Genomic DNA, 144,179 nt, shown 5'->3' on the forward strand with positions numbered 1-144,179 from the left:
AAACTAAATTCTCACAGCTTAAGAAGGACTTGAAAATATTTTCTCTTCTCTTTCAGGGATGTGTTTGCCTCATGAGGGATATTTCTATTATTTGATATTATGGAAAATGGAAAAAACTGAGAAGTAAGAGACCAGACCATCTAATATCATTTAACAGCAATTGCTAAGAATAATCATGATGACTTAGAAGAATATGGATTGGAACAAACATGACTAAAAGTAAAAGGCAGAATAACTGAAGTTGTGTGTTGAAAAAGCCAGTAAAACTGGTTGAGAAATTATTGAAAAATACAAAGCCAATGGAGATTTTGCATGATGACAAATAACTGACTTATTTGCATTGTTTCTTTGAATTACTTAGATTAAATGTTTTGGTATTATTTAGGAAGGGCCTGAAAATAGCATATAAATAGTTAAAAATAATTATATGGAAAATCTGTAGCTGTGCTGACTGGGATGGGCTGGACTAGGGAGAGGAAAGAGAAAGGATTAAAGTGACACAGCAAGAAAATGCTAGACTTGAACTTTTACATTTGCTTTTGTCATATAAGGATTTTTTTTTTTTTTTTGGCTCAAGCATTACTTTCCCCCTGAAATGCTAAGTCAGAGTAAAATTAGGGGAGGAGCTGGTCACTTGTTCAGAATAGTTGGGGCCATGAGTCAGAGTGTGTATGGAAAAGGGTGTGACAAAGCCAAAGGAGAGAATTGTGCCTTGAATATCTTATATCCTTAATAAGTACTGTCATTCCTAATAATAATAATAGAAGTAGTGACAACAGAAGTATCAGCAAGAACTGAGGAGCAGACTAGTGCTGGACTGTGCCAGAGTTTTCAACCATAGAAAAACCAAAAAGATGAAAGGAATGAATGGAGATGATGTGATGTTTTCCATAAAGATTAATTTATTAAATTTAAGAAACTGCTCTTAAGTCTGAGATTATATTCATGTCATGTTTTCAAATGATTTCCTTTGAATCACATGGTGGTAATGATTGGTTTTTTAAAATGTCCTTACTTTAACCAGATAAAGACTTTGCCATCCTATTTCAGTTTCTTGAAAATTTTACTCTTATTTTTGGAAATTTTACAATTTTGAGAACCCTAGAAATTTAGGAACTGTTACATGACAGTGTTTAATCCTCAAATAGCAGTAAGAGGTAGATATTGTTGTTGTTGTTAATACCATTTTACAAAAGAGGGAACTGAGCCTCACAGAAGTTGTTTGTCTAGAGAACCCAGCTAGAAGGGTCAGAGCCACAACACACACCCACATCTGCCTGATTTTAGCACCCATGCTTCTTACCCCTATGTGATTCCTGTGGGTGTTAGTTAAGGTCCAGAGAGGGGAGCAGAAACGATTCTAGGTATTTTAATCAGGGGATATTTAGTACAGGTGATGGGAGAAATAAGTAGTCAAATAAGAGAAGGGAGTCAATCTAGAGGTTAACAAAATCAGGAAGTCACAACCATCTCTAGAACTAGGGAGACACAGAGAGGAAGTCATGTTCCCATCTGAGAAAAACCATGCGAATGGATCTAGGTCCACCGGGGGAATAGGGTGCTGCTCCAGGTGGGAGGCCAAGACTGCAGTTACTGCTGAAGATGCTACTTGAAGCAGAGAAAAAAGGGAGGAGACCCCTGACTCCTTCCTTCTTCCTGATCTCTATTGCTGTCAGTGCCTCCTGTTAGCCAAACCTGCCTGGAAATCAGAGCAACAGGAGCTAGAAAATGTGAAACAGAGCAGATAAATAGAATGTTGGGAAATGGATATGAGAGCAAATAGATGAACATACAGTACATTCTAGCATACATATATATTAAATTATTTCACTGTCTCTTTTATTACTGCAGTGAAGACTAGAGATACCAGAAGAGACTTTTCAATATTAACTAAGAGAATGGCTCAGATGGTAAAGAATCTGCCTGCAATGCAAAAGACCCAAGTTCAGTCTCTGGGTCGGGAAGATCCTCTGGAGAAGGGAATGGTTATCCACTTCAGTATTCTTGCTTGGAGAATTCCATGGACAGAGGGGCCTGGCAGGCTGCCGTCCAAGGGGTCGCAAAGAGTCAGACCTGACTCAGCAACTACACTTTCACTTCAGGAAAGGAATGGAAATGTTTCCATTTCCAAAAGATCTTTAAAGGAGAGAGAGACAGAAAAAGACAAAAAGTAGGGAGAGAATATTGGCACTGGAGTAACTCTATCTGAATATTTTAGATTCTAGAAGAGTGGCTGAATTAGAAGATCTGGGCCGAATAAGGGGTGGGAGTACAATCCTGAGTATGATTTCTGCCTCTCCTACTGCTGTCTCCTTCCCTCTCTAGGAGGACACTTTCTCCATCTCTGTTTGGATCACATCTTTTGGACACTTGGGTTTGGGAAGGAGAGTTCCGTGTTTGTAGGATGGAATGGAGGATTCAGCCACAGCACTCATGTAGAGAAGTTGCTGTGAATACAGACTAGGAATCCCCCAAATTTCCATTTGGAGAGCCTCTCCCCAGTGTCCCCTCTAGTGGAGGAGTTTGGGGACTAGTGGGAGCCAATGACTTCAATAAATGCAGTAGAGTTAGAAAGTCATAGGACAGTTACTCTTAACTTGCCTGGTAGTAGCCATTATAAAGAGAAACCTCCCTTCTAGGCCACATTTCCGACCTTGCTTGAAATCCAAGGTCGAATTTTACTTCTGATGTATTGCTGCTATTGTCTCAAATCCAATTTACATCTGTTTCTGTTTTCAGTGATTGCTTTATTCTTTTCCAAATCATCTCATCCCATCACAGGGTGAAGGAAAGAACATTTAGAAAACAGATGTTGTGTCAGCCATAACCATTATCCTTTATTGGATCCCAAAGAGGTTTATCTTTATCCATAAACAGGTGAGGAAGATACAAGCTTTCAGCTCAGCTCTACACTTAAATGCCTCACTGGGAAGAGGGCAAAGGCTCTGCCATCCATCTGTCATCATGACTCAGGTAGGATCATAATTGTTGTATTCAGCCCTATCATACCCAAAGCTCTCCTTTTTATAGCAAACATTTTATGATATACTCTTTAATATCCCAAAGTGAAATTCGTAGATAATACATACACAAGTTCAACAAAAATAAAAGTGATGCCTGAAATGTAATATAAAGTAGAATGAAAACAGTTTGTAGCAAAATAACATGCATTACAAGATAGAAATGCTAAGGCTCAATTCTATTAGAAGACATAGTGGTCAGATATTCACCCCATGTGGAAAATTATGAACATGACAGCTATAAGACGACTGATACAGGCAGAGAATGAAGAGATTCAAATAGCACAGTTAGCATTGCCATCAGTGATGCTTTTCCTGGAACAGTGGGCAATGTTTGATAAAGTTCCAAATGAAATAAGTTACCACCTTCCACTTAGTTTACAATGGTAGCATTCCTGGAAAATTCAGTTTATGTTAAAATCATGCTTAGGTAATTATAAATAGGTTTTATCATTTGCATGAAGTGTCTGGAACTCTAGCCTCTGCCCAATAAATATCCGTAATACCCCCTAATCATTGTGATTGACAACCCCAAATGTCCCTGCACATTTCTAAATTGCCATCTAGGACTAGAACTATACTCACTGGGAATCCCTAGAGTGGGGTAATTAAGGCCTTTTTGAAAGACAGGGATATAGAAACTAGGAACATGGACTCTGGGAGTCCACATTTTTGTCTCTGGAAGCCTTGCTTCAACCATGTTTCTTGAGACCTCACTGACTTTGACAAAATGTCACGAGAACAGTAGGTGTATTGTTGCCAGAGCTCTTGGCAAGATTCTTTGTGATCAGTTTCTAGTTTTTTGGTTTTTTTTTTTCCATTTATTTTTATTAGTTTGAGGCTAATTATTTTACAATATTGTAGTGGTTTTTGTCATACATTGACATGAATCAGCCATGGATTTACATGTATTTAGAAAGAGTTTATTTCTGAACTGTGTAAGGACTCAAGAATACCCTTCCTGGCTGAGACTGATTTACCCTTGGGTATTACTTGCATGATGGGAAGGGCTATCACAGAATGACACTGGGATGTGGACTGTGGAGGAATGGCCGTAGGTAAGGTTAAAAGCCCAGTTAGACACATTGATTATTGAGCAGAAATGCTGATTTACCTTAAGTTCATATTCAAAAATAGTTTATCACTCAAATGTCCAATTAGCCCTATTTCTGCCTCGTACAACCAAATATGGACAAGAATGTATCAGTGTATGGAACTGTCTTTGTGTCTGGATTGGGGCATGAATGATGAAGTAGTGAAAGCACATGTTTTGATGTCTTCAAACCCAACTTCAAGGCTGCTCTGCCTGTCTCTGACCTTCAGCAAGTTAAATAATGTCTTTGAACCTCCATTTCCTCATGTGTATAATAGGGTTCATAATAGTGCCAAACTCATAGGGTTTTTATAAAGACTAATGATAAAATATAGGCGAACCACTTAGTGTAGTGACTGATCCATAGTTAGTGCTCAGCAAATATTAGCTATTGTTGGGGTGGTGATAATTTGTCACTCACACAGATCTTATAGGAGGAAAAATATAATTTTTAAAAAGAGACTATAATTTGACCTTGATGATCTTGAAAGAAGGCAATTCTTTTGTTTAGGAAAGAAACAAGTTTTGGGCATATGCAATGATAAAAGGCGAGCTGGCCTGCCCCAGTTCCCACTATGGGCAAAGCTGTGGTGGAGAACTGTAGTAGAATTTTCTTGCAAGTTCTTTCAAGAGGAGAAGATGAAGGGTTGGATAGGAAGTAGTTTCTGGGAGAGTTTGCAGAAGAGAGGAAGGGAACTTACTAAGATGACAGTTGTGTTTGACGTCTTTCTGCCCTCTGACTTCACCATCCACAAAACTTCTAATGAAAAGGCTGTACCCAAACGAGCCACGCACATGTCACATCTGTACACAATGCACTTAGAAGCTTATGGTCACAGGAGGCGTGATGCTGAGCACAAGCAGAATGAGGAGGTTTAGTCCTCCTGTTGGTCCTAGGCAGAACCATGGGGACTCTGAATGAGTGAAATTGGGTGTAATGGTGAGCCCCATGTGGGAAAATGATACAGGAAACTTTAGTAATATTATTAGTTCCTTAAAATCAAGTGCAAAACTTGTGAGCCTTTTTACATTTAGGTAAATTTCCCAATAATTCACGGAGGGTTTAAGTAAAGGGAAACAGAATGAGATGCTTTCAAACAAGAGGGAAATCATCAATACTAATTTCCACCTGGTGCTTCCACAAATGCTACTGTGAGTTTGATATTCACAGTGTCTATTCAGTAAAGAATTAGATTTATTGAAACAAAAATTCAGTGTTGAGAGATCACATTCTTATAACATCTCTCCACATGGGAGTGTATTAAATGCTGCTTGTATATTATGTACCCTGCGTGATAGAAAAGTTTTTCCCAAATGCTTTGTGTCATGGGTTATAACTCACTGTTGGATTACAGTGAGTGGGATGGCTTACTTAAAACTATTTTATTGTTAATGTATCTATTGTACAATTCATACATCTCTTACATAGTTTATACAAGTTCTTTGAAACATTTATTTTAAATATAACCTGTAAATTTTGTAAGATATCTCCATTCTGGTGTATGATTAGTTTTATTTTCTGGGTAAGTTTTCATGTTTTATTTGCTGCAATGATCTTAATAAAAATGCTACATTACAATAGAATTATTAAGAAATGACACATTACACCAACATTGTCCAAAAGAACTAATTAATCAAACATGATTAATTTTAATGTAACTACTAAAGAAAGATATATCATTTTATTATGACGCTCTAGCCATACATTTTCAAAATATGCTTATTAAACAGTAAATGTCAGATAATGATTCAGTTAGTTACATTTTTAAAAGTCATTAGGATCGATATTCCTCTGCCATAAATGAATTGAATAATAATTTCAAATACAGAGTTAATTTAATAAAAAATATGTTTTGAACTAAGACAGGTATAATGAATGACCAATCATTATTTTCTGGTTTCAGAGTAGCAGGGAAGATGAATTCAGTGTCTGTAAGTTTACTTATCACACTTGGCCTATAAATGTGATAAAAACAAATGAAGCAAAACACATGATGTAATCCCAGGTTTCAACTTCATTAGCTCTTTCAGCAAAAAGAGATCTGACATAGTACTTGGGGCCTTTGTATAAACTGAATACAAGCTGCATGATGTTTGAAAGTTTTTGATATTTGAATAGACATTTTAATAATACACAGACACAGATAAGAGATGTGAGTAGGTGGCTTGAGGTTTCAGAGTCCCTCCTGCAGTGTGTTTAGCAGCAGGTACAAGATAAATACCCAAAAAAAATCAGATTAAGGGATTAACAGTAGTGATTTTTGCTATGGGTAGGTGAGTGGGGCCAGTGGGTGGTTTGGAAGGGATTTTTGAGCTCTTGTTTCATTTTTCCTACTTTTACATCAGTGCATTTAGGCCTGGGCAATTAAAAAAAAGGCATATCCTAAGGAGAATGAAGGCCATTTGAAGGTGACAGGTGAGATTCAGTAGGGGTTAAATAGGAGAAACTATATCTTAATTTACATTTCAATTGGGCAGTGACAATCGAATTTTTGTGTTCTCTTTTTAAGTGATTTTTTCTTGAAAGACCTTATCAATGACAGCTAAAGAATGGGGAGAAATGGGGACCATGTTTAAGATCAATGTGGCTTCATAAATTAAGAAAACAGGTGAAATGTATGTTTTAAAAAAGGTCCCTTTCATTTCAGGGTTTCAGTTTGGTCAGTCCTCTACAAAATTTTGAGACAGATACTAAATGAATAAGGACTAAGAGAAAAAAAAGAGTTTGAAAACTCCCCTGGGCCTCTGTCTCATCTGTGAGAGGTTCTCTACAAAAAGTATTGCTCCAGATAGGATTTGATTGTTTAAATTTGTATCTTTATCCTGTACCACACGCACTTAAAGCTCAGTCATCTCATCTCCTTTTTTTTAAATAGAAATCACACAAAAAAGATATCTATGTATCAGTTTCTAATACCTAACAGAAAAGTCTTTTAAAATATTAACATAGCAATAAGCAAATATGTACTATAGGATTAAACACTAGCATAAAAAACAAACAAACAAACCCAAAACAAAGAACCAACAAAATTTTCTGTTGTTTTCTGCCCCTTTCAGATTTTGGACTTTACGAGCATTGCAGAGAGGGGCATGAAGAAGAATCACACTTATTTTATTTTAAAATTTAAAAATAAATGATGCCATAATGATGCATAAATCAGATTATTCTTTCAAAAACATCGATGGGGAAGCCCAGGTGATTTGAAGGGAAATGCTCTTCCTTATGAAGAGAGCCAAATAGGATCTGTCTCTAATAAATTAGTACAATCTTTTAAGATTAAAAATAGCAAACACATTTTTAAATAGTCTGATTATAGCTTCAACAAGTCAAACATACATTTCTATCTAGCCTATAGTTTTAAAGAATCAGTCTATGTGGGTTTAACTTATCATCCCTTATTCCAATATAAAAAAAGAAGAAGAAAACAAGTCATTTTTGAACATTAAGATATTCATAAAGACTGTATAAAGTAAAAACAAAAAAAAAAATCTTCACAGATTGTTAGCCATCTCTTTCAACGATTTCTCATAAATTCTTCTCTGTCCTTATCAGTAGATAACCCCCATCTCAGAAGGAAATACTTTCCAACACTTCCCAATGAGATCAGTGATTGCTTTTATGAGAGCTACTGCTCTTTGAGATGTTTAGGTGAAGGGAGAATATCTTCTATTAAACCAGTCGACGTCAAAGAACTACTCAAGGGTTATGTGGCAGAAGCTATTTTTAGCAGGTGAATCTATGCATTTTTCTCTTTGTTTTTATTTTCTCCACTTGCTGAGTATGTTTTAGAGCAGAGAGTGTACACACACACACACACACACACACACACACACACAAATCAATGAAAAACTCAATCATCTTTTCAATTCTGCCATTTGCCTATAAGGTCTTTTTTTTTTTTTTCTTTTTTCTTTACCTTCTATACTCCGTGCTCCTGAATCAAACAACTTGTTCAGATTGGATAATATATTGCTAATTTTGTTGAGTTTGAGAGCCAACAAAACAATGGAGCCTTCTAACTTAAAACAATTTTCATCTTCAGCCCTTGCACCCCCAAACTCACAATTTGGTGAACAGTACACTACTTGCAAGTGATAAAAAGTTGAAAGGTGGTGGTGACTAGACCTAATGCTATTTTCTTATGCCATCTAGCTATAGAATTGTTGTTTTCATACTTTAAAAAAATATGTCTATACTTTCTTTTTTTTCTTTTTTTCTTTTTTTTTTTTAGTCAAGTACTTTCTTAAAGAAACATTAGCACCACATTGGCATAGCTGGCCAAACAATAAATGGGAAAGCAAAATGTGCTACATCTTCCGTTTTAAGCATTCTCCCAAGTGCCTAAACTAGTAACAGAAACCCTGAAGCCACAGTGCATGAGATGGTTTCATCTACACAAACATTGACATTCCAAGGAGGGGAAGGATTCTCCAGGGACACCAGGCTTTTTTTTTTTTTTTTTTTTTAAGATTTTTCAAAGAAGCAATTTCTTCTCAATATTCCATTGGACTCTTAGGATGAGTGTGTGTGTGTGTGTAGGGTGAGTATTGGGAGGGTTTTCCCTTATCTCTAGAAGAGTGGATTCTAATGGAAAGATGCCTTCACTTTTTTAGTGGGTCTTCTTCATTTTAAAATGTTCTAATAATACAATTATACTATTTGGGGAACTGGGAATGGACATTTGACCTAGGTATTGTGTTGTCAATTAAACTGGAAATCAACCCATAAATTGAAAGCTCACTCTTACACGTATTTATAGTTCTTTTGCAAATATCTTGATATTGCCTCATCTTAAAATTCTAAAGTAAAGCTTACAAATTGAGCTGTAAGATTTTATGTGCTTCCTTCTGTCAATACTGGGTCATTCTGCTGTACTGTATAGTGATCAGCTGGTTTTTGGAGTTGACAAGCAATTTGACTTCAAGTTTTAAATCATTTGAAAATAAGACAGTGGGTTAGCATAATTAGCTGATTTTTAACTAGCTGATTTATGATACAGTTGAATAGGACTATGTGTTAGAAAAAATTAAGAAAAGTAATATGGCTTTCCATATTTAAGCTTTCCTCACTGGGGTATTTTTGGTTATGAATAGAATTATTAGTGAATCAAATAAGTCATAGACACTCTTAGAATTAAGATATTCACCTATGTCTGGAAACATAAGTCTGTTGAAGGTTGCATGTAACATGTTGTTGGTAGTCAGTAATTTTAAAAGGTATACACTAGGAATAAGAAATAAAAATCAGAAGTGCCATTTTGGGAAAACGGATCCATTTTCCCATTGGATCCACAGAACCCATATGTCTAGAAAACAGATGAAGAGCAAAACCACCTATGGTTTCTTTTACATTGTCCACAGTGATCAGAACATAGTTCAGCATGCTGGAGGTGCTGAATTCAAATAACACTGTGGACTGAGGTTAAAATACCAGTTGGCTGAAAGGGACATCCACTAAAGAGGCCTCTTTTTGCTTAAGTTTGGAGATACAAGAAATCTCTTTTTTTCTGGCCTCTGAACCTTGAGGTGAACCAGTGGAATGAAAACCAAAGATGCTATTTTTGTTTTGCATGTACACTCTCCTAGAATAAAAGGGATATAATTTACATGAAATAATCAAGCCTGGTTGCTTTTTACCAAAAAATTCTAAGGCATATAAAAAGATACGAATGATGAATGATTTGTTGTTTTAGTAAGAAAACCTTGATATATAGACAGGAAATACTTTTCTAGGTCAGCACAGACTTGTTCTTATCACTGTTTTCTTGATACCAATTTTCAATTGAATGGATAAGATACATCCACAGAGGACTAGAAGCCACTCTTCTAAGCAGACAAGAGTTATGAGCTAGAAAATTTCTAGCTGTGAAAAGAAACTTTTGTCTTTCAACTTGCAACTCTAGTTAAGCATGTTTTTGTGAAAAAAAAAATTAAAAATATATGTTTATGTATATACTTCCAAGGATAAGAATAAAGTATATTCAGGAAAGTAAATTTATGACTTTTTACTAGTTATTATTTCAGTATTTGAAATCTTGGGCTTAAAGAGAGGAAATAACTGTGGCTTTCAAAATGAATAGTCTCATTTATGATATTAAAGTAAGTATTATTAGATGGGGTTTCCCAGGTGGCTCTGTGGTAAAGAACCTGCCTGCCAAGCAGAAGATGTGGGTTCGATCCCTGGGTTGGGACGATCCCCTGGAGGAGGTAGTGGCAACCCACTCCAGTATTCTTGCCTGGGAAATCCCATGGACAGAGAAGCCTGGTGGGCTATGGTCCATGGGGTCGCAAAGAGTAGGACATGACTGAGCGACTAAACAACAACAAATTATTCGATTATTAGTAAATGCCTGGAAGAGTCTGTGTGCTAACAAAAGGAGTAACCATCCTTTCACTTGTAGAAATCTGTTTTTCTCCTTCTTTCTTTTCCTTTCTCCATTTTCACTTAATATTTGTAAATCCAAATGCAGAATTCAAAACCGAATTGTAGATTCAAAGTTTCTATTTTGAAAAGTGTTTTAAAAGAGATTGAACTGTTAGCTTTTAACAGATAGTTAGTTGGATAACCTCACTGACAAGAACTGGCATGTCAAGAGCATTCAGCTTATCAATTTTCTAGCTATGCTGTGAATGGGTTGTTTATAGAATTCTTGGCATCCTAGCAACTCAAGGGCTCTGATCTTGATGCCCTCATAGCAACTCAGGATAAAAATCTGGAGCTTTATCTTTTTAATCCTCATACCACCCCTGTGAGGTAGGTAGATTACATATTGCCCCCATTTTGCAGATGAGGAAACTGAGGCACAGAGAGGTGAAGTGACTTGCCCAAGGTCACACAGTGGTGAGTCCGTGGCAGAGTCGTCAGATGTTTGTTTCTTCAGCGAGAATAAGAAACCAGGATTATTAACCTCCTAGCCTTCTGCTTGTTCTACTCCTCTCTGGACTCGCCAATCAAATTTGTATCAGTGGACTTTGTGTCTTATTTTTCTTGGAAGCCACAGTTGGGGAGCTTTTCTTTCCCAAATGTTTGAGTTTTGAGTACCCTTCCCCTCTGTGTAACCTTTGGCTCCAGGCTTCCTCTTTAGTTTTGCTTTCACCTTTTACCGTTTTGGCCAGACTCTTTCATATAACAAACTACAAAATAGCACCATTGTACTAAAAAACAGAGTTTTACATACTGTTTGATATATCCTGTATTATTGATATGCTAAATTTACATAGTGCTCTATATGGAAGAAATAAAAAGAGAGAAGTACTGATCAGGTCACACACTAACTCATCTCTTGAAGCAACCACTCAGAGTTTGAGATTTTTTTTTCTATGCTTAAAACATACGCCTAAAATGATTGGCCTCAAAGTTGTAACTACTTGTATCTTTTAGCAAGATGTGGAAAAAATAAAGCTTTGTGTCTAAAATAAATGCATCCAACTTATATTTGGTACAAATGCCACAGATGGGATCTTGTGGGTTAAACACTGGTGTGCTACTTAACTGCTTGCTGCTGCTGTTAAGGAGGCCAAATTCAGCAAATATAAAGGTGATGGGGAGGGCGGCGGGATAGAGGAACAAGGTTTTCAGACACTGTAAAACAAACAGCCTGTGTTGCGTAGAAAGAAGTGCAAATAAAAAAATTAATAAACCACTTAGACAAGCCTGCTGAATGAATGTCTCTAGCAGCCAAGATTCAGAGATAAATTTAGTGCAACTGGATCTATACAACACCCATGCATTTGTGGCTCTTGAGAGGCAGGGACTAAGATCTATATATATATATTTTCTCTATAGAACATTATGGATAAAGGATCAACAGCAATCTACCAACTCCAGGGTCATTTTTGCAAGGTGCAAAGCTTTGAACAATCACTCCTAAAGACAATGTTGGAATGTTTACTCGTTTCACTGGGGGGAATGCCCATCTTCTGAAATGTTATCAAACTTGTTTTTGGTAGGTCTTCTGGTGTTTGACAGGTGACTCGTGCAGAGCGAAGGGTCCTGCCGGTGGCGCTTCATTCTTCACTCTTCGGGGAGGTCCTCCTACATCCTGTAATTCTTGCTTCCTGCACTGCCTCTGCTTGTGTTCTTCAAATGTACTTCCTAAAAACACGGGAGAAAAAGTGACATCACTTTGATGAATTTTTATGTACCCAACCCATCTGTTTCTAACATTGGGTCTCAACCTTCATACCTTATGTCTCACCAGTCAGTTTAATAGACAACTTGGGCCAGGGTTTTCTGAGAAAGACATAAATAAGTGGATGGCCTTGGGTTTTTCATTTAGACAAACCTCACTAAGGCTACTTCAATTTACCCTTGATGGCATGGGGATTGCTTTGTAATCACGCAAAAATATGTGTTTATTCATCTGCCACTATCACAGGTTATTTGGCAGGAAGGCGATCCTTTAAAATCCAGTCTTCAGGCTTGGAACACCTTTTCCTAGTGAGAAAAAAAATCATATGCTGGGATCATCCTCCATCGTTTTATTGCTTTTTGTTCTGTTTTAGTTTCTGTAAAAAGGAGATAACTTTTCATTTTTTTCTTTTTCTCCTCTGGAGAGAGGCAGAGGTTTTGAAGTAGAATATTGGGGAGTTTTGTACCTGATTTGGAAACTACAAAATCACAGACATTCTGAGCTGTGCTCAAATCCTGGTTCTTCTGTTTTCTAGCTATGTGAACTTGTGTAAGTGACAATCTCCCGTGTCTCAATTTCATCCATAAACTGTGATAATAATAGTTTCTACCTTTTAGGATTAAGGATTAAAAAATTAGAACATAAAATCACTTATAATAGGCCTTGAACACCGTGAAAACTACATAAGTATTACCAATTGTTATTTACTACTATTATTATTATTCAATATTTATTGGAAAGGAACTATTCTTGGATTAAACATTCTGGGTTCCTTGTTTTGGTGCTACCATTCACCTATCAACAACCATTCTGTTATCCAAGGAATACTGAGTTTTGCTTAGAATAGAAGCCCTATGATAATAGGGACATGTCTCTGCTCACTGTTACAGCTCCATGTCTACACCAGTGCCCAAAACATTTCAGGTGCTCAATAAATACCTATTGAATGAATATAATGAACCCTCTGATAATGTGCAGGATCAAGTCATTATACCTCTTCTGCAATTATTATTTTATCCTTGAACATACTTAAATAGCAACATTTATTTAGACAAATAAGCTGCAATATAAAATCCAGAAGGAAATGACATTTACATGCATAAACATCAGGTGTGGCTTCTCTTGATTTTCCTTCTAGTCAGGAAGCCCTGAGAGAAGGGCGTAGTGGATAATCATTGGTACAGAATGAGTTTTAAGGATTCCTTTTTCCCAGGAACATTTTCCATCCAGACCAAAACCAAGGGTTCTCATCACAGGCACTGGAATCTCCAAATCTTTCCTTCTGGCTAAGGAAATGATCACTCTCCCAATCACTGTTAGACATTTAAAGATCATTGTGAGGGACCTTGGAGATCACTCAGACATGAGAACTGGAGAGGGTGAGAAGCAGAGGCAGACTCAATTACTAATCACTGGAAATGATACCTATTGACTCAGACCCATAGGGATTTGATCATTTTTCTTACACATATTTTCAGCTCTACCTGGAACATTAGAATTATCACCAAGTCCTTTATAAAAGCAAGTTAGCACTTTGTACGTTGATGGTGAAAATAGTACCATTACATGCCAGTCAGGATGGCTGCTATCCAAAAGTCTACAAGCAATAAATGCTGGAGAGGGTGTGGAGAAAAGGGAACCCTCTTACACTGTTGGTGGGAATGCAAACTAGTACAGCTGCTATGGAGAACAGTGTGGAGATTCCTTAAAAAACTGGAAATAGAACTGCCATATGACCCAGCAATCCCACTCCTGGTCATACACACCGAGAAAACTAGATCTGAAAGAGACACATGCACCCCAATGTTCATCGCGGCACTGTTTATAATAGCCAGGACATGGAAGCAACCTAGATGCCCATCAGCAGATGAATGGATAAGGAAGCTGTGGTACATATACACCATGGAATATTACTCAGCCATTAAAAAGAATACATTTGAATCAGTTCTAATGAGATGGATGAAACTGGAGTCCATTATACAGAGTGAAGTAAGCCAGAAAGATAAACACCAATACAGTATACTAACGCATATATATGGAATTTAAAAAGATGATAATGATAACCCTATATGCAAAACAGAAAGAGACACAGATGTACAGAACAGATTTTGGACTCTGTGGGAGAAGGTGAGGGTGGGATGTTTCGAGAGAACAGCATTGAAACAAGTATACTATCAAGGGTGAAACAGATCACCAGCCCAGGCTGGATGCATGAGACAAGTGCTCAGGGCTGGTGCACTGGGAAGACCCAGAGGGATCAGGTAGAGAGGGAGGTGGGAGGGGGGATCGGGGCGGGGAACACATGTAAATCCATGGCTGATTCATGTCAATGTATGGCAAAAACCACTACAATATTGTAAAGTAATTAGTGTCCAACTAATAAAAATAAATGAAAAAAAATCTTATACCTCCTAAATAGAAGGAGGAAAACACCATTGTGTAAAAATGTTTATTAAAATATCTAGCTCAGTGGCCACTGAAAAAAAATCTTTGTGGGAAGAAGATGGGCATTCGTGTAGGAGAGCTTGAGATGCTATCTGTTTACAATCCTGGCACTTTCCCCTCTAATATACAAATTTTACCAGGTTCACTTGACATGCATTTGGTGCTCCACAAAGCATCTGCTGTTAAGCTACCGGTAAAGTTTTTATTTCTAAACTTACACCTTATTCGGTTTCCTTAAAGCAGTTCTCTGGAAAATGGAAGAAAGACATGCAGCGACAGAGTGGACATACTATTGTCCCAAACTCCTTGAAACATTTCTGTTCAGTTCTCAGTAGACCCTGCTGACGGTATATGGCTCATCAAACCCCCATAGTCACTATTTTTAAGGATACTATTGGTCTATCAAACTAGTAACCAAATTAATTAATAGGACTAAAAATACCCTAATTTGGGTTTTAGCCTCTTTTTCTGTTTGCAAGGCATGACAGCTTAGAAAAAGGATTTTAAAGAATCTGAATAAAGCCCATTCCAAGGAAACACTCCAGAATGAAATGGTTACAAGTAAAAAGAAAACACGTGAGGCATTTAATCTCCAGTCTTCTTCTCAAGCCGAATTAATCACAGGCTTCCAGAAGAAAAAGTTCAGGTATCTTCCATACCTCTCTCTTCACATTCATGATCGCTGTAGCAAAAATGATTGAGGTTAGTTTGGCCAACCACATAGATCTTATCCCTTTCCCCAATTCAGAAACTCTTTCTTTTCTCTTAAAGCAGAAGTGTAAGGTGTAAAGTCTGAGTGGAGGGATCTTCTGGGCTCTTTCTTCTGGGCCTGTCTCGGCATCACAGCCAAGTCCTGGGCAGAAACTCACTGGATAAAGCTGACACCGCTCCAAGTAGCATGGTTCCCATGCACACAGGCCTATGATGGAGGCCATTCAGAACCAGCTGGGGTGTCGTCTGGTTTGCATTTGGCTCTCTGCCCAGGCTCTCACATGTGACTTCTTTGTTGCAGACAATGACAGTGACAAAACAAAAGCACTCAGGATTTAGTCTCATTGCATCTGTTGCTTTGCTCATTGTTATAATTTAATGACGCGGGCCCCCCTTGACAATGGGTGGCAAGTGGAGGCCTGCGAGGGGCAGCCGTCGGAGCTGGCAACCTCCCTCCTTCATTGCGCTTCTTGAAGGGGTTATGAAACTGTCCCACATTCAGCCAAGCAAAAACTTTTCACTTCAACAGCCTGTCCAAGACAAACAAACCAGCTAAAACCGTTTCTAGTATGCAACTAGACAGATTTTTTGAAAGGAAAACAGTAGTGAGTAAATACTGTTTCCTATTGACACCAGAGAAGGTAACATTATTTACAAAAAAAAAAAACAAGCTGGTCCTCAAGCTCAGTGGGGTTGGCTAAGGAAACATACCCTCTGAAGGAAGGGTTAACTGACTCATGAGCGATAGGTTTGATAGGGGTTAATTTGTGATCTACATTATTACACAGTGTATGCCATACACAGATATATAGGAAGTTGGAAAATGCCATGAAGGGATCATTCACATTCCCCCATTATCTCTTGGTGATCCTAGCTCTTAGTTCTCCAGTGGAAAACTGTCCACAAACTTTTTAAGTTCCCTGAGAGCTAACGACAATGGCAGTAATAGTTATCTTGATTAAAATTTGCATGCATATTACAGTTTACACAGTCATCTCCGTGAATCCTCCCAACAACCTCAGGAGATGAGGTTGTTTGCATTGGTATCATTCACAATCTGAGGCTCCTGAAGATTTAGTGACTTGCTTGAGGTCACATAGGAACAAATTGATAGACCTAGAACTAATAGTAAAACCACCTATTAGCTTCATAAAAGAATAACAGTTCCACCAGTTGAACATGTGTATGTGCTGGTCACTGTTTTTTAAGTGTTAATTGTAGACATTTTATTATTTAATTCTCATAGTTCTCTCAGAGATGGGTACTAGTGTCTTACCCATTTTACCTTCATGAAATATGAATAAAAAACAACGTGCCTGATTTCTTACAGTGAAGATGTGACCATGTTTGGGATTTGTATCAGTCGCTTCTGATCCTGGAGCTCACCAGATAGATACTCGACCATGATGCTTCCCAAAGAGGTAGACCAATATCTGGTGTTGCAAAACGCAACAGTAACTGATAATGTCATGAGTTGCCCATGATCCCAGATGGTGGCAGATGCTGGTTTAGAGGGTAAGGCAAGACTCTAAACTAGGGAAGTGGGTACCCTCCCTTATCCCAGTGTGAGCTGAGTCCCATTTGTATGCTATTAATGGAGATCTAGTAGCACAATATTCATTTAGCAAAAGCTAACCCTGTGAATATGATTAGCCCTTACTTTCTCCCCGCCTATCTTTGTGAGACATTGCCTGAGAGGCAGAATCTAAAAGGATAATAGCCCCTTTAAATTTTAGGGAGGAAGCAGTGATGTTTTCAATAGACTATGTTTCCATCTCCACCCACTACAAACAAGTTAAGTATTGTATGACATAAACTCTAAGAAAAGCCTGGCACCCTATAAAAAATGCTGGGAAAATACTGCCCATCATGTTAATAGTCTATTGTACAGCCTAAAGTTCTAACTCAGCATTGACTTTCTCCTAAAAAGGGCAAAATAGAAAAAAAAAAAAAAAAAGCAATGGATGATTGAAGAGATGGCCCAGATGTCAACCTGTTGAAAAGGATGTGCCCTGGCTATTTTGCTGGCTTAGCCTGGAGACATGTGAAATATTAGATGATGATTTCGATGTCTCAGTATCAACTTTGATATCATTATTTTGGGGGATTGCAAGTCCAAATTCCAGGAGAGTGAGGTCAGTCTTTCATCTCTGGGAGCCACGTAGAGTGAGTGTCATGAGATCAACTCAGTGCTCTGGGATGTGACTTTTAAAACCAAAGGACAAGGTGCACTTTTCAAGAGATGGATGCTCCTGCTAGAGTAACTGCCTCTTCAGCAAAGAGATAGGTCTAACAGTCTGGGCACAGCGTTGGTCTGCCCAGCCCCCTTTCTATTTATGTTTTTCTGGAAATGACCTCACCCTATCTTTTATGTGGTTAGAGTGGGAAAGGACATTTTTTCCAACATGATCGTCTCCTCTGACCATGCAAGGTAGATGGGCCCCCCAGCCCCCTCTCATAGCTCAAGAGTGTAGTGGGGACACCAGGGCAGACCCAATTTCTGGGAAACCCAAGACTTCTTTATTGGCCATCTTTGGCTCAAGGACTCCTCAGAGGCTTTGCTGACTTTTCTTTAGATGGTACAGCCATCCAGGATGCTTGTCCCCAGTCATCTCCTCCTCGGCTTCACTGAGGTCAGACTTGCACTTGCATTCTGCTGACTTACTCGGGCTTTCCTGATCCTCTCCTGCTGCTTTTCACATGGGTATTTCCCCTCATCAAACCCTTGCTCCTGTAACCCAGTCTCATACATATTTCTCAGAGAACCTGGATTTATATACCTAGCTTGGATCCCAGCTCCCAACACAGAATTGTGTGACCTTTGACAATCGCTGCACTGTCCTCTCCTTCTCAGTTTCCTGTTCTGTAAAATGAAGGGTGGAGTAAGAGCACCCACCTCATAATGTTGTTATGCTTCCATGTGATCACCCTTACACATTTACCTACCGCAGTGGTGTGCCAGAGAGCCAGCTGTTTCAAGGACCCTTGGTTTAGCTCTCGTTTGTGAACGTGATGGCAACAGCTGTCTGTTCTGGCTTCTGTGCTGTCAGAATCCACTCTGGGTCTGCCTTTGTTAGAGCACTGACTTGTGGAACAAATTATCTAAGTGTTTGCTTTCCCACTAAAAAGTAATCTCCTTGAGGGCAGGTAGCAAGGTCCCTTCACCTCTGTCTCCTCCTTGGATGTGTGAGCAAAATGGCGAACCCGGAAATGCTTGTCCCATTGGTTTGCATTTCCTGCAGGAGTGGTGGCAGAGAGTTCAGGTTAACGGCAGCCTGGCATGGCCTCCTACTTCCTGATGCACACAGAGCCCATCCTGTCTTGGAACTTAGAGCTGCCAGGCTGCAGTACAGTAAATATCAGTGAAGAAATGCAGAAGAGAGAGCACAGTGCGTGGTTAACATGCTGCAGTCCACCTTGAATTTGGATTCTGGTCTGACCACTTGTTAGGGCAAGACCTTGACAAGACATTTAGCCCCCTTAGTCTAGGTTTTCTAATTGTACAATGTGGGAGGGGGCGTAATTATAACATTTACCCTTTAGGCTAATGGTGAAGATTAAGGAGGTGATTTGTGAGAGCCTTTACCTCAGGGCATGTGCCTAATAAATAACAGCTATTATTATTGCCTTTTTAGAAATAGTTCCTGTTGGGAAGGCACACCCCATGCTTGAGTACTGCCCTTTCTCTGATTGGGGGGTAATAGTTACTTGTTGGGTGCCCAGGGCGCCCTTGACCGCAGCACTAGCAGATGCTTAGCTCTTGTTTCTAGTGACAGGTACACCTCTAGGAATCCCCCAGTCTAGGGAATGTGTTTATCCTATAATTATTCACAGATTATCCTGTCTTGGCAATTCCTTACTTTTCAAAGGATACCACCTGACTCCGTTTGAAGTATTTTTGTCTGTGATGTAGCAAATCACTACCAAAATGGTTTAAAAGCCTGAAAAAAGAAAAAGGAAAGGGAAAAAAAGCTGAAGGGTATTTTCCCTTGCTGGCAAGAGTTATTTATGTTGCCTTGAATAGTCTTGAAGGATGTTGTAAAATACTCCAGGGCTGCTTAGGCTGTTGATTTTACGGGCAGCCTGTTTTGTTAGCTGTTTGCGTTACATTTTTAAATTAAAAAAAAACACACACAACACTTTGAGCACACTATCTTTCCCAGAGGGAGTTGATTTTAGAATTGCTGAAAGGTTCAACTGTTGTGGTATTTAAAAAAGTGAAACACCAGATTCTAGCAATTTTACTGATATGTGCTAAAGATTCAGCATATTTTTACCTAAAAACTGGATTTGATTATTTTTTTCTCTTTAGCCTCCAAAATAGCATTGTTTCATCTGACATAAAACATATGTTGGAGTCCTTAAACTCATGTATGCAGTAATTTATATTCTAATATTCTGGGGAGATGTGGGGCTCAAGGTTGTTACCTTTTGGTATCATTTCAATGCAATAGTGATGAGTTCAGAGATTAGTAGGAAAGGGCGTTACCCTCTTTCACTCATGCTTTGTGTGTGTGACAAATCTGGGCAGAACATTCAAATACTGTGTTCTGAATTTTCCTCCTCTGAATTGAGAGAAATTTTGCAAGTTTGGAAGGCTCTTCTGAACTTTTAGGATGAACAAAATAACACTATGACAAGTTAAAGTGATTTGCGTCTGTTTGAGGTTGACGTGAGTCTTCAGCATGTAAAGTAAACATGCATGGTGCCAGCCAGTGCTTTTCCAAGACAGAAAATGGCACAAGAACAATTCATGTGTGTATACAGTTTAAAAGAAAATCAGAATTGTGCCCAAAGTACTTTTACTTCCATCCTAGTGTTCTTTGAATAAGGAAACAAGTATCATTATTGACAGAGACAAACCAGAGCATCCAATAGTGGCCTTGGTCAGTCAATACTGACAAAATAATGCTATGTATTTATCAATTCCTTTTATATTTTTCATTTTTTTCTAGCCCTCCAATGCCTCATGAATGATTCAAGTTTGCCACACTCAGATTGTGACATAAATATTACATATTCTCAAGTCTACAATAGGATTCCTTATCCAACCCTCAACCTGCCATGGTCTTACTCCTAATCATTTAGAATTTTTGTCTTGCCATAATTGTCATCTACAGCTGTGAAAATACCACATCATATTTTCATGGATGGCAGAGCTGGCTGGTCTTTGATTACATGACCTCTTGGAGCTGACCAGACAGAAAGCTCCATGTGAATGTTTATATATTTTACAGAGAATTTTGTAAGAAATTCTGGCATGTGAATCCCACTGTGTGTGTGCGCACGCGCGCGCACACACACACACACACACACACACACACAAAGAGAAAATAATCTTCTTTCTTCCAAAACTATTTGCTGTAGTTAACTACAGATTGTAAGTTACCACCAAGGATATTTGGAATTAAAGTTGGATGGACCTTCAGCATTCTTATTTCTATCAAACCTCCACATTTTCCAAAAGACTTAGTTTTCTAAGTTTCTTAGTTTTCTGACCAAATGGATCTGAAAACTATAATCTCATCAGTGAATAAAATAGATGGGAATCTTTGGAAATGTTTTCTAGCTCTTATTACTAATGGGGTAGTAGCCCATTGAGCTATGATTGAGTTCCTTATGTGGTGAGAAGCTTCTTTGCTGCTCTCCATTAGTACCAGACATGAGCTCATATGCCCATTGTCCCACATCTCTCATAATTTCCTTGCTGTTCTCAGTTTACATTTCTCTCTCCTTGAGTTTAAATGTAAGTCTATATTTCTAAGCCATCTCTTTTGGTTGTAAGATAAAAACAAGGTAACCCTAAGGGTATTAAAGTGTTAGTTGCTCAATTGTGTCCTACTCTTTGTGACCTCATGGACTGTAGCCCACTAGCTCCTCTGTCCATGGAGTTCTCCAGGCAAGAATACTGGAGTGGGTTGTCATGCCCTCCTCCAGGGGATCTTCCTGACCCAGGGATTGAACTTAGGTCTCCCGTATTGCAGGCAGATTCTGCACCACATGAGCCACCAGGGAAGCCCCCCTTAAGGGTGTTAAAGCAGTTCCATTAAAGAAGGAATCCTAAATAGATGAGTATCAGGGAATGGTATTCAGATTTCAGTTAGAGCTCTGAGGATGAGAAAACTGACTTTGACCTTGCAGACCTGGAAATTTAATGACCACTGAAAAGCTTTTCCTAACCTTGCCTGGTCCTTCTTTAAAAATGGACTTATCTTGCCCAGGCCAATATATATTGTCACTGATTTTCAAAGGATTCAGGTGCTGGGCTTTTAATCACTGGAGAATTGTATAGTGGATATTTAGAAACTCATAAAGGCACTCTGCTTCTTTTAAAACAATTTATCTTTATTTTTATTTTTTATAATTATTTTCTATTGGAGTATAGTTGCTTTATAATGTTGTGTTAGTTTCTACTGTAGAGAAAAGTGAATCAGCTATGTGTATGCATATGTCCCCTCTCCTTTAGATTTCCATCCCACTTAGGTCACCACAGACCACTGTAAGTGATTTATCTTCTCATTGTCAGCAAAAGGCTTCCACCTTAACTCTAGACTATCAGTTTTGTCCTGGATTAAACATCAGCTGTCTGTTGTCTAATAAACATTGCTCAAAGCCCTATTCCCTTCATACAGGCAAGCAAAGAGAACAGACCTCATCTTCCTCCATGGTGTGTAAGTGGACTTGAGAAATGGCAAGCCTTATTAGTTAGGAAAACATCGTTTCCTGTTGGCGAGGGTGGGAGGGAGAAGGTCAGGAGCTGGAGGGGAGAGGGAGGAGGGGCTCTCCCGGAGCTTCTTTCTCTGCCTCCTTTTCCACCCTTACATCCTAACAGCACGCACATGAGAAGCTGTATGAGGTTTTGTTTGTTTTCAAGAGATGTTTGAAAGAAGATCAAATGCTTGTGAGAGGCACTGAATCGGCAGCCCTAGAAACCGAAATGTCCCGGAAGCTGTGTGAGCCCGGAAATATCCCACATTTTTATTTATTTTGGCAATTTTACTTTAAACTAGTAAGGGCTGGAGTTCATGCTACAATTAAATTTTCCTCAGGCACTGTGAAATGAAAACACATATTACATTTGATTTTAACTGGTTGAGAAAAATGGTGGTTTTCTGAAACTTCTTTTCTACAACCTCAAAATAAAAGTTAACGGTTCCTCATACAGGACAGTCGAACTTCCATTGAAGTTGGAATAATTCATAGAACTGGGGTTCTCCGGGTTGGAAGGGGTCTTAGGTCACTGAATTCTCTTTCTCTTATCATGCACTTGGAAGACACTACCACATGAATGGAAAGTGTTGGTAAGCTTAAGCTTGAAGATTTTGGTGACAGGGGACTCACTTCCACTTGATGAGACCTATTTCTTTTTCAGATGGCTGTAATTTTAAGAACTAAGAAAAATAATATCAACTAAAACCTTAATTGTGCTTACTATGTGCCAGGTACCATTTTAAACACTGTAATTTATATTTGTACACACACACACACAATCTCAATAAATCCTCACAACTCTTATGAGGTAGATTCAATTATCACTCCCATGTGGCAGATGAGGAATCTGAGGTACAGGTAAATTACATTATTTTCCCAAGGACATACAGCTATTAAGTGATATAGCCAGGGTTTGAAACCAGGCAGTCTGATTCTAGATTCTGTACTCTTAACTACTATGTTTTATTGCCTCACCTATCTTTATCATTCTCCTTCATGCCTTGTACAGAGGTTTACATATCGTGGGTACTCAGGAAAAATATTTTTCAACAATTTAAGGATCATGAGTCCTTACATATTCCTGTTGGTTTTACACACAACCATCAATTTGCCCTAAAAGAAGCAGTTGAAACAGAGGGCTTTCAAATTATTATGAATATGCTGCCTACTTCAAGAAAGCATGGAGGGGATGAATAGGGAACATAACATTCACTATAAAGTACTCAGCTGGTTTCCACCTTTAGCAATAAGTCCTTGAATGAATTCAGTTTTGGCTTGAGTATAGCAAATTCCAAACATGCAAAACTTGTGCAAACACAACTCCTCTGCCTTCCCTCTTTTACTCTGCACTTGCATCACTGTCTTAGGCAAGGACGAGAGGAACTATTTCATCTCAGCAGGGCTTCCCTGGTGGCTCATACGATAAAGAATCCACCTGCAACGCAAGAACCCTAGGTTCCATCCCTGGGTCAGGAAGATCCCCTGGAGAAGGGAATGGCTACCCACTCCGGTATTCTTGCCTGGAGAATTCCATGGACAGAGGAGCCTGGTGGGCTACAGTCCACGGGTTTGCTAAGAGTCAGACATGACTGAACATCTAACACATACACAGTGCTACTTAACTTTTATGGTCTATTTCCCAACCACTCTTCCCCTCCCTATCTCACTCATTTGTCCATCCATCCTTTCATTCATCTTTATAAGCCATGTATCACTAGTGGTTGTTTTAAAAGTAGAAGGGAGGAGATGAAAGACAGCAATAGATTCTTTCTGTTTACTTAATTTATGTTATTTAGAAATCACATATAGGCATTCAAGATGACTGCTTTAGAGTTAATATAACCCATTGTAAAAAGAAAGAAAGTGAACTCGCTCAGTTGAGTCCGACTCTTTGCAGCCCCATGGACTGTAGCCCACCAGACTCCTCCATCCATGGGATTTCCCAGGCAAGAGTACTGGAGTGGTTGCCATTTCCTTGTCCAGGGAATCTTCCTGACCCAGGGATCGAACCCAGTCTCCCGCAATGCAGGCAGATGTTTTACCATCTGAGCCACCAGGGAAGCAGGGTTTTAACTAATAGTCTGTTGGTGAAGCATTCTTTAACTGGAAAGTTCTATTGCTTTATTTTCCTTTTAAAGTCTTTGCCTTTTTTCTTGAATGATGTTCATTATTGGGTATAATTGTCATTTATCCCTGTGTTATAATGGCATTGATGCAACCATCAATGAAAAAGGGAAGGGATAATCCTCTAAGAAATCCCACAGGACATCGACTGTTACTTTTCTGCCAAACTGTGGTCCCTTGAAAAGCCATCTCAGTTTGAGGGTTACTCTCAGGTGGTAGGAACAGTAGGTGTTGGCTTATGCTTGAGGCTTTTATCTGGGGCTGGTTCCAAACCATAGATGTAATAGCAGGAGAACTGGGAGTCTCCTGAAGAAGGCCAGATGGGCTCAGGTTCCAGCCTGGCTCTTATCTGTTCTGATAAGCCAGGACCCACTTTGCAACCACAACAGAAGTGTCTTGGCTCCCATACGATACTCTGACAAGCTCGTGATCAAACTTTTTCCTCCTGGCTTGAGACTTGGACATATCTATATATCATATATCCTGCGTTTTCAGTGAACCATGGACAAAAGATGATCCTGAAGTAGAAAGCATGGCTGGGGCAAGAAGGACAGGTAGAAAGGATGTTCCTTTATATCTTGACATCTTCCAAGAGGGCTATTTGGATGAAATGCTTCATTTCTTGGCTTATCATCTTCTTACCCTGTGTCGTCATTTGCTTGGCTGAGCACTTCTCTCTTGCACCTTCCCTTAGCTCGTATAATTCACAATTTGAATGATCTTGAGACTTTTTGCTTTATTATCTATGAAGATACTAACCCTATTGCTTAAATCAAGGAAACGGAAGGAGGAAAGTCTCTAAGACTCAAATTCTGTGATTCTACCTGGCATTTCTTTACCCTCAAGAAAACTGAGTGCTTTTGTTCTCATTTGCTCCCATCTTTTCCTTTTGGAATTCTTTCTTAGTCCATGTTGATTTTGTGCTCTTCTCTCCCGGCCAGAAAGAGGGTGTGGCTTAGAAACCAAGCCATTTTCAGCCATTTCAGGCATCCTTCAGCCATTTATAGATCTCAGTATCCTTATCTTTAAAATGAAGGGATTGAAGCAAATGATTTGAGACCTTTTGCAGCCCTAACATAACATGGTTCTGGTATTTCATGGAACATAAACTCATAGGATTTCAGGTCTAAATATCTAGTGGGGGGGTGTGTGAGGGGGGAGCGGGCGCATAAGAGAGAGACGTTTATAGGTGATAGAATCATAGGGCAGTAGTCAGACATCAGGAGTCTTTGGTTTGGGGCTGACTTGTGTCCTCCCCACCCCCGCCCCAAATTCACAAGTTGAAGTCCTAACCCCTAGTACCTCAGAATGTTACTGTATTTGGAGATGGGGTCTTTACACAGATAACTTCAGTGAAAATAAGATCATGATGGTCATATTTTAATCCAATATAACTAGGGTCCTTATAAGAAGAGGAAATCTGGGTATAGAGATTTGTACAGAGGGAAGATGATCTGAAAACACAGGGAAAAGAAGGCCAGTTCCAAGTGGAAGAAAGAGACCTGAAACAGATCCTTCACTCACAGCTCCCAGAAGGAACTGATCCTACCAATACTCTGACTTTGTACTTCCAGCCTCCAGGAATGTGTGAAAACGAATTTCTGCTGTGTAAGCCACCTAGTCTGTGGTGTGGTACTTTATTCTGGCAGCCCCAGAACATTAATGCATCTTTCATATCTGATTCCAAAGTGCACACACAAAAAGTTCAGTGACCTCCTTTCATAGGTAAGCTCTCAGGCCTCACGGGCCTTTAGGCAAATACTGGGTGCCCTTTGGCCCGAGCTTGACTAAGAAATGCGGCCTCCAGTCACACTGTAGGGAAGGAAATCTGGGGATGGTTATGACACAATTCAATCTTGCTGAAAATTTGGGGTTAACATTTAACTCTGGACATTTATTGACGTGGAAATTCTTGTAAAATTCACACAAAAAATTAAAATGCATATAAAAACCTTGATTTTTATTTTAATGCTTGTTTTTCTGTGGGGAAGGGAATATTTCTTTATTTCCCTCTTTCGTACTTTGTGTTCATGTTTTCATTCTTGCCACTGTCTTTGTTTGGGTTTTCTCAGGCATTATATGTTACTTTTTCATTTCTCCATGTTTATCAGCCACTTCCTACAACAGGTTTCTTCTCCTCCTTCTGTCCCATGCGTTTTCTAGCTCCAGCTGGCCTACTCTTCTTCATTTCCTTTATAGCATCTCCCACTTTTCTCTCTTGCCGTCTGCTTCTCTCTCATCCGCCTCATCTCTGTCTTAGTCTTTCTTTCCTCCATGTTCCTTTCTTGCCTGTGTTCAGTTCCTAGCTCCAGTCTCTCTCCTCTGCTCTTTCATCTTCCCTTTCATCTGCTGACTTGCTTCCGTCCCCTCCTTCTGTTCCCCTCCTGGGTGTTTCTTTGGCCCACCTTTCCTTCTCCTCTGAGACTTCATTTTCTTGTTGGTAGATGGGGGCTGATACTGTAAACATCACAAAAATAACTGCATTGAGAACAGGTGGTCCCCTTGGTGTCCCGGAAGAAAGAGCCTTTGAATGCCTTGGCTCCATAGATGCAGAAGACAGCACTGGTGCTGGAGAGGTGTCTGAACCTCAGTCACTATTAAACCTGCCATTCCAGAACTTAGGGACTCATCTCTGACACCACCCACCCCCCCCAAAGTAGAAATTGAAAGGCATGGGGTCAGCTGGAATGAGAAAGATTTAACCTGCCTCTGCTCTCCTTGAGCACACTTCCCAGTCACATTCACCTGAAAGGTATGTGGGGCTTGCTCCCTGACACATCGACGGGTTCCTGTGTTCTCTCTGAATCAGACTGCGCCCAGTCCCTTCCATCACTCAGGGTGGCTCCCTGGGGTCACATCTCTGCTAAGGCCCCTGTTCCAGCCTCAGCTGCAAATGAGGACCAGGAAGCCGCAAAGGTGCCATTATGAACTTCTTGATCTCTTATCGTGTGCCCTCTGCACGATGCTAGTTTTGACTCCAAAGATTAAAACCACTAGTTGGTTTTTTTTCAAAAGAGTCCTCAGGGAAAACTGAGAGCATTTAACTTTCCTTATTCTTTCTTCCTCATTTTCTTCACCTTCTCTTTAGTTCTCATTCTTTCTACTTAGTGACGAAAATGTAATCACTTACATACATTTGTTCACCCATTCATTCACTCACTCAACAAAGGTTTATCAAGTGATCAATGTGCATCAGATGATTTACATATTTTTGATGGCATAGACAGTACCTCTAAGGCTTGTTTAAAGTCTTGCTCTTAGTAACAGACACCTGCAGATTTTGATCATTAGAATTTTCTTGCTGTTCTTAGAGCCAAACTGAAATTTCTATTTTTTTCTCTGTGTTTGCCACTAAATGTGAATTTTTATTAGTTCCAATTTTAGAGTGTTATTTTTCTTTGCATGTTTACAGAATACCAGGACTTGAAATGTCACGTGCTTTGTTCATATGATTATGACAGAACTTAACACTTGTCTGACACTGGCTTTGTGCAGGAGTCTGGAAAGTATTGCATGTACATTAATGACCTGATGAGGTAACTGATACTGCTATCTCATCTTTACTGATAGTTTCATCAGCAAAGGTTTGGGAGGCTACATTATTTGGCCACCGGCTCTCAGCTGGTGATTGGCAAAGCTAGGATGTCAGTTTTGTCTGATGCCAAAGCCCAGGTTTAGTCACTCTTCTCCACCATCTTCTGGTGATCAGATGGGCCACAGCAGTGGAGTGATGGAATTTACAATGGAGCTCTTTTGACTCTATGAGCCAGAAGTCTATGAGGGTGTGAATTACTATCCGGCTGCTACAGGCTCAGCCGCATGACTCAGCTCTCGCGAAGCTGGCCGACCCTCCCCGCCACCCCTGGCGGGCTTACCTTCTGAGCCTTGGGCATGTCGGTGTGGCGCTGGGCACGGACTGAGCGGGCCGCCTTGGCGGGCTTGAGAGGCGCGCAGTACATCTCCAGCCTCCTCAGATCACAGCTCCGGAAGCAGCACTCATCCACGATTCCTGTCTGGGGCGCCCTCCGACTGCTCGAGCCGTACCCCGTGGGCTTGTCTGTTCAGATCAAACAGAGGGCCTAGCTTTAGAGTGGGATAATGCGCTGTGTTCACTGCGACACCCAGCCCCTGAACACTCCTCTCCCCATGCCAGGTCAACCTACACCTTTATAAGTTAGTCTTCTTTTGAAGCTCCTCCAACAACTCCTGACCCTCCCAGATTTTTCCAGATTCCAGTATGTCTCCAGCAGTCAGTGCCACGCTCATCGGCAATAGCTCATTCATCATTCATTTATTTGTATTAATTGTCCTCCAATTCTTAGCCACCTGTAGTCAAGGATCTTGTCTATGCCCAATCCTCACCTCTCCTTATATATTGGCTTAATTGGGAGGCTGCTAAGAATATTAATTAAAAGGTCATGTTTTCCATTTTTTAAATCTTTTTAGCAAATCTGCATGGTTTTTGTGCACAGGATGGCTCCAATGTTTGTTCTTTGTCTTATCTGCTTCCATTATAACATTCCACTGAAAATCAAAGAGGTTTTAAGTCTGGGAAGGTCTCATCACTTAACTGATGTGGAAACCTAGACTCAGGGTTGGAAATGACATACTCAAATGACAAGTCATTCAAGTTTCCTGGGCCTCAGTTTACCCATTTGTAAAGGAGAGTTAATATGTTCTTTCTAATCATCGCTTGAGGATTACATGGCATACGGTATGAAAAGTACTAAGTGCATCACTTGACACCTAGTGGATCCTAAATATATGTTCGCTTGCTTTGAGCATCACTCTCTAGGATCACATAGGGTCTGTGAAGAGACAGCATTGCTGCTGACTGCATCCAGAAGCTTTAGAACTGGAACTGATAGCAATACCAGTGTGATAGGACTTCTTCTCCTATCACCTTAGAGGGACCAGAACCACCAGCTCTGTTTTCTTGTAGAATGATCACTAGACTAAGAATGAACTAAATGTCCACCTCTCATTTGATTTTGATTGCCCGGAGGGAACACCATGAATCAAATTTCTTTTGATATTTGCAAACCAATTAGGCCTCTTGGCAAATAGGTTTTAGTTTGATTCTATTTTGTTTTGTTTTGACTTGGACACACTTTCCCTGGCTCTAGAATTAAAAAGAGGGCAAAACAAGTTTATATGAAACTAAATTAAAAACGTACTTGAATTCTTTGTAAACTTTTTGTCATAGTAGGGCTTTTGTTACACCAAATCTTACTTATACATCAATATACAAGAGACAAAAGTGAAACTGCCATGGCTTATGCAAGAAAGCTATGGATCTTGACTTTCTCTGCCTCATTTTCCTCCCTTGGGAGGTGGAGGGCCTCAGTCTTCTTCACTGATGTCCAGGCTTCATGGAAGAAAATCTGTGAACCATTGACCCAGAAGGATCCAATCAGTCAATGTGATGTATGTCCAATCTCAATTCCTGACACAGAAGACAGCATTATATTTTAAACAAAATTCTTACATTCGTGTAATGATGCTGTACTTCAGGAAGGAGTTTTGAGAGTCAAAATCCCAGTATATATTTTGAACTCCCTAGTTGAAGGAGATCAGACCCACAGTCATGGCCTGCTACCAAGCTAGTTTGGCCGCCTTGCAGCCCGAGGGGCCAGCCATTCGTGGAATCTTCTGAGAACCCAAATGTGTTCCTGATGCCTGGCACTAGAACACGAGGATGCCTCCTCCCTTTAAGACAGGTTTATTGTCATTCTTAGGGCAGCTGGGGATAGAAGCTCAGCGACGGTTCCATTGTGGTCTCTCTGGGTGGGGTGTGCTGCTTTCGCTCAGGGCAAACCCTGTGGGCTCCTCATGGCTGAGGGATTTGGAAGGGACGGGCAGCTGTGCCCAGCTGGAATCTCCGCGGCGCTTTCACTTGCCATCGGGGGATTGCCCAGCGCAGAAGACTCTCTGCCTCTGCTCACCAGCCGGGGCAAACCAGGACTCATCTGGTCCCCTGAGCAACGTAAACAATGGTTTTATGCTGTTGTTGTTTTGTTTGTTTGTTTATGTAATATTTTCCTGTAACTATAAATTAAGGACAAAAATGTGCTTACATGGTTCTTTGTGATCCACAAAGGACTTCTACATACTTTTGGCTCAGTGGCCATTTCAAGAGGCTGAAGGGGTCAGCCAGTGGAGAGTAGCTGATACACTTTGGTTGTCTTTTGGGGAGGGAGAGAGGGGAAGGTGACTCAGTCTGCTTTGAGGTACCTGTCCCCATCATCCACCACAGGTAACAATTGCTTTCTGCTGAAACAATACATTTCTTACTGGGTTATAACTGAGGTTCACTTGTTGAATTTGGAATGGTAATTTGAGGTTTAGAGGTAAAGTGGCAGGAGTGGTTTCAGAAACCTTCAAACTTGGCTAACTTAGAAATGACTAATTTCAAAATTCATCCTTATGGGTTGAAGATGGAGAAGGATAATCTCTGTGATCCTAGGACCTACTTAGCACCTCTGTTTTAAGTATCCCTTCTGTTTCCTCCTGACACTTCATAGGTTCTGGAGCTCCTTGCGTGCCACTGGAGGAAGACTCTAACCTTCATCTGAGAATAACATTAAACGTTGTGTATAGTGCATATTCCCTTCTTTGTGACTGTTGACAGGCATGAAACTCACCACAGGTCTATTTCCTCTTGTGAGACAGAAGGTAATCATCAGCACAGCAAAAAATAATAGCACACACCAGGCATCTGGTTTGTCACCTCTTAGATGAGCTCAGAGTTTGACATGGCCCAGTCTATAAAATAGCTGTGCTTTTTAGTCCATAGATCAGTGAATTTAGGAACAGAGAAATTTAGGACTCTTCTGTAATGCTCTAAAAAGAAAGTTTATCTTATGTCTATATCTGTTTTTTAATATTGTTGAAATATTACAGACTTGGATTTTGCCATAAATGTAACTACCAGTTATCTCTAACCACTGCAGTCCTAGAAAGATGCTTTGTCTATTCATAATGTCTACAATGGACTAACTGTACTTCGTTGAAAATATATGAATATAACAAGTGTTTACCTTGCCTTTTAAAGTTTAATTGAACCTTTGAAGTATCTTATAGACTTGATTTCTGGTTCTACATCAAGATATTTAATAACAACAACAAAAAATTTCTCACCAATTGAGAGGCCAGAGTTAGAGGGTCAAAGTTTTTCTCTTTATCTTCAAATGCCTCATATTTCTTATTTTTCCAGAACCAAAATAAAGATATTTGTTGCTATGGGCTAAAACTAGGAGCCTGATGCAATGTGGTTTTCCAGGAAAGCAGTAAAATTATTTGCAACAATATCAATTTTGAGAAAAGTAGAGATTTTTAATGATCTCAAAATTGTACCTATTGTCAGTATGGGCAATTTTTAAATGAGATGGAATGAACTGTTTTAAAGGAATCCTTATCTTTAAAAACTCCTCATTAAGCACTTGTTATCAATAATTGTGCTCCAGTGGGCAAAATTGTTAGGCAAACAGGAAACAAATGTTGGATTAATATAAGAAAAAAAATGTTTAACAATTTGAACTCAAAAGTGTTAAAAAATGGGACTGACTTCTTTTAAAGGTAATGAATGTCCCATTGCTGGAATCAGTGATGTAAAGGCTGTATGAACACCTGTTAGAGATCCTAGGAGCATATTCCTATACTGAACAGTGTCTGACTGCTATGGTCCTTCTATTCCAAACATTCTGCAATATATAAAGAAATGGAGAAAACTCATCAAGGCCAACTAAACATTCAGTATGATTGGAAGCCACTTACGTTGTCTTCAAGAAAGAGGTCCAAATATTTTCTAAGTTAGAAGGTTAAAATTTGTTTTCTGTTTGTCACTTGAGTTGCTGAAGATGCTCAAACCATTTTTCTGTACTCAATACTATAACAAAAGACAGGTGACTGGGATAATAAATATTTTCTACAACTAAGTATACTCCCAGAGTCCTGCTATGCCAACATTTTTATGAAGGATCCATATACTTCCTCAACTGTGAGAGTGAACAAGTATGTATAGAATTTCACAGAATTTTCCTAGCTGATGAAGTACCAACTTTGGAAATCTATGTATTTATGTATTTATTTTTCAGTAGATTTGCTCCAGAGCACACAGACCAAAGGCTGCTTAGCAGACAAGTTGGCTACCACCTGACTAGGCCTGAGTCTTCCATAAGCTGACACAAAGTACCATCACAGTGCTCTCCTCTATCCTGAAAGTTGGCCAACAGACAGAATTCCAATGATTAAACAGCTGGCTTCTATAATTATAGCACTTCCTTTTAAATAATGCATGGTCAGTGGAGTAATTCAATAATCTTCAGGGCAAACTTGCTAGTTATAAGGCTTTGGGGCAGAACTGTGGCATCATCAAAACCATCCCAATTAGCTAAGTGTCACATTTTGTCATGGATGCAAGATGCTTCCCTCCATCTCTGAAGGAGAAGGGGTAATACTGAAATTAAACTGGGGTCATCACTTCTAGAACAAAGAACTCTGGTCGTTCATCAATGGTAAAAGAAAAAACCAGTACTGCCTTTATTGGTGCTACATAAACTGGTGTTTCTTATAGCTTTCTGAGAATGTACGTGGGACATTGTACTCAACTTTAATTTCCTTTAAAACTTCGCCTCTTGGTTATTGGGACAGCTTTCCTTTAATTACTTTAATTATGTCATTAGAAAGAAGAGACAATGATTTGAAGAATCAGTATTTAAATAATGAAAAAAGCAAACATTTTCCAAATAGGGAAATATTCAATTCTGAAGACATACACTTGTTACTCTTTGAGTTTCAAGGACTAAAACTGTTCGCTAGAAATTGCTAAAAGAGGGAAGTTGAAAAGTTGATTGTGTTTTGAAAACAGGAAAAAAGTAAGACAGTTCACATACAGAGTGAAGCAAATCAGAAAATCAAATATTGTATATTAATGCATATATGTGGAATTTGAAAAAAAATTGGCATAGATGATCTTATTTACAAGGCAGAAAGAGAGACATAGACATAGAGGACAAACCTATGTATACCAAGGGAGAAAGTGGGGGTGGGATGAATTAGGGGATTGGAGTTAAGATAGATACATGATCGGTACTATGTACAGAGCAGATAATGAGACCCTACTGGATAGCACAGAGAATGCCATTCAGTGCTCTGTGGTGACCTAAAGGGGAAGGAGATCCAAAGAAGCGGGATTTATGTGTAACGTGTAGCTGGTTCACTCTGCTGTTTGGCAGAAACTAACACACCATTGTATAGAAAGAAGTAAGACGATTCAAGTTGTGTCTTCAGGGCTATTTCTAGAAAATTCACCTTTATGTGTCTGCTAGAAAACACGCATGGATTATTAACTAATAAAAAAATTTGCATTTAACTTTGATCACAAAATCAAACACTGCAGTTAATATGTGTAGAAGTCAGACAGTTAGGTTTCCTATATCAACTATCTATCCAAAACCTCTAGATGTTTTTAAAACTTAGAAAATTCTAAATTTACACAATTTAGAATAACACAGAATGATTAGCTTCTTAGGCAACAATGCTCCATGGAACCACCTTATCTAATAAAAATTCATCCAGCTGACATAATTCTGCGTGGGATGCTAGTAGGAAAGTTGGGTTAAATGTAAGTAATCTTAAATTTATCTCCATGTTAGCATTTTAACTGCTATTTGCATGTGTGGAAACATGAGATTCGCTTCTCAGTCTTTCCTGTTTTATGGCTTTATGTGGGAAAACAACTCCTTTCATGAATTCCTAATATAAGCAAGATTGTGATAGGGCCATTACCTAGATCCCAGTTGAAATACATTCTATAGTCAGTATTTCCTGAGTTTATAGGATTTGAATTTAAATTAAAGCCTTTTGATGAGTCAATATTTGCCTTTAAAAATTCTACAGAAATTACACTTGAATTGAAACAAATATTGAGATATATGTGGTCACGTACTTAGTAAAGATATGGAAAGATGCCTTCACTGCTGTTAAGACTATCCACATCATAATGCATTTAGAATAGCAAGGGTCTATACACACATGTACTCAAACACATATTGGGGAATTAAGTACCTGTCAGTATCAAGAATATTGTCAAAATATTTTGAAATTAGGATTGCTTTTGAAGAAATTTTTCAAAAATATATACCTATTGCCTGCCTCATATGTTGCTTGTGGACTCTGCACGTTTCTGCCTTTTCTGCAGGTCTTTCCAAGTAGGTCCGGCCTTTGGCATTTATAAAAGCGAACACTGAGAAAATGTCCTCTTTTCTATGAACGGCATGTCATAAACTTTTCTTGAAAACCTATCAAATTTCATCACTGATTTCACTTTGGCCTGTGTTAATTTTTAATTGCCAGTGTTTGCTGGTCCCACTGCTTCTCAATTGGACGAGGTCGTCTTTTCTAGGAATTGTGGTCCTATTCGACCTGCCACCACCCCCACACCTCAGCAGCTCATTCCCAGCTACTAAATCCCCATAACCCCAAAGACCAAAGTCTTCCCATTACCCAATCAAGTCAATGTTTGTGTATTTCTGGGCAGACAAGGAATGAGGCAGAGCTCGGTGAGGCTGCTCCTCTCTCCAAATCTGCTTTTCTTTTGGAAGCCCCAACTCAAGGGCAGGTGTGAAACCAGCGTTGTTCAGTCTGCCTGTGTCCCAAAGGCCAGGGAGCTAAAGCGTAAGGCCTGCGGGCAAGAAAACTGGAGACTCAAAGAAGAAACATTACTGTTTTAGGGCTCTTTGGAGAAATGGGCCGACAGAGTGGGAAGCAACTTGATGTATTACTTTAGCCTGAGACAAAGCCCTGGAGGGCAAGCGTCTTGCCAGGTCAGCAGAATTTACTAGTTTAGGTTTGATTCCAGGGCTTGGAGGAGACAGATGTAGCCAACAAAATTATACTTTGGCAAGAGAAATGCTTTGCTGGACAGAAATGTTGTCCTAAGGGAATGGTTTGGTTTATCAATGTCTAAGGTAAAAGATAATCAAATGCCAGGAGGTCATTTTTATGTTTGAATTATTTCAGTTGGGCCTGCTATATAAGTTAGCTACCATTTTCCAGTTACATAGTTTTCATTATTTAGGACATACTGCAGGATTTGAGTATGATCTGCCCGTGACATCTGTCATACCAATGAAGGAGGCAACATGTGGCTAAAAGCACAGGTTTTGGAGTCAGACAGATCTGGAATCTGCCACTTATTCATCATTCACCTTGGCAAGGCACCAAATCTTCTAAGACTCAGATCCTCTTATGTAAAAAAGACTGTTGTGAAGGTTAAATGAGAATGTATGTAAAGTGTTTTGTATAATGTCTGGTATGCAATAAACTCCATTAGTTCCATTTTTTTTTTTAAATGAGGAACTGAGCCAGAGCAATTGTTTTTTTTTTTTTAATTTGTGTTTATTTATTTATGGCCTCATGACACAGCATGAAATCAGGGATTGAACTTGCACTCCCTGTGCTGGAAGTGCAGAATCTTAACCACTGGACCACCAGGGAATTCTCCTAAATGTTAGCTGTTATAATTACTATTGTTATGGAATTGAGTTGGTCAACAGGGTTAGCTGGGCAGGTATGCTCCTCCTTTCTTCCTCTTAAAAATGTGTCTTTCAAAGTTTTGTTAAGAGATGGCTTTTCTAGATAAAACAGGACTGTTCTCCATTAAAGTGAATAGTTTTAATCTGGAATAGGCACTTTACAAGAATGGATCCTCCAACTGAGTCAAACAAGTTATATGGGCTTATCTGGAACTCTTGTTACCTTTGATTTCTCCCAAACAATCCACTCACTAAAATAATTGGTTTTTCAGCATTAGTAACTATTTACTTATTTCAAAACAATGCTCTAAGGCATGGGATGGGTATGGACAAAATACATGGTCAGAAGTAGTTCTCCAATCACTTTCTTTTTTATTTTTAACCTTTACAAATTTACTTATTTGGCTGGACTGGGTCTTAGTTGTGGCATGTGGGATCTAATTCCCTGACCAGAGATTGAATCCAGGCTTCCCTGCATTGGGGAGTCTTAGCTACTGGACCACCAGGGAAGTCCCCCCAATCACTTTCAACCAATGTATGTATTCCTCCCTTCTTTCTTTTCTCTTCTTCCTCTATATCTTCTCATCTTCTGCTATCGACAATCACTAACATTCTTTTTCTCACTGGTGCATTTTAGGGCCAAAGCTCATATTATGCAGAGTTCATAGAAGGGTAAGAATTAGACTTTAGTTCCCTCTCTGAAATGACTGAAATTTAAGGCTCCCTTTCCTGCCAACCATACTTTGGAAATAAGCAGTCGCCAGGTATACAATGTCATCAGTCCCACTTAATCACTACTCCACCTTGGACCCATGCCTGAATGAGATGAAAACAGACAAAACAGAAGAAAGAATAAGAAGGGATGTTGAGGAATCACATATATGGACCTGAGTTATCTCACTTGTTTGAGAAAGACTGTGACGGAAATTGTAAGATGAATCCGGCTCCAATGTGGAGATTGTAGCCATGCCACCACCAGCATTATCTCCTATACTTACACTGGTATTGTCAGTTTACCCTTTCAGATGTGGGAAGAGAGGCCTCGTAGGCAGAACATAAGGCATTCATGAATAGAGGGCAACGCCCCTCTTTCTGGTGCCACAGGAAGATGAATCAGCCAAAGGGGTATTAAAACACATTCTCTTTATTTTTAGTTTCAGTCTAAAGTCTATCATTTCTCTTTTCTTTTCAACTTGGCACCTGCCCCATGTTCTCAGGGGCCCTACTCCCCATCCATCTCCTCGCCCAGGCCTCTGTGTTTTGCTCAGGGTGCACCTGGAGGTTTTCCCAGGGGTGGGTGTGACAGGCTCAGCATGGCAGGTGAAGGGGTGGCGGCTGCCAGGGCGGCCTGGTGTGTCTGAAGGGAGAGTGTCGGGAGGCGGAGGCCCTGGAGGGAGAGGCATCCGGGCCTGCATCAGGGAGTGAGCTGCTGGAAAACGGCCTCCACGGCAGCAGAGACAGCCCTTGGCATCGCTGCAGAGAAGCAACAGCCAGAGTCAGCGACAGGTTGAACACAGGAGAGAGACCGGGAGGGAGAGAGGGAAGGAGAGGTGGTTAGAGCGTCACAGGATATAAATAACTGCGGTGTGTGCACTTCAGTGCCAGCTGGGTTGTATGTGATGTCTCTTTCATGCTGGTGTGTCAGCAGCGTTGTTCCTGAACTGAAAAGGCCTGGGGAGTGTTTCTATAGCACCTAGCACTGTGCCATATGCAGAGCGGAACTAAGAAAGCAGGCAATATGGTATACTGAAGACAACATTGGCTTCCAGCCGCGGATTTTCTGTGCAAACTCACAAGTCGCACAGATTCTCTGAGATTCAGTTTTCTCATGAAGACAGAGTACTGGGTAACATCAAGCAGTCCTCCTAACAACGTGACTCTAAGGATTATCTAGATGGCCCCGGGGCCCACTTTTTAATCAACAATGCATATATGGCACAGAAGTGTTTTCCCTGAAAGTGTAAGTCGCTCAGTCATGTCCAACTCTTTGTGACCCCCTGGATTATACAGTCCATGGAATTATCCAGGCCAGAATACTGGAGTGGGTAACCTTTCCCTTCTCCAGGGGATCTTCCCCACCCTGGGATCGAACCCAGATCTCCCACTTTGCAGGTGGATTCTATTACCAGCTGAGCCACAAGGGTAGCCCAAGAAAGCTGGAGTGGGTAGCCTATCCCTTTTCCAGTAATCTTCCCAACCCAAGGAATTGAACCGGGGTCACCTGTATTGCAGGCAGATTCTTTACCAACTGAGCTATGAGGGAAGCCTGCTTTTCCTTAATAATAGAGAAGAATCTACTGAAGAAAAGTTTGATGAAAGAACTAGGACTTTCCTCTTTGTCAGGTTTAATTTTAGACAAAAACAAGATTGATATTTCAGATTAATTTAAGAGAAGTAGGGATCAGCATTGAGTATGATGGAGGAAAACAGAGGAAATGCTCAGTATAGAGGAAAACAGAGGAAATGCTCAGTATAGAGGTGAGTTTGGATAAGGAAAGGGAACAAGGCCCTGTCGGGACTGCAGAAGCCAGATCGAGGCATGATACAGGGGGGAATTAGGAGGCTAAGAAAGGTAAGAGGGTCATCTGCTGGAGCTGTTGACACAGAAACAGTTTCCATCTCAAAAACTAAGATCCTAAAGGTTTTGAGGCATGAGGAAGTGGCCTCGCTCGTGTGGGCACTTAGAAATCAGAATGAGTATGAGAAAAATCTTTCTAGAAATCACTGGACATGGTCTTTTAACATTTCACAAAGCTGTATCTTCTAAAGGTAAGTGACAAGTCCTAGAAGGGTTGCTAATATTGTTGACCAGAGCACTGAACTTCCTAGTATTCAGTATGGGTAACACTTTATTTCACTGGTTTCCTGAGTGTCTGTCTATGGTATATGAATCCTCTGTGTGATATTCAGTTCCTTCCTGGGGGGACAGGTGCAGAGTCCCCAGAAAATTCCATCTACAATTGCATGGTATTTTATCTGATAACATGAATGGGCATCCAGACAGGTCATCATCTCTGTCATTGGTATCCAACATCCGCCCAGAGGACAAAATAAAAAGTGGACCACTATAAACATGGTTTTACAAATGCTACACTTTTTTTAAAAATAAACTAATGTTGAGGTTGTTAAAATTTTGAAATCTGTACAGGGAGTTCTCAAGCAAGTGATAATATTAATATGATTCATCCAAATATCAAGCAAGTATGCAGACTGAAGCTGACTGCTTCCTTTGGAGAGTGATTATATTATCTAGGGGCTTCCCTAGTAGCTCAGCTGGTGAAGAATCTGCTTGCAATGCAGGAGACCTGGGTCAGGAAGACCCGCTAGAGAAGGGATAGACTACCCACTCCAGTATTCTTGGGCTTCCCTGATGACTCAGCTGGTAATGAATCCATGTGTAATGAGGGAGACCTGAGTTAGATCCCTGAGTTAGGAAGATCCCCTGGAGAAGGGAAAGGCTACCCACTCCAGTATTCTGTCCTGGAGAACTCCATGGATCGTACCGTTCATGGGTTCACAAAGAGTCGGACACGACTGAGTACTTTTCACTTTCACTTTCTTTCTTTCTATATTATCTCAGAAACTTTCAGTTAAAATCTGGACTCATCCTACCATTCTTTATTTCTTTTTTTTTTTTTTCTATAGAATTTTGCTCTTATAATTTTCTTCCCTCCTCCTTAATGTTTACTTGCTTAAACATGACTGTTGAAGTCTGTTTTCCTCAAATTACTGTATTTTAGAAGTTCAGGTATCTTTGGATATGATAGCTGTCCTTAACGTTGACTTCACGGTCAACTAAGAAGTATCTTAGTCATCTGACAATCACAGAACTCAGTTAGCCACCCCACTTCTCCCAATCTCTTTCCCTACCCCCAAATATTATTTTTCTGAATTGAACAAGTGAAGTATGAAAAAAGAGAGAGGTGTGGCTAGGTTGCGACTCATCTCCAAGCTAAATCCTGTTTTGATCTTTACTTCTTCTGGGATCAATATCATGTCTGTTATTTCCAAACCTCATTCAATGCTTTTAGCAAATATTATTATCAATCAAGAAAAATCTCTGCTTCTCTTATTTATGTTACTAACGGAAAACATTTTCAGCTTGTAATTTTGGCTGGAGAAACCAAACTTTTTCATTTTTATTTTTTCTCACATACTTACTCCAACACACTTGTGAATGACCCCCTCACTCTACTCTGGGACCACACTCAGAGGCAATGGCCTCTTGGCCTTTGAGCCAGTCGCTCACTTCTGTGAATTTTCTTTCTGAGAACTGGAGACAATTGCCCCAGAAGTCACTTTCCAATTTATCCCAGAACCTGTCCATGGCTGCAGAATTAGTTGGCCTCGTTAGAAGCAAGCAACGTGAGGCCTGATGTGTCCTACAGCTGCAGAGGCTCCTTTGTGCAGGGACACTGGGCCAGGATAACTGCTTGTGGGATATTTTATCTCCCTCAACACTTGCCTCCTGTCTGCTCGCTTTGGCTCAGGTCTGGGTTTGGGAAGCCTGCATGAAGGCACTGCTGATGCTAATATTTGGCATGATTGTTGTTGTTTAGTTGCTAAGTCATGCCCAACTTTTTTGCAACCCCATGGACTGTAGTCTGCCATGCTCCTCTGGCCATGGGATCTCCCAGGAAAGAATACTAGAGTGGAGGTGCCATTTCCTTCTCCAGGGGATCTTCTCAACCCAAGGATCAAACCTGTGTCTCCTGCATTGGGAGGCAGATTCTTTACCACTGAGCCACCATGACTAGCTCTGACCTAACTCTGTTAGAAAGTCAGGGCCCAAGTTCAGGGGCAAAATGCATAGTTGTTGAACAAGGTAGCCTCTATTCTCTCTTTCCAGCCTGCAAACAAGTACCTGCTTCCTTATAACCCTACAACTAGCCTCTTACATGTCTGAGAGAGGAGAATATAAAATCCTGTGACCTCTTAATGGGTATGGTCTCCATAATCATCACAATGTCAATTAAATATCTATTTGTATAATATTTGTTAAACTGCATGTATAAACCTTTAGGTTGATGAGAAGAAATGATTGTCAAGGTCTTGCAGCACCTTCTGTGTAATAGGGATGGGAGGAGAAGTGAAGACTTTTGATTCGAGTAGCAGGGATTCTGATAAGAGAATGTAGAGAGAGCTACATCCTCATTGTTGAGATGTCAGTTCAAGTCTCTGACAATGATTTTCACAAGAAAAAGTGACAGGAAAAAGAGGGCTGTTGCTTTAGAAATATTTTAATCTACTTCTAAAGACTTGCTAAATTTATTAATTTTTCTCCTCAAGCAACTTCTTGTCTTCCTCTTCCTCCTCCTCTGCTCCTGGTTCAGGATGATACTCTGAGAAAGGTATTTGTGAAGTCCTAGTCTTCCTGTATCTTCTCAACGAACCAGTGCTCCCGCGGCCCACTGAGATCTGCCCTCTACAGGCATTTCCCGCGGTCAGACTATGAACCATCATAAATTCCTTGCATTCTTCAGAACATCTGTGCCTTCTTTTGCCACATCTTTTTTCCTGGTACTCAACAGGCCACAAATCACCCTGGACTTCTTCTTCCAGGCTGTTGATGTCTTAACACTCCCCTTTCAAACCAAATTCCTCTCTTGTCCTTGGCTGTGGCTCTTGGCTTTCCAGTCTTCTCATCTCCCCCATCTGGGTTAGTCATCTGTGGCATCACCACCTGTGGTTCTTCCTCCTAGCCTTCTATCTGGCCTGAAATGATGCACTTCTTCAAGTGTCAGAGTTACTAGTCAGACCATACTACCTGGTTTGATGCTTAGTTAAGCTTCCTTTCCTTGGTTTAAACACAGTGGTGCAGACAACATCTTCACGTGCAAGAACACATGAGAACACTAAAACTTAGAGGCTATTGATTAGCTAGTGAGAAAGAAGGAGCTATACCAAGACCTAAAGGTATAATGAAATGAGGTTTGAACCTTTTCCATTAAACGCAAGTTTCTCTGGAGATTGAAAGGGGCATTTCATTCTTTTGTCCATTTTATGTTTAAACTTATTTCTTTCACATTTAGAACAGATGGATGCCTTTGCAATAATATATTACCAACAGTTTCCCTTTGTTGAATGCTTTCTATTAAAATTGTATAGTAAATATTACTTTTCTTGTCTTATTTCATTTACAGCCTCTGCATGGAGTAGGCATTATTACTATATCCATTTTACAAAGGAGGAAACTGAGGTTTAGCAAGGTTAAGTAACTTGACCCAAATTACATAGCTAGTAATTTACCGAGCCAGTTCACCTCAACTTGGGATACCTTGAAAAGTGGGAGATTTCTCAGGTAAGGGAAATTTCTGAAGCTGATACCATTACCGGAATCCTCAAAGGCACATAATGCTAAAATCCATGATGGATGTGGGGAAGGCTATCTAAATTAGCCCACTAACTCCAGCGTTAGAGCTCATGCGGCAGACAGAGGTTTAGCCTAGGCATTCCAGAGAGTGCCAGAAGGAATGTCATACATGGCTTTTGCCCTCGAGAAAAAAGTCTGGGCAGCCCTGTGGTTTAAGGCATGGCTGGGTGTTCACATCTCACCCAGTACACTGCGATTCTTTCCACTTTCAAAAGGGGTAGTCAGCTCTGTCATGCAGCCAGACCATCTTGTTTCCAATCCCCTTGAATTGCACAAAGTCATAACAACTTTAGCAGAAACTGAAAAGAGAAATGTTAACCAGACTCTTGCTATCCCAACAAATCAAATATCATAATTAAAAAATTTTTTTTTAGTTCTCACCCAGATGCATGCATCAGTTTGACACAGGTACAGTCACAGCTTAAATTTGAGGTAGTATTTTTGTGTTTTTTCATTTAACATTATATTGTAGGCATTTTTCATACTGTTATATAATCTTTATAATTATAATTTTAAAGCTGAAGAATATTTTCTTGAGTAGATTTGCCACCATTTATTTTTTAAACTATTTTCCTGTAGTTAGACATTTAGGCTATGTCCAGCTTTATCACTATTTTAACTAATGCAACAATAAGTGTCTTTGTGCACATAACTTTCTACTTCTAGATCATTTGTAAGAATAAATTCCCAAATAAAATTTTCAGACAATCCTAATTTGATGAAAGCCCACAGTTTCTCATAAGGGCCAAAACAGAGAATTATATCCAGATTTTCCCCCAGGATTAGAAAAGAGAGTGTCAAGGTGGAGCATAAACAGGAATCTTACCTGCATCCCATGAATTAGAATAAAAGAACCAATTTCTGTTTTCAATTACTAGTGCAGTAATTGAATTGCAGTTTCCTAGTGCGTCCAAAAGTTTGCCAAGAAGAAGAAATACTGGGAAAAATGAAATTGATGACAAGAGACCCTGATTCTCAGTTTTCAAAATCACCAAGTACCTATATGAGTTTTCTTCTCTGGGGTGGGAGGAGGGGATCCCCAGGAACATAGCCGCTGACAGCATCACACCCCCGCAGGGAGCGGAGGAGTTTGTGGTCTAAATAGCAAACGCTCTGCTCTCAGGAGCCTTCTGAACTCAGGTCCTCTCTGGAATGCCTTGTTCTGCCCAGCCTGCAGTCTCTCAACCTGCTTTCAGGGAGTAATACCCCTGACAGCCCATCTGACTCCAGATTTGACCACATCTATCCTCCTTTTACTACATTATTCCTCTCTTGCTTATAATCATTCCATCACAAATGTTCATTGAACACCTACTATATTCTAGACACTGCTCTCAGTCCTGAGGGTAAGACATGAACAAAACAGACGAAAATGGGATCACAGGTCACCATGCCCTCCATGACCCTGGTTCCTATGACAACCTGAAAGGAAGCTATAGTGCAGAGATGCTGACTTCAACAGTTCAAAGACCACTGCCCAGAGTGGCTGGAGTCTGAGTCTAGCAAGGGAGTTTCCTTCCAGTCCCTGAGAGAACTCTCGTCTGAGAGTTTCGTTCCCGCTAACCTCTTAGCTATGGTTTTTCCAGTGGTCATGTATGGATATGAGAGTTGGACTGTGAAGAAGGCTGAGCACCGAAGAATTGATGCTTTTGAACTGTGGTGTTGGAGAAGACTCTTGAGAGTCCCTTGGACTGCAAGGAGATCCAGCCAGTCCATCCTAAAGGAGATCAGTCCTGGGTGTTCACTGGAAGGACTGATGCTGAAACTGAAACTCCAATACTTTGGCCACCTCATTCGAAGAGTTGACTCATTGGAAAAGACCCTGATGCTGGGAGAGATTGGGGGCAGGAGGAGAAGGGGATGACAGAGGATGAGATGACTGGATGGCATCACCAACTCCATGGACAAGAGTTTGAGTAAACTCTGGGAGTTGGCGATGGACAGGGAGGCCTGGCGTGCTGAGATTCATGGGGTTGCAAAGAGTCAGACACGACTGAGCAACTGAACTGAACTTAACTGAACCTCTTTGAAAGTGCAAAATGATTGTTTTGTGCATCACAAACTAGCACTTAATCTATACATTAGTCTTTATTTTCTGCTTTATTTCAAATGGTAAACATTCTCCACCCACATAACTGCCTCCTAATTCCCATGAAAAGACCAACTTCAGGTTCATATGCCTGTGGGGGCTCTTGAAGCCGCCAGGGCCCAAGGTGACTCAGACGTCATGCAGTGGGTGATTACGCAGTGATATGTATCAGTGCATCTCAGGTTGTGCATCTATCAGTATCATCCAGAATTCTGGTTAAAACAACACTGTTGGGGTCCACCCTCAGTTTGTGTATCAGGAATTGTGAGCTGGTGCCTGAAAACCTGCATTTCCAAGTCTTCAGATGATGCCCTTGTGTTTCTGGTCTCCATGGGATACAGGCATCTAACATCAAGATGTAATATATGACTAAGTGGTGGAGCTCTGGTTAGGAGGAAAGGGCCAGAAAAGGACCCCTTACCCTTTCAAGACTCCATAAAGACTTCCTATCTCTTTTGATAACTGGTTAATAAAGGTAACCATATGTTAGTCTAGTAGCAGATCTAGTTTTCCTGCAAGAAGGAAAAAAAATCATAACTCTCCAAAGTAAGAAACTACACTGAAACACAAAATGCATGCTGACCTTTTTCCCTTCCCTGCCTTTTTATCTGCACAGGCTGTGTTGTTCTGACTGCAGCTAGCACCTGAAGACAGTAAGCCCGTTTGCAGGGAGGGAAATTAGAGCCTTAACAAATTCCCTGGCCACGTGGAAAGCTGGAAACACAGGGACGTCCTCTGATATGGAAAGCTGCCTTTTCTAAGGATCAGGTTCAATTTATTTTTATGCTTCCAAATTGTCAGGTGGGTATTCAAGCCAGTCTGCTCAACTGTAAAACTTATTTCTAGACGACAGACCTCCCAAGGATCCACATCTATCGTTTCTATGTCCTCACCCTTTATAACCTCCCAGGCTAATGCAGAGAAGCCAAACAGGGGTGGGGTGGGTTTTTGGCACACTCTCAGGACCACATCATCAAAACCTCTTTTCACGGGTCATTTGAAACTTCATGGCAAAGGAGTGTGCAAAGGAAATACAGAACCAGGTGGTTAAATCTACCAGAGGGCATCCAATTTTGTAAAAAGGAAAAAATCATAATTTGTTATTTGTCAGTCAGGCTACACATACGCATCAGCATTTCTTGAGCAAGTGTCAGGATCAACCCTGCTGAGGAAACAGGGTTAATTAATCCAACTGCTTCCATGCAGAAATGGCAGGAAGAGGACAAACGCTGCTCTATTTCTTTGCTGAGCCCTTCTCATGAGAGGTCTGTGAGGCTCCCATAGCTTTAAATCAAATGGTGCCCCGCAGACAGGAAATCCATATCGGGAGCAGGGGGAGGAAAGCAGGGGCCACTGCTGGCTTGGCAATTATAACCTTCCTCCAGGTCCCTGTTTCCATTTCCCTTTAAAGAAGAAGTTGGGTTTTTAATGATTCCCTTTCTAGTCACTTCCTTCCCGTTGCCTTGCGAGGTCATTTCAGTGCACGCCTTCTTCACAGATCTATTTCTGGAAAACATCAGAGGGAAAATGACCTCATTCACTAATTGGGAAGCCAGTTGGGTATCCCCAGGGTTGGCTGGTACTTCTCTGTTGAGGGGTCTCCCCACCCTCCCTGGCTGTTACTTATTAGCATCCTTTGCGTACTGAGCACTCCATCAAGGCTGAAGGAGCTTGGGAAGAGGTAGAATACTTGTTCTAGCTCCAAGAAGCTCAGAAGTTAATAAGAAACACGAACCAACAGGTCAACATGAGAGCAGAAACTTAGTAGAACTCTAGCACCGAACAGGTCCTTAGAAACCCTCTAGTCCAGAGATGAGTTTTGGTAAGAGGCCTGTGAGTCCTCTGCATGGCGTGTAATTATGTGTGTTTATGGATTTTCCTGGAGAGTGGAAATTCAGACACTCAAAAGGTCCCATGATCTGAGGAAAGTAGGGAAATACAGGCCCAGGCTTGCAGAGAAGCCAGTCGTGTTCCTGTTTTACCTTTCACAGACATCCAGCTGGCCTGCACGGCATATACCAAGTGCTGCAGTCAGTGTCAAAAGACACCAGAGGATCTAAGACCCCGCTTCAGCCCAGTGTTCACCAAAGAGCCACACAAAAAGCTCAGGAAACAGCTATACATGTCATCCCGTTAGAGAGTCTGAAAGTTCACCAGCCTGTTCAAGTTTGCGAGAGATTCTATAGTGAAGAAACCTATCTGATGGTACTGAAGTCCACTTTCCTTATATTTAATGGACCATTGGACTCCTATTTTCCAGAAATGTCTATCAAATTCCTAGGGAACTAAGGCAACCATATCCTGAAATTCCCTCCACTTATCAGTTCTTTTGATTAAAGCACATGAAAGAGTCCTTTGGAAATGTCAATAATTTACTAAGGAATAAGGCATTATCTATAAATTAAATTAATCAATAATTTACCAAGGAATAATGCATTATCAGGCTTCCTTTGTGATTCAGTTGGTAAAGAATCTGCCTGTAGTGCGGGAGACCTGGGTTCGATCCCTGGGTTGGGAAGATCCCCTGGAGAAGGGAAAGATTACCCACTCCAGTATTCTGGCTTAGAGAATTCCATGGACTATACCCATGGGGTCGCAAAGAGTTGGGCATGACTGAGTGACTTTCACTTCACTTCAATGCATTATCAGCCATCGACATGCCAGCAGAAGTGAAGTCTAGGTCTAGGAGAATAGCCTATAAAGAGCATTGGTTTGCTAAGGGAAATTGGTTCAGAATAGCAGACAACTGCTAAATTGTAAGATGTTCAGAGCTACCCCCACCTCTTGGGAAGCTTTCTCCTTGGGGAATCTACCACATTGAAGATAGCCACCATCTGGACATCTATCATTCCATTGTTTCTTTCAAAACATTGATCAAGATTTGATTGGGTTCTGTTTTATTTATTGCTTGACTTGTACCTGGTCTCCTTCTTCCCCACCCCCACTGGAATGCAAGATCCATAAGATTCTGTTCACTGCTGTAGCCTCAACACCCACTGCAGACCTGCAAATAGTACAAGCTTAATGAATACATTTTGGTGGTATGCACTGTATGGACATGCTACTGAATGAATAGAGAAATTGTGATTTGTTCACTGCTGTATCCCCAGTGCCTTTCATTAAGGCTCAAAAAGATGTTGAATCAAATGGATGGACAGAAGTGGTTTGCATTGCTTATCATGCTCAAACCATGCTTGTGGGTATTGGGAGAAGTGAGTGCTATTCAGATTCATATAGGATTGATATAAATTGAGATTCCTTTCTCAGTGATTGAAATAATATACTTAGAAGGTTTTTCAGATTGCACGAAGGCAGGAAAAAGATTCTCAAGCATTAGGAGGTAGGATTACAATTTAAAGTGACCTTTAATAGTGTAGAAGGGGGTGGTCATTAAAAACAGGAAGATGTTTAAAGTGAACAAAAATGGGCTCCGATTGGCAGAGACAAGTACTACAGCAAGATAGTTGTGGACTCTGAGTGAGTGAGAAAGTTCAGCAACAAAACTGTAATATAATGCGGATGTATGTCGAGAATTATGAAATGAAAGCCTAGAGAGTAATCTTTCCACAAAACTTGGCATTGCTGAGGTTTTAATTAGAGTGGGAACTCAGATTTCATTCTCCTATTTTCAGACTCATTTGGAGAATCTGGAAAGGATCCAGATAGGAGTAAAAAAAAGATTAACTAGGTGGAAAATAGAATGAAAACTCAGCCCAAAAAAGGAAAGACCAAGAGGTGACTTAATCTTCACCACCAGGTATAATAAGGGTTATTATCACACGGAGTATTCCTTCTCATCTCCACTGAGGACTAGAGAAGGGTAAACAGACTTGCGCTGCTCTGAAAGTGTTTCCACTTTAGCATCAGGAAGAATTTCTTGATTGTAAGGGGGAAACATGCCGACCCAGTGTGCTGTGGGAAGCTGCCCTGGAGATCTTTAAATGTAGGATGACAACCATCTGCCTTGGAAGGCTTAGATAGAAGCAGGGGACTGGACCTAAGGACCTCTTGGCTTTCCTTCCATCTTTGATTCTGTGTTCAGAATCCCAGCCACTAAGCACCCCATTCTACACTAATCCTCCATTCCCGTCATAAGACAGACTCCACACTGTCAAAATCCGAACGGCTTCCCCCGGGAGGAGCTCAATTGTTCTCTCGTGAACAGGAAGGAAGCTGATAGTGTTGCTTCAGCTGCTTCCCTCCTCCAGCCCCCACAGAGCGAGGCCAACTCTGGGCCTGATGGGCCTCCCCAAATACTGGGACGGGTCTGCTCTCCATCTTGTGTGGGACTGGAAGATGTGCATCCAGTTGGAGACAGTTGATACCTCCAAGAATCAAGGAACACCAGAGCCGCCAGACACGTCAGAGCTAATCCAGTCCAATCACCTGCTGCTCAAATGAGACCTCAAAAGCTGCAATGACTGTCTTCAGGTCATTCAGCCAGTTCTCTCTGCTTGGCACTAAAATATACACCTTGTTTTTTCTTATTCCACAGTGGCTCCTCTCTAATTGTTTGCACGCTAGTTGGAAGGACTATTTTAAATGCAGATAGAATGTCTAAAACCATATCTGCAGTAGCTTAACGGTAGGTGTAAAGATAGGAAAGGAAGAGCAGAAACTCCTCTGGCAGGTTACGGATACCTGGGAGCATCATTCAGCTGGAATGAGTACACACAGCTCACCCTTGGTCTCTAGTAGGTCACCGTCTCCTGTCAGTGAGGTCAGTGGACCAGGAATATTTTAAGGCTTATTCCACTGCAATATGTTATGACTCTGTGATTTTAAATTTTTGTTACAAAATAACAGTGAACAGAAACTCAGTTGCTGGGCTAAAAGAATGAGTTTGGGGGGGAGATTTTGTGATGTAATCAGATAGCTGCTCAGTTTATTTGAGTCTCCAAAATGGCAGTTTTCTTTCTTTTTATTTAAAAAATAACGTAAAAGTTTTATATTGGGGTGGGGGATGGTCAAGCTTCAGCTGCCACCTGTGCAAAGAAATTTCCAAACCTGTTCCTCTCTGAGCTTTGGACCACCACCACTCATGAGCCTGGGGATTATCTTCTGAATGCCCCATTATTATTCAGTATCTCTAGAACCAAAGTGAAAGTCCTTGTCATTAACAAAAGTTAACCAAAGTCAAATATTCCTCTGGACTTGCCCATGTCTGCACCATCATCCTCTTGCTTATCCAGACCCAAAATCCTACAATCATCCTTGACTACTTTATCCGCCTTTTTCCTTTTGTCCAGAGAGGCAACATGTTGTATCAAGTCTTCCTTTATCATAGCTGACAGATTTCCCAATTTCTGCCCATTCCCACTCTTCCTGGAAAATTCCAGGCACTCATGACTGTTCTGTCTCCAGCTTTTTTCTGCCCTTGTTTATCTTTCAGATGAGGTAGAGCAAATGAGGCAGGTGACAGAGGATTGCAGTTTCAGAAGTCAAGAGCGATAACTAGAAGTGGGAAATAGCTGGAAAGCAGACTGTGGCAGGAACTGACTTGGGGGAAGCTTGGCACCACAAATCTTCAGAGGTTGGGCAGTGTGTGGATGTCCCACAGAATGTGGGATGGAGGTCACAAGATATTTCGTATAGATATTATAAAAAAACTGTAACCTAAGTAGACTACAAACTTGGGGACATCTGATTTATCATTTAATTCTTGAAACAATTCTATAAGATAGTAATTCTGTAATAATTTTGTTTTTCCCATCTTACCAGTGAAAATACCAAGCGTTAGAAAAGTTTATTGATTTGTCTTAAGACCATTTACCTACTAAGTGGCCAAGACAGAATTCAAACTCAGGTCTGCCCAAGCACTAAATCATTCTACCATAGTAATCCTGCCTAGAGCATCTTAGAGCATTCTCAAAGAGGAACTGAATATGAAACACTAGAAAATAAAGCCTAGTATATCTCTTAATCCATTTACTTGATACAGCAGTGTGGATAGTACCAAAAGAGATATATTTTTATTTACCCTTTTCCAGAGTGACTTGTCACATTATTTTGCTTGGCCTAATGAATAAAGTTATGTGAAAACAAATGATCTTTGCATTACAAAAAATATACTCCCTCCCTCCATCATTTTAGGCTCCTTTTTAAGTTCTGCTGATCCTAATTGTCATCTCTTAAGGTGCTGAGAAGCTTGTTAATTACTTTTGTCTTGTTCAACATCATCTAACAAAGGCAGAAAGGAAAGGACAACTGAGGATAAAGTCATTCTCTTGGGTAGCCATTCATTTGCTCTAATACAATTGGTTAGTGGACAGGGCCTGAAATTGCTCAAGAAACGTGGCCACCAGGAGTTTTGTTAATATTTTCTATACCCAAGTTTAAATAGTTTAAAATCTGGAGTGAAGCCAGTCTCATATGCAAGTAGAAGGATAAAAATAATAATAAATGTTAGCTGAGCATCTACTATGTGCCAGGTGCTAGTCTAAGCACCACTGGTCACCTCATATCATCTCATAGGAACAAAGAGAGTGTCCTTATACCTGTGCTTGATAGCATGGAAAGTAGTCCAGAGATCACAGAGCTCATCAAGTAATGCTGCCAGGACTGGCATCTGGATCTGGCTGTTACTAGATCAACCTTTGATTCTGTGGTGCATAGATGAGCACCTAAGTGGTATGACTTGTATTTTGGGGTGGTCCTTCTGGCAAGGATTCCTACTCATTGCTCAATACCCATTTTCCCTCTTTTCATAATAACAGAAATCCTAATTTTTAGCTAACCATGTTTCTCAGACTCCCTTGCAGCTATGTATGGCCATTTGCTGAAATTCTAGACAATGGCACATAAGTGAAAGTGTTATGTGACAGCTTCTAGAATCCTTCCTTAAAAGACAACCAAATTTTTTTTTTTTTTTTTGCTTTTTGAAAATCTTGCTGACTGCAATGCTGTTCCTAGATGCTCCAGGAGCTAGTGTGGGCCATACAGATGAGGCCAAAATGTAAGGATGATGACACAGAAAGCTATTAATAGAAGGAATCTGAATCCCTTAGGACCTTGTGGAACAGAGCTGATGTTCAACAGCCCTGATCTATGTATCTTGGGGTGTCTGCATGAGAGAGAAATAAATTTCCATGTTGTTTAAGCCAGTATAATCCTAGAACTCTGTTACTTGCAGAGTATCTTAATGATAACCACTTCTTGAATGAACACAACTCGCTGGTCACCGAATGACTCTTGCTGCCTCAAATGTCCCTATTATAGCTTTGTTCATTTGGATTGTGAGTGAGTGAAGTTGCTCAGTCGTGTCCTACTCTTTGTGACCCTTTGGACTGTAGCCTACCAGGCTCCTCTGTCTGTGGGATTCTCCAGGCAAGGATACTGGAGTGGGTTGCCATTTCCTTAGGGTATACTTATACTGGGCTTCTGGGAAGGAAGGTAACAGATCACACAGGGTGCATGGATGGAGCATGAGGAGGCATAAAATAGGTAAGCTTAAGATGTTTATAATTTTGTGGCGGGCCTTGGGAGGTGCTGCTGTAGTGGTGTGTGTGAGGGGCCAAGATGGAAGGGACAGAGTAGAGTTAGGGTCTTCCTCACTCTTGACAATATGGAAGAGGCCTAATTTGTATTTTGTCTACTTAACAGTTTAGTTCAGGGGCTGGTCTCTTTTAGGAAATTCACCCAATTCTGTGATTACACAGAGCAAAAGTTCAGGTTATATAAGAATTGGATAAGTGGTGACGATGACACCTTTGTATCAGCGATACTAGACTGAAACAGGAGAGTTATGGTCATACAAGTAAAACATTCTCCCAGCACTGCCTCAGTTTCACAGGGAAAAAAGAGAACAACCTCTGTAAGCAGTTATTCATGGGTGTATTCACTCAGAAATTCAGGCAACAAATGTATTTACTGAATACTATTTGGTAGGCATACTTTTGATGGATTAAATATTAGAAAATGTTAAGGAAATTCAAATCTATGGTGACAAAATGACTTCTAATCTAAATAGTCTTCTGCAAAGTTAAAATCCAGTTTAAATACAAATCACTTTAAAAAGCAAACAAAACTGTTAATAGCCTACCATATTTAAGGCACCTTCCTAAGTGTTGTGGAGTATGTGACAATTGCTGGGTAAGGCAAAGTCCTGGCCTTCACATAGTTTCTGATTCTGCAGGGGGATGAGATAGCCCTTCATATAAAGCAGAATGGGGTTAAGTGATAGCAGGTACAGATATAATGAAGGTCAGAGAAGAAACACTGCTGAATCTCCACTCATGAGAGAGACGACTATCTCGTGGATTCCTTTAGTACTCCATTGCCATGGTTTTCTGCCTGCAGAGTAGGGGAGGCAGTGGGGTTGTTCTACCGCTGATGTCTGCACAATTGCGGGGTTTCAGCAGAGGCTTTCTGTCAGGACATTGATGATGGGATTGCTTTCTCAGAAGAGAGATTTTAGGAATTGAAAGGTCTTTTCCAACCCTATAATTCCATGGTTCTTCTATCTCCATTCTTAACAGAAACTCTTACCATCTGGACTACCTAGAGTTTCTAGGTTTTGTCATATGATACGTATTTGGCAGAAGGAAAATATGAACATGGGTAGTACAGAGACCTCCAAGAGATGCTACCTCATGAATTCTCTTTTTCATCTCTTCCAGTAGAATAGATAGAAGTGCCCAAAAGAAAATGTTCAACAGCATTGAATGAGGGTTGTCAGATGAAGACTTAAGTATTTTGGTAAAGTGATGGATTCTTCAGAACTAAGAAAATCCATCCAGAGAATCTCTGTGTTACAGGTGTGTGTGAGTTTTTACACAGCCGATTCGTTAAAGAGGAGGCACTTTTCCCCAGGGCTTTTACATTATTCTCCTATCACTGTTTCTTTCCCTCACTAAATTTCATGCTTTTCTTGCCTGTTTCGCTCATTTGCTGCTCAAAGCTCAAAAATCTCCTTATTTTTACACAATTCTCATAGAAATTGCTCCATTACAAACAGTAAAGGAGTAGCACAAAGAGCTAAGTGAAACATTTTGGTTGTGACAGGAACCTTATTTGCCTTTTGGCCCCGCTTTCTGGCTTTCTTTGTGAAGTTTCTCTTGCTCTGATGGCCCCAGCAGCTTTTCACCATGAGCGGAAACACAGCCACCAGGCAATGCTCCACTTGGAGACAAATGGACTCCTGATAGCTCTAGGACTAAATTAGATCTGATAAAATACTGTCTTTTTTTTTTTTTTTTTTGACTCCTCAATCTATTTTCACCCCTCATTTGAAGGTCAAGGGAATGTACCGTCTAATTTGGAGACTGTGATTATTACCATATGTTGGCAAATACAGATAAAGGACACATTTTCTTTCTCTTAAACTCATTTTGGTGCCCTTAAATTCTACTGATATTTTAAATTTCATTTTCTCAGTATCTACATGCTGCTGGTCAGTATTATGTTATTCTGTCTGTGGATCTAATTTTGATTCATTATTTCCAATTTGAGTAAGGCTGTAATAATAAATTGGGTAGACTTTCAGAAGAAGGGTCTTGGGTCATTTCTCCTAAACTCCTATTTATTGCAGGCTTTGGAATCTAGGGATACAAAATTGCAGAGGGTTAGCCTTCAAAGAAGATTCCTATTATCTCGTTGTACAAAGTTAGTCTACTAGTGCTCATTACTAGTGCTAGAGGAGAGCAAAGGAAAGGATTTTCAAAAATGAGAAATGTTACTGGCAAGAAAATAAACTAATGTCAAAATATACATCCTAATGCCATATCAAGTCACAGTTCATATCTGGAATTTGATCAGTGGTTCCCCACATGTAGTCTAGCTTCTATATTCTGAGAACTCTTTCAGGGAGACCAGTTGGCTTCTAGATAGGGGATTGGGCTCATGAACAAAGTTTGATCAAAACCAGCTACTTACAGACTCGAGCTTGCTTCAAGGACCAGAGAGACCATTGCTTTCCCTTCTACAGGATCAATTGTATATTTCTCAAGCAAATAACTGGAATACTGCCTTTAAAAAAAAAATTCTATTTCGTTTGTTTGTAGAGTTGGTAATAAATTTCTAGGAAGCTAGTGCTTCCAGAAGTTTGAGAGCAAGAGCCCAAGTTATAGTCCAATGGAGATTTTATGGTGTCCTTTCCTTAATACCTTCCCAGGACAAGAGGCTTCAGTGTACCTGGAATTTCTCAATACTTGTAGGAAAACAGAGAGGACCAATGAGTCTGACTCCAGATGGAAACCAACATGTCACACAATTTTTCAAGTTGCCTCCCTTGGTTGGCTGGGTTAAGAGGAAAGATTAAGAGCTCAAACTGAACCTAACATTGAGACTTTCTTCACAGAAGAAATCTAAAACCAGGAACTGTATCAGTGGCAATGCATGCTGTCAAGAGAAATAAGAAGAAAATAAGAAGAAAGGGGGGAAAGGAGAAGATGGGAGCTTGAGTAGAAAGACAGTCCTACAGTTGGTAAGGAAAGAAAACTTGGTACTGTAGAGTCTCCTCCAGACAAATCCAGGGCACAAGGATCTCACCAAGCCTCTTCCCCCTTAGCACTAGCATCCTGTATCTTTCTGGCAGAACTCTAAGCACCTAAGGCAGAAGCCCTGTCAGTCTGGTTCAATACTATATTCCTAGAACCTGCTACAGAGTCTGGAGTGCAATAGTTGCTCAGGAAATACCTCTGCACAGAGCACATTTTATTTTAGCACTCAACTCTGCAAAAGTATAATGCTCAACATGCATAATGCTCTTGCCAATTAGAAAATTGTAGACCATTCTACATGCTTGTTTGTTTGACATCCTTCCAGAAGGCAGAGTGCTGTTCGTGTTGTTCAGTCACTCGGTCGTGTCCGACTCTTTATGACCCCATGGACTGCAGCATGCCAGGCTTCCCTGTCTTTCAGTCTCTGTTGTCATTGACTATCTGCATTTCAAGGTAATTAAGGACACACATTAAAAGTATAATTTTAAAAGATGATAAGACCTTCTCTTCCTATTGGCTATGGGAGAACAACATCTTGTAGGCCAGAAAAGAGTTGGGTGAAGGAGGAAGAGCATGGGCTGGAATCTGCCAGAGCAGTTTGGCCTTCAGGTATATCTAAGCAGCAAAGCAATTTAAGGACATGGGCCCTAAAAAAGAAAACAGCACCTGCCTTGCTGAACAGTCTAGTCTGGAAATTGCTAGGTTAGCAACACGTTGTACCCTGTGAAAACTTGTGACTTCAATGTGAAAAAAAAAAAGAGGTTTTAATTAAATTGGATGTTTTTGAGTCTCCTGCAGGGAGCTGGGATTGGGGGGGTTGAGAAGCTGAGAACTTTATTAGAATAGAGGGAGCCTTCTCAGAAACCCTGGAACCCCACAGCCCTTGGTGAGACTTCATCCATGGGTGGCTGCATTTTTGTCTTTAGAAGCTCTGTTACCATTAGCCTTCTTTTGCAGCCAAGCAGGACTGAACCTGGAATTGTGTTCTTGGTCTGTGGCCTGAGATAGTCCACATCATGCTTTTCCAAATGGTTTTTTAATGAGTTGTAGGTTTTCAGGCGTGAGAGAGTTCCCTGTGAGGCCTAAGATTTCTTAGGATTTTTTTAAAAATTGTTTTGAATTTGGAAAGATGATCTTAAGGAGATGTGGTGGGATTAGGGGACATTTGGGGCCTCGGCCAGTGGACTCTGATACTCAGTTCAATTCAGGCAATGTGAATTGAGCACTTGACACATGCAAAGCACTGTCTCAGGTTCTGAGGATTCTAAGGGGAATAAGATGTCAAATCTGGCCTGAAGAAGTTCACAAATGAGCACATCCTGAACTCTAATGTAGAAAAGACTGGAAAAAATCACTGTAGGTAAAAGAGAGAAGCCAGGAATAGGGAAAGATAAATTCTTGCTGACAAAGTGAGAAGAGGTCTCACTGAGGAAGGAATATATGAACTTGGCCTGAGAGGTTAGCCAGTATCTCCACAGCTAGGGAAAAAGGAATGAAGGGAAAAAAGCAAAGAATAAAGGCATGCTGTAGATAGGCAGCTGAAAAGGCAGCCATGGACCATGGGTGCTGGAATTCGTTGCCTGAGAACACTTCAGTTTTGTCTTACTCAAAAGCTATGTGGGAACTTCCCTGGTGGGCCAGTGGTTAAGACTTCACCTTCTAATTCAGGGGCTGGGGGTTCGATCCCTGGTAAGTGATTAGGATCTCACATATCTTGCAGCCAAAAAAAAAAAAAACCACCCAAAAAACAAAACATAAAACAGAAGCAATATTGTAACAAATTCAATAAAGACTTAAAAAATGGTCCACATTAAAAAAAAATCTTTAAAAAAAAACCCCATGTGCCCTTAAATACATTATATACTTCTGGGTGCCTCAGTGGCCTCACTTGTAAAGTGAGGAAAATGCGAGAATTCACTTCACAGGTTTCTATGAGGATGATAAGAGTTGATGCGTATCAGTGCTTAGAATAGGATGGTGCACACCTATTATTGTTCTTTAACACAGATGTTGCTCTAAGCTATCTTCTGGGGCTTATCCTGAGTGACTGTCTCCTAGCATGTGACCCCAACAACCGCCTGGATAGTGTCTGCTCCTGCAGGAGTCCTCGACATTCTGTTTATGTGCTTTTCCACTGACTTGGTTTCTCTACCCAGTGTTTCCCCAGCTATCAAAACCCTATCTATTCAAGGTCTATGTGAAAAACCAGATATGACTTCCAGACAAAAGGGAGTAAACTCATTACACTTTACAGGCACTGTGGCCAATTTTTGGAAGCTCCCTTTCTGAAACTTGCCATTAACCAACCCTACTACTGACCCTCTTGAGTGATTCCTGAGGTCTGGAGAATGTCAAGGTTTTCCCTCCTGTCTCCCTAGAGGGGAGTGCATGTACTCGGGGAAGGGCCCGTTTGTTCTTCTGCTGGTCCTTGATTTCCCTGAAAGGTGACAGCCGCAGAGAAGGAACAAGGTGAGTTGGCCACCTGCACATGCCAACGTTTCACCTAACCCAGTCTGAAGGCCACCGCCACCTCTGTAAATAAGCCAAGACTTAGAGCTCTTCACGAAGCTCCTGAGAACATTCTAGGCCAGCCTGTTTTAGAATGGGAAAGAGTCTTGCCTTCTCAATTTTGAAGTTTGTTCCATAGTTGAATCTGAGAAATCACCCAACTGGTTAAAACATTTCCCATCAAGGGGTCAACCAAGTCAGAGGTCAACATTAGCCACTCAGTCGGGCTGTTGGACAGAACCCCAGATATCCGATGGGGAATGCCAGGACACGTGGGAAGAAACCCTTCCTATTTTATGTTTACCTAGCAGTCTGGGAACAAATTGATGTTCAGTCTCAAGTTTCCACAGCCCACTGTGTCAGAGAGCCCAGCCCAATGCAGCGCTCAGCAGAGCTTGAGGACTGAGAGCTGCTTCTCTATTCCGCTCTCTCCAGCCTGGAGAATCTGGCCTGAAGGGGTGGGGGAAGGGAACCAGAGGACGGGAGAACAAGGCCCCAGCCACCCACCGTGCGATTCCTGGGTTTTGATGAAAGAAGAAATGATTGGCTCTGACACTCTTGAGTTGCAAGATCCAAATGTATTTTGACTTTTTAGAAGAACCGAGGGCTCAGGTTTCACGGGAATGATCCCACTCAGAACTTCTGACTTAAAACCTAAAGCCGCTTGGCTTCTCCGTGGTGAACGCACAGCAAGTGCCGTGAGCAAAGTGACACTGTGATGCCTGGGAGTTGCACAACTGCATGATGTCAGCCTTCTGATGGGATCTGGGCTGTTGAGCAATGCCGCTTGGAAGAGCGTGGTCACACACAGAAACCTGTCCAACGGTTCTAAGAATTTTATATCTTTAAAAATATTCAATAGATGTCTTTATGTGTTGGAAGCCAGGCTTTCAAAATCCCTGATTAGTGTTTTTCCAGAAATCTCCCCCTGAATCTTGGGTCAGGCAAAGAATTTCCAGTTGACAAGCTAAGTTCTCTTTAAAATATCCCACAATGAAACCAGAACTGGGCATTTGAAGTAGAGGAGGAATCTCCCAAAGTGGTCCCTGCTTATTACATCTGCCCTTTCCTCCCAGTTATCTCTACCTACAGCCTGTCTCTTTCTCTCTTTTTATCAGGGTATGACTGCTTACAATGTTGTGCTAGTTTTTACCGTACAGCAAAGTGAATCAGCCAGGCTTATTCATAATCCCCTGCTTCTTGGATTTCCTTCCCATTTAAGTCACCACACAGCATTGAGTAGAGTTCCCTACAGCCTTTCTTAATGCTGAGTCTGGAGTAGCTGGCATTAAGACCTTGCATGAGGCAAGGTGGGTGGACTCAGGTAAGACTTTTTCCGTTGCCTCACCCTAGCAGGCGGGAGACACGCAGTCTATTGCATTCCATTGTGCCTGGTACAGGACCGAGGTACCCTGCTGCTCCATCCACAAACCCTCGTCCCAGGATGAACCTCGCAGACAGCTTGGATGGGAAGCTGCCATTTCTCTCCCTGGCCCTGGGAAGAGATGAGTCATAGACATAAGCAGAGGACAAGGAGCTGGCTAAGTAGGCCTGCAGAGCTGGGATCCCTCTGCATATTCTTCTCTCCAGAACGAGAGAAAATGATCGCATATCTGACCATGTGCTCAGTAACTGCAACCTGTGGTTTGGGACCCTTCGTAGAAGGGTCCCTTTAGTCATTATGCTCACTAGTATGTTAATAGCTGAGGATCCACATGTACGCAGTAACTTGGTAAAGAGTCTCCTTTGTGAAAAGGAGAACTTTGGTAATAGATTGTGGTGACCTTCTTGAGAGGTGTCTGAGGGGAGAGTTTTGCCCTTTTTAATTCCTAACTTTGATGGTCAATTTTTCCATTTTTTTATAAAAGGTGTGTGTGTGCGCGCCTGTGTGTTCTAATCGGGACGGTAAGGAGAGATCCTGAGCAGCTGATAAAGTATGAACAAACGTACTTCAAAGACTAACAACTAAATTCTAAACTCAAATGAGAAGAGTGTCTTCATTTAGGGAAAATCAGAGAAAATACCACAGGGAGGAAAAGGTATCAAATCTAACTGTTACCATGTCATAATATTTTGTCAGGAGTTTTTCCCTCATTTCTGTTCAACTACCGACTTTCAGCTAGCATTAATCTTCTAATCAAAAGGGAGCAAATCTATTTATAATTGACATAAATGATAGTCCTATTTATAGTTCTCTTTGGCGTTCTATGTTTCTCTGTGGGAGATTTTCTCTGAAACAAAAGCCTACTTTCTGAAGCAACTGTGTTCCAGGGACAGCCTTGATCATTTCTGTTGCCCGAGAGATATATTTAATTAACCTCTTATCCTTACTCATGGGATGGCGGATTATGAGAAGCACTGACCAATAATACAGCTATTCCTGCCTCTGCCCTTGTAGTTCCAGTCCACAGAAAGCACACATGCCCCAAAAAGGAACGGCGGCAGAGGCAGCTTTCGAGGAGGATGCAGGAATTGAATGCCATCCTGGCTAACCCACGTGCAGCCTCAGTATGTACTCCAGTCTAGATCAGGTAGGTATTTCGCTCAGCTGTGTCCAGCTCTTTGCGACCCCATGGACTGTAGCCCGCCAGGCTTCTCTGTCCATGGAATTTTCCAGACAAGAATACTGGAGTGGGTTGCCATTCCTTCTCCAGGGGGTCTTCCTGACCCAGGGATCGAACCCAGGTTTTCCACATTGCAGGCCACCAGGACAGTCATTCAAACAACACTTCTTCAAATTATCTCTGGAAGCTTGTAGCTGGCCTTGATTCCCTGAGCATTTTGTGATGACTCCATGGGTTTTATCTAAACTGATACTCACAAAAAACCCTTTTGGGAGGCAGGAAAGGGCTGACTGTACCCATTTTACAAGCAAGAGAACTGCCCAAATGTACCCGGGTTATAATCAACAAAGCCAAGTCTCTGCAGGTTCTCTTCACCTCAAATTCAGAGCTTCTTCTGATATCTAATATCTCTTCGGTAACAGAAGAAATATTATTCAAGTATACCCAGGCATTCATAGTTGGATTTCTGTTTAATTCAGAAAAATCTCTGTTTTGAGGATTTCTTGTGCTGAAAGAAAAGGAACCAGTGATGCCCATGTTCTTTGTGTCAGATCCTATCTGGACTGGGGGGTACAGAGGATCAGGTGGAGGGGGAAACGCCTGACTCCAGGTAGAATTTGCATTGACCTTGTCAGGGAACTGTCCTTGAGTTGTCCCTGGACATCAGTTGGAAAGACTGGTTCAGCAACTCCACAAAAGGAAGGGTTCTTTCAGGAGCTTTCCATCAACTCAAAGTCAAAGCACTTTGTTTGCCCTTATTTCTGGCCTCTCTCTGGCAATATAACTTAACCATACCTCTACCTAGTCAAGAACCCAGGCAGAGAGAAGGTACATAAAAGTGAAAAATTCCACCTTACTTTTGAACATCAGTGGAAAACCTCATAAGATGGTAGGTAGGGAGAGGAAAATGAAAATCCTTGGTCTTCATTTGTAGACATGATTTGAAATTGGCCATGTTCTGGAGGAATAGGGGGAAAAATGCCATGTTTGTATTTATTATTTATTTTATTGCTGTCAGATTAGTTTGATGATGACTCCTACAAATGGGTAAGTGCTACATTCTTACGCAGGTTGAAGACAACCTTAAGGCTAGTTTGATGTCATACTTTGAGAATTTCATAGGTGCCCATTAATATTCGTTGTCTCTACTGGCTTCCCTGTTTCAGTTTTCTTGATTTCTAGCACTATCCTGGGTACACAGTTGTCCATAAGACACTGCTGAATTAAATTACACTTAAGAAGAGTGGCTTTCTTATTTTTTAGTCCACAGTTTACAACTGATCATTTTGATAAAAATGGTTGGATCCATTTCTGAAGTCACTGAGTTTTGACATCATAATCTTCTCACTTGTTGACAGCTCTTCTGCCAAGGCAAGAAGGACTGAGAGCACCTTTCTGGGCATGCAGTAACTTTAGAAATAGACATTTCTGTGTGTAGTGTGCAGAGCTCTTTCTATTTCCTGTTTTGCTTTTTTTTTCTGGGGCATTTGTGCTCTACCTGGCGCTGGCTCAATTCACTCTTTCAGCCGGGCCCCCAGGAATGGATGGACTCCGGTAATTCTGACACAGGATGAGCATACAAAGGGTTTGCTCAAGTTCCTTGCGAGACACGTGATAGTGATTTAATTTGAAGATCATAGCAGCTTCCAACAAAAAGGATCATGTTCTGTTTACCTACATTCCCTCAGTAGTGTCCTTTAGATACAGCGTTTCTCACTCCCTACTTGAAAATGCCTAAAAGTCCACAGGAGTATTCCAACTCAGCCATGCCTGCCTCTCAACTGAGTTACTGCCTTCTTATGGGTACACACAACTACTACGGGCTTGAAAGGCCAAAGGAAAATGGATAACTTAATTAATTCCACGCAAACACAGCCTGTACCGTCTGTGTACAAGAGAGTAGGTGGGACTCAATAGCCTTCACCTTTGAGGCGCTTTTAGTTAACTAGATGGCATAAAGCATGAATACCCAATTTAAAAACACACACACACAATATAGGATAGATTATGTCTTGTTAGAGGAATATTATTGCTATTCAGAGGAAATAGAGTTAACATCTGGTAGAAAATTTTACAGAGGAGGTGACATTTAAGAGAGGAACAGAAGGAAAACTCAGGAAAATAAAATGTGTGGTAGTAAGTCATCTAGGTCGGATATTGGAATATCTAGGGGGCATATGTTAACTCAGATGTCTATCAGAGCCATGCAAGTCACATACAGGAGTGAAGTGGACCAGAATAAGGTAATAGAGCATGGTGAGGATTTTGGTAAAGCAGAAAATATGTGCCAATCTAGAGGAAAGAGCCCTCTAGTAAATATTGACAGATAATTCAGTTTCATGAAAACACTGTATTTGCCAAACAAAATACTTTTGAAGACTGGATATCACTTACAGACTGCCAGTTTGTGAACACTGCTTAGGGAAACACTAGTTAGACATTAGAAACAAAACATTACAAACAAAAATACATTTGGGAAGTTAGATAGAGGCCTTGTATCAAATGCGTTACCATCAAGCTGGGGAGTTTGGATTCAATTTACTTAGCCATGAATGGTCACTGGAAATTGTTTAGAAGAGGGATAAAGTGATTAGGACTGTGCTTTAGGAAGATTAATCTCATGGGTGGGATGGCTGGTGTCAAGCACTGCTGGACACAGAGCCATCACTGAGGAAGTTGTTGCAATAGTTTTGGTGAGTGATGAGGGGGACCTCAACAGTGATGGGAATGGAGGGAGGCACACATGTGTAATCTTCCAGCGAATTGGTAACAGCTGTTCTGGATCTTGGTGCAAAACAAACTACAATGCTACAACTCTCTTTGTCTGAAGAGTTGGGTTTGATGGTCTGCACTGTCCTAAACACTCCGAGTGATTGTGCAACTTGTCCATCGCTCTGGCTGGGAACCTGGCCTTTCCTGCTTTACAAGGTCACTGGCCAAAAACTCCACTTGCTCTTGAAGAAGTATCTCTTTGATGATCTCTAAATTATTGAATGTCCAGTTTTTCAGATTTAGGTTTCTTTCTTCACCAGCGGGATTTTCTTGTCTTTTCAATGCTACCTGAACTGTACTCTTGCTATGTTTGAGGAGAGCTTCAGACTTTGTTAAAAATAAAATGTGTATCTTATTCATATGCATTGGCAGTGGCTATCCTGGTGCCTGGGTGACAGTACACAGGCAAGAATTGAGTGTTGAATTGAGTAAAAAAAAAAGGATATATGATTGGTATCCAAAGAAGTCTTGCATATCTGGAACATGAGGGTCATGGATTGATGTATGCTGAGGCCATAAGGGTACATAGATGAATAAATCAAGCTTGTAAGGCAGTGGTCCCCAACCCTTTTGGCACCAGAGACTGGTTTCCTGGAAGACCATTTTTCCATGGACCAGGGGGTGGGGATGGTTTCAAGATGATTCAAGTGTATCACCTTTATTGTGCACTTTATTTCTATTATTATATCAGCTCCACCCTATATCATCAGGCATTAGATCTCAGAGGTTGGGGATCCCTGCCCTAAGTACTGTGATCAGCTGGGGGGGGGGTACATGCTCCACTTAGAAAGCTCTAGCCTATAGCTGCCACTCAGGAGCACCAGCCAGCAACGTCAGATCACCCAGTTTTTCAAGGGAAGCTGTTAATCTTCGTCTCTATTTAAAATCTCCTGATTTTCAAAATTTGAAAAACTTATCAAGTAGATCAAAGAGACTGTGTTTGTTGACTAGGTTCAGGTGGGGTGGGAGTAGGGTCTGGGACCATTTGGGGACATCTGATCTAGAGTATTAACTCTATGAGGGTAGGAGCAATGCTTACTCATTCCTTTCATCATTTCATGTTTTGCTAACTAGAAGGCACTCAATGAGTCATGTGAACTGGAATAAAATAGGGGAGAATTATTCCTGTCTGAGTCAAGCTTGGGGTTGTCTGATTGATATAATTTTTTAAATTGCTTACTAGGACTTTATTTAAGATCCTTTTACAATGCTGATTTCCTGTGCAGTTTAATCTGGAGTTCACATGATATTAAGTATCTCATAATAAGTTCAATGAAATTCTGCAGGGACCCAGTTATGATGCCATAATAATGAGAGATTAGAATGAGAAAATGCATGAAGGTCCAAGTCCAGAAAAAATCCATTGTGATGCCAATTTGATAGCACAATGAATATGATAGCAAAACTATTATCATGCAAGTCTTTGGAGAACCACATTGAGGGATGTGATTATAAATGGAGGCCAGTACATATTTTTTACTTGATATATATAATGAGTCCTTATTTGCTATTATGAAACCTCTTTGAAGGCATGGCTACATCATTCCTTGGGTATTGCTTAGGACGAGCACATGACTAGCCAATAACGCTATAATGAAATTGATTAGTTCGTGCTATAATTTTATGTCCATACATTTTACTAAAGTACTGAACAATAGCAATGAAAGAAGAATGCTAACAAAGCAACATACATGATCCACATCCAGTTAGATCCCTTAAAAATTTTTACAGATTTCCACAAAATAACAATAAATGTCAGTTCTGGAAAGGTCTTAGAAATTATCTTGTTAGCATTCCTTCAATGGGTAGAGTGCCAAAGAGTCAGGGATATTGTTGTGTTAAAATGCTGTGGGTTTAAGTCTAAATGAATTCAATATACATGTGTGAACTAAGTCCAATGCCACCTTATCCTAGCGTTGAATGCAGTGAAGGCGTGGCAGGTACTTAACATTTTAAGAAAAATGTTCGTGAAAAAATATGAACATTCTATCCATGGCTTATTCCCCTCCCCCACCCCTGGAAAATTGTGAAAAGAGACCCCAGTAATCCCATTTCAGAAGCAGACTGTCTTGGTTCATCCTAATACCATTGTTCCAGTGGAAACATGAAGACCCATGGGACTAATCACCAAATTTATCAAGCTATTTCATGGAAGAGCTCTGAGGAAATCCAAGATTCCCTGACTCCTCAGTGCAAATCCTCCCTCTCTTTTAGTGTCATTCAAGGAAGAGAAGTTACAACTGGCCTTCTCTCACTTCCACCTATCCAGCTGAGGCATCATGTCTTTCTGAGGAAGCCATGTCTTTCAAATAACCAGACCTTCACTTACGGGCTCCTCCTGGGGAAACAGCCCAGCTCCAGAATGGGTCTAGTGAAGGCTATCAACTGGGGAACCAGCTGTCCCTCTGAAAAGCAGATGTAAAGTTTACCCCTCACCTCTCAGTAAGTGACAGAAACCCATTTTTTCTTAGTTTAAAACTATTTCTCTTACATCCCAATGGGAGTCCTAATGGAACTAATCAACTTGGAGTTAGAAGAAATAATTCTAGAACCTGGCTGAGGATGACAAAGGCAGGAATATGATATGAGTAAAACACATTTCTCCCCTCAATGCAATTAGAAATATTTTTTTAAAGGACTCTTGCTTGGCTGTTCTTAAAAATGTAACTATTGAAAAAGAAACTGGCAAGATCTTAAGGCCTGGATCTGAGTTCCTGGCCCCAGTGATGGGTTTGGAAACTGCAGCCACAGCAATTAGGAGTTCCAATTTCCAGTTCACAGAAGGTCAGGCCATGGGGTTATGCGTGGAGCAGTTCTATATTTCCTCTGAGGAAAGGCTCCACCAACTTCAGAGGATTAGGACTTGATACTGTTGAATCAGCGTATACATTGTTAACCATCACAAGCAAGTTTGGCCCCAACACCATTTTTCAACTCCTTAGTGAAAGTCCAGATCTGAATATTTTGTGTTCTCTCTCTTAGATGAGAAAGACAGATATATATCAGTCAGCAGGTATCTGCTATTTCCTGTGATTCGGTAGACCAGGGCTCCTTAAACCCTCACATGCATAAAATCTCCTGGGTATCTGCTAAAATGCAGGTTTTCTTTTAATTAGCTGAGAATAGGGCCCCTGGTTCTGAATTTCTAAGAAGCTCTCAGTTGGCTCTGAGCAGCACGCTCTAGATCCATCTACACTAACCTGTAGTTTTACTATGTGACACTGTAACATTTGTTAATTAAACCCAATTTTCCCATCATTAGTAAGAGATTATTTCTTGTCACAAAACACTTTCCCTGGCCTTCAGTGAAGTCTGGCTTCTTCTAAGAAATAGACTGTTTTGTTTGTTATTTTAGCTATTTTTGCAGGGGAGCACTGAAATCATTTTTATTGATTGAGACCAATTACCCATGGAATGACTTTAAGACACTAAGTGACCAGTGCCTACTTCAGAACCAGCCAGAAATAAGCCCTTATGTATCTTGAGCCTACATTTGATGGTGGTTGAGAGCAATGTTACTGAATCTTTGTCTGATTTCTTTGGTAAGGGAGATCTCCATAATTGCATGCAAAGTACTGGTAATCTACAGAAATGTCAGCCAGATTTGTGGCACTAATACTTTTACAAGTCTTATGATTCATATGTTTCAGGGCCCTCAGGATGTCTCTCTTAAAGTAACCCTGAAATAATGCCTACAGTGGGAATAGGTCATAGATCTTCTCAAAATTTATCCCCAAATATCTGTTCTATAGTGAGAGGCAAGAATCAGAGAAGGACACTTTGAAGAGCCAAAAACGTTTCTATACCAAATGGAAAGAGTAGAATTACAAGGTGAATGAAATTAGCTGGCAGTGGCATCTATGCCTAAAACATAACCATCCCTTTAATAGAGAACATTTGCTGTGCTTGACAAACTCAGAGTGAAATGGTTGGATCCATAGGAAGGAACATGCTGAAAATGGTTTCAATATGATCCTGCTTTTTCACTCAATAGCCATTGATTGAGGGTGTCCAGCCAAAAACAATGAGAAAATGAGCCAACAATAGTCTTACCCTTTGACCATATTAGATATAGTTGCAGCTGAAATTTGTTACATGTTTCAGGAATAACAAAGCATCCATATGGAACAAATATTTGGCAGTATGGCAGCTGATGAAACCAGGAAAAATTAGACAAATTATCAATTGCTCGCTCCCAAATTACCCCAAAAAAGAAATTAGATCCATTTCAGTAGCTTTGCTTTCAAATTTCTTCATTCCATGAGTCACCACTACCTTCTGCCAAACTAAATATGTCTATGAACGGCTGGAAACTTTAATGGAAAGAAACATAAAACTCAAAATACGTAGGAAAATTTAAGCTTCTTCATGGAAGGCCTTCATGGAAGACTAGCAAGTCAGGAATGTTTAGAGACAGAAATAATGCATCAAGAACACCTTTTGTTTTGGGTAGCTTCTGGGTTAACAAGCAATACAAAATGCATCAACCAATCAACTTGCTAATGTCACTTTAAAATGGCCTCTAAAATGGAAATTAGTTCTTTCCCTTTTTGTTTGTTATAAGCCTGCAAAGCATCAAACTGCTAGAGTCTATGGAGATCCATAGTCCTACAGTCAGATTGATCAGATTTGGGATAAAAAGACTTAGTAATATTATCCAAATGGGTGATAGAAATTGGGGAAAAGTTCTTATGAGTGGTTAAGGGCTTAACTTTTCAAAGAGTGTTCCAATGCATGACAGCAGAAGAATATGACATAGCTGTTCACTTTGAGCTTATGAACTGGGGTTACTAGAACTACCTTCACATGGGTTTGCCAAGGTTAAGTTTAAAACATCCAGCTCTGCAAAGAGCCCTAAACAGAAGAGTGAGGTGACTGAATTACAGTCCTGGCTTTCCCATCAGCATGCCTTGTGACCTCATGCACATCGTGTTTTTTCTGGATTTTTGTTTCCCTCATCCGGGAAGCGGGAACACTGAACCAGATTGCTCTATATGGTTCTTTCCAGCTCTCCAGTTCTTCAGTTATACTTTGGTAAGGAGAAAGCATTGGTGCTCTCTGAAGGTTGGTGTTCTTGTTGTTATACCTACCTTGGGATTTATTTGCCAGGAATATATCATTTGTTACATATCTTTCCTGCCTGCCACTTCTCCTTTTACTATGCTGCCTCAGTTGAAGTAAGGAAGAGAAATTGAATGGAGGTTCTGTTCTCAAAACCATTCTCATAGGTGAAACCTATTTGTGCGGAATCCTATGATAGCTCTTGAAAATTCCCTGTTGACTAGAACTGGCTTACTGTTATTCTAGAAGTTTTACTGGGGCCACAGTTAAGGAGTCCCACAGGGTGACACCTCAGGGAGCTTTTTCCTTCTACACCTTCAACCTCAGATTCACAATGGCGGCAGTAGCAAAGGCAAAGTCATGGGGCATAAAGCCCTGGGGGCCGGTAGAAGGAAACAGCTTTTGGAATGCCTTTTTAAACATCAAGTCCAGGAGTTTTATTAAGTGTCCTGCATGCTGCAGAGGACATAAAGAACTATTAAAACTTAGTCTCTGTTTTTTTTCTTGAAAGCACTCAAAAGAGAGAGGATGAGAATTCATGGCAGCAGTAACCAGTATTTGACCGTGGTTTTCTACATCAAACATTGTGTCTCTAGGAGTGGTTGTATGTGAAGCTTCTGGGCTAGAAGAATCACATGTTCACAGGTCCATATGGTGATCAGACTCAGAATTTTTATTTCACCAAAGCCATGCTCAAACAAAAAATTCAATTCTTCTAAGTCAGACCGTGATAAGGAAGCAGTTGAGGTGGACAAAGATACTGAGAGCACAAAGATACTTTTCTGATTACTGAGTATATTCCCTCTGCTGAGTGTTGCTTTTTTGAGGGTAAGCAAAAATCACCAGTAGCTGACTTGGGAGAATGGAAATCTTTTTGCTTACGTGTGGTACCTCAGTGACTACCTAACCACTATCTGGAGTGTGGTAAAGTGATAGGTCCCCCCCACCTTTTTTATAAATACTTTCTCCAATAAGGATATAAACAGTAATACTGAGTAAGTATTCTGAAGATCCATTAATAGACTTTTGGGTGGTCTAAATTCAAAGTGATAGGTGACTAGAAGGTACCAGCATGCTTTTATTTTTAATTAATTAGGTTGAGAAGATACACCACCAAATTAACTTTTCTAGACTGTAATTATTGCAGAACCATTGAACTAATGGTTCAAAGCCACTAAAGGCTGTCAAACCACTATTCAATTCAGTCCACTAATAGTGACATATTTGGATTCTCTTTCAGTTTCCAAAGCCCCTCTACAGTTGTGCCCTAAAAGAGCTCCGTGGTATAGTATTTTTACTCTTATTTTAAAAGCGAGGAATATAAGACCCAAGGAAATTAAGTGGCTTCTCCAAGAGCATACAGCTGTTAAGTAAGGGGGCTGGGTGAGCCTCAAATGTGAAACCTCTGATTTCCAAAGTAATACTTTATTGATTTGTTTCTGCTTTCTGGTGGGGCTGTTTATAGATAATAAAATGACTAAATGACACTCAAATAGGAAAGACACCAGCAGGGAAAATGAGCCAGCCTTTCACTCTGAATTGAAAGCCTTTGACCAAGAAGGGAACAGCTACAAATACTGAAGTCAAGGAAAAACCACTTTTTTATTTCATTTACTCCAAGGGGTCACACTCAAACTTCTAAGCAGACAATCTTGCTCACTTCTGCCTTCCCATACTGCTGTTACTAAAATAAATGAGTTCCCGAGCTATCAGACGAAAAGGAGGGCTTGTAAATACCTTTTTTTTTGGTAGCTTATAGGAAGAGAGCTTTATTCTCAGAAAGAAGCTTTCAGAACTCCAGTAATTCTTCTCATTTCTTTACTCTGGGCAATGAACCATAGACCCCATTAACCAGTGACTGATAATTAGTTTGTGTGTCTCTTGTACTCACGGCTTTCCCATCTCTCCAGTTGCTTTTCTTCTGGAGCCAGCTCTAGTCCAATAGTCCTCAACAAGGTGTAATTTTGCACCACCCCCCTCCCCAGGGGATTTTGACAACACCTGGACACATTTTTGATTATCACAACTTGGAGGATGGGGCTTCTGGCATCTAGAAGGTAGAAGTCAGTCAGATATGGCGCTAAACATTTTACAATGCACAGGACAGTCCCTCTCCACCAGCAAAAAACTATCTGGCCTAAAATGTCAATAGTGCTGAGGTTGAGAAATCCCGGTGCTGATGGCATTGCTGGGGGAGGTGAGTAGGGAGCGGGAGAATAAAGTAGAATTTCAAGACATGCCACTTGGTCTTACAAAAGGGCTGGGGCTGGAGGCAGGAAGGGAAGAGGAGTGAGGAGGCTGAAATGATATAGTGTCCGCAAGTCAGCTGAATCCAGAATTCCCACCCTTGGTGCTCCTTTCCCCAGTTTCATAGATTATCAGGAGCTGGTTGCATGTAGGTTGGCTCAGCACAGACTTTCTTCATCACTTGCCTCTGATGAAAGACCCATTTCATCAGGGTAAATGGCACAGAGGTAGGACCATCTTCTCACAGAATTGACTCACAGAATTGACTCTATGACTAACCCATTCTGAAAACTTAAAAGATCCTTCCAACAGCCTTTCTAGTACCTCAGAAAGACCACAGGTGAAAGAAGAAAAATCTTAAGAGATTTCATAGAGTATTTGCTTGGAAATGTGCAAAAAAATCAGGTGCAAATTTCTTTTGGCTTAGGGCTGTCAGAGAAATCTCCAGAAAAGAAGCTGATCCAATGACTCGTCAGGCTGTTTCAGATTTTCCAGGGGCACAGCTTTGCTAAGTCATTCCAAAGCAGTTCTACCCAAGTTGACATTGGAGAGAGTGACCAAAGAGTCAGAATAATATAATATATAATAAAACTCCAAATTATGGCCTGAAGTGGGTTTGGAATTCCCCAGGCACATTGAAAGGTTGAGTGCATGGTATAGGAAAAAGGCAGGGAATACCTTTGGTTTGTACAAATTTCTACAGCAAGGGAGTGACAGTCTCTCACTCTCTGAACTCTAACTTCAATCTCAGGAAATTTATTGGAACGAGAGCATCACCAAGATCTATGTTCATTTGGATGAGACTGATTGAAGGCATCTCCTGGTCATTTGAAATTTACTGAGTGACTTAGACATAAGCATGGTCCATCACAGATAAAGGTGGAACACAGCATGAAATCAGGAAACAGAATCAAGAGTATCTCCTCCTTCTTACATCTGCACTAATTAGCAGGGGCATCACCTTAGACTTGTCCCTTCTCTCTGAGTTTAACTTCTCATGTTTGACTAGATTGTTTTTCAAGGGCTTCCAAGCTTATAGCAATCTTCAATTTTACTTTCTGTGAACAATTAGGTAGTTTTATTACAGAGATATATACTTAATCAAGAATCAGGTTCTTGGGTATCTTCCCAGGGACTTCAGCATGCCCATTCTCTCTCTCTCTCTGTTTTGGCATGGAAACCCTTATCCCTGCACAACGCCTGAGCATTTAATGCAAAAAAGGTTTTCATTTAAAAGACTGTGTGGTCTCTGCTGATTGCACAACTTCTTTTTGTGTCCACACTGCTGCTGATCAAATATTGCAAAGCCATTAATTACCTTCGGACAAATGCAGAGGGCCATGTGCTAAAGTTCTGGGCAATCGCATAAAGTAATATGCCAGATGTAAAGTAACTGAAGGGTTTTTCTTGGTATTTAAGGTTCAGTGAAAAAGTAAGAGGGGCAGCTATGCCAAGAATGAAAAGCCAGAGCTTGCCAAGTGCTTCTTTAAGGGGCTTTAGCCAATGTGAGACTAAACAATGCATTAAATAGGCATACAACTTACTGCACTTAAAGAATCACACGTCAAATAACAGCTCTTTGCTATGTTTTAAACATGATCTCATGTATAGATAAAGACAAGTGAAATGTTCTGTTGTCATCTCCTTAGTCTAACAGCTAATAAGGCCTGGGGACTTGAACTTTCCAGGCAACCAAAAGTAATTCTTTGTGATGTAAGAGCTTGCTGATGTTCCATGGAGAGGTGTAGGATGGAACTCTGCCAGGGCAGCAGCTCAGTACAGGAATGATTTTTTGCCACCATGGTTGTCAAAGACTCTGGCTGCATAAAAGGGCAAAGGCTTCGTAGCCCATCATGAAGAACAATGAGCAATCTCCTTGGGAGAAATTGCCTGCCTGTTAACAGAGTGTTTGATTCTTTGGTGTAGGCTCTGAAATCAGAAGAAAATCACCTAGAGGCTTGAGGTTGACTCTTTACAGAGGCCTTGAGAAATACTGGCATGGTCCATGATGTCTGGACTAAGTATACAGAGACGCAGTGGTCTGGAAAACACCAACACTCTTCTGGATCCAAAATGGAGATATGAGCCTCCCAGCCATGAACATCTGAGACCTCCCAATACTGATGGTCTTCAAGCAGCAGGTTGAGAGGCACCTACCCTGGTGGGAGCCTCCCAGCCAAACCTTCCGCAACTCCTTTCATGGTCAAGTTGGGGAAGACACGTCCTGCCTGGCCCACTCCCATATGCTGCCTTATGGCCACTCCTCCTTTACCATCTCTCCTTTTGGAAGCATGTCTCTACACTGCAACACTTTGGACCTTTAAACGATGTGAATGGGCAGATGGACGTGCTTCTTGGACACAAGAGACCTTGACTTTGATTCTGGATCCATCCAGTAAGGTAAATCACAAACTCTCTGGGTCTCACATTTCTCACTTGTCCATTAAAGCAATGATTTTTACCTTTTAAGACTGGGGTAAAGACATAGTGAGAGAGTTGCTACAATTGGATTTTGAAAAAATGAAAATGCTAGTCAAGCATAAGACATCCTTTGTGCTACTGATACTACTGTAAGTGTTCCCATTAGCAACAGGTTTTATCAGCTGCCCCTATAGAGAGAAATAGGTTTCCCTGATGGCTCAGATGGTGAAGAATCTGCCTGCAATGCAGGAGACCTGGGTTTGATCCCTGGGTTGGGAAGATCCTCTGGCGGAGGAAATGACAATGCACTCTAGTATTCTTTTCTGGAGAATCCCATGGACAGAGGAGTCTGGCAGGCTACAGTCTACAGGATTGCAGAGTTGGACATGACTGAAGCAACTTAGCACACATTGAGGGAAATGAGTGTGTAATGAATTAGGCTGCCCAGACCTTTGCAGTAGACTCCGTGATTGATCCCAGAAGAGAATAAATAAGTATAATTGTTAATGTGTTTATGATGCTTACCATGCCAGGCAGTATTCTAATTTAATATGTTCTAATAGGTTAACCAGTTCTGTGAGGTAGTCCTTGTTTTGGGGATGAGGAAATTAAAGAACAAAGAGGTTAAGTGACTTGCTCGATGCCACCCACCAAGTAAGTCACAGAGCTAGAATTCACATCCTGGATTCTTGGCAGTAGAGACCACACTTGGCCTTGACTCCTTCCCTCTCTTGCTTCTTGTAACTGTTCATCAGGGAGAAGATGGTCTTGAAGCACTTGACCATATCAGAAAAACGTAAATTATTGCATTTGCAATATTGCAATATTTTCTAAATTTGCACAGAAATCATCAATTTCTTAGAAGTCCCTTGGTTGCCCAGACTAGTCCTCTTGGGCATATTTAAAGAGTAGTAGCCACTAGTGAAGGTCAATATAAAAACTCACTGTTGCTCTTTAAGCATCTCTGTGGCCTGTTAGCTTAGTGGTGCTAATGAGGCCAGGGCCAAGGTCAAATCCCACATGTTCCAATTAGCTTCAAAGAGAAAGTAACAGCCAGTCACTGTACCTCTAACTTTGACCAGCTGTCACACAAATGCATAGCTGGAGGTCTAAGGGTTGCCAAGCCAAGGAATGCAAACGGTGTAGCTCAAATCCAGCCCCACTCAAAGCAACGCTCATGGTGGCTGAGTGTGTCTTTGGATGTCCCCAGTGCTGTACTCTCTTTAATGGGATAGGCAGTCTCCATAGCCTGGGAAAAGGCTTTTAGTCAAGGTTTAGAAGACTACAGATTCAATCTGCCCTCTAATTTATAAAGAGCAGCTAAAAACTGACCTACTTAACTGGCCTCACTTTCAGGAGACTGGAAAAATGTAAAGATGAGAACTGTCAGTGAGTCCTTCCTAGCAAACAACAATGGCCATCTGTTTTCATGAGGTGTGTGCTCCTTTGGCCAGATAACTTGCATGTATTTGGTCATGTCTGAGCTTCTATTCCATCCCTGAGGGGTTGGAACTCAGCTTAAAACAAACTAAAACAAAGGCGCTGGCTTCTCTTGCTTTAAGTAGGTGGGGTCCCCTATCTGGGGATGAACAGAAACTATGTGAAGAAGATAAAGGAGTCTAAAACGTTCTTTGGTCACTATTTAAATCCAAGATTCTCCTTTCTTGAATAGTACCAAATCCTTGTTAATTACAACCTAGACTATGAGTCTGTTAAAAGTTAGAAGAGGTCATTTACTTGAACAAAATCCCCTTGTTTTATAGACAAGGACATTTTGGCCCAGGAAGTTTAAATGCCTGCCAAAGTCATACAGCTAATGAATGACAGGTCTGGGAGCAGTTTTCTGAGCACTATATTTCAAATGAAAGAAGCTTGAGTTAATAATAATAACCTCAATCTAGGAAGGTTGTTGCAATCAATAACAATGAAATTCATTGCAAAGTTTTACTTAAACTCTTTATAAAACAGTATGTTTTAACACATGAAGAATGCCATTCATTTATTCAGACCTGTTCTTAATAAGTATGCATTGGAAGTATATTTTATAAAAGCTATAAATCTGGACTAACCAAAAGGGTATCCAACTTTCCTTTCTAATTGATTTACTTCTCCTTTTTCCCAGACCGCAGAGATAAAGCATATACAGTTTATTTAAGGGACTGTTTATAGACTCTTAAAACTAAAAAGGACCCCAGAAACTCGCTTTCTTTGGTTGCTCTTAATTGAAACCATTCAAGGTGGTTGGTTGTCTGTCAATTTTAAAAGTATCTTCAAGGAGAGAAATTCCACAAGCCTCTAAAGCACACGTTAAAAAGGTTAATCACCATGACTGTCAAAAATAGTATCTATAGCAAGCTGAACTTCTCCTATTTCACTTGAAGCTCTTTTCCTCTTGTTCTGTTCCATGCCACAGCAAGGTTGTGACAAACTGCTCTCTGTGAGGCTCCTCCATCAATCTGGAAAGATAATAGCTAGCTCTTTCCCAATGTGCCAACTCCATTAGGCCACCATTTTTCTCCAAAGACAATGAAAGTATGAGACTGGTTGACATGCTCTCTTAGTATGATACATAGGGAAGAATCAGTACTTAGCTCTTCTTTGCAACTTTTATTGCATGTAATGTGTGGTGAAGCTGTGTTAATTGTAGAGGAACTTTTGCACTTATGCTGGGAAGATGGTCACAAAACAGATAATCGAGAAGGTGGCATGCTCTGTGCTCTAGTGGAACTTAGGTTTGTAGAGAAATAGGAGCTCGTTTAGAACATTGAGTTGATCAATACAAAATTAAGTGTTACCAAAAAAATAAAAATTATTCAGGATAGTTTTGTCTCTTAATAGGGTTAAAAATTCCCCTTGCTAAATATTCTGGCCCAGTAGAAAAGATAGATATGGAGGTAACATTTTTTTAGATGTTTTCATTTCAAACTAAGATCAGAAACCCGCTTCCACAGTTAAAAAAATACATACGTTCAAAATGGATTTGAAGCAGCTTAAAATGAAGAAGGCAGCCACAATAAAACTTTGAAAAGTGTAAAAACAATAATAAGAGTCAATTGACAGGGGATAGAGGTAGGGAAGACTGCTTTCCTCTAAAAAGTATTTCAAAGGCTGTAAATGCTTAGAGCTGACTTCTTCACACACAGTAAATCTCAAGGGACAAAAAGGAAACTCAATAAAATTTGTTGACAACAGTTAATGCCTTTAAGAATAATTGGCTCAGACGTGAAACGGACCATCAATGTAGCTTAGGGAGGATCTAAATGCTGCCTCTAAGTCATTGTTGGTATACATTGTATTCAGTTGAAAAAAGATAAAGTTTCATCAAATAGCTGGGTAAATATGAGGCAAGAAGAATTGTCCAGAGTACCTGACAAACCTAATTCTTGATGATTCTAAAGGCTAAGATCTCAAACAAGTCATGCCATTACGTTCAATGGGATTCAATTCAATTCAGTCCTGCCAGTTCAATAATCAAACTTGAGCTGCAGCTCTATCAGCCAGGCATTGAGCTAGATACTGGGATTCAGTGGTAAACAATCTGGCCTTTGGTATCAAGGAGCCCATTGAGAGGGTAGATCTCTGTCAGCTGATTTTAAAAATGGGAAAAGTATTTAGAAAAAGCATAAAGGATTGCATTTTTCCTCCATGATTATTTTCCTCTATGATACTTGATAATACTTTTTCTTTTAACCACCTAACTAGACTGTGAGTTCCTTGAAAGCAAAGTTAATCTCTCATTCATTTCCAGGTATCTCACTCATGCCTTGTACAGTGTCTTACACATAGCAGAGTTTCCATCAATGTTCTGAATTAAACAATTTAAAGGTGTTAACTTCTCTTGGGCAAAAAGGCTAGTCCAGTTGACTAGAAAATTAACAAGAATACTTTTGTGCATGAAAGTTTATGTCAGACAAATAATTTACATTGCCACAGAGTTCTATAAACCAGAACTTATGAAACTTAGATGCTCAATAATGAAACACAATTTATAAAGCCACTTTCTATCCAAAGTTATATTCTATACATTAAGAGTTGCCATGTAGAACCTTCCCCTTTCAAATTAAGAGAGAATTAAAACACATTTGTAAAATTTGATCATTTGAATAATAGAATGCCTTCCAGTGAGTTGAAATCAGTTTCCATCATAGTTGTCCAACACCCTTAATTCTTTGTGTGAACATATGTAAGTATCAAAGAGTAACTTGGGATCAAATTATTTTTTTTCTTTCTCATTTTTTGTCATTTAATTGTAAGCATCACAGTCATAGAAAGATCCAGTTTTCATGCACTGTGCATGGAAATCCTGGAGCATGTCACATTAAACGTGGCAATTCAACCTGGCACATAACCCAAGACACTTGGGGACTCGGTCATCACCTAGTGAACTGGATAAAAAGAAATGGCACAAATGGATTATCAAAGCAAAAAAATAATCCTCTTGGGCATAATAACTGAGACCCACTTATCCATTTTTTAAAATGTGGCTCAGTAGTAGCAAAGTAAAGAGTAGTGACAAGCCATCGCCGGGTGATGTCGATGTGACACATTTGCCTTCTGCCAGATACTCTGAAGGTAAAACCGGTCTGCTATTCGAAAAGCACTCACCAAATGAACTCATTCGTCTGCACAGAAACAGGGAATGGGACAGAATTGCTCTATTGCCAGAAAAATAAATGAACTCACTCAAAGCATTGGCTGGAAACAGAGGGTGGGAATTTGCCCATTCAAAGAGTAGAAAGCACTTCTCACTCTCTGTCACTAGTTGTTGAAAAGCTATTTGTCACCAAATCTACAATGAGTACAGACCATCAACATGCCTATCAGCCTCTTCCTTCCCATTCTCCCTACCCATCCCAGAGTGCTACACTCACAGACCACTCCTTCCAGTCTCTCTCTCACACACACACCTTCCTGGGAAGAGGAGAGAGGCTGGAAGTGTGTGAATCATCACAGGAGCTATTCAAAGCCTAGTGGGTAACTGAGGTAAGCTGTCTACACTTAAGCCACATGAACCTCTAAGAATGATTCACGGTCCTGAAGACCTGCGTGTCAGTTTCCTGAAACTCTCTAAATTTGCAAAGAATTAAACAGAACCAGCATATGGCTTTCCATCACTCAGTGTCCTGTAACACAGACGAGCCAGATGCCTCTGAGGTGTGTTCTCTAAGTGATCCATTCCCTCAGGCAGCAGGGACTCCCGTTTGTGTTTATTATTTATCTGCAAGCGTGGACTCGGCTGTCTACTTTTTATTGACTGTTGACTTTTTAATCACCTGAGACCTACTTCTGGAATAAGTGACCTTACACTTGTCAGAAACCCTTTTCCAGATGGAGGCATCACTGGAGAGCCCCAGAGAAGGGTGACATCAAAGGAAGGCAACAGCGAAGACTCAAGGTCAGTGTGAACCGAGGGCAAATGAACTCAGCGTTTCAGTTTGCATTGAGCGAGAGCCTGTGTCTTTGCAAATGTGCCTTTCAGCGATGTTCACCTTCTGCCTGTTTGGGTGATTTCATATCACATGGAGACACCTGGGATGTGCCCCTTTGTCAAGTCCACCTTTCTAGTTTCCTCCAAGTGACCTAGCACTTAAAACATCCCTACATGTTCACATATGTCATTACGTGCACCCACAGATCTGGAAAACCAAAACCTCAGTCCCCCAGGGCCATCTTGTCCTGTCTTTTCCTTGGAAGGAATGGAATAGTGAGGGCAGAGAAGAATAGTTACAGGAAAGCCTAGCAGGGAGTAGTTAAAAGACAAACTGCTAAGGAGGAAAATTCCATCCAAAATCTGCAGAACGTGCCACGGCCCCGCCGAAACACTAGGCTCGCATTAAGGTGAGGAATCTCGGAGGCCGAGGACGGCTGCCAGCCACAGGCAGTTATTCAGTTCTTTGCACACTCCCCACGGTTGCAAACCCACAGAGCAGCGAGGGGGAGGCTACTTACTGAAATAAAAGCCCCTGTCTCCGCACACGAACTGGAGAGCGTCCACCAACTCAGCCCCGCAGAGGGTCTCGGGTCCCGCCGTGGCAGAGCTGGTGAAGGCGAGCAAGCACAGGGCCAGGTAGAAGAGATGCGAGGAGGATGTGACGGGCATCTTCACCTGCTGAAAAAGCAGAAGGAGGGTCATCTTCCTCCTGGGTCCGTGCCAGGGCAGTGGGGGCAAGGCAAGGGTGCCTTCACCCCAGCTCTGCATTCCTGTTATTAATCAAAACTATCCCCTCAGGAGTGCAACAAGGTGTGTGAGTGACTTCTGAGCAGGTCTTGGCATCATGCTATCTGACTTTAATCCTCTTGCTACTCTGAAACCTTGGGGAAGTCCTTCTTGAACCCTTTCTTTATGGGTTCCTATTACAATTCAATGAGATAAACGTCCTGAAACATTTAATGTGTGAAGGTGAAAGATGCTCTTATTGCATACCACTCAGAGATCCTGGTAAACCTTTGGAATCATCAAAGGTTAATTTGTGCTCAGTCCAGACTTGGGACCAGATATGTTTTATTAATTTAAATTCTCTCAAATTGGCCATTCACAGATGGCATGTGCATTCATTACTGACCAGAATATTAAATCAACCAGAACGTCATTCCCCAGCTACTGATTAAAGAGAATTTACTGCAGCTGAAAAAGAACTTGTGAAAATACTATATATCATTATAGCTTTTTTTTCCACTTAAGAGAGGCAGAGGCAGAAACAGAGGGAGAGAAAGAGAGACAGAGATTTCTTACCTGCTGAACATCAGCAGTTAACAAATACAAGTAAAAGTTAAAAACCAGGAACAGGAAACATCTGAGAATTTCAGAATGAAACTGGCTTATGGTAAGTAAACCCGACTCCTTTTGCATTCTAAAGCCCCTTGTGTCAAGCTCAATATCAGATCAACACACGTGTAGACAGTGTCTTCCACAAACAGGGAACTGGGCTCAAAATCTGCAAAAGGCTTTTTTATTTTTTTAAGTCTCAGGAATTCTGACTTCATCTGTTGGAGGGACTTGAGTGTCACTGTATCCTTTTTATAGCAGAGACCCCTGGTTGGCTTGACTTAGCCAGTGACAGCCAACTGTCAGCCCTGCCAGAGGCAAGATTCCTGTGGCTCAAGTCTCCATCCTTGCTCTCAGCAGTGAAACAATGCAAAGGTGATCATTAAATTTTTCCAGATTGCTACTTGTGGCACAAAGATGTGGTTTCTTCTAGGAAGCCTCCCAAGGTGAGTAGCTTTATCCCTCTCAGATGCATTTACTTTCAGCAGCATCAGCAGAGTCAGTGACAGGATGTTAAACCAGGAACCCTATCAAAAGGTCATAGAGTTAAACTGGAAACTATCATTATGAAAAGAAGCTTTTCTGAACCTCCCAGTGGTGGCAGGTCCATTCAACTCCATCACTTTCAAAGAAACAGGCTCAGTCATTTATTTTCCGACCACCTTCCTTGCCCTCCCTGGACTCTTAATGGCTCTCTACATCAGTGGCAAAGTTTGCTCCATCACTGTAATTAAGATTTCCATTTTTGTGGCCAGATTTTCAGTTCAGCAATTGGGGAAAAAAACCCTAAACCCCTGATTCTTGTTAACACAACGTAAATATTTAGTTAATGCTTGTAAAACAGTTGAAGATGAAAAGCGTCCTCTATTTGCAAATCATCATAAATAATAGACATAAAATAGAAGAGGAGGTGAAAGCTTGATGGAGAATTTCTTCCATTTTCTCCATAGGACCTGTTCATGGAAACCGTCCACTCCCACATAGCCAAAGCCACAGGGACTGCTAGAAACAAGTCATCCAATCCTCATCTTTCTTAGTTATAAAATAATTGGTGGGAGTTTTCCTTTTCAGTATTTCCAGTGGAAATCTCAACAAGTCCAAGCCAACTGGACTTCCTTGCCCTTTTCAAAAGAGAACACTCATAATTGATCTTACAGAACATACCCCGCACTCTGGCAACCAGCCAGTTCTAGAATGTATGTTATTTTGCCAGTCCTATTTCTCCATCGCTCCCGTCTCTGTTGAGTTAATAGTGAAGCTTTAAGGCAAAGCACCTGCAACTGTAGATGCCTTCAGGTTCTTCAGTTGTTGTGAAATCCAGGGGAAAAGGAACTCAACTTAAAGCCTTAGGGAATTGAGAACTTCATTAGATGTCAACACTATACTTTTAATAGCTATTTCTTTTGTATAACACATTTAAACTCAGCAATGTCTATCAGTCTCTGGCATTTAAGAACTTAAGATTTATTTTTTACAGATTTCCCCCTTTTCTTTCTTCCTTTTTCCCCCTTTTTGCTGAGTTATGTTCTCAGATAAATATCAGCACTTATAGTTCTAGGACAAGATAGAACCTCTAGTGCATTTTCTTTTAGTTCAGGAAACAGTCCATCACACCCACAGAGAACCAGAGAATTTATCACATTATGTTCCCCCAAAAGAAAACAATAAAGAACTTGCTTAGGAGTTAAAAGTTTGAAATGAGTGGCCCCATATGTTCATCATTTCCTTGGCCTTTTATTTTTCCAAACACAAAAGAAATGAAGAGAGAGAAAGGAGAGATCTGAAAGAAAGAAATGAAAAAAAAAAAACTAGAAAAAGAAGAGGAAAAAAAAAAATTCCAGAGCACTCTTTCTGAAAAATCATTCACAAATCTAAAATTTTAAAGACCTTTCTTTTTATCTTAAATAAATGGAATATCAATTGGTTCCAGATGTCTGGGTTATAATAAAAATGCCCAGCAAAATGTGAGGGCAATAGTCATAAGAAAATACTCACTGTAGGTGTAACCATTTTTGTTTGTTCCAGATCTTTTACAGCAGGTCAGGGTGGGTATTATGAGACTGATGTGAATAGAAAACTGAGGGCTTAAAAACATGTGCTGCTTTGTGGGTGGGGTTTGTGAAAGCATCTAGTTACATTTGGACACCCAGGCAGGTATGCTATGAGCCTGGGTGAACTGCCTTTTGTCCATTCAGACAATAAACAAATTGCACAGCTGGGATTTGAGTCAATCTTTTCCTCCCAATCAAGCCACCGATTTCCATCGTGTGCCTATGGTAGCCAGACTGGACAGGGACCCAAGCTCCAATCCTCCCCTGTGCCCTCTTCCCTCTGACTCAAACACTTGGAAATATCTTGAGACTCACAGTACAATCAGCTTGTGAGTTCTGCCTGGCAGACACCTTTCCTCATTGAATTACATTTGAAAGAACCACGTAGCTCCCTGAAACCACTTCCTGCTCCAAGTACAGGAAAAAGCAACAACTTATGGCTAGCTAGCTCTACTTCTGAAAAGTTCAGCATACACAGCAAAGTTCATTTGGAGTTTTCCAAACTTGTAATTAATGCAGAGATAACACTACACAGTCCTTTTTAGGATCATCTAAGCAGGGAGACAAAATCCCCAGCTGTCAGACCACATAGCATTTGTGTATCCTGACTTCATTTCTTTTAAAAGCAAGGTAGCCAGTGTGCATCTTGGCATCTCAAGGGCAGCAGGATCAGGTGCCCGACAAGGATGTATTCTTAACTCCTAAGCCACGGACTCGACTAAGAAAAGTCCTAGTGGTGGAGTACTTGAAAGCAGCTGGACTAAGCGGTAGGGACGTACCATGAATTGAGCCCACAGGCAATTGCATCGGGGAGCCAGTGACAGCAGCTTAAAAGTGCTTGCAAATTGGAAAAATACAAGTCTTGAAAGATATAATTTTGCTGAGAATGGAAACTTGAACTAGGGCCAGTTATTGGAAAGGAGAAGTCAGTGCATTGACAACGCTAGCCAAATTTACCTAAAGAGACTTTACAATCCCAAACACAAAATCCGAGTTTTACAACACAAAACCCCAAGTCCAAACTTCGCCCCTGAGAGTCCTCTTCAAAAGAAAAAACTTGGAATAGCAGTTGCTAGAAAGTTTCCGCTTTCCATATACAGTGTACATTTGTTTAAATTATCCGAATATGCAAGGTCAGCAGGAGTTCTTAAGGAGTTCTTTTTCAGAAGAGCAAATGAAACTTCACTCTAACTCTGACTCTCTGGGCATAAGTGCAGAGAGTTCCGGGACCTTAGCTCCAAAGATCGTATTTAAAAGCTTTAATATCATTTAAAATGTAACCCTTTGTATGTGGCATGCCTTGTAATCAAAAGTCCTGGCAAGTTACACACACACAAACATACACACACACCACACACACAGACAGTCCTACATACACATGAACATGGTCTTAAAAATAAAACATCTGCACCTGCAAAAAAAATCCAAAAGTTCATATCCATGCCCTATAGCCCTTAGCCGTAGACAGGATTTAAAGGAATCTTCTATAATGACACCACTCAAGCCCTGAAGAAGTGGAGGATTTAGCATAAGTACCTTGCAATAGTTTTTACTCATACAGATATCTGTGCAAAGGCATTTATCTCCCGGAGCTATTTTTTCAGATCCCACAGAATTGCATATTCAGCAATTTATAAATAACTCCCAGTGCCGAAACAATGAAAATTCTAAAGTGAAGAACATTTCTAAGCAGAAGCAAACAGTACACAATTTAAAGAAAATTCCCCAATGACTTCAAAGAGTAAGAAATATTTACCTTCAAGAAATCACAAAAGCAGCACTTAAATAATTGGGTTGGAAGACTGCTGATTTTTCCCATTGCTTCTGAAGTGCAAAGTCTGGAAATGAATTGGTTAGCAGGAATAATGAGGCAAAAAGAAATCCAGGGAGATGGGAGATGTTGAGAGCAATGTCACATTTCAATTTTGAGGACTTTATTCCATTGCGCAGGCTCTATCTGCTCTGAATTTAGCAGTGACAGTGAGATTTAGCAAACAGAAGAGGGATTTAGAGAAAATCCTCACATTTATCTACAAAACACAGACACTGTAGACAGGAAACAGCTGGGGGAACGCTTGCCTTCTCTCTCTCTCCCTCTTCTGGCAAAGTTATCGAGTAAGGACTTTTTTGGGCATGGTGACAAATAACATCATACCTTTGCATTTTAAAACTAGAGCACAGAAGCATTTTTTTCCCTTAAAAGAATGTGTGTTAGTGACAAGAGGAGCAGACATTAAAATACTGATGCTGTCCTCTGATTAACTTTCTCCCGGGCACGAAGACACACACATCTGCTAATACACCTTACCAGAATGAAAGGAATATTCGTGGAGGATGGGCGAGCAATTTTATATTCCAGAGCCAAGACAAAATTTAAAAAACAAGAAATGAAAAAAAGACCATCTCAAGCACACTCTACGATTTTAACCCTCAAATGACTGGGGTAAACTAGAGTGGAGGACAGCGCTGGGATGACCCCTCGTCCTAGTTGCCAAGTGAGGGGAATGATCTCATTTCCTAGAACCTGGAAAGGGGCAGGCAGCTTTGTAATTGGCTCCCCTCAGGACACTGTCTCATGCTTTTTGCCCACGACAGGGCAAAGATTTTGCTGAGCTGTAAAGCCAACTGGAAAAATAAAATCGAATCTTTTTCTTCCTTCCTCTCCTCTGTTGCTTGGCCCCCACCCCGACCCCCACCCCACCCCAGGGGAAGGGCATCTGAGGGGCAAATGATTTTCCCATTGTTGATATTTTTCTGCATAACTTGAACCTGTGTGTGTGTGTGTGTATTTGTGTGTGTGTGCACGTGAGTGCATTTTCTTTCCCCCATTTTTGTGTATTCTAAATAACACCAGCTGGCTAGCAATACCCTCTCAAGGGTTATGATGTCATTCAAATCTCTCAGCTGGATGAGTGGCCAGCAACATGGTCCAAGCCAGCTGTTTTGCTATTTATAATGTATACTTGCCTTTGCCATTAAGGATCAAGTTGTGATCTTTTGTCGATAGAATTTGTACCAATTTCTCATCAGTTTTGTGAAGGAGGAGATAAGAAAGTGGATTATGAAATAAGATTGCAAAAGCCCAGGTTAGACATCCTACTTTCCCTGGGGTCTATCGGGGCATGGTTTCCTGGAATGGTCAGAATAGCCTGGACTTTGCATTTCTCCCTCTTGATTCTCAGGGGACACAGTGATCCTGACACTTCGACTAGAAACAGAGGTCTGTTTGAAACTCTTGTCTGGGTCTTTACGGCCATGGCTAGGCAGTTGTTTGCAGAGGTGGGAGCTCTCAAAGGAAAACCTGATTGGTTTTGAAAGGGGGTTGAGTTTGCTCAAGCCTTCTCTGTGTTTCAACTTGGGGCAGTATTTACCTTCGAGAAAGACAAGTTAGACATGAGGAGTGATGCCATTTCAACAGTGCACTACATTCAGAGTTCAGAGAGTGCGTACCTACTGTGCGCCCAGTTACACACGTCACAGGGGCTTTCGATGAAGCGGCAGAGACAGAGAGGAGAACAGCGCGGTCATGCGGTGGGATGTGCTCTTTTAAAAATGTGAGAAGTACACACTTTGGAAAGACAGGGAAGTGGAACTACTGAGAATCCAGGATGGGGGAGGAGGGGTGTGTCATGAGAGGCTTTGAAGTGCAAAGTTGGGAAGTTTCAGGGGATGTGGTTTGACCTGAAGAGTCTAGAGATACGCATCATCAAGAGGTAGGCTGCCCCCACATCTTCAGGTGTGGGGGCAAGTCCTGCACTTTGAGAAGAATCCAAGACCTCCTTTCATGAGCCCCGCTTCATGCATTTAACTTAGGAATTGTTCACTAAAAATCTGGGGTTTGGGTTTTTGTTTTTTTTCCTTCAGCTCCAGCACATCACACCTTTCGTGAAAAAAGCCCAGCCACCTCTCATGAACACTGAAGGTGCAGCTTGTCTCGCGGGTTGAAAGATCTCCGATTTCCATGCCTGCAGAGTCTTGGTGATGAGTGCCTCGCTCCACCGCTGGGCATCTTCACTGGTAGAAGGCCACAGCGTTCCCATTTTAGTTTTCACTTGTTTGAATCATTCCAAGGTGTCCTGGGAGCTCACTGCCCTCTCCGAGGCTTCCGCCTGGTCTGATGTGCTATCCTGGAGCGCCGTGTGCATGGATCACCTTATCCCCAGCCGTTTCGAGGGAAAGGCTGCTTCGGGAGACAGATCGCACGCCGTTCCATCTGACACAGGGCTCCTGCGCTACCGACACACTGACTCACAGTCTCTTGGTTTTATAACCCCAATTACCCTTAAAGAATAATTGGGTTTTAATTTATGTCCTAGTTTTTATGTCACAGTCAAAAGAAAACTGAAATTTCAGTGAGTCGTAATTATCATCAGCTGTACTGTGGAAACATTCCGATGTGAGCTCTCAGTTTCCAATAGGGAAAGCAATTTCCTGGAGTGATTATTGTACACTTCAGTGCGGAGAATGGTCTAGATTTCTGGGTAGGGTGAGCAATCATTCCTAAGGAAATGCCCATTTTCTTGGCTAATTCCAGGAGTCAGCCTGAAAGCCAAAGGGCAATAAATGTGCCATGTGATGACTCTTTAATGACTGAGCCCTGCACCTGTTTAGGAGAAAAAGAGATGAAGGCACCTATTGCCAGAGGGTCCAAAGTGGTAGTAAATCTAAGCCTCAGGAAGAGTTCAGGTCAAGGAGCCCTACTGGAGGGAAACACATAGGGTCGTTCTAAAATTACTGAATGATTATGTCGTCTCCTGCCTGGAACAACCTGACAGTTAGATATAGGAATGGTGTGCCACCAAAATAGCAAGGATGTGCTTATCATGAGAACATCCACTCCTGGAAATGCGGAGGTTCACAGCTTCACCTTTTGCATGTGTAATGCCTGTGGGATATAAATAACTCTCCCCTAAAGCCTTCTTGAGTAGTGTATTTGCATAAAGCTGCAATCTCAGAAGACTTCTGACACCTTAAAAAAAAAAAAAAAGTTGTTCATCTCCTTAAAGCACAGGCTGCCTGAGATTCACAGAAATGGGAGGTGCTGGACCTTCCACGCTTTTTGCTTGAGCCACATTTCCAGTCTTCCCCATGTCAACTGCACAGCTGCCCATTCAAAAAGTGATCTCCTATCCACGTGTGATGGGGAAGACTTACAGCTTATTTCATGAATGTCTGTGCTGACTCCTGAGAAAAGCTCAGGATGAGTATCTGGAGGTAAGAGGACTTTGGAACCAAATGATGGGTGAGGTGTAAGGTTCTGGGGCCATCCAGCAGGCAGAGGACTTGGGGTAAACTGCTGGACTTATCTCTTGGCTCACGGTTTGTGTGGTGGGTTGGTCTGGGAGTGTGTGGTCCAGTTTCTAGGATCAAGATCTTGTCAATTCAGAATGTAAAACTCCGAGGAAAAGGCTGGGTCTCAAAAATACAACATGCTGCCCAACAAGGGGACCAATGTCAGCACCAGAACTGCTCAGAAGCAGCTCTGTGAGCTCGCAGAAAGATCTTCGGCTCAAAGGAACTGCTTTAAATCCTTAGAGGCGATTTTTCCCCACAGCTAGGGAAAACAGTAATAGGGAGAAGAAATCCTCCCACTAGAGAAATCAATGCTTTCTTTTCAACATCAAACTTGGATCTTATTTCTTCTAAAATGTCAAAAGGGCAAATGCTGAGAACAGTCAGAAGCAAAACTTCTGTGGTTTGGGGAGCAAAAGAATTCTCCGTAATGGCAGACGAGGAGTCACTGCATGGGGCGAGGATGGCTTGGTGGAGGGAGAGAACCAAGGGCTCACCACAACTGCCCCAAGTTGAAAAGAGAGTAAGGAAAGGAGACACCAGCTCCAAATTTCTGGGGCAAGTACCCACAGAGCGCTTTCTTTTGGAATCGAAAAATGTGCGCGCCCTCTAGTGGGCTGTAGGGAAACTGCCACCGCAATCTTAACCGTTGATGCGTGGAGTTTGGTAGGCGTGGGGCGTTTTGAAACGTTCTGGGTTCAAATATACTTTAAATTGCACTAATCTTTTGAAACAAATAAGCTAGGTATTTAATTCACTCTAGTTTTTTTAAAAGATAAGGGTAGTAAGAGGAGAAGAAAAGATGATAAACTTTATGAGAGCACGGATGCTCTCCTTGACTCTACTCCCAGCGCTTACTCTTGGGCTCCCAATAATATTTGTTGGTTGAATCCACGTCTGGAAAATAATGATAATGAAGGTAAACTATTTCACATAAAAAGGCAATAAACTCTCTGAGAGCGAAATAACCAATTTCTCCATTTTATAAATAAGAAGAATGAGGGGTGGGGGAGTGGTGAATAGAAAAGTGACTTGTTTTAATGTAACAAATTTAGGTTGCACGCTGAGCTCAAATCCAGCCCCTTGGTCTGTTCTCCACTGTTTTTTCCACAGCAGTGTTCAAAATGTAGGTTTAACACTGATGGTCAAAGACATGGCATTAAAGAATCATGTAAGAGTGGAAGTGGTTCCATTTTTAATTCTCTTTCTAGCCTGAATTTACTGAGGGAAAAGTTTGTTTGGTACATATCTGTGTTCAGTGCCTGACAGTTGCTAATCGCTTTTTTTTTTTTTTTTTTTTTGACAAAACAAGAATAAACAGACAAAACAAAAGCAAAAAAAATGAATCTTAAGTCACAAGTCTTTGAATGCAGTGGTTTTATCCAGAATTTAATAATACTGTTTTGTTTTATGTTATTCCTTTTTAATAACACTTTCTATTTAGGACTAGTGATACTGTTTTTGAAGTAGGTATTTTAAAGCTTAGTTTTAAAATATATGTTTCTAAGTCTTAAAAAATCAATCTAAGAAAAGATATTTTTAAAGTAAGTAAATTATGTTACAAATGGCAGACAGTTATGACAAAAAGTGATATTACTTGGTGTTTGAATTCTGATGTTTGGGCATCATTCTTGTGTAACATGCTATGTGTTAGGAAAAAAAAAAAAGAAACATAACCACAATGAAAAAAACAGGGAACAAAGACCCTGTACACAAAACATGCCACCCTGTAAATGTATTAATTATGTTTCCTGAGGTATGAGTTCATGTCCAAGGTAATAAAAACAGTGAAGTCTCTTTCAGGCAGAGGAAACATGGTATATGGAAATGAGGAGATTCTCAGTGTTGTTGTAAATATTTATTTATCTATTTGACTGCACCGGGTCTTGGTTGCAGCATGAGAATTCTTAGTTGCAGTGTGTGGGCTCTAGCTCCCTGACCAGGGATCGAACCTGGGCCCCCTGCACTGGGAATGCAAAACCTCAGCCACTGGACCATGAGGGAAACCCTCCTAGGGTTGTGATGTGGGAGCTAAGGCTGAGGGCATGCTCTCAGACGCCTGCATTGCGGAGGCCTTTATGGTCTCTCCTTTCCCCATCAGTAGCCTTCACAGACCTGCAAGACTAGAAAACAGTCTAATTCCCTCATGATTCCCTTGTAAACAAAGATCTGTATGTAACTGAATCTGTGATTAATTCTGGGAATGGCACAGTGCCTCAAAGTAAATAGGCACCAGCAGACCCGGGTTACATTATAACCCAGGTCAATCTGAGTAGTGCTGGGTAAGGGGATCGAAGGTGGAGATTGATCACCCAGTAGTCTTGCCAGAGATTCCATTTTGAATGATTTAACTGCGGTGTTTACCTTTGATAAGCAGATTTTAATGGAAAAAATGAAATGATTACACTTGATAAAGTTCTCCACAATAAAGGTTGAGGCAAAAAGATCTTATTTCTGGTGAACTCTGAACTTCCTGGAAAAGCTGGTTCATTAGAGCGTCCCACTCTTTCTCTGGGTCAATTAAGGCAGTTTTATCATCCCCTTTGAGAGCAGGCCACACCGCCTCTAGCCTCAATTCTTTACTTGAAGGTGACTGCTAGAAATGTTTCAGATTGCTTCCCGTGAGTGTTCCTCAGTAAACAGAAGTGTGAGTAGTCAATTGAGGAGGAGACAGAGAATCCAGGGGAACCCTTGGAAATGACCCGTTTGGGGAGCATATATCCTTGGAGACTGTACCTCATCCTCTGCCCAGCTGAGGGTTCACCTTGCTCCTCTTTATAACACCTTGGTAAAGCCCTCAGCTTCTTCCAGAGCTCAGAATACATCTTTAAACCCAGTTACATTAGTCAGAGTTCTCCAGAACAACAGAATAAATAGGATCTATCTACATATCTATCTATCTGTCTCCTCTCTCTTTTTTTTAATTTAATTTTTATTGATGCTAATGGTAAAGAACCCGCCTGCCTATGCAAGAGACATAAGAGACGCAGGTTTGATCCCTGGGTTGGGAAGATCCCCTGGAGAAGGGTATGGCAACTCACTCCAGTATTCTTACCCGGAGAATCCCGTGGACAGAGGAGCCTGGCGCGGGCTGCAGTCCACAGGGTCTCAAAGAGACACGACTGAAGCGACTTGGAGCAGCACGACACGCATTTGATTTACAAAGTTGTGTTAGTTCCCGTGTATAGCAAAGTGACTCAGTTACACATATGTCCGTTCTCTCTCAGATTATTTTCCCCTTTAGGTTGTCATGGAATACTGAATAGGGTTTCCTGTGCTATAGAGTAGTTCCTTGTTGATTATCTGTTTTATATATAATAGTGTGTATTTATTAATCCCTCTCTTGATCAATATATTTTAAGGAACTGGCTCATGTGATGAGGAGGTTTAGCAAGTCCAAACTCTTCAGGATAGGCCAGAAAACCTGAGACTCAGGAAAGAATGGCAGTTTGAGTCCTAAGGTGGTCTGCTGGCAGAATTCCCTCTTCTTTCAGAGTGATTGGTCTTTTTCTATTAATAAAGTGACTAACTTGATGAAGCCCAACTTCTTTATGGAAGATAATTTGCTTTACTCAAAGTCTACTGATTTAAATGTTGATCTTATCTAAAAAAACACTTTCACAGAAACATCTAGAATGTTTTCTCACACATCTGGGTACCGTGGCCTGGCCAAATAGACCCATATAGTTAACCATCACATAACCATCACAGTACACTCACTGGTCCTCCCTCCCAAAAACTGAGCAATAAGGATAGGTGCAGAAATCAAACTCAATTAATTATATCTCCCAATCCTCAGTTTTCCTCCCATACATTAAACTTCAGATCTTGAGCTTACTGTTCCTTGGTTGTGGCCAAAAAGAAGTCACAGCAACCTTGCCTTGACTACATCGTTAATATCTTATGAGGATTCTGTTCACTGGTGACGAGTTTTGTTTCTTCCTACCGCTGAGGGAACGAGTGTGCACGTGACACTCGGGCACACCCACACTCAGACCACTCAAACACATGGACACAGTCACACATGTGAGCATCCGTACTTGACCTCTCTAGACAATAAGAAGTGTGTTCATTCCCTTACTTGAAAAATTGCAGTTTTGATCAATGGAAAGAAGTTTCAGGCATAAGGTGGTGTTTGGGGTAGGGTGATGTCCTGCTTTCTGGCAAATGGAAGGAGAGGTTTCTTTCCCATATGCTTTGTTCCTGAGAGACCCACTATGTGCCTGGTCTAATGGGGGATCCCATGACCCTTTGAGTAGCAGGATGACAAGTGATTTTAACTTTTTATTTCATACTTTTCTGCATTTTCTAGTTATTATTTCTATTTAGCAGGTATTACTTTTATAGTCAACAGTTGTTAAAAACATCATTGATTAGAGCTATCTGTCTTTAGTATTAACTGAAAATGTAGCTTATACGTGTATGTTTATGTAGATGTATGTTTAGTGACTTAGTTTACCTCTTTATTCTTCAAAGCTTAAACCTCTATGCTTAACGTCTGACTTGGCTTGTTTATGTGGCATCCATATGTGCTTGCTCATCAAACCTCACCCTCATTTCCCCTTCTTTTCTTAGTCATATCTTTGCCTTTGCAGTTCAGCTCTCCCTCTCAATTTGCCCAGCGTTGTTCTAGATTGGATTGATGAATCCCTGGATTAGTGCATGGGCTTCTAACCAGCCTTCCCTCATCGAAAGAAAGAAAGTGAAAGTGATAGTCTCTCAGTTGTGTCCTGCTCTTTGCCACCCTGTGGACCGACTCCTCTGTCCGTGGGATTCTCCTGGCAAGAATACTGGAGTGGGTTGCCATTCCCTTCTCCAGGGAATCTTCCCAACCCAGGAACAGAACCCTGGTCTCCTGCAATGTAGGCAGATTCTTTACCATCTGAGCCACTGATGAAATCTAGTCAATTCAGTTAGCTAGAATCATCTTCTTCAAACACCACATTCATGTTACACTTCCTGAGAGTCCCTTGGTCACATCGAAGTCCCCTCCTGCCACTCAAAACACTCAGCAGTCTGCTCTTGCTGATACCCGTCATGGCTTCTTTACAACCCTGTGATTCTTCACCTGTGTATCCCTTGCCCCAGCCTAGTGTTTGGTCTTTAACTGGTTCTTACTAAATATTTGTTAATTAATAATGATAAATGGACACAGTGACAGGCTGTATTCTCTTGGGCTCCAGAATTACTGCAGACGGTGACTGCAGCCATGAAATTAAAAGACACTTGCTACTTGGAAGAAAAGCTATGACAAACCTAGACAGCATATTAAAAAGAAAAGACATCACTTCGCTGACAAAGATCTATCTAGCTAAAGCTATGATTTTTCCAGTAGTCATGTATGGATGTAAGAGGTGGACCATAAAGAAGGCTGAGTGCTAAAGAACTGATGTTTTCAAATTGTGGTCCTAGAGAAGACTTCAGAATCCCTTGGACAGCAAGATCAAACCAATCAATCCTAAAGGAAATCAGTCCTGAATATTCATTGGAAGGACTGATGCTGAAGCTCCAATACTTTGGCCACCTGATGCGAAAAGCTGACTCATTTGAAAAGACCCTGATCCTGGGAAAGATTGAGGGTGGGAAGAGAAGGGGGCAACAGAGGATGAGATGGTTGGATGGCATCACTGACTCAATGGACGTGAGCTTGAACAAACTCTGGGAGATGGTGAAGGACAGGGAAGCCTGGAGTTCCGTAGTCTTGGGGTCCCAAAAGTCAGACCCCTCGGAGAAACTGAACAACAGCAACAAATTATTGAGTGTATATTATATTCAATTGTTTATTTTATATTATTTAATAATCTCACTTAATTCTCACATACCTCAATTTCCACTTTTGTTTTAGAGTGCCTGCTGCTGTTTTGGAAGCATGTCAGATTCTCAAAAATATTTGTTGGGTGAATGAAGAGAAAATTGAGCTGGGAAAAGTTAAATGATTTGCCTGATGTCTGATGGTTAGTAAATTACAAAGCCGGGGTTCAAATTCAGTTTGGTCTAATACACAGCACTGCATGGTAGATGGGTAATCTCTTTCAATATTTTGTTGTACTCCCTCCAACATTCCCCACAGTACAATGTTGGACTTTCACCGGTATTCACTAAGGGGATGATTAATTCTAAACATGAGCTTAGAATAATTGTGAAGTTCACTTTCAAAACAGGCAACCTGAAAATTTCAGAGATGAGCACTTAGGATGGAGTCTGGTTACAGCCATGTTTGGAACATTTTTAGGGTCACAGCTATGTTAGAAGCATTTTAGGGGAAACTATCAATGAGAGCCTATACCTACTGGTCCTCATTCCTACTGCTTCTAGCCTTAACTACTGCCTCAGAATACATAGAGAGGAAATCGAGTCCCTGCAGACTTTTCTCTGTACCTTGCTGCTTTTAATAAGGCAAAGTAAGCAACCAAAGCTCAGAAAGAGACAGTTACTCTCCAGAAACAAGATATACAAGAGTCCAAGCCAGAAGCAGGCAGAACCTGTTTCATAAGCTGAAAGCCACTTATCCTCTTCAATCACAGTAAGAACAAAGGACAGATTTTCTGGGGTGTAGTGTTCCTAGAGTTTGCGATGTGGGCAACGGCAGTAAAATCAATTCACACTTTTCAAACATCAATCAACTGAACCCCACTCTGATTTAAATAAACTTTGTTCTGATAAGACATAAAGACTTTGGCCTTTCCCACTCTGTGACAATTTATGCTCTACTTCTTAGAGCCCTAGAGGCTAGGGCAAGCTCAGTCTTTGGTGTCTATACTTCCTTAGGTTAGGGAAGACTCCACAGGTTGTTGTGGAAGAGATGACATAGCTAATCCACTCTCAATTTGCCTTAGAGCTGGTACAGCTTGGGGGTCCTCAAAAGCTATTGCTTTGCCTGTCTGGCAATTTCCAAATGGAACTTATGATAGACTGGGGACAGTTCCTAAAATCTGACTGACTCTGCTCCAAATTCAAGATAGGATGGTTTGACCAGGTTATATTCTCACTGACTAGTATTTTAGCCTTTTGTTCTCAGTCATCCTTTGCGTTTGTTTTGTTTTACTGCTCCCTTCTTTCCCTGGCTATTGGATGCTTGCTGAACTAATTCCTTTTAATCAACTGCTCTCTGGGTTTACATCCAAAATTCTTCGCAAGGAAAGTGGTGACTTCAGATTTGGACCTTGCCGGGGCTAGAGCACTGCCAACTCAGCTGGCAGGCTCCTTTTCAGCTTGGGTTCCCATCAAGGTAGCAATCCCACAATCTGGACTGGCTAGCTTCTCTGCAAGGTGCCAAGTTTGTTAAACTCACTCCACTGCTTTGGAGAGCAAGAGATACTCCAGAGGCAATTGTAGCATCTGCAAAGTTTGGAGAGAGACTGGGACTGTTAAGTGAGGATATCTGTTGTTCCCAAAGGACCATAGAGGTCAAGTCTTCCATTATCTGGACTTCTCTGACTTACTATCTTTTATGGATTTTGCAGATGAAACAGAGGTTTGCCAGGTATTGCCCCTATGGACAGCCTCGTTGGGGCAGGGGACTCTTGCGATCCAAACCCAAGTGACTCTCAAGACCCAGACACAAAACAGACAAAACATAAACCCCCAAAACTCCTGGCGGAATGAAAGGAATCTGTTCAGTGGGAGAGAAGAACCAAGAACAGACACTAAATGCAGTCAGGAATAACCAGACAATAGCAATCATCAGCAGTTAGCACCAGTGCTGATAAATCTGCATTTTTATGCTTTATAAATAACAATTCCACAGGATCTTCATTGAGTCCTTTGAAAAATTTCAGCAGCAACCATGTCCCAAACAGGCCAAACCCAGGGCTGTGTGATCCTACATAAGAGGGAATTTTCTTTGTGAAGGGAAACCATTTCTGAAACACATGACTGAAAGATACAATTCATGAGTTGGGGCAGTCCAACTAGCCATGCTAAAGCTGGGGTCACGCTTGACTAGAGGAAGCATCATTCTCTTAGAACTACTAAAGCACTGCCTGAGGAGGAAGTTTACACAGCTCAGTGTCAAGCAATTTGGTTAAGTCCAGAAAATGGGCAGGAAATGCAGGGCTGGGCTAACATGGGTGCCCTGAGCTAAAGCATGACCTTAAATGGGTCTATTATTTACTTTCTTAAATACATATCATGTGGCAAAATCTTGCCTTATACAAACCAGCTGAAGTGTGTGATGTAACTGTGTTAACACATTTTTATAGTCCTGGAAGAATGTTACAGGATTGGGTCTATCAGTAATCATGTAAAGAAGCCAAGTATACATTCCAGATGTTCATTATGTCCTAATCATTCGCTAGGAGCAAAGTAGAGGCTTTCTCCTTGCTCAGGAAGTCTGATTTTAGTAATTGAGAAAGAGACATACTGGAAATCTGATACATTTGGAATTATAAGGCTAAATCCCAAGTTCCAGTTGGGTAGATGGATGTGTGCAAACAAACATGTGAAAAAGAGTGGGAAGAAAGAGAAAACGAAAAAGAGTAAGCCAAGGCAGTTCTATAGGACCTTTCCATCTGAGGTCTGTCTTTTCTCGTTTAGCCTCACAGGGCTATGCTCATTTCTACTGTCAAACAGCCTTTGCTGGAAAGGTCCAGGGGTACGGAAAGTGAATGCAGATGTAGATCAGCTTGAGTGGGTCACTGAGTAACTGACCTTTGTAGAATCAGACCGTTCAATGTCCTGCATGGTCCGAAAAAGATGCTTTTATTTGTTGAGTTGCTTACATTTCAAAATCTCCTCCAGAAGGAATTAGTTCTAAGCAACCTCTACTGAGTCCTCTTAAAAAGCGTTCAGACTTTTAGACCAGAGCTATCTGCCTCACAGTGTGCTTTATCCTGGAGGGTAGTGTATTGAATCATGCTAAGTTTTTGGTTGAGGTTATTATGCAGTCAGTACAATTTCCAAGCCCTTTACAATCCAGCTTTAACTGATCTTTGTGAACAAATGTACCTCATCACGTAACTTTGTCTGCCCCTCTGGCCAAATTGGGACCTACTTACTACACATGCTTTGCCCCGTTTGACTCTTTATTTCCTGGTGAAATATCTTCACCCTCACCTCAATGCCAGCTCTTTAAGTTGAAAATTTCAGCACATTCATCTTTCTCAATCTTTCTGCCATCTCTTTGCATCTCCACTCCTGCACCAACTAGAGGTAATGATTCATCCCATCAACTTCCATATCTTTTTGTCCCATATGTTTTTTTCTCTTATATGCACTTATATCATATGAAGATTTTTATTCATATATTTACTCCTTCACTCATGAAATAGTTACTGAGCATAATATGCAATGGGCTAAGAACTAGAAATACAATCTATGTTTTTTACATGTATTCTTCTACCCAGCACCTGGATTAATTGATTGTGACCTTGACCCACTTTGAAAAAAAGGCCTTTTAGAAACACGAAGAGTGTGTGTATTGTGGGCGCTAATTGTGGGCTTTAACTAAAGAACATGAGCCCCAAATAATTTTTTTTAATGCAGGGTGACTTGAGAGATGGTAGTTAATTCAATGTTGAAATAAGACTGGAAATATAAGAATCTAGAGGCTGTTCTTTTTTTAAAAAAATGAGTATGCAAAAATTACCTGTTACAACAATCATGGTTTAAAGCAGCAATAATAAAAACTAACATCTCAAGTTGCTTCAAATCTCTTAGCTGGCAGGATAAGCTTAGGGTTATAAGCTGAATCAAATGTTCTCCTCATTTGAAACTGTAGTTTCTATAAATTGAAAGCACAGAGGTAGGAAACAAATATCCAAATGTTCTTGAAAAATGAGCAAGCAAATGGATTAAGAATAAACCTCAGCTAACTCATCTAAATGCTACAGATAAAGATTTTACTACATTTGCCTTGAGCCAGATAAGGTTTCATATGCTTGCCTGGCAACATTATAATAAACACAAGTAAGGCTTCCAAAGGGGCCTCTGCGGTCTGAAGTCCATGTAGAGCAGACGGCTCTCCAGTGTGGATATTTGTATCCCAGTTGACGCCCTCCTAGTTAATGATCACCCCAAGTCAAAATCTCTTACATTGTAAAATTCAAGGAGCTCAAAAACAAGCGTCCTAAAACACATTCCCTTTCTGTGTTGGTATCAGCGTTGTAAGTTTTACCACGTCATGTCAGTTTCTGATCCTATGTAGGTAGCAGATGTGGTTCTAATTGAATGTGGTGAGTATTCATGAAACAAACCTCTGCTGTGTGCCAGCTCCCTTGGGAGTCACTATAAAGACACAAGTACATGACATGACCCATGACTTTGAGGAGCTTGCTATCTTACTCTGGAGACAGTAAACACACACACACACACAAATCAAACTTGATATAGCCACGAAGTGGTAAACACGTGATCAGTTTCTAAATTATGTGATTATTGCTACATGTGTGCTCCTGTGGTGTGCAGAGAGTGGAAAATGGACCCTTGACCTTCCCTGGTGAGCTTACTCCATTTCTCTGTCTGTTCACTCACCTCCTTTTGTGGATCACTCTTTCAGATCTTCTCTCCTTACCCTAATTCTCTACAACCTCCTCACTCTTAGTTGAAGACCTTACTTCATGTTTCATCAAAGACATAGGAGCAATTATAAGAGACTTTTGGCAAGCTTATGCCATAATACCTATGGTTTTTTTTTTTTTTTGTCTTATACTCTTTTCTTTCCTGTTAGTAGACATAAAGTTCCATGCTTTTAGTTGAGGCCAACCACCACTTGCATCCCCTTTTGCCTATGCAAGGACCTCACTCTAGAAATTCCTGCCCCCTCCTAGATTTCTGCTCTCTCTCTCCTGCATCCTTCTCATCAGCACATAAATATTCTGGCCCTTCTCCCATCTTGATTCTACTTCCCCATCCAGTTGCCACCTCATTTATCTCCTCCTTTTTACCACAAGCATTATTTTGTTGAACTTTTTCCCACTTGATTTTTAAAAATTAGTGTCATGGAGAGCAGGGGAAATCACAGTTTATTAGCACTAAGGATTCTTAAAGGTCTGGTTCCAACTGGATAGAAATAAAACGTTTAGGGAAAAAGAAGACAGCTCTTAAAATTAGGTACAGTAAAAGGAAAATTGAGATAAAATCAATGACTTGTGTACCACAATGAGACATCACAGCCAATAGTCTAGTAAATAGATTAGTGTCCCTAAGCTTCAATTTCTTCATTCAGCTCAGATTTCTTGGAGTGGATGAACATTGAGAACCCAAATTATTGGTGAATTAGGTACTGTGCTTATAAAACTGATTTATAACAATAAATTTAGTCTTTTGGTAGGGAATACTTTATGCTGTAGAACTGAACCAAAATTATGGTAGATGTAGGTAGATAGCTATTCGAGAAAACTCATGGAAAGTCAGAAGCTACAGTAGATAAAGGTTAATTGGTAAACTGTCAAGACGATTTTTAAAACAGTTGATCTGTAAACATCTAAAGCGTGAACTATTTGATAAATATATATCTATCATCAGCCTCAAAGACAAAGGCAATCAATGTCATCTTTTCATCTTACTGGAGTACTTGGAACTTTGAAGGGCCAGTGAAAGAAAACCATGACCATCTTCTCCCTTCAAGATCAAACCTTGTTACTTGACATAACAGAAGAAACTACAGAAATGAAAATCCAACATTTAAAATAATCACTATGCATATTTTTGCTGGGAGGGATAGGAGAGGAGCAACAAGAACATTAGAGCTTTATTTTCCATGATTCAAAACAAGAATCAGGAGTACAGTATTGATAGACTCATGGAGCTTTAGAATTGGGAGGGAACTTACAGACCATCTCAGGTCCAACTGCTTATTCATTTAACATCTGATTGAAACGGAAGGAAGATCTAAGGAGGGATAGTGTGCAGAGTGATGAGGTACAGTGATCCCAACTGGGCAAGAGAATAAGGATGAAAAAAATATGTGTTTTTGCTACATATGTTCACTAGTATGTCCAATTCTCTGACTACTAGAAAACCAGTAGTCATGTATGGGTGTGAGAGTTGGACAATAAAGAAGGCTGAGCACTGAAGAATTGGTGCTTTTCAACTGTGATGTTGGAGAAGACTGTTGGGAATCCCCTGGACTGCAAGAAGATCAAGCTAGTCCATCCTAAAGGAGATCAATCCTGAATATTCATTGGAAGAACTGATGCTGAAGCTCAAATATGTTGGCCACCTGATGTGAAGAGCTGACTCATTAGAAAAGACCCTTGTGCTGGCATCAGTCTTTTCTAAAGATTGAAGGCAGGAGGAGAAGGGGATGACAGAGGACAAGGTGGTTGGACGGCATCACCAACTCAATGGACATGAGTTTGAGCAAGCTCCAGAAGTTGGAGATGAACACAGAAGCCTCACGCGATGCAGCCCATGGGGTCACAGAGTCAGACATGACTGAATGACTGAACGACAACGTCTTCACTAATATGGCACTTTGTAGACAAGTCAAAGGGTGAGAGAATGGCTTCTTGCACATATTGATGGGCACTTGCCTGGAAAAAGCATTTCTTCTGGATTTGTGTGCCTCAGAAAAGAAAGGCAACACTATAAGAAAGGAAGTTTAGAAACATTTTTGAAGTATAGGCCAAGCTTAAAGATGGTCTAGATGGGGAGTGGAAGCATCATGTGAGAAAGAGTAAATAAACGTCCCCCAAAGTAAGTGTCACCAAAGTTGAGACATGACCTGGGTTTAAATCATAGGAATATCACTGAATAGTTCTATGGCCTTGGCAAGTTATTCCTTCTCCCTGAGCTTCCCTTTCAACAATCCCAGGATGAGACAGACTGGGATGGGAATCCTAGAAGCATCACTGATTGTGTGTGTGACCTTGGGCAAATTATTCATTCTCTGGCATACTACTTACTTATAAAATTGGGATGTGAATACCTACTTCCCAGATTGAGCACACAAAAAGTGCCAACAGACTAGATGTTATCAGTGGGAGGATGTTTGTACATATTTAGTATTAACAATTGGCTTGTAAAATTCTCCAACTTGGAAAATATTTTGTGCTGTCTGCATACAGAGTTTGTCTAATGACCTCTCCTTGGAAGAAAAGTTGGGTCAAGGTCAAGGTGACCTGTTTCAAACTGCTTTGGGTAGTCCCAAATTTATTTAAGACTTGAGGAATAATCCAGCTAACATGAATAATGTAAAGTTCTTAGGAAGTATCACCTACTATGAAATTTACCACCTCTTTCATCAAGCCATAGTGGAAACCAAATCTAAAAACTCAACCTAAATAGCTACCCAGAAGAATTTCTGATTCTGAAATTGTATTCAAACTACAAGTAATTACGTTGATCTTTCTGTCATGTCTACCAGCTGTGATTTCGAGAGACATGACATCAAATGAGTATTTATCTGATTCTAGTGATTTAATGATGGGAGAGTTGCAGCTATAATCTTTGTTCTGCCATATTACCTCCCTAGACAATTAGCTGAGGTGAAGTGGGGAGCATGCATAAAGGTTGGTCAGAGGAGTCAAGGAGCAGAGGCTCAAAACCTCTTTTTTCCATCTGCTAGAGGAAAACAACTTCCCTTGAAAATACAAACAACACTGGAAAGATTACCATTTACCCAGAGCTTAATAGGACTTGCTTTGGTGTTCCAATTAAGGCTAACGGAGGCATACTTTTTGGCAAGAACAAGTGTTGCTTTTCAACCCTTCCCAAGTCATCACTGAAATCTGCTTCAGAAACCAGTTTCAGAAAGAAGGCTACTAACTTTCTTCTAAAAGACCACATGGACTGACTTCCTTATGCTTTTGATCCCAGGTCTTGTGTCACCGTGGGGAGTCTCTATACTTCTCTATACATCTCTTAATGTGACTTACTCTTCTGTGTCTCTTCTGCTGTTTCCTCTGGAACTCATGACATGTCATCAGTAAAATCCCCTATTTCTTCATCATCTTCTGCTTCCCCTTTTTGTTCTAACAGACTCAAACCTGCCTCTCCAGGACAGTGGTTTTTTTCCCTAGCCTTCTCTTGGGACCATTTTCTTTTTTTCATGTATTTCATGAACAACAGGGACAAGACATGATGGATTGCGTGTCCCTTGGGCTTCCCAGGTGGTACTAGTGGTGAAGAACCCGCCTGCCCATGCAGGAGACACGAGACTCAGGTTCAATCCCAGGGTTGGGAAGATCCCCTGGAGGAGGGCATGGCAGCCCCCTCCAGTATTATTGCTTGGGGAATCCCAGGGACAGAGGAGCCAGGAGGGCTACAGTCCATAGGGTCTCAAAGAGTCAGACACGACTGAAGTGGCTTAGCACAGCACAACATGGCTACTTCATTTTTGCTCTCTCTTCCCTAAGTTAGTCCACTTCCAGTTCCTCTGGACCACAAGCTACCAGAATATGTCACCTTCTCTCCCATCTTGTTGCTATTATCCATTGTCTTCCTGATCACTCCCTTTCATTTGCTGAAGGTTTATCCTCTATATTGTTGAGTTCCTTCCCACCATTGTTCTGATGCCATTCTTGAGGACTTCAGCATTCATATGCACAGACTATTTGACAACTTGGCCTCTGAAGTCCTTGACTTCCTTGCATCCAATCATCTGTTCCTCTATGTTCACACCTTAGTCATTGTTAACTGAATTTCTTCTAGCCTGGATAACTCAGTCCATAGAATGTTAGACTTTCAAATCTGAGGGCCCAGGGTTCAAGTCCTGGTTTGGCAGTCAGTTGTGGTTTTGCCCCTTACTTAGGTTACCAAATATTATCTCATGAAAATCTCAATGCTGAAGTGTGCTTGCTTCTACCTTAAACCAAAGTTCACTTCAATTTTACACTGATTTTTGGGATACACTAGATAAACATAATCTCAGCGAAGAAAAAAATATTTGTCTCCAAAATCTTCATTCCAAGTACCTCACTCCCTACGAGACATCTTATATCTTTCCAGCTCACTGATTTTAGTACCCTTATTCTAATCATTGTTTCTCCCTTTAGTATCTCTAGTCCTTCTACCATGTTTTCCTGTTGATTGTCTCCTTATGCCCTTGCTTCCCTCTTTGCGCAACTTAAATTCCGTGACACATCACTTGAATCCATTCTCTTGTGTTCATATACCTTGTCCATCTCCCCTCCCATTGTACTTGTCTGGCAAATTACTAACTCCAAATCTCTGTCAACTGCACCATACCTGCACCTAGGCAGCTGAATGGGGCCAAAGAAAACACATAATCAGGTGAATAGCCTCACTTAGATTTTTTGACCTCAAACATCAAATCAACCTTCAGAACTGAACTGCCTGGAAATCCATGACATTTCCAGAAATGATGTGGGGAATATTGGGGGAAGGGACAAGACTACAAGCAAAAAACTGGGTAGAATTTGGATGAGAGATTCAGAAGGGATGATGGGCTGTGGGCTAAGGAGTTGGTCACAGGGATGGGAGTCAGAGCATACTCTCCAGAAATATTTAGGAGGTAGAACTGGCATGATTTGGTGAGTGAAACTGAACTTGGGCAATTAGGTAATCAGCTTTGTTCACATCATGAGTCATTGGGTAGAAACTAGAAACAACGTACAAATGAAGTCATTTTTAATTTAAGAACTTTATTGAGAGTGCTTCACTGGGGGATTGAAGGGAACTTCTTAAGATGGCCATTCACTTCTTTCTTCCCTGATCATCTTTCTATAAGCGTCCTACTTCAGACTTCTCCAAAATGGTCTTTGTAGCTTCTCTCTACTCCTATTTTTGTCACTTTTACCCTACTCCACTTTACTATTTACTGTCTTCAATGTGAGGGGTGGAGAGATGATATTAACCTCTATTAGTTAAAAAATTATTTATTTAGAAAGAAAATAAATTCAAATAAAACTAAGTAGAAAGTTAGAGAATATGCTACTTCCAGTTTGGAACATTTCAATTTCCCTATTAAGTGACAGAGTTAATAGGCAACTGGATATAATAATTAAAGATGTAGACCTAGGTGTTGTATCTATTGTCTTTGCCCACCTAGAATTCATTAATCCACCTGTTAACAGCATTCTGATTTTCTCTGAAAAGGTACCCCTTTCCCACCCCAGGAGCCTCATCATTCTCCATGTGTTTTATCTTCCCAGGCTTATCTCTCTTTGTTTGTTTTATTGTTTATTGCTTATGTCTTCTAATGGGATATAAACTCCATGAGCCTATGGACTTTGTTGTTGACTGTTGCATTCCCAGAACCAGGAGCAGCATTTGGCAAGTAGCAGGTGCTTCATGTATGTTAAATAAATCAGTGTCAATTTGGTCAAGGTTGACCTGACTTCTACCTTCAGGGTTGGTGATGTAACTAAAGCTTAAGAAAAATTGTCATATTCTACTTCATTGGTGACAACGATTACGTTAGAATGGACACATAAACCACCATGGCCCCAGAACTGTAAGCATTTGCTTTTGGAGCTTCAAGGGACTTCACAGGAGAACCTGGACTACAAAGTCAACTCAGAAGGAAGCAGTGCTAAGAGATAAAAAGAATGAGCCCAAATCCTGATGACCTTACTTAAGATCCTGGATCAAGATAAGCACATTACACTGAGACTAGACATTCTATATTTTGTAATTTTGTTCAGATTTTCTTAAGTTGAATTGCATTTTCTGCCACTTATAACCAAGAGTCCTGATGAATACAGGTTGTAACTGAAGTGTTGTAAATAGATGACATCACCTGGACAGAATAGATAGTGTGAGAACAGAGCACTGGAAACACCTTATTTATGGATGAACAGAAGAAGGAGGCTAAAAAGAAATGTCAGAGCAGCATTAAGCTCACAGAAACCAAATAAAGAATTTTAAGGAAGACAAGAGGTTAGCAGTATTGACTTCAAACTCAGCATATACACAAGAGTCACATAGAGGGCTTGCTCAAGCACAGATTGCTGAACACCAACCCCGAGTTTCTAATTCAGTAAAGTCTGGGTGGGGCCCAAGAGTTCAAGTCTTTAACAAGTTCCCAGGTAATTCTTTTTGCTGGTCTAGGGACCGCCTTTGAATAACACTGCTATAGAGATTTTGAATCAGGCAAGATTTGATAAGGGGAAGGGAGAGCACTCTCTGTGACTGTGTTGTGACAGGCACTAGAAGGTGCGGGGAATTAGGATTGCAAGGAGTGGAGGCAGTGAAGTAGATGGCTTTTTTCAATGCATTACATTATTAAAGCAATGAGAGAAGGGAGCAGCTAGAGAGAGTGACTGGGGAAGCCTCTTTATTTAAAGATGGGAGAGATTTAGGCGTGTTTATTTGCTGAGGACAAAGGGTTGTAATAAAGCCTGGACAAGCTGAAGATACAGGGAGTGAACCCTAGAGTAATGAATTGGAGAGGACCAGAGGAAACAGCTGGGGTCCTCAGGTGGAGAGGCTAGTAACTGAGGAAAGGGGATGGAAACAGATGTGGAGAGGTTTGTGGATGTAGGATCTCCTCTTTGGATTGCCTCGTTTTCCTTCTAAAATAGAATAGAGGTTAATGTGCTTAGAGCAAGGAGAAAAGTAGAACGGGAGGTTTAAAGAGGAAGGAGAAGATTTAAAAGAACTGTTGAGAAAAATGAGAAAAAGTTGACTGTGGACAAGTAGAAGTTTTATTCAGAGCATCAGGGGCCCAGCTGTGGTTGGAGTCCATGATTATAGAATAGAGGGACTTCCCAGCAGAGCTTGGCAGCCCTGGTTTAGGAGCAGACGAGGCAGACAGTGGCATTCATCCAGGATAGGGGTGACTTTCCTTCTTGTTCTTTTAAAAACAATAATACCTCCATTAATTTGTGCTCCGGGAATAAAGCTCTTTACTATGAAAACAGGCAGTCTGAAAAACAAAAACATGTCCATAAATCACAAAGGCAGAACATTTGTAGCCTTATGACAAAATTGCTCAGCACACAGCTTCTTTTTGTCCTGGACCAGACCTTTGTCTAGATCAACATGTGAAATCTCTGAAAAATATCTTCTGTCCTAGGTCCCCTTGACCTAATTCAAGGGTCTGACATCTCCTATTCTCTTCAACTCCATCCCCTAGCAAACCTGGAAAGGATGTGATCATCACTCTGCTCTTGCCCTTTTCAGATTGTTGGAAGCCTTCACTTTGTGTATTGCTTTAGTCAAGATTATGCATATTCAATGCTTTTGCTCCAGTTGTGGAAGAATATTGGACTTACCTTTTAAAAAAGATGTTTAGATGTCACTTTAAAAGAGGAGGGGTGCAGGTGATGGAGATGGTATGTCTGATCTCCAGGGCTCTGTATTGCATCCATGGGTGGGCCTGCACAGAAAATGCTCAACAAGTGTCTACTAAATGAATGAACAATGATTAAATAAACAACAAAATTAGTAGTGAGTTGGAGTGGGGGTGGAATTGAGGTGAGGACGGGAAACAAGATTGTTGGTGGAAGTGAAAACTATCTCAACCTTTGTAGAGGGTACCTTTTAATGGAGTTTCCTCAGACGTCAACCCTGAGACAAAGATTTGAGGGCAAGTGATTTGAGATGTGGGCCTAGGAAATATATATACTTATGTGTACAGAAAGTACCACTGGGAGGGTGAAGAAGAAATTGGAACAGTGATTCCTCTGGCATGGAAATTTGGGGTGAAAGAAAAGGCAGACAACGTGAAAGGGAAATATGTGTATATATATATATATATAAATTTTTTTTTCTTTTTACTATAATCTTTTGTATTGTCTGGGCTTCCCAGGTGGCACTAGTGGTAAAGAACCTACTTGCAAATACAGGAGACATAAGAGACTCGGCTTTGATCCTTAGGTTGGGAAGATCCCTTGGAGGAGGGCTTGGCAATCCACTCCAGTATTCTTGCATGAAGAATCCCATGAACAGAGGAGCCTGGCAGGCTACAGTCTATAGGGTTGCAAAGTGTCAAACATGACTGAAGCGACTTAGCACGTACCATGCACTCACTAATTTTTAAATATGTTCATCTAGAACATATTTTAAGAAATTAAATTTTCAAGCAACTTGTAGTTGTGTGTGTATGTGTGTGTAGATAGTAGTTAATAAAATAGAAACCTCTTCGCCTACCTCCAATCCCACCTTCTAATCTCAAGGGAATTGAATCTCAAAGGATTCTAGTAATTTCTTAGGGCTCTTGGATGTCCTCATGTTGGTATGATTCCACTTCAAGACAGTCATAAAAGTGGCTTAACCAGGCGTTATTATTCTGTTGCATTTTTCACAGGTCTCTGCATTCCTAGGAACCAAAGAAATGGTGGTTGATGAAGGTTTTTAAGACAGACACAAACAACAAATAAGTTCTGGCACAACTCAGACTAGAAATTCTTGATAATACACTGCCAGCAGAAATGCTATCATCTTTGGGAAAATCTTTTGAGTGGTCATGATACTCTTGGGTAGGGAAGTCAGTCCTTAGTGGCACTCGAATGTCTCAATATTTGGCTGGGCTGTACTTGTTACAGAAATGTCTAATTAACATAGGTCTTCATTTTGAGAAACTGGTGCTTTTTCTGTGGTGTGTTGGAGGGATAGAGGAACTGGGGTGGAGGGGGATAGAGGAACTAATTTGCCCTCATGAAACTGCTGAACCATTGATGTTTCTTCTGTTTTCTCAGCCTCTCGGTGGAAAAGAGGATTAATCAGCTAATTGCTCAATTTAATCAGTGACAGGCAGCCACATTCAGAATAGACTGCCCAGATGAAATGGTTTAGTCTTTGGCAGGGAGTTGGGGAAGAGGTACAAAATTCCCATTTCTCTTAGTTGGAGCCATTGAATAATAATAGAAAAGATCATAATTTCTCATCAAGATCATAGCAACAAGAAATCCTAAATGTTCTCCCTGTCTCCAGTCTTTCTACTTTTAAAATCATCTACCAAGATGTGGTCATAGTGATCTTTTCAGAATGTGGATATAACCCACATTTCATTTCTTAAAACCTTTTCATGACTCCTATAAAGTAAAACACATTCTACTAACCAGGATGCTCAGTCTTTCATGGTCCAGCCCCTGTGAACCTTTACATCTACATCACCTACCCTTTCTCACCTGTGTGTATTTTCAGCAGTGCCTATGGATCTTTATATGCTGCTCTTGTTCTGTATTTCTAAGCCCAGAGACACCTTTCCCAGCCCTTTGGGTTCCTGTGGCCCAGTTAGGATCCTACACTATTATAGTATTTATTATGCTTTATTGTAATTTCTTATTTCCTTATCTATAGCCTTTATTAGATGGTAAAACTTGTCTGGATACAGACAGTCCCTTATCTTTATATTTCCATGCAGTCATCATTCAGTAAAGGTTGCTTACATAGACTAACTGCCATCTGTCCCACTCCCTTCAAGAGCCTCTACTTGAATACTTCAAGCTTCCCACCTCTGTAGATGTCGAATTCTACTCTTACTATTTTAACAACTGTTAAGAATAGTGTTAAGGAGCAGAAGGGGAAAAGAGAGAAGTTGGTCTCTGGTGCAGCAGCAACAGGGCCTTAGATGACCCCACAGGGGGTCATGAAGCTGGGGTGGCCCTTTAGAGTTGGCCCAAGTTGGGGGAAGGAGGCTGAGGTTTTGTATCCCTACATAAGCCAGATGTTGCATGCAGGCTGCCCAAGGAGGAGTCATGACCTTGGGGAACGTGACTGTTTTTAGCTAAAGGCAATTCCTTTAGAGGCCTAAGAGCTGAGAGCAGTTGGTGGGAAACACTCCCAGCGTTGGAGTGAGTATATCTTTTGGTTCTGTCAGGCGATCTGGGCGCGGCGTAACTGTATCTGTTCACACTCCCACCAACAGTGCAAGAGCGGTCCCTTTTCTCCACACCCTCTCCAGCATTTATTGTTTGTAGACTTTCTGACGATGGCCATTCTGACTGGTGTGAGGTGATACCTCATTGTAGTTTTGATTTGTGTTTCTCTAATGATGAGTAATGGCGAACATCTTTTCCTGTATTTGTGAGCCATCTGAGTCTGGGTTCAAATGTGAGCTCCATCATTTGCTAAGTGTTCCAATTACCTCTTGCCATATGAGAGACCACCTCTGAATTTTCTTTAATTTTGCTTTTAATTGGAAGATAATTACTTTACTATATTGTGGTGGTTTCTGCCATACAGAAACATGAATCAGCCATAGATATACATTGTCCCTTCCCTCCTAAACCTCCCTCCCACCTCCCTACCCATTCCCCTCCCCAGGTTGTCACAGAGCACCGGTTTTGGGTTCCCTGAAACTACTCCCAAACTTAGTGGCTTCAAAAGCAACCATCATTTATTTATAGCACATATCTGCCAGCTTGGTAGGGGTCAGTGCGGACAGCCTGGTTTTGCAGTACATGGTGTTAGCTGGGGTGGCCCATCTAAGGTTGAAAGTGCCATTTCCAAAATGGCTCACTTACATGGCTAGTGATTTCAGCATGGAACTCTCCACTGGGAAGCTTGGGCTTCCTTACAGAATGGCGCTTGGATACCCAGGAGGAGCATTTCAAGATAACTAAGCAGAAGATCTATCGGCTTTAATAACCTAGCTTCAGGAGGCACAGATTATCACATTTTGATAGAGGGTGGCAATGCTACATTGTAAAAGAAAAAGTGAAATTAGAGCTATTCTTATGGCTATTTTTGGAAAATACAATCTTCCATAATCTGCCTTTTAGACACAATGATTCCTATTCATCCTTTATGCAGAATATACTTATACCCCTTACTCAGAATCCAAGTCTTATCCCATTATGGCATTGGGTACAACCATCTGAGTACCATTCTGAAGACCTGCGACTAAAGCAAGTATAATTTGGGACAGGCATTGAACATATAATTTGGGAAGGCATTGAACAGCCTCATAGACATTTCCATTCAAAGAGAGAGAAAAATAAGAGACATAAAACTGTTTGGGGTCATATTCCTAGATCATTGATTAAGGTTCATCCTTCTCCCTGGAATTATTTTCCACAGCACTTGGTTCTACCCTCTGACTCTTGGTTTCATCTTCTGAATTACCCTTTATCTTTCATAAACTGTAGCCCATGTTTATAGCCGAGTCATTTTCTTAGTCCACAGCCCAGTACAAAATTGTTTTTAATTTTGTATACTGTCCCTTTTGGACTTCCCTGGTGGCTCAGATGGTAAAGTGTCTGTCTACAATGTGGGAGACCTGGGTTTGATCCCTGGGTAGGGAAGATTCCCTGAAGAAAGAAATGGCAACCCACTCCAGTACTCTTGCTTAGAAAATCCTATGGATGGAGGAGCATGGTGCAGGCTACTGTCCATGGGGTTGCAAAGAGTCGGATACGACTGAGCGACTTCATTTTTACTATCACTGTCCCTTTGAGCAGTGCTTCCACCAGAAAAATGATCATAAATACACTGTGGATTTTCCATGAAACCTATTGATGTTTACCCATTAGACAAAAGTTACACTACAAACCCATTTTAGACAGGTGCTTAATCTTCGGCTCCCTCTAAGTCTTCTGAAGAACATGGCCCTTAAGATTACTGGAAGGCCTGTCATTTAATGAGAGGGTCTGAGATACATGACGCTCATATCCTTGTGTGTGTGTGAGTCACTCAGTCATGTCCAACTCTTTGTGACCCCATGGACGATAGCCTGCCAGACTCCTCTGTCCATGGCATTGAATACCGGAGTGGGTTGCCATTTCCTTTTCCAGGGGATCTTCCCAACCCAGGGATCAAACCTGGGTCTCTTGCATTTTGGGCAGATTCCTTACCATCTGAGCCAACAGGAAAGCTTCCTCATATCTTTCATAGTTTTTTTAATCTGAAAGGATTTCTGAGCTGCCACCTTAACCGTTCCTGAAGTCTTAATGAAAGGTCACAACTTAAACAATTATCACACCCTTTCTTTTCTTCTTTTTTTTTTTTTTGAAAAGTAAAATTATTTTTATTTTTATTATTTTTTTTTTTCATTTTTATTTTTCAGTGGGTTTTGTCATACATTGATGTGAATCAGCCATAGAGTTACACGAATTCCCCATCCCGGTCTCCCATCCCACCTCCCTCTCCACCCAATACCTCCGGATCTTCCCAGCCCAACAGGCCTGAGCACTTGACTCATGCCTCCCACCTCGGCTGGTGGTCTGTTTCACCACAGATAATATACATGCTGTTCTTTCGAAACATCCCACCCTCCCCTTCTCCCACAGAGTTCAAAAGTCTGTTCTGTACTTCTGCGTCTCTTCTTCTGCCCTGCATATAGGGCCATCGTTACCATCTTTCTAAATTCCGTATATATGTGGTAGTATACTGTAATGTTCTTTATCTTTCTGGCTCACCTCACTCTGTATAATGGGCTCCAGTTTCATCCATCTCATTAGAACTGATTCAAATGAATTCTTTTTAATGGCTGAGTAATATTCCATGGTGTATATGTACCACAGCTTCCTTATCCATTCATCTGCTGATGGGCATCTAGGCTGCTTCCATGTCCTGGCTATTATAAACAGTGCTGTGATGAACATTGGGGTGCACGTGTCTCTTTCAGATCTGGATTCCTCAGTCACACCCTTTCTTTAACTATCTTTGCCTCAAAACTATTTATAGATTTGAAAATCTCAGAAAGGTCATCAATGAGAAATGATTTTATTTTTGAAACCTGGCAAACCCTGGCTCATTTATACATATATTCTTCAGCTTCTCTCTTTCCTCTCACATTTTACCATCGGCATTAAGAAGAAGCAAGATGATTGACTCGTCAAATTTTCTGCCACTACCTAATATGGAAATTCTTTCCTCCAGTTTCAAAGCATTTTATTCATTTTTCTTTTTGATACCACCTGAGACTCGTTAGGCTTTCACTAAACCTTTTAAGTTTCTGCCCACTGTCCAATCCTAAAGTCAATGCCATATATATACACAGACGTATACACACATTTTTTTCCCATTCTCAGTACCAAACTTTCTTTATCTATTGCTCCATAATATACCATCACAAACTTATGACTTCAGTAAAACCAATTATTTATTTCACTCATGCATCTTCAACCTAGTCAGTGCTCAGCAGGACCGTTTCATCTCTACTCCTCCTGGTTGGGGTTGCTCAACTGTTTTGGATGACCCACTTCCAAGATAGCTTATTCACACGACTTACAATTGGGTGCAGTCTTCCGGTTTCTCTCCATATGGGCCTCCCCACAGGATAACCTGGGTTTCCTCAGAGCATGATGTCTAGGTTACAAAGGCAAGTATCCCAAGAGAGCTGGGTGGAAGCTGCCTTATTTTTTTTATGTTTATCGTTTCTCAAAAATCATCCAATGTCACTGTGCATGTGTGCTCAGTTGCTAAGCTGTGTCTGACTCTTCGTGACCCCAAGAACTGTAGGCTCCCCTGTCCATGGGATTTCCCAGGCAAGAATACTGCAGCGCATTGCCATTTCCTTCTCCAGGGGACCTAATGTCACTCACTGTACCATAGTCATAATTTTACCCAGAGCTGAAGTTAGAAACGTGGGCCCCGCCTCTTGAAGAGAAGAGTGTCAAAGTCGCATTGTATGAAGAGTGAGGATAATGAGAAATATTGTTATGGCCAATTTGAAAAATATAACCTACGAAGGCATGTTACATAACTGTTCTGTGCCTTGGTATTTTCTAAAGTTTAGTACCTGGGAGAAGACGCATTACTACAGTTCTGACTAGCATAGAGTAGAAGGAATTACCTGCTCCTTTTATCTTTTTTTTTGTCTTTTAAAGCTTTTTTTTTTCTTTTTGGATATGGACCATTTTTAAAGTCTTAGTTGAATTTGTTAGCATATTGCTTCTGTTTTATATTTCAGCTTTTTGGCCCCAAGGCATGTGGGATCTTAGCTCCCTGACCAGAGATTGAACCCGCACCCCCTGCATGGGGGAAGGCAACATCCTAATCACTGGACCACCGGCTAAGTTCCTCCTTTTATCATTTATACCAGGATTCTGCAAGCTACAGCCCAAGGTCCAACTAACCGCACCCCCTCCCCGCCACTCCCCAACCTATTTTTGTTGATTAAGTTTTCTTGGACCACAGCCACACTCATCTGTTTAGGTATTAACTCTGGCTGCTTTCACGTTATAAAGGCAGAGTCTTATGCAGCAGAGACCATATGGCCTGAAAAGACTAAAATATTCACTCTTTGCTCTTTTAGAGAAAAAGTTTGCCAGTATCTGCTTTACACCCTACTCAGTCATAGAGAACTGGAACTGAGAGGCACCTTAGAGATGATCTTGAGTGATTTCCATTCTATGGATGAGGATGCTGAAGCTCAGACAGCATTAAGTGACTAATCAGAAGTAGAGTCATGATCGTTTTTTACTACGCACTGTGTTTCTAAGCATTTTTACAAACATTCTCTCCTCTCATCTGTCAGGAAGAGTCTATTTTCATTCCCAATTTATGCCTAAGGAATGGGAGAACTCTGGTTAAGGAATTTGTTCAATTACATAGTGACAGAGCTGAAATTCCAACCCAGGTCTCCTGGGCTTTAGACATGTTAACCATGACAGCAGTCTTTTCCAAAGGGCAGACTGCATCCTACTGGCATCAGAATCACCCAGTCTGTAACTCATTGCACCATACATGTTCTAAATTGAAGGTTCTTGACCCTGGCTATACATCAGAATTACCTGAGGGGGTAGTAGAGAACACAAGTGCCTGCTAAAAATACAAAACTTGTCTTAGTCTGTTCAGGTAAAGAGGAAACCTGGGGGAGGAAAACTTGGCAGCTTCTGCGGAGCCGGGATCAGCTTCCAGCCAAAAACTATGATGTTGAGCTTTTACCTGCATCTCTCTTCTACTTTAATATTAGCACACTTGCAGGGGATCTAAAAATGGAAAAGAAGTGCTCATTTAAGCTTCTTACTTTGAAGTAGTATAACAAGTGTATCTCCATTTTTACACATGGAAGTTGGGTTTTATTTATAGGAGATATGATTTCCACATATATATTACAGGTCTGGTGAGTTACATAATTGCCAGGGCAGGGATTTAATCCTTGTTCTTTGGGGAAGAGAGAAACTTTCTAATGAAGGTTCTCACATTCACAAATAATAAAGCTTTGTTACAGCCTAGGAAGTGGCTTTTGAGAAATTATAGATTCTTCAAATGTGGGAAGAAATATTTTTTTTATTTTCTCATTTTGCTCATTTACTCTGTTACAAAACTCAACAATGTTTTGCAAAATTCAACAGTCTCTTGGATTTGTAAAAATGCATTTTGTAACCTGAAGTCAGATGAGGTCTCCAGCTCCCATAACTGCATGTGTTGCCCTCAGGTGATTAATTACCTTGGTTTGCCCAGGACTGAGGGGTTCCTGGGACATGGAACCATCCTTTCCGAGAATGGGAAAGTCTCAAGCAAACTAGGTTAAACTGGGACAAGTCAGCCTACTGGTGGCCCCAACTTGGATGCAGAACTCAGCAGTTCCATGGACTTCACAGAAAGCTGTCTACTCACCATTTTGTGACCAATTTTTCTCAACCATTCCCTCTTTCCCCATCCTTCCCTTTATAAAGAACAAATACAATTCTCTTTTTGCACAAAGAAGAATTGCACCCACTTTGTTGAAGCCTTCAGTTCAGTTCAGTTCAGTCGCTCAGTCATGTCCGACTCTTTGTGACCCCATAAATCGCAGCACGTCAGGCCTCCCTGTCCATCACCAACTCCCGGAGTTTACTCAGACTCAAGTTCATCGAGTCGGTGATGCCATCCAGCCATCTCACCCTCTGTCGTCCCCTTCTCCTCCTGCTCCCAATCCCTCCCAGCATCAGGGTCTTTTCCAATGAGTCAACTCTTCACACGAGGTGGCCAAAGTATTGGCGTTTCAGTTTCAGCATCAGTCCTTCCAGTGAACACCCAAGACTGATCTGCTTTAGGATGGACAGGTTGGATCTCCTTTCAGTCCAAGGGACTCTCAAGACTTAGCACCAACCATTTCATGGCCCCAAGTCTTCAGCTTCTAGTCCAAGGAAGCGTACATTAACTTTCCTTGAAACAAACACTGTGTGAGTGGAATGCTGTGAACACAGTTTCATCTTGTTCTGTTACTCTTTTTTTATCTCTCACCTTATTCCAAATGGATAGATTTGTGAAGGGTCTTTCTAATTTGTGGTAATCTTTTCCCATTCATCACATGAACAGCAGTGTACTTGCTACATGTATAAGAATATGACTAGTTCTTCAGCCTAAGACAAGTTACTTGACTCCTCTGAGCTTGGATGCCTCACCTAGAAAATGAAGTAAAACAAGCTGATTTCTAAGATTCCTCCTGCCCTGACATTCTGGTGTACTCTTCACTGTGTGTGTGTGTGTGTGTGTGTGTGTGTGTGTGTGTGTGTGCGCGCGCGCGCGCGCGTATGTGTTAGTCACTCAGTTATGTCTGACTCATTTGTGTCTAATGGTAGTCTGCCAGGCTCCTCTGTCCATGGGATTCTCCAGGTAATAATATTGGAGTGGGTTGCCATTTCCTTCTCCAGGGGATCTTCCCAACCAAGGACTCAAATCCAGGTCTCCTGCTTTGCAGGTAGATTCTTTACCATCTGAGCCACTTCACTGAGTTGAATGCAACTGGTCATGATCCTTTTTACATGTAGCCTGGAAATCTCACTACAACATCCTTTAAACATGTACTAATATGGAACATGGAAATACCAGCAAGGTGGTTTCTTAAATCTTTCATAACAACGATGTAACAGTGGCCATTTTGTCTCCATCGGTTCAGGAGTTCCTGCTCCCTGCCCTGTTCCTCCATGGTAAAGGGCTAATTTTCTTTTTTATGGCTGTGAGGCATGTAGGAGCTTAGCTCCTCAACCAGGGATAGAACGTACATGCCCTGTAATGAAAGGTGAAATCTTAACCACGGGACCACTGGACCCCCTAAAGTGAATTCACTTAGTTGTGTCTGACTCTTTGCAACCCCATGGACTGTAACTTACCAGGCTCCTCTGACCATGGGATTTTCCAGGCAAGAGTACTGGAATGGGTTGCCATTTCCTTCTCCAGGGGATCTTCCTGACTCAGGGATTGAACCTGGGTCTCCTGCACATTGCAGGCAGACGCTTTACCCTCTGAGCCACCAGGGAAGCTGATGGACCTCCTAAAGTGCTACTTAGAGAGATGTTTTGGAATTAACTACTTAGAAACAAAAGGATGCATCCCTCCCCCGACTCTCTAACTTCAAAAGTATTGTAAGTACTTTATACAGATTGCAAGAAATTTGGAAAATATAGAAAAGCACAAAGTATGACAAAAATCACCAATATTCCTCCCCTATGGACATAAGGACTGGTAAACTTTTAGTGTATTTGGTATTTTTAAAAAACACAACCCACTGTGCTGTGCTGTTTTATAATCAGCTTTCTTCACTTAGCAAAGGATTGCACTTTCTCATTTTATTGTGAGATTTCTGAGCGCCCAATTGTATTACATTTTCTAGGTAATCACACCTGATTTAATTAAGCCTCTGACTGGATATTGAGGGTTCCCTCTCAAGTTTTCATAAACAAACATCTAATAAATTGCTTTCTCACCAGGTAGTCCTTTTTATAAACTTTTAACTTTATATTGGAATATAGCTTATGAAGACAACAGTAGTGTGACAGTTTCAGGCGGGCAGCACGTGGACTCAGACACACATATGTATCAGTTCTCCCCTGAACGCCCCTTTCCTCCAGGCTCAGACAGCAGGTGGACTCAGACATACACATGTATCAGTTCTCCCCTGAACGCCCCTCTCCTCCAGGCTGCCACGTATCATGGAGCAGAGTTCCCTGTGCTGTAAAGCAGGCCCTTGTTGGCTCTCCATTTTAAACATAGCAGTGGGGACACGTCGATCCCAAGCTCCCTGACTATCCCTTCCCCCCCTCCACCTCCCTGGCAACCGTAAGTTTGTTCTCTAAGTCCATCTCACCAGATATTCTTAATGGTGAATTTCTAATACACAAGTTATATACATTTTTGAGTTTTTAATGGGACTTTTAAATTGTCTTCCAAAAAGTGTTCTCAAGTTACACTTCCTCAGGCTGGATATGACAGGGACTCTTCCTTGCAGCTTTGCCAACAATTAGTCATGATCAGTGATAACACCAGCCAAGGGTTTTGGGCAGTGGCAAAGTCCAGTGTTACAGCAAAACTCTGACACTGCTCTTTGATATTGCTGTGTTTATACAACATCCAAAAATAGAACAAGAAAGCAAACAGAGACGTTGATCGTTTGGGGTCATAATCATCCGCCTAGTATTGAAGCATCTAAACGTACATCGGGAGCTCTTCACCTGGAGTTAATGAACCTTACCCCAGACATTTATCCAAACTGATATGTCTGTTTCAACTTGAACAAACCGATGGCCTTTAAACCAGAGGGCATAGCTGCTCTGAGGAAACTTGAAAATAAATAAAGGGTTTATGAGAAAAGGAGTGAGGGGAACTTGCCCACAGTGAGTGCCCTTGTCCCGTGGATCAACTTATTTCATCCTGAAAGTATGATGTGGATGTATTTTTAGACCCATTTTATCAATTTTTTTAGACCTCATTGACAAAATGGGTCTAAAAAAATACCCACATCATACTTTCAGGATGAAATAAGTTGATCCACGGGACAAGGGCACTCACTGTGGGCAAGTTCCCCGCACTCCTTTTCTCATAAACCCTTTATTTACTTTCAAGTCTCCTCAGAGCAGCTATGGACTCTGGTTTAAAAGCCAGCAGTTTGTTCAAGTTGGAACAGACATCATTCTATTGATGAGCAGGGGCTTCCCAGGTGGTGCAGTGCTAAAGAGTCTGCCTGTCAATGCAGGAGACGGAAAAGACCCGGGTTATATCCCTGGGTTGGGAAGATCCCCTAGAGTAGGAAATGTCACTCCACTCCAGTCTTCTTGCCTGGAAAGTTCCATGGGCAGAGGAGCCTGGCGGGCTACCATCCTTGGGGACGCAAAGAGTCAGACACGACTGAGCAATTGAACACACATGTTAGTGAGGGACTGGAGAACTCAGAGAAAGCCTGAAACTTCCCCCTCAGTCATCCAGCTAATTAACAACTCCCCTGGGAGCTGAGCCATGGTTTATGTTTTTTTTTTTCTCTAAACAAGTGCTGTTCCTCTTACAACACAAAGGCCTTCCTTGAAAGGAAGACTAAGCCTGAGATTTAAAAGAAAGTGTAAAGAGAATGTGAGGTTAAAAGTATAACACCTAGTGTACAGTAGGACTTGAATGCATTTGTGCTGAGGGAGTGAATGAATGACCAATATCTCCTTCTGATCCTTGGTTTCAAGTGTCCTAAGCAATAGCAAAGGATTGGGAAGGCTTTCTCTTCTGTCAAGTTTTGTCCCAGCCTTCACCCTTTAATTATGGTCCATATTTTCTTTACTCCAAATTGGTTCAGGACAGCTGACAATAGTTTCGTGTCCCGTGTCTGGGTGGGAGAAGTGAGCCGAGAGAGGTGGGGCTGAGTGACATAAACCTTCTATTTTTGGTAGGTAGCAAACCAGCAGTTTCATGTGGTTAACTTAATAGTTCAAAGCTAAAATGCTGACATTTCTTTTCATTTGAAGTGTTTATGTGAGCAACAGACCCACTTCCTCTTCCTTTTTAAGATCTTGGGGACACCCTACCCTGTTTCCATGGAGCAGAACAAATTTGCTTGTTCTTGGTATAACAGTCTTTAATGTGACCTGTCATCCAGGCATTGGTTGCTTTGGACAAAGGATCAGGGGAGAGGGATGGGCAAGACTTTGATGGGGGACACGGGATAGATCCAGAAGAGGCTCACCAGGTCGCAGCAGCAGTATGGTCTGAGCACAGGGCCTGGGATAAGGTCCAGGGCTCTAACTCCTAGGGTGGGAGGAGAGTGGATAAGAAAAAAGCAGATGGAGAAGCACAGAGAACAAAGCAGAGTCCATGTATGACCTGAGAAATAATATGACTGTTTAGGTCCAAGAATAAGCCTCAGACTTGGGAGTTAAACCTTGGGCAGTGGTGATAGACGGTGACAGTGTTATAAAGCAAATACCCAAGTTGATGGAATGGAGTGTAACCAGAAGAGGGCCATTTTAAACAAGGTTGTCCCAGAGCAGGTGATCAGAGAGCTGAAGGGTGGAGACCCGCAAACCTTAGGAAAAGCTGCGAAGGAGCAGGCCAGGCAGAGGAAGTAGCAGGTGTAAGGGCCTCGGATGGGACTGGGCTGCAGGTTCTGGGGTCAGGGAGATGAAAGGAGGCCTTTGTGGGAAGAGGGAGGCTAAGAGATGAGGCTGGAGAGATGTCCATGAGGTGGGATGGGCAGGAACTTGAGGATCCCAGTTCAGAGTTTGGGCTGTATTTTAAGAACAATGGAAGGACATTTAAAAGTTTTTCATGATAGAATGGCATGATCAGAATTTCACTTGACAAATTTAAGCCTGGCTGCTGTCTGGAAATTGTAGAGGGGCAACAGAGTATCCAGGTAAGAGACTTCAAAGCTTTTGGGGGAAATCAAAGCCATTCCTCAACTCCTTGTGAGATATCCCAGAAAAGGTACTTGGCAAAAGATCACACTGCTCTTCACGAATATCTAAGATCCATATTGGGATAGAATCATGGACAGAATCAAATAAGAACTATTTGGACACTCTTTTATGAAGATGCATATATGTAAAGGAGATGGAGAAACATATGTTTGGAAAAGTGCCCAAAATCCATGCATCTTTTGATTAGGTTAATTAAGCATTCATTTCATTCACTCACTCTTCCTTTCATATAACAAATCTTTGTCAGCTGTCTGTTCTGTGCCAGGAGCTATGCTCTATCCAGGGAGTTCAGTGGAGAACTGATGGAGAAGATACCTACCTTCCTGAGGCATGTGGTTGTGCTCCAGGCAAGTGCTGTAGGCAACTTTCATAGTTTCCAAGTTCTTAGAGAACTGAGTCATGAAGAAACATGGGGAGGACTGACGGAATTTTACATGGAAAGGGACTTGAGTTCTTCCAGGAGTGGGAGCTTGATGAATATTTGTTGACAAACAGATGATGTTGAAGAAATCATTAAACTCCCTTGATCCTGTTTCTTCCTTTGAACAGATTAGAAAAGCTGGGTAGGGGGGTCATACACTTAGAGTGGCTTCAATCAGTGTTGAATTCCTATCACGTAGAACCTGGATAGAAGGATTGGGTGACATCAACTGAGCAATGGTAACATCGCTAAGAGTAGAACAGACGTTACTGGCCTTCTGAATGGGCACAGTGAGATCTGTGTTATACTCCCCATGAAGTCATCTTGACAACAAACTGGACACTAGACTAGTTAAGCTTCTCCATCTACCCTCCAGCTTTCCAGAAATAATGGACTGGAGGAACATGTTTAGTGTTCCCCAGGGAGCAAGTAAGACCGTGAAAGGGTTAATTGCTCAGTCATGTCTAACTCTTTGTGACCCCATGGACTGTTACCCTCCAGGCTCCTCTGTCCATAGAATTCTCCAAGCAACAATACTGGAGTGAATCTTCCCTACCCTCGAACCCAGGTCTCCCACTTTACAAGCAGATTCTTCACCATCTGAGCCACCAGGAAGGCCCTGGTGCCCCCCAGGAAACAAGTATATAGCCAGACAAATGGAATGCAGGCAATTCTATAGGACAAATGACTTGGTTTCTTTCTCTAACAAACGAATGGTGCAAAAAAGTGCTAGGTTTTGGGTGAGAGGGCACTGCTGTTTTAAGGGAAACTTATCATGTTAATATCATATTAATTTTGTAAAGGATGAAAGTGCTATTGGATTTTGCTACAGGCAAAAGTCCTCAGGCATTTTATGCTAAAACATGGATGAAGTTTAAAGACATCCTGCTAAGCGAAAGAATCCAGGCGCGCAAGAGGACAAACGTTGTATGATTCCACTTATTCTGGGTACCTAGTGTAGTGAAATTCCCAGAGACAGAAAGTAGAATAGAGGGTGCCACAAACTTGAAGAAGAGGGTTGAGAAGTTGCTATTTAAGAGGTACAAAATTTCAACTGGGGAAGATGAAAATATTTCTAGAGATGGATGGTGGTAATGGTTGCATAAGAAAGTGAATATACTTAATGCCACTAAACTGTACACTTAAATGGTTAAAATAGTAAATGTTATGTTATATTTATTTTACCAGAACAAAGTAAGTCCTCAGGTGTTAGAGGTAAATGCTAGACTAGTTACACCTAAATAGTATAATGACTGGGATATGCTTTGAAACAACCGAGTAAAACAAAATAAACAGAAACCCTGGAAAACAGAGAGAAAACAGGACTGAGAAAATGTGTGTAATTGTTAAGTTGAGTGATGGATAATGGGGGCTCATTATACTGTTCTTTTCCTTTTTTGTACATTAGATATTTAATACAAAGTTTAAAATATATCTATCATGTTTTGGAATGGTGAGTTTAATTTTCTGAGATGTTCTGAGCATTATACATATTTTAAGAACTCAAAGAAAAACCCCCCATTATCCTAAGCTGTTGTGGTATGAAATTGAGCATGAAATAGACCCAAGCTTGAGGAGGCGGTGATGGAGGCTGCCTTTTAGTGAGCGATCCTCTTGTGTTATGCTTGGTATTCCTGCCACTTTGGTCAGATTGCCAGGAAAAATAAGCACAATTAGATATATCAGTGTTGCTTACTGCTGCCTCCACCTTAGAGTCATTAGCGAGCTTTTAAAAATACTAATGCTCAGCCTCCATCCCAAACTAATTGAGCTAGACTCTCCAAGGGTGGGCTCCAGGGAGCAGTGTTTTTAAAAACGTTCCCTAGGTGATTCTAATGTGCAGTCAAGGTGAAGAACCCCTGGTCTATAAACCACCTGGTACCTAGTTGGTCCTCACAAAATGCTGATGGAAAACGAATATGGAGCTAGTTAACTAGTATTACATGTTTCAGTCATTTGAAAAAACCTTTTATGGAAAAGAATTTATATACAAACTTTTCTCCCTCCCACCCAGGAGACCCAACTTCCAGAGGCTATATACTTATTTCTTGATCGTCTACTAGAGTAGGAGCACCGATACCAAAGACAGTATTGTGGCGGCTGTTAGCAAGAGCCTGAAAAGATAAGAACAGTTTCAAAAATGTTTTTGGGGCATCACAAAACCCCCATTGTAACACAATGCTCTTTGGAATAACATTAAAGAAAAGTGAATTCTGCCCGTTTATCAAAGGGAAAATGAAAGCCCCTTGGACACAAATTTTATTTTGAAGCTGAAGCCTTTAATCAAATTGACATTAAAGATAGGGTCCTTCCGTGAACTGAGGAACGATAGGCAGCATTTATGGTCCCAGTGCGTGGCCGCTGGTATTTAACTCTGTGTTTCCGCTCTGTTGGGTTGAGAATGGACAGATTTTCACTAGAGAGAGTTATGCAGAAATAAATGTAGATCTTCCACTGATTCAGTTAACTGAATGTGGTGGAAGCAGCTCTCGCCTTCCCTTACCTCTATACCTTGGGATTTGTAGAGAATATTTACAAGGCAAACTGTTCAAACAGACTTACCAAAAAATTTGCTCTAAACTTTCATTGCTGGTAACATTCATGAGATGATAGAATAAATGATCCTAAGTCTTCAGTGTGCATGTGTGTAGTGTGTGTGTTTGGGAGTGGGAGGCTCATCTTCTTCTTTTGTCAAAGCCCACCAGGGTAAATAGAGGAGTAGGATTGTTAGATTAAGCAAAGAAAAATGCACAATGTCAATTAAATTTGAATTCAGACAAAAGTTTGCAAATATTGCTTGGAATGTGCTTGTGCTTAAATGTTGTTTTAAATTTTGAAATGCAAATTAAACTAGGCATCCTGTATTTTATCTTATACTTTTACAGAGAAGAAAAGAGAGGTCTTCTTAGATATATTGAATCTAAATATTCTATTCAGGATGCCCAGGATGTTTTGGAGGTACAGGTAGTCAAGGAATGTCCAAGAAGATGGGCCAAGAGGGCAATACTGGAAGCCAGTCTAAGGAAGGTAGGAAGTCAGTGTATCAGTTAGCAACCGCTATATAACATGTCACTCCAAAATTACATGGCTTAAAATAATCATTTATAATTGCTAATGCTTTTGCAGGTTAGCTGTGATTAATCCTCCTAGACTGGACTTGGGTGAGCAACTCCATCTCTAAGTGAAGGTCTGTAGCTAGCTTGTGTTAGCTCAGCCTCAGGCTATAGCAGGTACAGGAGAGGGGCTGACACAAACGTCTCGCCCATCTCAGGGGACCAGTAGGATAACTTCTGATGATTACAGAGCCGCAAGAGAGTAAATGGAAACATGAGAGTCCTCTTAAGGCCCAAGCTTGGAACTAGCACACTGTTATTTCTGCCTACGTGCTATTGGTAAAGCAAGTCATAGAGCTCCAATCAAGGTCTAAACGTAGGGAAGTACATCGCAGCCATGAAGAAAGCATGGCATGGTTGTGAGTGAAAGAAGCGTGAAGAATCGGGGTGAATAATTCTGTTTACTATGGACAAGCACAGAGAAACAGGTTTAAAGGAAAGAGAGGATCGGGATGGGGAACACAGGTAAATCCATGGCTGATCATGTCAATGTATGGCAAAACCCACTACAATATTGCAAAGTAATTAGCCTCCAACTAGTAAAAATAAATGAAAAAAAAAAATAAAAGAAAGAGATGAAGCCCCGTCACTTTCAAACCCAGAAAGGACTCAGACATAAGGGGAGGAGGAGCCAAAGTCAAAAACCTGGGAGCTGGGCTACAAGAGTCACAGGGATCCAGATTCAAGGATTATTTGATTTTTAATCTCACCCTGTGATTCCAACATTTTCATGTTTGGCACCAAAAGTTTTCATGCACTAAAGTGGACATTTAATGATCTCAGCTGTGAAAGTTAGAGGACAGGAGTATAGTTTGAAGTTGTCTTAAATTTTATCCATGAATCACATGTATTCCTTGCCATCATGCCCACCATTAAATACTTCTTTGGTTGAAGAGGCAAGACATTGAGGCCATTATAAAATCACAATTTGCTTCTATCAGTACTAGTTTGTGGTCAGTATTTTTTCTATTCAAGTAAGAGAAACCCAACTTGAACTAGCCCAGGCTGAAAAGGGAAATGACTAAAATAACTAAAAAGGCTGGAAAGACTAGATTCAGGCAGGTTTGGATCCAGGTGCTCATATGATGTCGACAGGAATCTGTGTTTCTCCACTCCTAGGCTCTGTGCTGGCATCAATCTGAGGCAAGCTGCTGTTTCATAATGTTACAGTGGTTGTTGAAAGCTCTGAATTTACTCTATCAACTTGGCAACCCAGATAGAAAAACCATACCTCTTTTCCTTTAGCTCAGTGAAATCCTGGAATTGAATTTCAGGCTTAATATGGATGCAGTGCTCGCCTCTGAGCCAGGCACTGTGACCAGGGTACTGATTTGCCAGACATGGGTGTCTAAACCTGGATCATGAGATTTGGTCAACACCTAAGTCATGTGGGCTGAGAGTGGGGAGAAGTGGGAAAATTGAAGTGTGATGACAGATGGAAAATATGCTGGGCAGGTAACAAAGCAGTAGTTATCTCCGTCCAATGGCTCCTTGTTTTCCTTAGAGTAGAAGAGCCTATACCATCTGCCCTCCCCATATCTCCTTACCTCATCTCCCACTGCTGGCCTCCATTTCATTCTGCTTCCGCTGTACTTGCTCTTGCAGAAGCATTCAAGAGTCACCTGTCTTAAGGACTCTTGTGCCGACTGTTTGGTCTCTCACTGACACCTATCCTAGACACTTTATTTTGATAGCAATCTGACCCCTCCTCCATCACTTCTGATTTCTTTTATTCTGATTTATTCTTTTTTCACTTTTTCATAGTACTTCTCATACTGTATAACTTAGCTTATTTTTCATGTTTATTGTTTATTCCTTGTATCTATCTTCACTCTTTCCCATGCTATAGCCCAGTAGAATGTCAGGTGTGTAAGGGCCAAGGTCTTTGTATCATTCGCTAAATTATCTCAAAGCCAACAATAGTGTCAAGTACATAATATGTGCTCAACGAATATGTGTGGAATGAGTGAATGAATGAATAAATGAACCTAATACAGTTCCTGAGAGGTGCTAAATATCACAATTTTATAGGAGAAGAAAGATTTGCTAAGGTTGCAAGTACATAGAACCCAACTCCCCAGATATGTACTCATGTCAGAAACATCAGTGTTTTCTCTTGAATATGGACAAGACTCACCCATCAGTCACTATCAATAAATGAAGGGTGTCTGGAGACTAGAAAAACACAAGATGGAACTTGGGATGTCAGTCCAGGTGTGATACAAATGCAGAGGACCAGGTACCTTGTCTGGTGATGCTGGTGGCAGCTGGGGAGTTGAGTGTGACTAAGGAAGCAGATGGCACCAAAGTGGAGGTGGTGGACATTGAAAGAGACACAGCACTGCTGTGTTCCAAACAAGATTGGACCTTAACATTTTCTGCCTTGTGGGATAAAGGAAGGAGCTGCCTTAGTTGCCTGAATCAAAATCAAAGTGTGGCTTCTGGGCTCATTTTTGTTGTTCAGTTGCTCAGTTGTGTCTGACTCTTTGCTTCCCTACAGACTGCAGCATGCCAGGCTTCCCTGTCCTTTACTGTCTCCTGGAGCTTACTCAAACTCAAGTCAAGCTCTGGGCTCATGCTATGTATATAATTATGAGGCAGCTTATTTTTTTCCATTTATTTTTATTAGTTGGAGTCTAGTTACTTTAAATATATTGTAGTGGTTTTTGCCATACATTGACATGAATCAGCCATGGATTTACATGTGTTCCCCATCCTGATCCCCCCTCCTGCCTCCCTCCCCATCCCATCTCTCTGGGTCTTCCCAGTGCACCAGCCCTGAGCCTTTATTTGTGCTTGTTTCACAACAGCTTGTTGAGTCTCTTACTTGTGGGCCAAAGAAACTTCTCAACGTCACTGTCCAGTCAACACAAAGTCATGGAATGTTCCAGGTGTGGGCTCAGAGGTCTTCTTCCACCTATCTGGGCCATTGCTAGCAGTGCATTTTTCTCAAACATGAGCATCACTGATTGAGCTCTGGAGAGATCCACTGTCCACTGCCCAAGTTCCATTGGGCTTTCTAAGGATGAATACTTAGACTGATGCTATTGAAAAATATTGTAGAGAGAGGGAAAGTGAGGTAAGATGAGCAGTGGGTGAGGTTATGTGCCATCTCTAGCCAGAGCAAGCATTTGGAAGCAAGTGTATTTGAAAGGCCCTGTCAGAAAGGTTACTTCCCAAAGTTTTTCTGGGACAGCTTCACTTGAACTTCAACAGCAACAAAAATATAAACAAGCTCAGGGTGAAAGCAGAAAGGGTAGTCTCCCAAACTGGGGCTGAATTCACCAGGGATCTTCTGGAGAGCTTAGATCCTTGGCAGTGTCTATCTTTGCCAGTGACCTTGTGTTTATTTAACTGTCCAGCTAAAGTTTCACTCTGACATTTCAGCAACGAGGCAGAGTCCATGGATTTGGGGTGACCACTCAGAGAGGAGAAAGAGAAAACTGTTAAACAGGGCTGCAGGGAGATTCTTCAGGAAACTTCTGCTTTTTAGGATGTTTTCTTTTCTGATCTTTCTTTTTTTTCTTTCTCCCATCACAAGGTGCTCGTCTCCGAGCTCTCATCTTCTCAGTCGGGATTTTGCCTGAGATGACTTGACTGTATTGAAGCTGACAACAGGCTTCAAGGAAGGGGTGAAAAAGCCTGCTGGTTGAAGGGAGGTGGGAAAGACTCAGAAAAGGGCAAAGGATGGTTTGTGTCAAGAAAGCATTGCCCTGAAAGCGGGGAAGGAGTAGGAAAGTATGACTTAAGGGAAAAACTACTTTTTTTCATATGCAAAGGGAATTAAAGCAAAAAATTTCCAGAAATTTTTAGCAGTTTTTAACCTTACAGAGCTGGACAGGACATCTAGAAAGGGACAAGCAGGTGAGAGAGAAAAGACTTCTGACTTTCATTTTATCATTCTCCACATTGTCTGGTTAGGTTATCTTACGTATCTACTGTTTATTAATGCAAGTCTTTAGAAAAGAATAATTTAATCCAAACAAACTAAACCATAGGGCTTTGTCTACCCTATCTTTACTTACTATGATCCAGGGGGAAAAGGCCTCATTTACCAGATGTGTGTGTGTGTGTTAGTTGTGTCCGACTCTGTGCAAGTCCGTGGACTGCAGCCTTCCAAGCTCCTCTGTCCCTGGAATACTTTTCCAGGCAAGAATACTGGAGTGGGTTGCCATTCCCTTCTCCAGGGGATCTTCTCAATGCAGGGGTTGAACTCAGGTCTCCTGCATTGCAGGTGGATTCTTTACTGTCTGAGCCACTAGGGAAGTCAGATGTGTAGACTTGGGCAATTTATTTAGCCTTTCTGTGGTCCATTACCTACCTGGAAACTAGGTTTAAAATAGTGTCCACATCACAGAGTGGCTGTGAGTGTTCGGTGCTAGAAGGTGTATGAAGTGCTAAGCCCTGGGTATCACAAGCTCTCAGCCATCTTGGCTATCATTAGTATTGTTCAAATTCTGTCAGCAGTCTGGGTTAGTTTGTCCTAAAGAAAGTACACAACGGTCATGACAAGTGACTAAGACCGCTGTGGTTGTGATGGGTGATGATAGTGATGATAATGATGGTGGTGGTGGTGGGCGATAGATGTTTTCTGAATGTATAGCACATCAGAAGTGGGGAAAGGTCTATGGCCATACCACCCTGAATGCGCCCGATCTCGTCAGAAGTGGGGGAAGAAGCAGCTGTTTGGATCTGGAGCTGGAAGAAGCAGCAGAAGGCAAGATTGATGGGATCACAAACACACCTGTCAGTGTCTTAGTAAAATAAATGGTCTGCCTTTCATCATGTCCTGAATATATCTGGGTAAATCTGACAGGAATAGAAATTGTTGAGAGGTCCAAGTGGTTAGCAAGAAAAGAAGTATTCTTTAATGTGATGAAAAGGTACTCTTCCCCACCATCTTCTACCAGCACTCCTTAAAATTATTTACCTTTCCTCTGAATATGTCCAGGGCTAGAAGGATCTTAGCTACACCTTGTGACTTTAGAATCATAAAGTCATTGAATCCTTAAGGACTGAAAGGGACCATGCAGATGAACTGGAAGTCTCAAGTATCAAGCAACAGAAAACACATTTCAAATGAACTTCTAGAACTAATACATTTATTTATCTCATGTAATAAGAAGAGTTGGACATGCAGAGCACACACACACACAATAAGAAGTTAACAGTAAAGATGGGCTTCAGGTTTGGTTGATCCAGTAGCTCAATCATAAAGTTCAGGTTCATCCTCCCTCTCTCTGCTCTCCCACCATTGCTGTGTGTGTTGTGTTTTTGGACTGCTTTCTTCATGTGGTCATGAGGTGTTGTCAGTGGTAGGTAGAGCACCATGCTTTCTTGTTTCCAGCCAACGGTGAGGGAGGGGGCAAGGAAAAAAGTGGGAGAGAGAGACACTTCCCTCCAGCCATGGAAAGAAAAGTCCACCTGTGCAATCAGATTGAGTCAATTCAGGATACACATGCACAGTCCTGGACCTATCATAGTGGCCAGGAGGACATTGTGTGCTGTAGGAATTTTAAACCAATCATAAGGAAGGGGGATGAAATGATGCGTTAGACCAGGTTTTCCAACACTGGCTCTATTGACAGTTGAGGATAATTCTTCATCGCAGGATCTATCCTGTGCACTGTAGAATGTTTTCAGCATTTCCCATCTCTATCCAGACAGTGCCAAGAACAAGGGGTAGAGTGGTTAGAGGCGAGGCTGGGAGGAGGGCAGGGACTAGATGAGACAGGATCTTTCAGGGCATATTAAGGATTTCAATTTATATCCTGAAAGTGCCAGGAAGCTACCAAAGGGCATTAAGTAGAGGTTAATCTTAGCTGTGATCTGCAGAAAGAAAAGGCAACACCTGGGAGGAAAAACAGGGGCACCAGTTATTGCAGTAGAGCAGGTGCTAAATTATGGCATTTCAGCTGGGGTGGTGGAGGTAGCAGCAGATAGAAATGGGTGTGTGTGGGCATTATTTAAGGAGTTAAACTAGATAGAACCTAGTGCTGGAGTAGATATGGGGGTGAGGATAGGAAGATACAAGGATGATTCAGGTTTCTGATTTGCTTGCTTCAATGGATGATATTACCTCTCAGGAGAAGGGGACCATTGGAGAAGCATCAGACTGTAGAAGGAAGATCAGGTTCCGATATGTTTGAGGCCCATGTCAGTTATCCAAATTGAAATGTCAAGTAGATAGAAAGAGGTACAGGTATGGTGTTTAGGGGAGAAGAATGGGCTGGAGATAGTAACTGGAGCCATGGGTGTGATAGGCTCCCCTTGAGGAACTCTGGCACTGACAGGGAGGCTGGAGATCCTTGAGTCAGGGTAGGAAGGCCTCCAGGAGAGGGCTCTGTTCCTTAGTGCCCAGCAGGACTTTTTGAGAGAGAGGGCTGCGGGCTGGACAAGCAGTGATATATGCTGTTGAGAGAAAATGGAAGATGACGACCTAAAGATTGCCCTTTGTATTTAGTAATAAGGAGGCCATTGGTGGCTCCAGCAAGAACCATTTTGGAAGTGGTTTGTTTTGGGGTCAGAAGACAGATTGGAGAGGCCTGGAGAACATATGGGGAAGACATGGTACAGAGTTGTTCCTCCCGGAGACATCTGGCTGTGGAGGGAGGAGAGGATAACTGAAGAGGGGAATGAGGACCAAGAAGAGTTTTTCTTTGGATTGAAAGACACCCTGGTGTGTTTAAATGGTTTATGGGGGGAAGGGAGCAGAGGTTTAGAAACACAGGAGAGATGAAGATGGAGGTAGAGAGAGAAAGAAATTAGAAATGGATAGTGTAAGGTTCCTGAAAAAGTAGGAGGGCATGGAAGCCAGGCCCGTGAGCCTCAGAAAGGAGGAGGGGCATCTCTGCTACTGTAACCAGAGAAGAGCAGGAGGGACATGCGTGTCGGTGGACTTGAGGGGCTGTGGCAGGAAGTTGATAGCATTCCTGTTTGAATCCTTTATAGTTACTGTGAGGGTTTTCCCAGGTGACACTAGCGATAAAGAATCCAGCCGCTAATGCACAAGATGCAAGGGACAAGGGTTCAATCCCTGGGTTGGGAAGATCCCCTGGAGGAGGAAATGGCAACCCACTCTAGTATTCTTGCCTGGAGAATTCCATGGACAGAGGAGCTTGGTAGGCTATGGTCCAAGGTATCGCAAAGAGTTGGACACAAATGAGTGACTGAACACACTGTCTACCACATAGTTACCTAAGCAGGAAGTTCAGGGTCTGCATAAAGGACGGGGGAGATTTTCTGCAGATAATTATATTGGGGAAATGCTGTCTAAAGGTCAAGCAATTATCTTCACCAATGGACTTTCCAGGGCCATTTTCACTGTGCGTGTCCAAGAGGAGAATAAACAGCATTTTCCATTGGACCACAGAGATTTTTATGTGCACAGTACCTCATGAAATGTTCTAGGAAACACTGGCCAGAATCAGTACCTTCATTTTATGATAGAAGAGCTTAAAACCCAAAGGATGGGAATGGACTTGTAGGAAATCTCTTGGTTGGGTGAGTAGGCACGTGGGATGCGTGTGCAGGGCCTCCTTACGTCTTCACTTCTGTGAGCACAGTCCTCTCATTCATGAAGGTGCTGTGAGACCTGGGCCCCTGCCACACCAGGATGCTCGAGTTCTGCTTGGAGATATGAGATAGAGATATGGCCATTAAACTTTGATAAGTGAAATGCAAGGATACAAGGCGGGGCTTGAATATATTGGCTCTGAATCCAACCTGCCTAGAGTCCATAACAGAACTAGCTACGTGTTCTGGAGAAAGTTAACTGGACTTCTCTATGTCTCAGTTCTTCATCTGTATAAAGGGAGAAGTTACGGCATCCTTACTATAAAGGATCATGGTAATGATTAAATAAAATAATACTTATAAAGAGCTTAGAATAGTGTCTGACCCAAGTAAGTGAATAGCGCACGTGGGTATGCATGCTAAGTCAATTCCATCACGTCCAACTTTTTGTGACCCTATGGACTGTAGCCCGCCAGGCTCCTCTGTCCATGGCATTTTCCAGGCAAGAATACTGGAGCAACTATTGGCTGTTGCTGGGAGGGGCAGCTATGTTCCCTTCCATAAACAGGGCAGCAGATAAAACTACTCTGGCAAAGCAAAGAAAGATGAATAGATGTGTCTAGCAAGGTAGAGAAGAAAAATAGAGAAAGAATAATCTTTCCAGAGGCCCAAATCTGTCTTTGGGACCCATGAGATACCCGTGTCTCTATGATAAATTCCCCTATTAACTTAAACTAGCTCAATGACTTACAAACTAAGAGACAGAATGAGTACAGTGGCTGAGGCAGGATTTGAACCTTAGTCTTCCAGTTTCTAGTCCTGTACTTTGACTATTCTCATGTGCAATTTGTTTAAGGCCTGAGTGTAATTCAGCGAGAAATATCTCCCAGAGGATGAAAGCAGACCTTTGCAACCAGCAGCAGATTGTGTCTGAGATCAAGTTAAATGTCACTGGTTTCAAAAGGGGCAGACTTTGACCTTCCAGCTGCTTCAGCCTGTGTGTTATTGAAGAAATTAAAGATGTCACAGAAACACAGGGTATCGAGGAGTTAGAAATTATTTCAGCCCCTTGTTTAAGATTTTCAACTCAGTGGTTAGTGCATGACATCATCTAGAAATTGATGGGTAATTCTGGTCTGTTGCGGGTTCTGAGTTAGCCATGAATGTCCATAACCCCACACCTTGGCTTGCACACTTCTCCCTGCCTGGAATGTTCTTCTTTCTCTTTTCTGTCTGTGAATGGCCTCCTCTGGTGGATCTCAAATTACTTAGGGCTGGAGAATCACCTGGACATGTTTGTTAAGCTGCCACTTCTCTGGTCCCTCCCGGGATTCTGACTCAATCAGCCTGGGATGGGACCCAGGAGTCTGCCTGGAGACAACTGCCCTAAATGATCCAGATGTTGAAAATTCAGGCATAGTTTGAAAAATACTCCATGCTATTTTATTCAGACTTTTTGAAAGAATTTAAATAATTGAGGAACATATGGAGTGGGATTTCTAAAAACAATTCTCATGTGGGGACTAGTGTTTTTTTTTTGTTGTTTTTTTTTCTTTTTACCACGGGCTCAGTATCCTGGTCTGTAAATAAAGTTAATCAAAGAGACATTTCTCTCTTGAGGTTGCCTTGCAGCTCAAATGAGCTCAGTGCAAAACAAGGCAGTTTGTTAGCTGTGACGTCAGTGGCAGTAATTATTTTGCGTCAACACACAAATCTCTCTGGTAATCTAATGTTTCAGTTTTCAGTGGAAGGCCGCTGGGGCAGAAACGTGTCTTATTCGCCACCATATCCCCCGACCTAGCTCAGAGCCCTGTGTAACAGCAAGCTCCGTTTTTGTTGATAAGGACCCAATATTTTCAAGCTTTTGAATGCAAATGAGTCATCACCCAACATGCTGATTGGCTGACACCAGTTATCTTTGGTCGAATACTGAATAATGAAGAGGAAAAAACTGGTTATTAATGCAGAGAAGCTGGGAAAAGGCAGTGAATAGCAGCACAGAAATAGCCTCAATAATTATAAGTCTTGCAAACCCTGTTGCGACGTACTTTATGAGTCAAAAATGAAGTGTTTGTGACATGAAGTGAATCATGAAATGAATGGTGAATAAGAGAAGCAATCTTACTTATTTTATGTGTTTTGTCAGAAGTAATGGATTTGTCTGTATCCAACATAAAATTGTATCTAATACATCTTTACCTAGTATATGTCATATATGTAAAATAACATATCTAACATAAAATAGAATCCTTTCTGTAAAAGTATCATGATAATTCAGTATTAAGCTGGTTCTAGCACCACATTAATAATGAAAAAAAAAAGCTACAAGAACTTTAAGTAAGTTTGCATGTATTGATCAGTCCCTTTCTCTTTGGGAATATGTGGTTAGCATCTTTCTTTGACTTTAGAACTGGATGGCTGGGAATAAGAAGGCCATATTTTTCCACTTATTTTCTAAAGCAGTCTCTCAGTATTGTGATATGTTAGTCTCATATATAGCTGCTTGTGTTATATAGCAAAATGTTTATATTTTAATACTCATATTATCTGTAATTGTTTCTAATATTTTTACTGGGAGGGGGAATGGAAGGTGTTTCTTTGATGTACTGGTACCCTGCTTCTGGAACAACACTGAGGTAGATATACTCAGGTTGCCTTCTCTATTGATATGCTAAGGTATGTTGAAGGTATTGGGTTTCAATAAATAAATCTCTTCTTCCACACCTAATTTTGAAACAACTGGGAGCACCTCATAAGAGACCGGTCAAGAAGGTCCAGATGTTTCCTCCATGATTGATAAACCGAGAACACAGCTCTAAACCATGGCCAAGTGGGCTTGTCACGATTTCTCTTACGAATGAGGTAGCCAAGACTGCCAGTACTCTAATATAAATTCACCTTTCTTTAGTAAAAGAACTCCCATACTTTAGAAATGATGCTCCGACAGTTCTAAGGCTAACCTTCAGAAGGTTTGGACGCTTCCACTTTTCTATTCTTAGGAGCCTTGTGGTTTAATCACTAAGTTGTGTCTGACTTTTTGCGACCACATGGACTGTAGCCCGCCAGCCTCCTTTGTCTATGGGATTTCCAAGGCAAGAATACTGGAGTGGGTTGCCATTTCCTTCTCTAGGGAATCTTCCTGACCCATGGATTGAACCCACATCTCATGCATTTCAGGCAGTCTCTTGTATTGCAGGTGATGAGTCTACCAGCTGAGCCATGAGGGAAGCCCTTACTTTAGTGGGGCACATAGTCACGCAGAATAAAAACCATATTTCCCAGCCTCCTTTGCAGCTCAGTATGGCCATATGACTAAGTGTAGCTCAATGCAATTTAAACAGTGTTTGCCCTTAAGTGATATGTGTTAGGAAGTGTCCTTAAAGGAAAGTCTTTCTTTAATCCCTTTGTTCTTCCTGATGACTGAAAAGTGGAAGTGCTGGCTGGAATTCACAAAGTCATATTGCATCCTTAGGTTCTAACTACATGCTGACAATGAAAAACAATGAAACAACAAGAAAAGGAGTCTGCTATTTTGATCATTAGTTTTATATGTCAGTTTTACCAGTTCATGAAATGCCAACATATTTGGCTAAACATTGTTTCTGGATGTGTTTGTGAAGATGTTTCCAGATGAGGTTAACACTTGAACTGGTGGATTTAGTAAAGCAGCTTGCCCTCCCAAATAAGGGTGGGCATTATCGAATCTGTTGAGGGCCTAAATAGAACAAAAAGGGAGGAGAAAGGAGAATTTGACATCCCTGCCTGATTGATAGAGCTGGAACATCTGACTTCAGACTCCAACTGGGATTTACACCATTGGTTTCCTTGGTTCTCAGGCCTTGGGACTCAATCTGGACTATATCATTGGCTTCCCTATATCTCCAGCTTGAAGATAACCTCTCAGCCAATGTTCTCTCTTTCTCTCTCTCCTTCTATGGCTCTTTGTCTCTGGAGAACCCGAACTAATACAGATTTTGATACCAAGAATGATCTAGAAGTCAAGACTGTTGCCCCAGTGGGTCTGTAAGGCAGAGCATCAAGCTGAAGATGATTATTCTTGAGCGTTTAAGATCTCATGGGTTTTGCCCTAAGCTTTGGTCTTGTTTGAGACCCATCATCCCTCCCTCCTTTCCCATTTCTCTTGGAATGGAAATGTGTATCTGATGCCTGTCCCATCGCTGGATTTTGGAAGCACATAATTTGTTTGGCTTCACACATTCACAGTTAGAGAGGAATTTTGCCTCGAGATGAAATGTGCCATGGATGAAATCATCCATGTCTGATTTGAGTGACATTTAGTTGAGGCTTTGGATGTTAGACTTTGGAGTTGATGCTGGTATAAGACTTTGGGGGACTCTTAAAGGATGGATTGAATTTATTTTGCATGTGAGAAAGGCATGAATTTCAGGGGGCAGAGGACTGAGTGTTTGAGTCCAAACCCTAATCTCCCACCTCAATGGTATTTGGAGATGCAGTTTGGGGGAGGTAATTAGGTGATGAGGATGCAGTTCCTCATGAATGAGATTAGTGCCCTTATAAGAAGAGACATGAGAGAGGTGATCTCTCTCTCTGACATGGGAGAACATAGATGGAAGGAAAGGATCTGCAAATCAGGAAGAGAGCCTTCCCCAGAAATTGAACTGGATCTTGATCTTAAACTTCCCAGCCTCCAAAACTGTGAGAAATGCACTTCTGTTGTCTAAACCACCCAGCCTATGATATTTTGTTATAAACAGCTTGAGCTGACAAAGACAGTAAAAAGTGCCATGCTAGTCCCAAACTGTTTACTTCTGGATTTCATTGACTTAAAATAAGAATCAACTTCTAGTTAACTTAAACTGCAGTCATTTGGGGTTTTCTGTCATTTTCAGCCAAACTTAATGGACAGGTCTCTCCTTCAGAGAGGACAGAGGAGTCCTCTGCTGACACATCCCAAAACAGAACACTCCAAGGGGCTGAGTCACTGATATCCTGTCCCTTCTTTCAAACTCCAATCAGATTGGTCGTCTATCCCAGGGGAGAAATGACCAGAGGCACCAAGAGAGATCGAGAATGTTAACTGAGGAGAAGAGAGGCTCTCCTGAATCTAGGAAAGAGAAATACATTTTAGATTGCAAATTCTGCAGGTCAACGGGGAGAGGTTCAGGAAGAGGGTGGAGGTGGGAAAGGCATTTATACTAGATAACATAAGACAACATCTTATGTGTGCAAAATAAGGAGAAAAGGAGTTTGAAGGTAGGAACAGTTACTTTGGCTGAATGGGATGTAAAATCCTAAGCGTTATGAAAAGCACCTTCGAGAGAGCCTCTGGTCCAGTAATCTTCATTTTACTGATGAGAACCAGAGTTGTTAAGAGAAATTTTTGCTTTTTCTACTACCATTTTATTGATTTGTTTTTGTGGGAAACATTATTTTTAAAAATTTTTTGTTAGAGGAGAATTTTATACAAATTGGTAGCAGGATGCCATGAAACAGACCAAGACCAGAGCTCTAGTCCCTCCAAGATCTACAGCTTCCCACTGGGACTTTGATACGTTGGGAAGAGAAAAGGGTCAACCCAGGTGGGTGAGAAAGATGGGAACAAAGGCTAAAATATAGGATTGCCAAAACATGTTCCGCAGACAGTTAAGTAGATGGTTGTGGTTACAGTGGGCGATTCACGTTGCTAAGGAGTGGGAAAAGCAGGACCATGTATATGGGTTTTTAAATACTAGATGAAAGGATTGTGAGTTTTTCTTTTGGCAGAGATGGAGCCACGTAGGATTTTGGAGCTGATTATTGTTATGTGACTCTTGATCAGGCTCCATACAAAGAATATGTCAAAGGACTCTGGGCTCGTTAAGCACAAGAAGACTTGGCAGAGGCATCTTCCCACAAATTTGCAGTCCAGGGCTCCAGCACCTGAGCACTCCAGGGCTCTGATCTGATTCCCACCTACCTACCAGGCACATCCCTTGACATTCTCTTCCTTGATTTCAGACCCCAGCAATACCAGGATGCTTTCAGGATGATGCAACTCAGAATTCCATGTTTTAGTGGATTAAAGCAAAATTCACTTCTAATGCACGTCACCTGTCGGTTGCAAGCCAACAAAAGGACTCTGATCAGTGGTTCAGCCCTCCAGAAGGATGGAGGTTCCATCTCAAAACATGCTTCATGGTGGCCGAGGCAGTGAAAGAGAGACCAGAAAACCATGAGTCCAGACTGGGCGGCTGCCCAGAGGTACCACATTACTTGTTCACATGTTACATGCTATTGGCCAAAAAAAAGTCACATATCCAAGGCTGCCTCCATGGAGCAGGCAAAGATATAATCCTCCTTAGGGAGAGGCAGGTAACACAGTTTACTACAGCACCCCCACACCCCTTGCCCCAACACATGCACACCTCAGCCCTGTGGAACTTGGGTTCTGTGCTCCTTTGGTGCCCCAAACACACTGGTATTCTCCTATCTGTCCCCTTCCTGGTCATCAGTCTATCTGCCAGGTGCCAGGCTAAATGTTTTCCATCCTCTTGTTCAACCTTCAAAGTGACTTTATGGACTCCATGTGGTTATTAACCACATTTTACGGAGAAAAACACTGAGGTAGAGAGATTATTAGTTAGCTCTAAATTCTTCCTTCTGTCCTCTTCTTTTGGATTTGCACCAGGTACAAGTTTGCTGGGAGAAGCACAGAGCTACCTGTAGGCAGGCCCAGGAAGGGACAGGTGTTCTTTAAGTGCTCTTATATGGAAGGTGTTTTCGTCTGCTCTTCCTTCTCTGTAACTCAGAATCTGGGCCACACATATGATGGTGATGACAGTAAGCATCCATGTGATTTATGGCACTTATCTATAGGTCAGATGTCATTTTTAGTTCTGTACATATCAACATATTTAATTCTCGCAGCACTCTTGAGAGGAAAGACTATGATTATACCCACTTTACAGATAATGAAACTGAATCATAGAGGTTAAGTGACTTACTCACGGTCACACAACTCGTAAGTAGCAGAGCCTGAGTTTGATCCCGGGTAGTCTGCCTCTGAAGTTTGCACTCTTAACCTCTATAACAATTATGAGTGCTTTCTGTGGGCCAAGTTCTGTTCTAAGTGTTTTACATGTATTAACCCATTTGCCATATGCAACAAGCAAATTTCAGGTGTATTTTATTAATATATAGGAGCATTGTTAGTTTCAGATATACAGCAAATTGATTCAGTTACATATATATATATATATTTACATATATATATATTCTTTTACAAATTATTTTCCCATTTAGATTTATTACAGAGTATTGAGCAGAGTTCCCTGTGATATACAGTAGATCCTTCTTGGCTATCTATCTTAAATATATCAGTGTGTATATGTCAATCCTTAACTCCCAATCTATTCCTCTGCCCCCTCAGCTTTCCCGCTAGTAACCATAAGTTTTCTAAGTCTGTGAGTCCATTTCTGTTTAAGTTCATTTTTATCATTTCATTTTAGATTTCACATATAAGAGACATTTGATGTAGGTATTCTTATTTGCATTGGACATGCAGGAAGCTGAGGCACAGGGGTTAAGTAACTCGTCCAAGTTCACACAGAGGTAACTGGCAGAGCTAGAGGTTTAAACCCAGGAAGTCAGACTCCAGAGTCAGCACTGTCAGGAACCATGCAGCATTATCACAGTATTGGTTCATATGACCTACTGGACACGGAGCTCTCTATAATGGGACCAGATAGGTATGAGTCTGGATTGAACAAGGACAAACTGGCTCTTTTATCCCATGGAATAAATTCTGTATAGTTCAGTGAGTAGATCAGTTCACACTCATTTATTAAACCCTACTAAGTACCAGGCACTATTGTAGATACCCAGGATACAGAATCGAGCAGAACAATTAGATTCTTGCCCTGTAGAGTCTACATTGTAATGGGGAGAGTCAGACAGTTCAGTTCAGTCGCTCAGTCATGTCCAACTCTTTGTGACCCCATGAACCACAGCACGCCAGGCCTCCCTGTCCACCACCAACTCCCAGAGTTTATCCAAACCCATGCCCATCGAGTTGGTGATGCCATCCAACCATCTCATCCTCTGTCGTCCCCTTCTCCCCCTGCCCTCAATATTTCCCAGCATCAGAGTCTTTTCTTCGAAGAGTCAGTTCTTTGCATCAGCTGGCCAGAGTACTGGAGTTTCAGCTTCAGCATCAGTCCTTCCAATGAACACCCAGGACTGATCTCCTTCAGGATGGACTGGTTGGACCTCCTTGCAGTCCAAGGGACTCTCAAGAGTCTTCTCCAACACCACAGTTCAAAAGTATCAATTCTTCAGTGCTCAGCTTTCTTTATAGTCCAACTCTCACATCTATACATGACCACTGGAAAAAGCATAGCCTTGAATATACGGACCTTTGTTGGCAAAGTAGTGTCTTTGCTTTTTAATATGCTGTCTAGGTTGGTCATAACTTTCCTTCCAAGGAGTAAGTGTCTTTTAATTTCATGGCTGCAATCACCAACTGCAGTGATTTTGGAGCCCCCCAAAATAAAGTCAGCCACTGTTTCAACTGTTTCCCCATCTATTTGCCATGAAGTGACATGTATGGATGTGAGAATTGGACTGTGAAGAAAGCTGAGCACTGAAAAAATTGATGCTTTTGAACTGTGGTGTTGGAGAAGACTCTTGAGAGTCTCTTGGACTGCAAGGAGATCCAACCAGTCCATCCTAAAGGAGATCAGTCCTGGGTGTTCATTGGAAGGACTGATGCTGAAGCTGAAACTCCAATATTTTGGCCACCTCATGCGAAGAGTTGACTCGCTGGAAAAGACCCTGATGCTGGGAGGGATTGGGGGCAGGAGGAGAAGGGGACGACAGAGGATGAGACGGCTGGATGGCATCACCAAGTCGATGGACATGAGTTTGAGTAGACTCCAGGCGTTTGTGATGGACAGGGAGGCCTGGCATGCCGTGATTCATGGGTCGCAAAGAGTCGGACACGACTGAGTGACTGAACTGAACTGAACTGATGGGACTGGATGCCATGATCTTAGTTTTCTGAATGTTGAGCTTTAAGTCAATTTTTTTTTCACCCTCCTCTTTCACTTTCATGAAGAGCCTCTTTAGTTCTTCTTCACTTTCTGCCATAAGGGTGGTGTCATGTGCATATCTGAGGTTATTGATATTTCTCCCGGCAATCTTGATACCAGCTTGTGCTTCCTCCAGCCCAGCGTTTCTCATGATGTACTCTGCATAGAAGTTAAATAAGCATGGTGACAATATACAGCCTTGATGTACTCCTTTTCCTATTTGGAACCAGTCTTTTGTCCATGTCCAGTTCTAACTGTTGCTTCCGACCTGCACACAGGTTTCTCAAGAGGCAGGTCTGGTGGTCTGGTATTCCCATCTCCTTCAGAATTTTCCACACTTTATTGTGATCCACATAGTCAAAGGCTTTGGCATAGTCAATAAAGCAGAAATAGATGTTTTTCTGGAACTCTCTGGCTTTTTCTATGATCCAGCGGATGTTGGCAATTTGATCTCTGGTTCCTCTGCCTTTTCTAAAACCAGCTTGAACATCTGGAAGTTCTCAGTTCACGTATTGCTGAAGCCTGGCTTGGAGAATTTTGAGCATTACTTTACTAGCGTGTGAGATGAGTGCAATTGTGTGGTAGTTTGATCATTCTTTGGCATTGCCTTTCTTAAGGATTGGAATGAAAACTGACCTTTTCCAGTCCTGTGACCACTGCTGAGTTTTCCAAATTTGCTGACACATTGAGTGCAGCACTTTCACAGCATTATCTTTCAGGATTTGAAATAGCTCAACTGGAATTCCATCACCTCTACTAGCTTTGTTTGTAGTGATGCTTCCTAAGGCCCACTGACTTCGCATTCCAGGATATCTGGCTCTAGGTGAGTGTGAGTGATCACACCATCATGATTTTCTGGGTCGTGAAGATCTTTTTTGTATAGTTCTTCTGTGTATTCTTGCCACCTCTTCTTAATATCTTCTGCTTCTGTTAGGTCCATGCCATTTCTGTCCTTTATTGAGCCCATCTTTGCATGAAGTGTTCCCTTGGTATGTCTAATTTTCTTGATGAGATCTCTAGTCTTTCCCATTCTATTGTTTTCCTCTATACCAACAAATAAATGAGTGATAAGTGCTAAGGAGAAAAATTAATGAGGGAAGGGAGACAGAATACCAAGGGGAAGGGGAGTTGCTTACTTAGACTGGGAAACTAGAGCTAGAGTCTTGAGCAGGTGAGGAGGTGAGCTGTGCTGGTCCTTGTGCACGAGAGAAGCATATGCAAGGGCACAGTGGTGGGGTGAGAGTGTCAGGCTTGAGGAGGATCAGGGAAGCCAGTGTGGCCACAGCAGCTTGAGTTAGACAGAGAATGCTGGACAGAAAGGACAGTCGGGAAGTGTGGCTGGAGGGACTGTTTAGGGCCTCAAAGGCCGGCGTGAGGCCTTTGCACCTCCTTTTAAGTGAGAGGGCGCCTCTGGAGGGCGTTCAGTAGTCGAGTCACAATCTGCGAGTGGCATTTCAGCTGCCATGTGGAGCACAGGAAAGCCGAATGCTCACCAAGAGGGAGTGGTTGAATAAATTATAGTACAGTCAAACCACGGATTAAGCCATTACAGAGATTGACTTAGAGCTTGCCGCTTGATTTGGAGGGAATTCCAACAAGGAAATGTCGAGTGAAAAAAGCCAAAAAGCAGGAAAGCATGCACAACATCCTATTTTTGTAAGGCTTTCACCACTTTCCATATGCAATATAAACATGCATTTCTCAATACAGTTGTGGATGCATGGAGGAAATGACAGGAGACACGCATCAGATTGTTCACTAGATTGTTCACAGGGGCTATGCAGTTAAGAGGGTGATATTTGCAAGGAAGAGATATAGGAAGGGAGAGGCCAAGTTGAAAAGATTATTTGTTTTTAAAAAACAGTATGTACAATACATAAAACAAACAACATGGACCTAATGTAAAGCATAGGGAACTATATTCAATATCTTGTAATAACCTGTAATGGAAAAGAATCTGAAAAAGAATATATACATGTGTATGTATACAAAACTGAATCATTTTGCTGTATATCTGAAGCTGTCAAACTTTGTAAATCAACTGTACTTCAATGAAAAAAAACACGCAGTAGGTCAATGTGAATGTATGTAATGCCCTCGAGCTATATACATTTAAAAATGGTTAAAATGGTGAATTTCATGTAATGTAAATTTTACCACAATTGAAAGGGGAAAGAAGAGAAGAAAGGAAGCCCCATCTGACTGTAAATCCACGATGAACAGTGGTCAGGGGTCCGTGAAGACTATGTCTAGGAGAACTTGTCCAAGCCTATGGCTACCTCTTTTGGAACCCTTACTCAAAGTGGTCCACCTGTCGCCACTTCAGTTTCCCTGGTGTTCCCTCCACCATTCTGGACTCACAACCTAATTAAGTGTGCCCAGATGTGAAACTCCCAGGGCAGGATGGATGGTGGTGGCCGTTGGGCACAGAGACAAGGACATGAAGACAGCCTCGCTGTGAAGCATCACCTTCAGAGGGAAACTGGCAGAGCCAGGAAAGTGCTAGAAGCATGCTCTGGCAGAAGGAGGCGTGACAAAGTCTGATGAGAGCAAAGGCAATAATCCCACTGGAATTTCCAAAAGTTATCCAAGAGTCCACTCCAATGCCAGTTGCATTGAACCTTTTTTTAAACTTTTCACCTTCATTTCTTAAGTCTATTTGACATAAATCTGTCTCCCCGAGAAGGAGAGACACTCATCTCACTTGACCAAAAGCGGCAGCGCATCACCAAAGCACTTGAGCTGCAGTTGTCTGCCAACCTGGTCTGAGACCGTGGTCTTCGGTTAGGAGAAACAGCCGCCAAAATCTTCCCTGGTTTCATTTCAAGTGCTTTGTTAGGCACAGGGCGTCCACTTTCTACTCATCCTTTCTCCTTAACCAGCCTATTCCATCATGTCCCTTAAAAAAAGAGGGAGTCCCGTGTGTGGCCTGTGTGAGCACTTGGCAGCCACCTGGGCGCCCTGACTGTACTCTGTACACCAGGCTTCACCTGCTGAGACAAACACGTCCCCATAGGGAGCCCGTCCTCTGGTTCAATCAATGGAGGAGAGGAGTTGGTGCTGAGGATCCAGGCTGATGGGAGGAGGAAGCAGTATCACGTCCATAACTCGGTTCCATTTCCCCTGGAGAGCTGTGTGGCCAGAAAGAAGCTACTGCTTCACTTGTGGTCGAGGTTCAGTTGCTAAGTCATATCTGCCTATAGAGACCCCATGGACTGTCACCCTTGGAGGGAAGGGTAACAGTCCACCTGACCTGTGGGCCAGGGCAGGTGGAAAACAGCAACTTCTAAGTGTGATGGAGCGATTACAGCTACAAGGGTTCTGTCCCCTGACTCTGCAGGGACCCCCAGCCCTGACTCTGCCTGGACCATGAGGATGAACGATGGGCCTTCCACTGTTCTCCTGGTTGGGCTCCCTCGTCCTTCTGACATGCAGACATGGAGCTGAGCTCCGAGCCTGCTCTTCCCATGAGGTCCCGACTCTGTCTTGCTCTGTTACTCTCCCTCCCTGCCATCAGTTCCTTAGCCAGGAGCCAGATCACCTGGGTTCAAATCCCACATCCCGAGGCCTGAGGGTTCACCAAGGAGGGGAGGCTGGGTGTGCTCTGAGGCCCCCACAGCACTGGGCAGAGACAGGGCCACCTCGCTGCATCATCTGGAGTTGACCGAAGTCTGCTTGCTGCTGATTTCCATGGTTGGCTTCTTTAATTCATCCCACATGTTTCTTCCCTGGCTGGTGATAGAGAGCTGCAGTGTCAGGTTGTGCCTGGAGAGTCAGAGCGGCTTCCCCTGACATCTCTGTGATCCTGGGCAGATGCACGTCCAGGGCAGGGCAGCATGACCACCAGGCCACAGAAAGTCTGCGTCAGAGAGAAGCATGGACACGTGGGCTGACGGGCTCGACAGGCACCTTTGGAAGGGCATGCTCTGGGTGTTAAACCTTCCAGAATTTGAGGATGGAACAGCGCAGGCCTTGTCATCCATCTGCAGCAGCATGGGCCTTTGCTCCTGGTTTCTGCCTTTTGGTAGTGAGTACAGGTTTTTATGAGTCCCATCAAGTGCAAGTGAAGTTTTACACATTCTGCCATCTCTACTACTATGCTCACAGAATCTTGCAAAGTGGGTGGATAATATCCTCGTTCAATCAAGAAACTGACTGATATCTTGATGCCGAGAAGTCAGGTAGCTTGCATCGTCACCTAGCCAGGAAGCAGCAGAGCCTTGCACTTGGAGGACTGTGCGCTTTCCTTGTACTTCAGAGATGCGAGTCAATTCTGCAGAGCCGAGAGAGAGGGAGAGGAGTCAGAAACCAGGGCAGAGACAGCACTGCAGGATCCGGGGTGGTGGTACAGAATCTCTGCCTGGCTCTTGCCTCTGTCCAGCTGCTGCCTGTCCTCACCTGATCATGCACCAGTTCGTATAGAAACTTCAAAGCCCAATGCAATTTGTCACCGCTGCTGAGAAGCCTTCCTAACCACAACCTTGTGCTTTAGCTTCCCCTAGGTGAAATTCATCATGCCACTATTGTCATTTGGACTTGCTGTTATAGTTGTGATGTTTTGGATTCATTGCTTGTTCATGGATTTACCATCTCTACCAATATGTCTGCCTCCTGAGTGCAGGGACGAGGACTTTACCACTTTTGATTAAACAGTACCTGGTAAAAAACTGGTGTACAGCAGGCACCCAATCAAGATTAGGGGGGAGAAGGAAGGAAGGAATCCAACCTATTGGCTTTTTCTGAGTTACAAACAAAGGAAATCGTCAAAATACCTGTGCCAGTCAGTAGGACTGCATCATGGTCTGATGAGGTTTTTCTGACCTTAACTATCTGCCCGCCACTTCTGCTACACACACACAAACGTATACACACACATTGCCACAGCTTCAACTCTGAGTAACACAATCAATTTCAATAGGTCTCATGTCCCTTTCCATCAAAACTTACAGAAATTTAATGAAATTCTCTTTTAATTTCTCTTTATCGAGTCTCATGGGTGACATTTAAATTATTCAGGCCAATTTGTATGTGTGTAACCATCACGCTTCTCTCATTGTTTCCTCCTCTGGGAAGATTTGCTTTTTGTGCTTAAAAGCTGTGCATATATGTCTGTGTGAGAAAGAAATAATAAAGAAATAATGACTGGTTTCTTAAAGCATCTTTGAAACTTTTCCCTGGTTATTTATTTTCTAAAATAGAAGCTGTGGTCAAAACTGCAAGAGAAATAAAATCCTTGGGATTAGAAATAGTGTTAGCTGTAAGCACATGCTGTCATTTCTATAAGTCATGTCTCAAGAAAAGCTCAAATGGATTTGAATGTTTATAGCAGTTCTCATGCTGCATTCAAATCCATCTATCCAAAAGTAAGTAGAAAATATTGCCTGTTTCATGATCATACAGTTTCAACACCCTATGTTCTGGGCATTACTATGTTCCACTGCTGTGATAAGGTAGACACAGTCATTGGATTCATGATATTTTCATTTTGTGAAGAGAAAAAATTATTTGCAAAAACATTAATAAGCAAAGAAACAAATACAGGCAATAATTAGGAAGTGTGAGAAGTGCTATGAAGAAATCATTTGAGGACCAAGACAGAAATAAGGTAAACGGAAGGCTGCTGTGAGCTGAGGCCAGAAAGATATGAAGAACAAGAGGAAGAGAGTTTAAGACTCAGAAACAGCATGCGCAAAGGGCCCAGGGTATAAAAGAGCTTAGTAAGGTCTAGAACCTGGCAGAGAAGCCAGTAAGGCTGTAACCAAATGACCATAACAGCGATGGCATAAGGTGAGGTGAGGGAAAGATGAAGTGGCCAGGTGGTGACCTCACGGGCTGGGGCAAAGCAGCAGGATTTCATTCAAAGTTCAGTAGGACACCCTTGAGAGTCCTGAACCAAGCAGTGAGATGGCCCATTTTATATGTTAAGAAGCTCTGTGGTGAGTGGAGGACATGGGCAAATGGAAGCTAGAAGTCCTACTAGGAGGCTGAAAGAATCCAGAGGAGTGTTGACCTAGAAAGACGAATGGCGATGAGTACAGCCTACAGGCGCATAGCACTTGCTCTGTGCCCTGTGCCGAGGACGCTGTAGATACTGGTAGATTTCATCCTCATAACACTCCAGTGAGATCAGCTCTACTTAAAACCTCCATTTTACAGGCTAGAAAACTGGGGCACAGAGAAGTTAAATAAACTTGCCAAGGTCCCACACCACTTAATACTTTTAGAGTAGGGATATGAATGTGGCAGCCTGGCTCACAGCTCAGGGCTGAAGAGGGGAGGAGCGAGAGGATGGTTGGAGGGAGCACCGAGCCCATGCAGAGACGTCAT

The 144,179-nt window shown here is 41.4% G+C and overlaps 1 protein-coding gene across 3 annotated transcripts; it reads right to left on the reverse strand.

Annotated features, from left to right (window-relative positions):
- Positions 1-8,289: 8,289 nt before the first annotated feature.
- On the reverse strand, positions 8,290-83,118 carry IGF1 (insulin like growth factor 1). Of its 3 annotated transcripts, none has more exons than XM_065937929.1 (4): positions 82,821-83,066; positions 78,197-78,353; positions 28,112-28,293; positions 8,290-12,208 (listed from the first exon to the last, which is right to left on the reverse strand). In XM_065937929.1, the coding sequence occupies exons 1-4, from the start codon at positions 82,881-82,883 to the stop codon at positions 12,149-12,151; spliced, it is 462 nt and encodes a 153-aa protein (XP_065794001.1). In that variant the 5' UTR covers positions 82,884-83,066; the 3' UTR covers positions 8,290-12,148. The 3 variants fall into 3 exon arrangements, with proteins under 3 accessions (XP_065794001.1, XP_065793991.1, XP_065794009.1); XM_065937919.1 differs by having other exon boundaries at positions 78,197-78,356; positions 82,821-83,065; XM_065937937.1 differs by lacking the exon at positions 8,290-12,208 and adding an exon at positions 26,175-26,693 and having other exon boundaries at positions 82,821-83,118.
- Between the last annotated feature and the right edge of the window lie 61,061 nt (positions 83,119-144,179).

Source organism: Muntiacus reevesi, chromosome 1, assembly GCF_963930625.1.
Source record: "Muntiacus reevesi chromosome 1, mMunRee1.1, whole genome shotgun sequence".
NCBI lineage: Eukaryota > Metazoa > Chordata > Mammalia > Artiodactyla > Cervidae > Muntiacus > Muntiacus reevesi.

What these genes read in the sequence shown, in the direction of transcription:
- IGF1 (XM_065937937.1), bottom strand. Translation starts at nt 82,883, where the DNA reads ATGGGAAAAATCAGCAGTCTTCCAACCCAATTATTTAAGTGCTGCTTT. An exon ending in AGACAGGGGCTTTTATTTCA is followed by an intron (nt 28,294 to 78,196) that starts GTAAGTAGCCTC and finishes TGATCTGAACAG; the next exon opens with ACAAGCCCACGGGGTACGGC. An exon ending in ACATGCCCAAGGCTCAGAAG is followed by an intron (nt 26,694 to 28,111) that starts GTAAGCCCGCCA and finishes TGATGTTTACAG; the next exon opens with TATCAGCCCCCATCTACCAA.